Below are 137,110 nucleotides of genomic sequence, written 5' to 3' on the forward strand. Positions count from 1 at the left end.
GGCATTCAAACAGGCAATCAAAACATGTGTGAGGGGGTGTGTGTGTCTTACCAAAAAAAAAAAAAAAACCTGTTTATTTTTTTCAGATAGGATTTCTCTGTAGTGGCTTGTTTTATTCTTTCTGAAAAATTTAACACTTGTATGTTGTAGAATATTGTTTTAAGGTGTGTTACTTTTGTTTATGCTCTGGAACATTTAATGATGCAAAGATGTGTTTGATTAAATAAAATTCACCTGCAGTCAGGAGGCTGGATCAGCGACTAGCTGACAGGAAGTTGTAGGGAGGAGCCAGGTGGAGAAGGTTTATAAGGAGGGCTGAGGAGGAAAAGTGCCAGAACTTCTTGGGAGACTCCAAGAAGAGAGGTAGGTGAGCTGATTGCTATTCGGCCTCTATGGGGAGCAGGCTTCTACGCCAACCTTTGAATCTTGAGTTCTTTAAAGGAACAGAGATTTAAATAAGTTTCCTTAGTAGCTTTGAAAGAACCAGTGCCTGAGGGAACAGAATTTCCTTAGGCTTTGTCTCTTGCAGCCGAATGCTGTTGATAGCCAAGCTGCATTTGCTGACTAGGGTAGCCCTAGCCTAAAATAAAAATAAAACAAAACTTTTTTTCTCTCTCTTTTTTTTGGTGGGAAGCAAGTAAACCACACACTGAGGCATATTCTTAGTTTTGAGTTCCTGGCCTTAGCTTGGCTTGTTTCTAGCCCTTCTCCCTCTGAGCTTTTACCTTTCTTACTTACTTAACTCTATGGCTGGCTGGGTGGATGTTTTCCTCTCCTTGTTCTCTTGCTGCTTCTCTACTAAATAAATATATATTCCATAGAGATGGCCCTTAGCTTGTGCTGGGGTTGCCCTTTGCTTACTTATTTTTTCCAGAACTCATGAAGCTCTAACCAAAGGGCACCTGGCGCCCCTGGGTCAGCTGGTCAGCCACAGGCTACCTTGATTTATCTGACACAAAACTCATTTTTGTTTTTCTGAGACAGGGTCTCATGATGTAACTCTGATTGACTTGGAGCTTTCTATATAGACCAGGCTGGTCTCAAAAATCACAGGGATCTAACTCTCTCTGCCTCTGCAGTGATGGGATTAAAGGTGTACACCACCAAAAATCCACAACCAGCTTGATGCAGACATTTTTATTTCTCTTTCCAAGTAATAAATACTCACTGTAGTAAAAAAAAAAAAAAAAAAAAAAGACAGATAAGCAGAAAGGAAAACAAAGGAATCACAAAGGAATCGCCTGAATTCCAGCAGAGATAATCCTTAGTGCACAGTTTATGATGCTTTCTTACTGCAGTTTGCACTCGTGTATCAGAACATTTGACATGCATAATCATGCATTGATATTGTCATGTATGTTGTTTTAAAAAAAATGGCAGAATGAGTCACGCCATCATTAGACAGGGCTCACATGGAGTCTTTTGGGGAAGGGGATGGGAAAGGGGGGAGGGGAGGAAGATCGGCTCTGGGGGCTTGAGCATTGGGAGAGAAAGAGAGGAAGGGGGAGAAACAGGAGAGGGCAAAAGCTAGGTGGTGTGGGCAAGGCCTGCCTTTTATGAGGGAATGCAGTGAGTGTGCACAGGTGATGCTCTCAGTGGCTGCAGCTGAGGGTGCATCCTGTCAGGACCCCAAGGGCAGGCCAGTACAGATTAAACTTTCTATTTTCAATGGTTTTTGTTTTTTGAGACAGGGTCTCACTATGCTCAGTTGGCATGCTTGTCCAATGTCTATTTTCAGACGGTGAGGCGTTAGTTAGTGAAATCCTATCACACACGTTGGAATACACCTCTCAGCTCAGCTCACATGAATGGGAAATGGGTATGTCATGGTTAGCTGTACTGTCAACTTCCAGAAACTGAAGAGCCTCACTGTGGGCCTCCAATAGCTAAGGAATAGCGTATGTTGGAAACAAATTCATGAAATGCAACCAGTAGCAGCAGAGGCAGGTGTTTTAAACGGCCAGTGAGTGGCCAGATATTTACTCACTAGTTTATTTTCATTGGGAGTTCTTTTTCTTAACATTAATTTTATTTTGTATGGGGATGAAGAGGCAAGTGGACGGTGTTGGATCTCTGGAGGCGGACATGGATGTCGGAGACTGAACTCCTGTCCTATGCAAAGACAGCAGATGCCCCTACAGGCAAGCCAGTCCTCCAGCCTCCATTGTCCCTTTCCTAGTGAGCTTCTTCTAGTCTATGTCTAACTTAGAAGGAATGGTTTTTTTTTTTTTTTTCACACCTCTCCCTGGCGGCTGCCAGCCTTCTTACCTAATCTGTACCATGTTTCCCTCTAAATACTAATAAAATTGTCTTGAGTTCCTTTCTGAATCCTTCTACTAATGAGACTAGGAACACTGCAAGAGTTACCTCAGTTTCCTGGGTAATTTCCAAGGTCCCATTCCACTGCTACGGGCCATGTCTGTATCACTGCTGAGTTCAGAATGACCTGGTGTCAGGGCTCAGCCACACGCCTCCCTGCCCACAGCCTCTCCCTACGCACCCACTTGGCTCCTGAAGGCTACCTAGGTTCCCAGACAGAACATTCCTTTCCCCGAAGGAGGCATGCACAACCCACACTCCACTAGACCAGTGTATCTTCTGTGTGTGAAGCTTCTGTCCCTGCCTGCTCGATAGCAGCTGGGCGATACAGGCCAGAGCTGAGTCTGCAGTCCTGTCCCTGACCCAGCAAGGCTGACAGGGACTTGTCCATGAAGGGGTGCAGAATATGAACTAAGCTGTCACAGAAAACACAAGCTCCCCAGCTCACCTGGTGGACTTAACGGTGTGAACACAGTGAAAGGCTCAGTGTCTACCAGGACTCATTCACTAAATACACAGAGACAAGTCTGGTGCACCCCTGGCATGGTCAGGAGCCTGGTTCTGTGCCTTGAGCACACCCCAAGGTCCTTGGGCTCAGAGGGAACGTCTTCAGGCATGAGCCACACCATGCCTGCACACTTTCCTCATGCTGCATCATCACATCCTCATACCAGGGTCACATCTTTTTTTTTTTTTTTTTTTTTTTTTTTGGCCTGGCTTTTCCAGACAGTTTTTCTGTGTAGCCCTGGCGGTCCTGGAACTCACTCTGTGAACCAGGCTGGCCTCGAACTCGCAGAGATCCAGTTGTCTGTGCCTCCTGAGTGCTGGGATTAGAGGTAGGCACCACCACCACCTAGCCCATCATTTTAACCCAAGCTAAACAGACCAGTGGTTTCCAAGGAATCAATGGTCCAGACAGAGCACCTGCCAGGAAGGTCTGATCCCCAAGTGCAGGCTGAGGGAAACCCAGTGACAATCTGTGGGCCTGAGGAAGCTTGCTAAATGTGTACCTCCTGTCACTATCCAAGGTCCTTTTTGGAACTGAGAATTTAATTCACTGTCAATGAATGATTACTACAGAGAAGGCAACATATTGCCTGCCTTAATAGTGAGTTGTGGGTGCTGATTTGGCACTACAGGGCTCTGAAGGACTCTCTCCTGGGACCTTCTCCCCATGACCAGCCACCCCACTAATCCACAAAAGCTCATCCTGAACTAAGTTCCTGTTTTAAAGGAAAAGTTGTAGAAAATGCTCCAAATGTGGAACCGTGGGAATCACATCATAACCTAGTTTGCAGGAAGAGGAACCTTCCAGCTTTCAAGGAATTGAAAAGGAAGATGGACATAACATCACTTTCCAACACATAGGCCAAAAATGCAAACAACAGGTTTGGTGAAACAATCAAATGGCTATTTATTCACTCAGAAAACATACACTGGCCATCACTAACGTGCCCTTATGACCAACCTTAATGGACAGCCATCATCATCACACACACACACACACACACACTGATGCTTCCCCTTAGAAAATGCAGGGCTGCTTGCATCTCACTTTCCACCCTTTTAAAATGAAAATGGATAGATACGTCATGCTCATTGAGAACCTATAATGGTGTCTAGTACAAGATGGCACGTCTGATCCAAGGCCACTGGTGCCAAGCCCCAGTGTGCACAGCTTAGCCACCCTCATTTCCTCCCTTGACCCTGGCTGCAATGCCTGCCTGGTGCACACAGACACAACTCATCAGGCAACCCATTCTTCTGCCTGCAAATGCACCCTTGGTCTGTGCCCAGCACTGTATGCCAATTGCTGAGGTCAGTGGATGTTTGTCCTTTGCTTCCAATCAAAGGCAGCCTGTCCACCAAGGCTGCTGAAACTCGGTGAACACAGCCTCGGGTTTCCTAGGTACAAAGCCTCACTACTGGCCCTAGTAGGGTTGCAATGTTAGACAATATTCATCTCAGCTGTCCACAGGCTGACAGACCCTCCGGACTTTGTTTTACCACTCCAGTGAGTGGGGGGCATGAGGAAAACACAGGTCCCGTTGTTCTCTTCAAAGTGGGACTCTGGCTCTAAGCAGCTGCAGCTGTTTGCAGCTCCCATCCTGGAGGAGTTACAGCAGGAGGCTGCCTCTGGCAGAGGAGCACAGAATGTTGGCGGCAGGGGGTTGGGGTGTCACAGCAGAGGAAGGACCACCCCCATGAGGGCCTTCCAGGGGAGGAAAGCGGAATACATGGCTGGATGTTGGGGTAAACCTGAAGGGCACGGAGGGGCAGCCAAGTCGAATTGGCTTGGGTTAAGTTTGTTTCAGTAAAATTACTTGTAGATAATAAGACACGGGACCCAGAGAGAGAAAGGCAATTGTTTAAAACCGTGGATACAAAGAAACAAGCCATGCCAGAAAAGCGTTTTCCTAAATTTGTTGGCTTTGACCAAAGACAGCCAAAAGGCGAGGGGAGGGTTAGAGCCTCTCTCTGAGCCCCATAACCTAGCCGGCCTTGCCAAGGCCATGTCTGTGTCCCCTGCCTGTTGGGCCCTGGGGGCAGTATGACCCCACTCCTACCTTCTATAGGCCCAAGTTACCAGTTCACTGTGAACAAGGCAGAAAGCACCCTATACCAAATATTTACCCCGATGTCTTGAGAACAACTTTAAAAAAGAACGGCTGAATGTAGGAGGCTGGCTGGGAGGAGGTTGCTGCAGGGGGCAGCTAGGGAGGACAGATGGTGGCTGAAACTCGAGGGATAAGAGTGGGTGGGGCCTACAGAGTAGAGCCCGGAGGCCTGGGGTGGGGGGCTATGCGGGGACACACAGGATGGCAAGGGACACAGGAGGCACCGGGGCACACGGGCATGTGCTCAGGCCCACAGCCCGCGGCAGGGAGCGTGAGGGACCGCTGACCTGGCCACTCCGGTAGCCACCGCATCGCTCGCCTGGGACCCTGGGAGGGCAGAGCCTGTGCGCAGGCGCGCGCGCGCGCTCCCGCGGCTGGGCGCCGGAGACGCCCTGGGGCGCGCGCCTCACTTCCGGCAGGCGGTGATTGGGTGTGCCGCGCGAGCCCTGCCCTGCCGGCCAATAGGCGGTGCGGAGAGGCAGGGGGCGGGGCGCGGGCGCAGCCCGGACACCGCCCGCGGGCCTGCCCGACTCCCGCCCGGCCGCCGGCGCCATGTGACCGCGCCGCCGCCCTCCGCGCGCCCGGCCCGCCCGCCCGCCGCGCTCCCGCGGCCCGGCGCAGCCCCAGGCCGCCGAGGGACGGCGGGGCCGGCGCCATGGCCGAGCGGGGCCGCCTCGGCCTGCCCGGCGCGCCCGGAGCGCTCAACACCCCGGTGCCCATGAACCTGTTCGCCACCTGGGAGGTGGACGGCTCCAGCCCCAGCTGCGTGCCCAGGTACGCCCCCGCGCCGCGCTTTGTCCGCGCGCACCTGCCCGCGGGCCGGGACCCCGCGCCCCCGCGCCCCCGCGCCCCCGCGGGCCAGAGCACGGCGAGGGCCGGGCCGGGCCGGGCCGGGGCGGGCCGCGGGCCTGTGGCTCGCCGGGGCCAGGGCTCTGCCCGCACCTTGACACCTGCGTCCCGGGCGGGGCTGCGCGCCGCGGACCTCAGGCAGCTCAGGCCGTCGAGCCCGGGGCTAGTGCCACCCCGCTGCTCCCGCGTGCAGCGGCACTGTCACACCCCAGAGGCCTGGGCCTGAGGCTCGCAGGACACGCCACCGCTGCCTCCCCTGTGCCCCGCGGGTCCGGTCTGCTCTTTCTTCACCTGTCGGCCTTGTGCTGGGAGCTGTGGAGTGGGCACCGGAGTCCGTCCTGCGCTTTGCTTGGAGTTGTTCATTTTACCGTTGCAGAAGCCTGGCCTCCCTCCCCTGGGTAGGCGACCTCCCACTGGATCCATGGAAAGGGCTAGATGAGATTTACCCACCGGGCGGTCGCTGTGGCCACCTATCTTTATGTAGACCTGCAGCTTCCCATTCTACTGCCCAGCCCGAAACTTTTGTGATTTCTTCTCGACTTGGATCTTATTCAGGAGCCTCAGCTAGTGAGGGACAAGAGGAACTCGATAGACAGCTCTCCCCTGGGGAGACAGGGAAAGTGTGCTTATCATCAATGAGCCTTCCAGGTACAGAACCTGGACAGTGTGCCTGGGGCGACCAGGAACTTGAGTATGGAGACTCCGGGAGCGGGAGGTACTCACTGCACCGCTTTCAGCAGGCCTCGCTGAGTGTGGTGTTGGGGCGCCCGAGGGCACTGCGCGGTGGCTTTTCCCTTTTGGGTTTTGCCTGTGCCTTTGGGAAAGGAAGGGTGGGTGCTGAACACAATTGCTAGACCTGTGTGGCATCTGGAGAACTGAGACCTGAGGGTCTGTGTGTGTCTCACTGGGAGTGAGTGTCTCCCAAGTCATCAAAGCCGAGAAGGCAGGGGCTGCTGCCTCTTTAGCCTTTGCCCTGAGCACCCTGCTTCACACACTGGCCCCTGTATTCTTTAGCTCCTGAGTTTCTTTAATATTTTCTCTAAAGGTAAACTTTTTTTTTTTTTTTTTTTTTTTTTTGAGACGGGGGGGGGGGGTATACAGTTCTGGATGTCCTGGAACTTACTCTTACACAGATTTGCCTGCCTCTGCCTCCTGAGTGCTTGGATTAAAAGCATGTCCCACCAGCGCCTGGCCAGGTGGACTGTTTTTTTGAGACAGGGGTTTGCTTTAAAGTCAGGGATGGCTTTGAATTTGTTTGCAGCCCAGGGTGGCCTTGAACCTTGAATCTTCCTGTCTCTGCCTGCTGTGTACAGGGATTATAGGCATGCATGCTCCATCATGCCTGCTCTGGTCTCTGTTCTTGCAGAACCTAGAATACCTTCTTTCTATAGGAGAAAGCGGGGTCAGGGAAGGCTTGTTGAGGACAGGCTTGCACACAGGGAAGGATGGGGATCCGGGGTGAGCAGCAGCAGATGCTTTTCTCTGGAGTGGGGAGGGCTTTGGTCATGTGGACCAGATGTTCCGTGTGTAAAAGCATGTACAAAGTTGCCTGTTCCCTGTCCCGTGTCCTTGTCTGGTGCCACACACCCTCTCCTGTGGACACACCCTCAGCCGGCCCGTGTGCAGTCCTGCTGTACTGGGCAGTGTCTGCAAAGAGGATTGCGATAGTGTTTCCTGAGTTCTTTTTACTCCCCTCCCTGACTTAGCTCAAGTCTTTAGTTGTGTGAGCTGCATCCCTGCTGGTGGCTGTCGATGTGTCGCTGGTCTACAGCATTTTCTCGGAGTGGGAGTGACGATGACACCCGGACTTCTGTTAAGGGATGTTGTCAGGTTTCTGTCCAGTTACAAATCTACATTGGCATTACAGAGGAGGTTCTCCTACCTGTCTCCTGTGTGCATGTCGGTCCCTGTGGCCGGCAGCGCTGCCTTGAACGTGTTTCGCCAAGTAGGAGGCTTTAGAGGTGTGGGTGTGTGTTCACTCAGTGTTACTATTCAGTTGCTTCCTAAAGCGGTGGTGCCAGCTCCGGCCCCCAGCTCCAGGGTGAGAATCATCACTGCCTTGCATTCTTGCCAAGCTGGTGGGTGTGAAACAGTGTTGTGGTTTTAGTTTGAATTTCTCTGATTATGAATCTAGACCATTTGTACTTCCTTGTTAGTGAAATTCCTATTCATGTCTTTTGCCAATTTTTCTTTCTCCTTTCTTCCTCCTACTTGAGTCTCAGCAGTTTCTGCAGGGGACGGTAATCTTTTTCCCACCTGGAACTGTTACATGTTACACGTGTCCCTCAGAGTTAGCCTGGAGTGGGGGGGGGGTGGGATGGGGGTGGTCTGTCCCTCTCACTTTGACATTGGTTGAGTTTCAGTTCTCCTTCCCTGGGAGGTGGTGAGACAGCTCTCTGTCCTGGGGGAAGCTGGTACTAGGCATCCTGGGGCTGCTGGGAGGGAGGATCCAACTCCTGATACTCAGTTCTGCTCCGGCCACATTGCCAAGTTCACCGTCCCTCGACAGCCTGGTACACCATGCTGCTAGGGACAGTCAGTGTCCTGCCCTGCCATACTGCTGGGATTCCAGAGTCCTTACCCGTTCCCAGGCGTGTTCTTCGTTCACTGTTCCGTGGGGTCTTTACCACTTTCGACCTTTGTACTTCCACTTGGATTATTTTATTAACTCACGTCTAAGCCTTGTGCACCTGTTTTTTTCATACCTCGCCTGACTTCTAGCCCATGTGTTGGTTGGCGCACTCACTCCAGGAAGGGTATCTGGACAGCAGCTGTCTGTCTGGAGTGTGCACTGTTGTAGATTTGTGTTTGTGGAAGGCACAGACATCTCCATCATTCCAGCAAGGAGTCCCTTCTCTCTCACCCCCAATGCAGCCAGCTCTGCATTTCCAGGCTGCACCATCTCCCTGGAGGGCCATGTGGGTAGAGTGAGGCTGTCTTTGATGCATTGTGCTTTTCTGTCAGCCGACTTTCCTTTTTGTTGTTACGTAATACTCCTTTGTAAGAACGAGCCCCGTTTTAGACATTGGATTCTTTGCAGTTTGAGGCTGTCATTTGGTGATTCTTATCATGGGGCTTCAGTTTAAGGAGCACTCTCCTGGTGGTCCAGGACAGTGTAGTAACTTTTCCTTAGACTCTCCTTGGGAATGGGTGACGTCAAGGGTTTTCCCATGAGCTGTCCCGCGTCTGAAGTGGAGGTTGTCTACTGGTTTTTACTGGGAAGGATTGGATTTCCTCATGGAGTTGAGTCCTTCGTGCAATGGACGTGGGTCCTCTTTGCCAGTGTGATTGCTCTGGATCTGTCACTCTGCATGGGCGTGCTTTGTGATCTCACTGGAGTGTGGTCTCACATGCTGCCCAGACTGGCCTGCAAACACAGGAGCTCAAGATGGCTCAGTGTGTCCAGCTCTAGTATTTTTGGATGAACAGGAGTTTCAATTTTGGCAAAGCCTACTGTGTTAGTTGCTTCTGTGTTCTGACTTACAAATCTCAAGGTTAGCCAGGTGTTGGTGGCTAATGCCTTTAATCCCAGCATTCGGAAGGCAGAGGCAGGGGGAATCTCTAAGTTCTAGGCCAGCCTGGTCTACAGAGTGCCAGGACCGTTTCCGGAACAATACAGAGAAACCCTGTATCAAAAAAACTAAAAAACACAAAGGAAGAAAGACAGACAGACAGACAGAAATCTCAAGGTTACGAAAGTGCTTTATGTCTGGCCTTGCTCCTGACTGGGTTAACTGTGACTATGATGACAGAAAGGCTTTGAAATGCCTCTGTAGTCTCCGGAGCTGCATGTGGTTGTCAGAGAATGGCCCAAACTTCTTCTCGGGCATGTGTCTTGCATTGGCTGAGGTTCCTGATGCATCTTGAGGAATGTGTGGGCTCTGCTGACAAGTCATATGTGTCTGTGTCAGACTCATTCCTCAGTGTTCATGTTGTGGACTTCACAGTGGAAGTCACTTTTTATTGCTCCAGTTTAAGGTGAGGGAACAATCTTCCACTCTCCCAGTGGCCCTGGACAGTGTGATAACTTTTCCTTAGACTCTTGTTGGGGATGGGTGGTGTTGACAACCTTCCCATGAGCTGTGTATCTGGCATCCAACTTAAATGGATTGGTCTGGGACCTAAACTGGCATTTAAATATTTTTTTTTTGTGTGGTGGGGGAGGGGTTTTTGAGACAGGGTTTCTCTGTGTAGCTTTGGAGACTCTCCTACCACTCACTTTGTAGACCATGCTGGCCTGGAACTCAGAGAAATCCCCCTGCCTCTGCCTCTGAAGTGCTGGGATTAAAGGTGTGCACCACCACTGCCTGGCTATTTGTTTTTTAAGACAGGGTTTCACTATCTAGCCCTGGCTGTCCTTGAACTCAGAGATCTACCTGCCTCTACCTCCTGAGTGCTGGGATCAAAGGCGTTTGCCACCACTGCCAGGCTTCAGGGTCTTTCTGTGTAGCTCAGGCTGGATTCCAACCTAAGTGTTGGGATTGTGAAAATGAGCCGCAGTACCCATTGTGATCACCGTGAGGGTGTTGTCTACTACAGTCTTTGAAGGGACAGCTGGGAAAGTTAAGTCTCATTCTGTCATGGGTGAACATGACTTTTCAAAACGTTAACATTTGTGGGGAGGTTGAGATGGTTCGGTGGTAGTTGGGATGGTGAGAGGTGAGATGGTTCCGTGGGTAAAGTGTCACACTTAGGTGACCTGAGTTCCGTCTCCCGGGCACACGTTGTGTAAAGAGTAACCCACTCCACAAGTTGTCCTCTTCCAAGTGTGCACTGTGGCACATGCCCCCATAAATAAACTTGTCTTTGCCAGCTCCCTTGAGTACTTTACCTCTCTACCGCACTGCCTGCCTTCTTCTCATCTCTGGTTTGTAATGGGCTTTGGGTTGGATCCTGGGCCTCACTCACCCTCAGCTGGCATCTGCTGCTTAGCTGTTCCCCAGCACAGCTGAGGGTTTTTTCTTGCTTAGTGTTTTCAGACAGGGTTTCTCTGTGTAGCCCTGGCTGTCCTGGAACTCACAGAGATCCACCTGCCTCTGCCTCCCCAGTGCTGGGATTAAAGGCGTGCGTCCCCACACCTGGTTTCCATGTTATTAGTGACCAAACTCCGGGGTTTTATGCATGCTAGGCACATACTCCACCAACTCAGCCACATCCCCAGCCAATAACCGGACCCTTTTCTTTAGATTGTCACATACATAGCCTTATGTATGGGGTATAACTGCTTATTTGTCATCCAACCCAACATCTGATTTTTTTTTTTTTTTATGAATCATCTAGTCTGTTTGTATTATCTAAGTTGGCAATGCTGTGTTCGTGTCTGTTTTCATTGTTGGGCTTTATATCATCCTGTACTTTTTTCTTTTGTCTCAACTTAATTTTGCCCTGAATGTCCCCTCCCTTGTTGACAGTGACACTTCCTACCCTTACTTCTTTCCTGGTTACTCTGTGAACTTTCATGGCATCCTTGGGTCATGCTTTAGTCAGTCATGCCTTTCTCGTGAGCGAGACAGCCCGCAGAGCGCTTTAGCACATGCTACTGTGGCAGTGCGCCTCTGCTCCTCTTAAGCCTGGCGATGCTGCCATTTTGCTTTAGCTGTTACCATTTGGTAGCGCTTCCCCCTGTGTCCCTGCAGCTTGGGACCTGGGATGTCCTCCCTGCACTGGAAAGACTTCCTGAGGCTTTCCTCTGGGGAGGATCTGATAACTAGGAGGTGCTCTCTATCCAGTGGTGTCTTGTCTCGTTCTCCCCTGGGGTCTGGTGCTGGCTCCTGGGACTGGCTGCGGCCTCTGGCCTTGCTGTGCAGGAGGCTGCTGTCAGGCAGCCATGACTCACTGGAGGGCAGTGTGTTGAGTGGTTTTGTGGTCACCTCCTTGTTGTGACAGTTTGTCTGATGATGTGTTACGGTGTGCATTTCTTTTGTGCCGGCGCCTCCTGGAGTTGTTGAACGCATGGATTGGCGGTTCTCTTTAGTTCCGGGAGGTTCCCAGCCTCTCTTTGACTGTTGCCTCCTCCCTGGGTCCCCACTTACCTCTGCAGTGCTAGATGGAGGTGTGGGTGTGTCCGCCTTTCTCACGAGACATTTCATGTCAGCAGACAAGTGAGGAGGTGGGATGCATAGCAAGCCATGTACCCCTTTGCAATTGCCTGTTGTGTTCATGTGCTGGCATAGTCCTTCTAGGCCTCTTCCTCTTCCCGCTCCTTCCTGCAGGTTTAGCTCCCTCTATTGGCATCATGTCTGTCTTGCTCAGTCCAGTCTAGGCCTGGTCCGAGTAACTATTGGTGGGTGATGTTGTAATTGACCAAGACGGCGTGTTAAAGACTGTGTGTTTTACTTTGAGTAAGGAGTGTCTGGATTATTTTGAAGGTTAGTTTGGGAAGGAGTGCTGCTTGGGAGCCTGCATTGATGTAAGTTTGGCTGGAGAGGGACTTGAGGGGGGTTGAAGTGGGCAGAGGCGTGTGTTAGGTTTGAGAGTGGACTCTGTTGGAGGAGAGAGGCACTGTAGAGGCTGACTGGATTGAAGAGGCTGTGGGAAGATGGAGAAGACTGCACCTTAGAGGGGCCTTGTGGATTCGGGATAGGCCTGGCACATGGCTGGGGTCTGCATGGCTCTGCTCTGCCCACCCTGTCAGGCACTGCTTTTAGGACGTGGTCAGGGAAAGCTGCCTGTGGCCTCTCCTCTGTTCTAGTGTGGGCTGTTGTTGGGATCCTCTTACCCACACAGGCTGACTCTCCCTGTGGGACTTGGTGCTGTGACATCTTCATTCCCCTCAAGTGGCTTTGTGCAAAAGCTGTCACCTGCACCGTCTTGGTTGGTAGGCAGTTGAATACTCACGGCCTGAGAACTAGGCAGGGCCAACGTGCCTCGCAATCGAAGGGCCCTGCTATTGTCCCATGTCTATCCACTCTCTTCTTTGGTCTCAGGAAGGTTTGGTGGAGCAGGGTGTCAGTGAGGCAGGGTTGGGAGTGGAGAACATTCTAGAGTGAGGTCTGCTGCTTTGTACATAGCACCTGGGGTCTTGTTTGATGCTGTATTGGACTACATGTGCCAGACCTACATCATATGGAGAGGATCTTTAGGGCTGTGGCTTCAGGTGGCAGAGCCAGAGCAATAGAAATGGCCGTGTGTGTGTGTGTGTGTGTGTGTGTGTGTGTGTGTGTGTGTCTGAGAGGGCAGGAAGGCCCAGGGCCTGTGCTCAGGGTCTGCCTTACCATTCTACGCCCAAGGCTGGCATCTGCCCACTTGCAGTATCCTGCCTTGGGTGGGATCTGAGACTAATCTATCTGCTGGGGTAGGGAGGAGTTGATGCCTCTGTTTTTTTTTTTTTTTTTTTTTTTTTTTTTTTATTAAACTGTTGGCCAATGTCTTAATTATTAACCCATTTCTGTAAATCTATGTGTTCCCACATGATGCCTCTGTCCTAAGTACTCCCATGCACACACCCAGAGAGCATGGAAGACTGGACAGCTGCTTTAGACACTTGGCTCATCTCTAGTATGTCTTTAATTGGCCATGGGACATCCAGAGATGGAAAGCTGGGTCCTTACAGGGTCAGGCTCTGACTTGTAAAGGTTTCTTCTCAGGACCCTGACCTCCAGATAACCAGGACCTACCTGGGAGGTGTTCTGAAGGCTGCTTTGGGGGAACTCTCTGCACTGAAGAGTGGCTCTGGACAATGGAGAGGCGCAGCCCCTCTCTGAGCATCTGGCCTTCCTGTGATTTGAGAGGCAGCCTGTGCAATCATCCTCACTTTTCTTTCACTGGTACATGTTTTGTCTCCTGGAAAGTCCCTCACCCCTAAGAAAGGGAGTAGTAACACCGGAGCTCACTCACTGCCTCCCAAGCTCTTCCGAGGCCTGTGTGTTACAGGCCTCGATGTAGACATTGCAGCTGCCCTTATGGAACTCTGTGCCTTGGCCCTGTTACCAGCCCACATGATCACCAGCACACAGAGGCCCGAGGCAGGGGTCTGGCAGGCCAGCAGGGACAGCTGCCCCACCAGCTGGGGAGTGCTGTACCCTGACACTGCTCAGGCTGTGGGGAGGGCTTCTGTTCAGGGGCCATCAAAACCACACATGCTCTGCACTTAAAATAGGAGCCCGGGCTACCTTGCTAAGTGGGGTGTGCTCCTTTTGGAGGCTCCCTGTTAGGACAGTGGCTGTGATCCCTCCACATCTTTCTGTGGAAGGTGGGTTGCCCTCGGTGCAGGGAAGGAAGACAGGGTAACTAGATATCCCAATAGAGTTGACTTTGTTCACAATTTAAAAACAGTATGTGTCTGGTTGGATACAAGAGTTCCCTATGAATTTCCTTTTTAACATCTTCTAGTTGCTTTAAGGATAATGAATAGAGATGGCATCACTGCTTTTGTTGCTATAGAGATGACTGGCTCTGGGCATCATTGGATCCACAGACATGCAGTTGGGAGCTTCAGGCATCACTTTAGTTTTCTCCACCTGCATTCTCAAGGGGCAGAGGGAGAGAATAAGATAGAAGCCGCCCTGGGGCTTCCTGTGCTGCTGGTGCAGCTGGGCTGTCAGTAGCCCTGGTTGGCTGTAACTGGCACTCAGTCAGAGTGTCAGCTACTGAGCGAGAGCAAGTAGCCCAAGCCGAGGACTAGCTTGGGATAAGCTTGTAGTTTATGGGGTTCCTGGATACAGCTGACCATACTGGGCACAAATAGATGCCTTGTGTCACTGTGGCATGGCCTTCAGCCTTGTCCTTTCCTGGCTTCTCTCAGATCCTGTGTGTCCAGCATGGCACCTGGACAGAAGCCCCAGAACCCAGGCCAGCCTACTTACAATTAATTACCTGCCTCCTGCCTCTGTCCTGGGTCAGTCTCCTAGTTCACAAAGTAAGGGGCCAGAGTTCTGGGCATAAGAAGGGGCTGCTGTGCTGTTAGCCAAATCACGTACAACCATCCACAGGACTTGTCACAAGAGCTGTCAGGTCAGTCTTGGGAGACAGCCAGGATGAACACTCGGGGTATTGACTCCAAAGCTGCAGTTCTGGTAACCTAGCTCACCAAGGGCAGAGGTTCCACTTTCTAAAAGTCATCTTTTGAGGCTCAGGGGTAGAGTACTTGCCTAGCGTACCTAAGGTCATGGGTTTCATTCCAGCCCTGTGGGGGAAAAGTGAGGAGAGGAGAAAGAGAAAACAGTGGTAATTAAGGGGGGAAATGCAGAGAAATCCAAAATCATTTGAACATAAAATCATCCCCCTGGCCTGGAGGGATGGCTCAGCCATTAAAGGCTAGGCTCACAACCGTAGATATAAAATCATCCCACTGGTCCATGGCAGGTATTGCCATGTAATGCCATGTCCCATGGAGGGTGGGCGGTGGCAGAGTAAAGGGTGCAGTCCCACCAGCAAGGCGACCAGCTGGAGTAGTGACACACAGGTCATGTGTGGGGAGGGACAAAGGTAGCAGACTGTGAGGGGCACTGAGATTCGGGGATTTTGCTACAGTGGTCCTGCACAGACAAGGCATCACCACCCCACACTTGTCCCTTCAGGATATTTGCATATGCTACAGGGACAGACTGCATAGCAGCCGGTAGGAACCAAGGGTCAGGCAGCTCCATCCCCAGGGCTCTCCAGGTAAGCTCTCTTCCTCTGTGAGTCAGAGCCTCAGAGTGGCGTGCGTGCGTGCGTGCGTGCGTGCGTGCGTGCGTGCGTGCGTGTGTGTGTGTGTGTGTGTGTGTGTGTGTGCATGCATGTGTGTACACTTGCTTTATAGTATGTGTGTGGTCAGAGGACAACTTGAAAGAGTTGGTTATGTCCACTCAGGCATCTGTCTTGGTGGCAAGGGCCTTCACTCACTGAGCCATCTCGCCAGCTGTGGGCTAGCTTTTAACTGACATGCGTGGCCTATATGTGTAGTCACTGATATGTTTGCATTGATTTTTTTTGTCATTTTGTGCTTTATTTTGTTTTTTCCTTGGTAGTTTTTTCTCATTTTTTCCTGAAAAGGGATTAAAGGTTGATCAAAATTGATTTGCTATTTTGAAATTAGGTTTCTAGGGACTGGAATGGTGGCTCAGTGGTTAAGAGCACTTACAGTGGACCCAGGCTCAGTTCCCGGTACCCACATGGCACCTCAAGACGGTCAATAACTCCAGTCACCCTCCAGTCACCCTCTTCTGGACTCTTGGAGGTCCCAGGCGTGCATGTGGCTCACATACATATATGCAGGCAAATCAGAGGCATGAAGTAAAAATAAATAAACCTTAAAAAATTAAAAAAAAATGAGTTTCTAGGTCACTTATCTTTTTTATTTCCTTAAAATGTGAAGCTTAGCACTTAAGACCATCACCCTGCCTGCCCTCTGTAGAGTGAGCCCACTGTGAGAGAGGGCTCCTTGTGTGGGTCAGTGGGCTCCGTTTCTCCTCACAGGTCTTTAGCCTTGGCTGCTGCATAGAACAGCTCCCTCCCACTGCTGCCTGCTGGAGTGACTCCTTTTTCCTGGGGCATGGTTTACCTCTGTCATGGTTTTGAGACACTTGTAATAGGCATGCCCCTTGTTATGTGTGGGTAACAGCCTCCTCTGTTACTCTAAAGAACTTTGCTTTCAGTCTGAATAGATAGCGTTTATTATTGGCATATTTGTTTTATTCTCCTTGGCACTCTTTGGCATATGAGCATGGCTTTCCTTGTTCTGGCTTAAGCATTTTTCCCTTTGCTGCTCAACCCCTATTGCATGGGAAATAGGATTCGCTGGCACTGGGACTCAGCATAGGTTGAGTGATGTTTATTCAGGGAGAATTCACTTACACAGGAAACAGATGACCGCCTAGGGTTCCCGCTCCACAGACGCCACCCGGGTGCTCTCTGAAACCTGACCAGGCAGTAGGAGAGGGAGCTGGGGTTCGGGCCCCAGTGCTAGCCTCCCTGTCACGTCTGCACCTGTGCCCACGCCCAATGGGCTTGGTCAGTGCACCAGGTGCATCTCAGTACAATGCCCTCCTGGATGGAGGCTGCCTGGTTTCGGGGTTGCTTCTGAGGCCTGTGCCCAGCATTGAGCCCAGTCCAAGCCATCTGTCTGTGAAGCTGCATGTTCCGTCCTCTGAGCTCTGGAGTCCAGCTGTTTATGTGCAGTTGTCTTATCTATCCCCATGGGCTGTGCTTTAGAAGTGTGGTCATTGTTCTCCAAATCCTTAGCCTGGAGACCAGGTGACTTTGCCAGCTGACTCCATGAATGTGAGACTTGCTGTAGGGACATCGTTAGTGGGAGCCCCCCAGTGAGCTCTCAGCCTTCCACAGTCAGGAGTTGCCTGTGTGGCCTGAGCCTCGCTGAAGGGAATCATAGACATTTGCTGGGACGTCCTTACTATGTGGATCCTGTTCTATGGCTCTAACAGCTGAGACACAAGAGCATCGGGGCATAGGGCCTGGCTGAGCCCTGAAGGATTGTGGGGCCTCCAATACTTCCCTCTACATGAGGCCTCATGGCCCAGCCTAGGATAGATGCAAGCAAGGGAAGTTGTGACCTGTGTTTTCTCCCAGTGGCCCTGGAGTCTGAGCACGTGGGTTGGATTCTGGTGTGTGAGTCCTCTGCTGCATTTACTCCATCCAACTACTTACCTCCTCTGTGTCCCAGGGGGAGCAGTTCTAATTCATAACAATGTCTGTCCTGAATGTCTTTCTGCTGTGGGATCAGGAAGAAATCCAAGACAGTCTCATGGTTCCACTCCACCACCCCCTGTTTCCAGGGGATGGCATGCCTGGAGTGTGTGCTCTGTTCTGTGCCTTCTGATCAATCCCACACACACCCCGTACCAGGCAGGGCGGCATTACAGTTCCTCCCCCCTGTGGATCTGTGGCTGCTAGCCAAAGACTGGAAGACACAACACACACCCACAGCTTTCCCTGCTCTTCAGGCTCAGTTTGCCCTGCACCTTCCCCCACCCCCGCTCACTGGTGCCTTTCAGGTTCTCCTTGGGTATCTTGGTGCTCACTCTTGTCATCATAGCTGGAGCTACCATTACTGCATCCTTCAGAGGTGCCTTTATCCAGTAGGTGTTGGGTCTGTCTTCAGTAGGGATACTGCCTCATTGGAGGTATTCCCATATGGTACCACATTGGTAGCTACAGTATGGAACGGTGCTCTGCCATCAACTTAGAGGGCTGGGCAAGCCCTGTGGAAACTGTCATTATGATTGCCCTGCTGGTGCCAGCCAACTGTGGAGTGGTTGTTACAACGGCCTGGGACACTCCTGGGACAGGCAGCTTTGGGTTCCCCTTAGAGAGCTGAGCTAGTCAGACCCTTAGGTGTGACCCCAAGAGTAGCAGTTTAAGGGATGAGGGGTTTATTTTGCTCACAGTTTCAGAGGATCGGTTCCTTGGTAGCTGAGTGAGCAGCTTAGAGCACGGCTGTTTACCGCACAGCAGGCAGGAAACCAAGAGCATGCCTGGCTGCATGCGCTCTGGTTCCTTGTTTATTTCCTCTGTTTCCAGGTGTGATGGAACCTTCTGTCTTTCTGCCCGAACACCCTCAAGCACATCTAGAGGCGCACTTGTCTTTTAAGTGCTTTTCAAAACTGGTCAAGTTGAAGATGGAGATTCTGTATTACAAGGTTGAAGGCACAGGAGACATTGTATCCATTGGTGCCCACCCAGACTGTGTCCGATTCCTTTCCTTTGCTTGTTTTTGAGACAGGCTGTCACTTACAGTCTGGCCTGAAACTGAGTATGTAGTAGAGCTTGGCCTTGAACTCCTGATGGTTCTAAACACTGGGATTACAGGTGTGTGTACCATCATACCTGTCTCGTATTACCGTTGTTGCCCACCTTCACCCTCAGTCCTGTGAACCACCGTGGGAGGGAGAGAAGGTGAAGGGTATTGGCACTTGTCTAGGGGTCTAGATGTTCCCAGGGCTGGTGGCTCCCAGACTCTCCCCTTCCTAGTTGGAGACATCTCTTGCGGTTGTAGATTTCATACTCTAAGGTGACTGCCACAGGATGGTTGCTCAGGCCAGAGGCTTGCTGTGTGAGGTCCACCAGACAGATGTTGTAGGAGGGTTTCATGAGGCTGGCCCAGTGCCTGACCAGAAAAATCCCTGCCACTAAAGACAAGATGGATGCTTGCACTCATAGCACCCACCCCTGAAGGACACCAGGCCCTTGTCCACCTGGGCACGATAGAGTACTGGCTGGTGGAGGTTGCAGATGTTTTTGAGGTGGCTCTGACCCACACAGAGCCTTGTCTGTCTTCTTCCCATGTGGCCACCGTCGGGGCAGGGTTCCCCCCAGTGCCCCACAGCAGGACTCTGCACTTTCTCCTCCTGGGGCTTGTCTTCTGCCCCTCTGCAGTACCTCCCCAAACATGGGCCCTGGCCATAGATGAGCTGAGTGCTGGAGCCTGGCTTCCTTGTATAACCCTAGGAAACCTGGTGAGGGGGTCTGCAAGGAAGAAAGATATCCCACCCCAAGAGTAGCCGCCAGCCAGGCTGGCCTCTGTCCTGTGTGCCCCCCCCCACACCTTTTGTGTGTTAGTTCTGGCCAGGCTGGCCTCTGTCCTGTGTGCTGCCCCCCCCTCCACACACCTTTTGTGTGTTAGCTCTGGCCAGGCTGGCCTCTGTCCTGTGTGCTGCCCCCCCCTCCACACACACCTTTTGTGTGTTAGCTCTGGCACTGTGTCACTGTGACTGGCTTAACAGAAGCATTTTTTCTTGGTTTCTTGAGACAGGGTTTCTGTGTAGCCCTGCCTGTCCTGGAACTCACTCTGTAGACCACTTTGACCTCACAGAGATCAGCCTGCCTCTGCCTCCCAAGTGCTGGGATTAAAGGCGTGCGCCATCACCGCCCTGTGACAGAAACATTTTTATGGAGAAAACTTGTTTTCACGTTCAAATGTTTCAGTTCATGGTTGCTGGTTTTTTAACACCCTGGAGAAGTGGAACATAACAGCAGAAGGGTATGGTAGGAGAAACCTAGCACCTGATAGACCAGAGCCAGAGTCAGGGTAGACTCCGCAGGCTGACCTCTTCCCGCCAGCCTGTCCCACCTTCCAGAGTCCGTCTATTCCAGTTTTAAATTTGCCAGTGGCCCAGTGACTAGCTGGGTGTGTGCTCATGACTTGGTAGTGTCTGGAAATGCCCTCACACACACACCAGAGCTCTGCTGTAATGCTTTCTCTCCTAGGCATCTCAGTCCAGTCAAGGTCAGCTGCCACCGCCCTCAGTGGCATACGGGAATATGGCAGAGGAGGCAGAGGTAGAGCAGAGAGAGGACTCCCTCCCTCCTGTCACCTGCCAGGTGCCTAGCACATGTGCGTGCGTGCGTGCACACCTGGGACTTCTGGGCTGTGATGGGAAAATGGGGATCCCTTTGAGTCACTGGGCTGGAAGGTGAGGCGCTGTAGATCTGAGCATAGAGCCTCCCTGTGGCAGGATCTAGGCTAGGCGATATCAGTGGCTCCTGGCTGCAATGGTGGAGTGTGTGGTGAGTGCACCCCAATTAAGGTTCGTGCATCTGCAGCCTTTCCCACAGAAGCTCTGTGGAGGCTTGTCTGCACTCTCAGCAGACAGCAGACAAATGGCTCCGCCTTGGTGACTGTCCCGGGACTCGGTGGCACTATCCCTGCTGCCCTCCCATCTGCCCTCCTTGATGGGGCTGGCCACTGATGGGATGGGAAGGTGGGGGTGTAGAGGCCCAGTGGGTGGATGGTTATCTGGCCTAGTCCCAGCCCACTGACTCCTGCCTTCTACAGTAGCTGCCCTAGCCCTGAGTGCCCCCAGTGGGGTCACTGAGAAGGCACCCCTGGACTTGTCTCATTACCCAGGACCAGCCACGTCCAGACACTGGAGAGAACCACTTAGCGGTGAGGACTGGCAGCTGCCCGAGGCCACACAGGTGCATTTCTGGCCCAAGGAGGTTAGCAGGTGTTCACGGTGCAGTGAATGAGCCTGCTCTGCAGGACTGTGCACGCTATGTCTTTTAACAGGTGTCTCCTCAGATGCTCACTGCAGTGGGGAATGGCAGGGTTGCTATGCAGCCTTGACGCTTGGAGTGCGCAGGAGCAGGCACCACCCTGCCTGGCCTCCAGGGTGCTGGCACGTGGTATTTCTCTGCCTGCTGGGCATGAACGACAAATGGCCAGCTGCCACCACAGGCCCAGCTCCCACATGGACAGGCATGTGTGAGGGGGCTGCGCCTGGAACAAAAGGTCCTTCAGTTTTTCCTCCAGCAAACATATGGTCAGCAGGTTTGGGGCCCCAGATTTAGTCCTTTGTGAGACAGAGGTCATAACTTCTGTGTGCCGTCACGTGCCTGAAGGAAAAGGTGGAGATCAGTCTTCTTAGAAGGCCAGCCAAGGTGATAGTGTGGTTTCGGAAATCCATAAAATACGGCTATGTCCTCGGTATCCACAGCGCTATTATGTGCAAAGTGGCCACTTGTCACCTGCTCTGGGCCGGATATGCTCGGTAGTGACATTGCCTGGGTGACATTGATGGGGAGGGTCCTGGTCATGGCTGGATAGAGAGTGTATTCTGTAAGGTGCTCCCTGGTGAGAGTCCAGGAAATGAGCTAGGGAAGGCTGGCCAGGCCCAGGACACAGGAGAGCATGCAGGTATGAGTCAGTGTCCCCAGGCTGTCCTGTGAGAGCCACCTGTGCATGGCGCCTTCTCTAGAGCTGCTCATCTCAGGATGAGCGTTTAGAGTCACAGCAACAAGTGTGACATCTCACACCCCCTGCGATAGCCACCCTGCTGGCCAGCCTCCGAGCTGATGGCCTACTCCCCCTTCTGTGGGTCTTTCTCTGCGACCTTTGAACTGAGTGTCACCTGAGGCAGTGGGGTGGCCACATGTCTGAAAGGTTTGATACTTCACCACTAGGGACCGGCCCAGCTGTTTGCTCTCTGCGCCCTGTAGACTAGAGTGGCTCTGGAGCCTGCCTGCGCCCTCCTGCCTCATTGCTGCGCCATTTTCAGGGACATTGACCAGGCCCTCACTCTGGGTTCACCCCTCACCGATGATTGAGAGATGCTGGGCTCTCAACACCCCTGTGGATAAGCCTTCCATACCTGCTCACCCCTTCCAGCATGTTCCTGCGAATGTCTGTGCCCATTGTCTTCTGTTACTGATACTGGACCGTAGAGCCCCAGGGAGAGCAGGGAATCTGACTGCAGTGATGAGGAGCCCTGGGTCAGAGCACACTCTGGGATAGACGGACAGAGGGCAGGGGAGGGCCAGTGGGCATCTAGAAGATGAGGAGGCAGGGGTAACAGGGATCCAGGTTTCAGGCCTGTGGAACCTTTTGTTTTAGAGGGGAAAGGTCGAGACACACTGGAGCAAGGGATGAGAAGGCCCTAGAGTCCTAAGATGGAGTTCCTAGTTGCTTTCCTGGGTCAGCAGCTGGAGACCCCAGCCTTCAGATTCCCAGAGGAGCCATGTCAAGTGCCTGCGGCATAGGACACCTGGCTTGTTTCTTGGTCCCCATGTGGGTACAAGCAGACACGAGTCCCCGCCACTTAGGGGATGGTTGAAAAGTGAGTGGCTCGGAGACTCATGCACACCAAAAGCTTGTCACTTCTCTGCTCAGGTACAATCGGCTCCCAGGCCCCCAGGGACTACTGAACATGGCCTTGGCCTTTCCTGCCAGCCCCACACCCTGTTTCCCGGAGGGTAGGTCTCCTGCGTCTTACTGGATGGGTAGCTAGCTCACTGAGGGGTCCTGTCCCTGACTGTAGGTACTTCTTCTCTCTCAATAGATTGTTCTTTTGTGTCCTGTGGAGATTTTGCTTTAGAGTGGCCAATGGGGTGTGTGTGTGTGAATGCCCTCTGCTCTTTTTCTGCCCAGTCACCTCATGATTGATAGTGAGGTGAGTGGAGGCCATGTGCTCCCTACATCCATGTGGGAGAGAGAGCCTCACTTCCTCTGTGGCTGTGGAGCTCGGTGTATGGAAGGCAACGGGAGGCCAGTCCTCTTCATAAGGGGCTTCCTTTTGGAAAGACTTGGCTTTTACTTTCATTTGTGCGCATCTGTGTGCATCTGTTTAAGTGTATGCCATGTTTGCACACAGGCGCTCATGGAGACCAGAAGAGAGGGCGTCAGAGCCCCTGGGGCTGGAGCTCCAGGAAGTTGTGAGCCTCTGGATTTGTGCACTTGAAGTGGGAACCAAACTCAGCGCAGTAAAGGAGCAGCCCCCTCCCTCCCCTCCTCTCCTCTCTCCTGTCTTCCCCTCTCCTTCCCCCTCCCCTCTTGTCTACCCTCCTCCCTTCCCTTCCTCTCCCCTCCATTTCCTTTTCCCCTCCTCTCCCCTCCCTTCCCTTCCTTTCTTTTCTCTCTCCCTCCCTCTCCACCCCTTTCTATTTTTGAGACAGGGTTTCTCTGTGTAACAGTCCTGGCTGTCCTGGAACTCACTCTGTAGACCAGGCTGGCCTCAAACTCAGAGATCCTCCTGCCTCTGCCTCTAGGATTAAAGGTGTGCCCCACCACCTGGCACAGTTCCATTTCTTAAAAAAGAAAAAAACTAATGCACGGCTCTGACATTCACACAATAGCCAAGAGGCAAAATGGTTCACATACCACAGACAGATGACACTTAAACAAATATAGTCCATCTACACTACACATAGAGCACTCTGACACATGCTTGGACAAACCTGAGGGCAGTTTAGCCAGTTGGTGAGCTCCGCATGCAGTGAGAAACCCTGCCTCAAAATATGAGGTGGAGAATAATAAAGACAGCCGATGTTGATCTATGCCTCCCTGTGTTGTGTGCACGTGCATGAACATGTATACACATACACCACACACAATAAACAAAAACAAAAACAATACTAGCTGGATATGGTATCATATACCTTTAATTTCAATACTTGGGAGGTAGAAGCAGACTGATCTCCATGTGTTCAAGGCCAGCCTGGTCTGCAGAGAGTTCCAGGCCAGCCAGGTGGTATAATGAGACCCTGACTTTAAAAATAAAAACCAAAATATCAAACATAGCATTGTCAAATAAGTATGAAAATTTAATAATTTTCCAGAAAAAGTATGAATTATCAGTTGAGAATCCAAAGTCTAAAACATTTGGAGCATCATGGTGCCTCAGGTGAAAACTTCCACTCTGAACCTCATGTGGTGTGTCCCAGTGGAAATGAAGGCACACCTTGTCCAAAATACCTCTGTGTGTGTGCGTGTGCATACATATGTGCATGTGTAAGAACTCATAAGATTTGTTATCCAATCCCTACCAAAGTTTGTAGTTCCTGCAGAAAGTTCCAGGCAGCTTTGCATCAGTGTACAGTTCTCAGTGCAGACATCAGAAGTTGTATGTTTGGGGCCAAGTCAGAGAAAGCTATGTAAACCATTTTTAATTTGTTATGTGTGTCTCAGTATATGCACACATTTGTCTGAGTGCACATGCCTGTACATTGTGGAGGCCTGAAGAAAGCTTCAGGCTTGTTTGTACACATGTACACATGCTGTTTGTACCCATGTATATAACATGTTTATACACATGCTGTTTATGCCCATGTGTATGCCCAACTTGCTTCTACATGTTTATAACATGTTTATATACATGCTGTTTATACCCATGTGTATAACATTTATACATGTGCTGTTTATACACATGTGTACAGCATACTTATACACATGTTGTTTATGCCCATATGTATGGCCAGCTTGTTTGCTCATGTAGCACATGCTCTTAACTACCAAGCTAATTCTCCAGTTCTCACCAAAACTACTCGGGAAGTATGGAGCAGTGCAGTGAGACACAATCGGCAGCCTTGTCGGTTGTTTGTTTATTTATTTGGTTGGTTTTGGAGACAGGGTTTCTCTGTGTAGCCCTCTCTAGCCTCGAATTCAGAGATCCACCTGCAGACCACCAAACAGGATGAAGCAATGTCTGTGAACCCAGGTACTCAGGAGGCCGAGGCAGGGGGATGGAAAGCTCACAGCCTGCCCAGACCACTGAGGGTCGCCTCAGTGTGAAATAAAACGGGCTGTGGCATGTCCTAGGTTGGGATGCACACAGAAGAAATCTCAGGCATGAATCAGAGAAGCAAAGATTCAGAGTCATTGTCACTTGTCCCTAAATGAAATTTGATTTCATCAAATTCTACGCATTTTGTTTTGTTTTGTTTTGTTTTGTTTTTTAAAGTTCTGGCAAGCTAGTTTTGGAATGTACATGGAAAGACACACCATTTTGAAGACAAGTTGGTCTCTGTTGGCTGAGGGACTTACGAGTGTTTTTAATGTTAGATGATTACTAGAGGTGTAGGCTTCAAACTGGTCCTCACCTCCCTGGACTTGCACATCTAAGATGGGGGTCCTCCAAGAGCACTGGCAGATTCCGTGTCTGTGGGGTCACTTCCCGGGTCATTAGCCAACTTTCTGTGTCCTCACCTGGCAGACAGCTGTGCTACAGGCAGGGTCCCCCTTCACGAGACTTAACTAGTGTTCCCACAGCCTGCCTAGCCGTCAGATGCCTTCCTGAGGTGGACTGAGTGTAGCATGCCTCCCCAGGCCATCCCTGGTGGTCTAGGGCCCACAGTGTTTCTCTAACTGGAAGCCGAAAATGAAGCGCTGCATTACTCTCCTTCTTTGATGTGCGACAGGCAGGTGTCTGGTGCAGGGCTGGCACGCGGCACTTCATTATTGGTGCTGGCTTCTGTCCTTGCGGAGGGAAGGGAGTGAGCAAGGGGCCTGCCACCAAAAAGTGACACAGATCACCTCTGCTTAGGTCTCCCCAGAGCTGACCTGTTCATACCCTTAACCAGCTTCCCACAAGAGGGAAGCCATCATCCAGCTGGCCCGGAGGCAGCCCTCGCAGTTAGGGTAGAGCAGGGTTCGGGCACATGCAGCACCTCCTCAGGACGATGGGAAAGTGGTGTAGTGAGCACAGGGCTAGTGTGCGCTCGGCCTCCAAGAAGACCCTGTGTCCTCATGCATAGAGCGTCTGCTAACTCGTGTTGGTGTGCACCGCACCGCAGAAGGCCCTGCAGGGCAGGGCGCCAAGCTGATTCATCTAGTTCTATTGGGACGGATCTCACACTGTGGTCCAGCCTGACCTTGAACTCTGTTCTGAGCAGCAGCAGTAGCGGCTGCTTTATCCTCCTCCTTTCTTGCACACATTTTAAAAATTTCTTTAAATTGAGCTATATATTTTTCCTCACTCCCCACCCTCCCCTCTCCCCTTCCACCCTCCCCCTGCCCCCTGCACTCCCAATTTACTCAGACCTTGTCTCTTCATCCTTCCTAGGCAGATCTATGTGTCTCTCTTAGGGTCCTCTTTGTTACCTAGCTTCTCTGGAGTTGGCACATGTGGTTTTGCATGTATGTTTGTGTAAATGCATGTAGAAGCCAGAGGTTATGCTGATGTCTTCCATGATCACTCTTCATCTTACATATTCAGGCAGAGTGTCTCATTGAACCCAGAGCTCACCAATCTGGCTACTCCTGCTAGCCAGCCCGTTTGCTCCAGAGATCCCCTGTCTCTGCCTCCAGGACCCGGGGTGCCTGTCACTCTTCCTGGCATTGCATGGGCCCTGGGGATCCCTGAGCTCTTCAGCAATCTCTCCAGCCCCTAGGCAGGTTCTTTACTCACATGCTTTGAGTGGCTGCAGTAAGAGAAGACAGTAACACTTGACACCTGGCAGCTTACTCTCAGATGCGAACGTGTGCCACCTGTCAGGGGAACTGCATTTTATAATGGCGTGGCCTTTGAAGTGAAGTCTCCTCACTGACAACATGTATTCCTAAGTGAGTGCCATGTGTTAGCAGCTTGTTCCCCTGTCTAGCTGAGTCCTGACACCCTTTTAGAATGAACCGTAGCCCACCTATGCCACTGGTCTGTCTTTGCACACACATACTTTTCAGAATGGGTGGAGGCAGGGCCACCTTCCTGACACTGGTCCCTGTTGCCCAGCGATGATGACCCAGAGGTCCCTGCTTCTATAGCTAGCCATATTTGACTTGCAATTCCTTTTTGTCAAAAACATATTTTAAAGTTGTTTTTATTTTCATTTTATGTTATAGTACCCAGGGAAGCCCGAAGAGGGTGTCAGATTCCCTGGAACTGGAGTTAACGATGATCGTGAGCCGCCTTGTAGGTTCGGAGAATCGGATCTGAGTCCTGGAGCGCAACGAGTGCTCTTAACTGTTGACCGGTCTCTCCAGCCCTTTGACTGTGCTTTCTTAATGTTTGTGGGAGGGACAGCGAGTTGCTGAACAGATTGTTGTGAGTGCTCATGTGTGGATATTTGTGTGAATAGACTCATTTTCCCTGGCTAAATTCCAAGGGCCGCTGTGCTGTGCTGTGCTGTGCTGTGCTGTGCTGTGCTGTGCTGTGCTGTGCTGTGCTGTGCTGTGCTGTGCTGTGCTGTGCTGTGCTGTGCTGTGCTGTGCTGTGCTGTGCTGTGCTGTGCTCTGCGGAGGGCTGTGTGACTTCTAGAGTTCCAGTTGCTCTCCTCTCCTGTGCCTGGTGCTGGTGTTTGTCACTTCTTGTGAGCAGCTCTGCTGTAGTTTCTGCTTGTGGTTGTGACTTGTTCTTACATCACCAGAGACTAATGATGTCAGGCATCGTCCCGTGCTGCACCACAACCAACCGGTCCTATTCATCTCTTCTTTTTGTTTTTATTTTATTTTGTGTGTCTGTACCACATGTGTGCCCTGTGCCCACAGATGCCCAAAGAGGGGGTCAATGCCCTCTTGAGTTGAAGTTTAGATAGTTATAAGCTGTCATGTGAGTTCTGGGAATCTAGTGCTCTTAACCACTGAGCCACCTCTCCAGTCCCTATCCACAATTGCACGCGCCTGCACGTGCATACATGCGTGTGTGTGTGTGTGTGTGTGTGTGTGTGTGTGTGTGTACGTGTGTGAGTGCGTGTGTGTATGGTAGAGAGACACCTATGTTTAGACTGTTTTCTCACTGAACCTGGAGTGTCCCAGTTGTTCTGGAGTACCTGGCTACAGAACCTCTGGGATTGCTCTAGGTTCTCACAGTGCTGTGATTACAGGCCTTGAACATTTTACAAGAAGTCTAAGGATGGAACCCAGGTGCCCAGAGTGGCAAGCACTTTACCAACTGAGCCAGCTCTGCATCCCCGAAGCCTATCTTATAACGGTGATTTTTATGTTTCACACAGGTTCTCACTATGTAGCTCTGGCTAGCCTGAAACTCAATGTGTAGACCAGGCTGGACTCAAATTCATAGAGATCAGCCTGCCTCCTCCTCCCAAGTGCTGGGACTAAAGGTGTGGGCCACCGTTGCAGCCAAAGTCCTACATTTTGGTGGATTGCAGTCGGTCAGTCCTGCTCACCTCTGCTTCCCTGTGTGTGGGCGTCACGCTGTGCAGGTCTTCATGTTAGGGCAGGAGAGCTAGACTCGATTTCCCTTTCTTCAGTTGCCCTAGCCCCTTCACACATGAGAGTTAAAATCAGCTGGTTAATCTTGACAGAGCTGCCACACAACCTTCTAGTGATTTCACTGGAATGGTACTAAATCAATCAATAGACTAGTTTGGGGAAAATCGATGCTCACAGCCTAGAGCCTGGCTCTCCATTCAAGGCCTCCTTTATATTTTATTTGTTTGTTTGTTTATTGCTAATGTGCTGTGTAAATGACGGGGCCAGATGCATATGTGGAGATCAGAGGACAGTTTTGTGAAGCCAGTTCTCCTGTGTGCTCGCTCCTAAGTGGGTTCCAGAGATGGACCTCAGGTGGCCAGGTCTGTGCAGCAGGTACAGTTATCCCCTGACACAGCACATCAGCCCACCATTTGGAGTTTCTAGCATGCAGGTCTGCGTTTTACTTAAGATTTAAGTATCTTCTTTGTTTGGAAGTAGTGTGAGTGAATGTTTTTGAACACTTGACTTCCAGTTGTCTAGCAGGAGCAGCATGTGGTTCCTGGTTGCTTTTTAGAGGCAGCCTGGTCTGCTGTGGTCCTAGGATGTCTTGACTCTTGCTGCATTCCTTAGACTTCTCTGTCCACAATCCCGGTGTCTGTGAAGAGTGGTGGCTTTACTTTTCTGAGCCTGTGTCCTTGCTGCTGGGAGTGTTCAGTGTGAATGTCAGAATTGCTCAGTCCGCTGCAGTTTCTCCAGCGTGCTCCTGCAAACCGCCACACTCCCGCTGCACAGTCCAAGAGGCTCCCCACAGCCTCAGTTGTTGCCACAGCAACCCCGCCTGGTGCCAGCTTTCTGTGTCAGTTGACTTCTGGCGTGATAGCAAACATCCAAGGAACCAACTTAGAGAGCTCCACGGCAGAGGCTGCTCTGACGTCAGAGGTGAAGTGACACCCCGCAGCAAGGGTGCGGGAAAGCTGTTCACCAGATAGACCAAAGCAGACCAGGAAGGGCGAGCCTTCCAGTGCATCCTCCCAAACATTCTCCCACCCAGTGGAGGCACAGGCCGGCACCGCCTTACTGCATGGCCCCTCGAGTAAACGGCAGCACACCACAGCACTTTGACTGAGGGCACATGCCGGTTTTTTGTTTTGTTGTTTCCCCCTCTTATCTAGTTTGCTGAAATGGTAAATTAAAATTATTTTCAAGAGTGAGGGAACTGGGATTGTTTCAGATTTAAATAAAAAAAGGAAAAAAAATATTTTCAAATGCTGAGCCAGCATTTTATTCCTAGAACAGACCCCACTTGGCAGAGTATAATAATGAGAATTTTTATGTCTTGCTAGATGTAGCTTGCAAAAAGCCTGTGGAAGAGTGTGCATCTGTGTGCACGATGGACGCCAGTCGGTAGTATGCTTTCCCTAGTCCCTTCTCCTCTCCTGCTCCTCACCCTGTGTCTTTTCCCAACAAGGTCTGACTGTGTAGCTCAGGCTCGCTCAGGTCATCCTATGTCAGACTCCTGAGTGCTGGGACTGTGGGTGGGTGAGTGCCAGCGGCCACACCCAGCTTCTGCAGGGTTGTTTCTTTGTTCTGCTTTTGCCCCTGTTGATAGAATGGCAATGCTGCTCTCCTGAGTTGAGGCATCCCTTCCTCTTGTGTTTTCTGGAAGATGGTATGTAGAGTTGTTAGCTTCCCTCTGTCTTCCGCTTGTATCTCCTGTGCTGGGGATGGAACCCTGGTCCTCGCCTCTGAATTTGCCAGAGGTTTCTTCTCCAGAGCATTTGTGCTTCGTTGACGTTTCCAGTAGGCAGTTGTGGGCTGTCACCAGTTTCTCTCGGTGAGCTTTGGAGGTCGGGGCAGTAGGAGTTGTTTTGTTTTGTCTGCTGTAGCTTGGGTGTCTGAGGTCTCTAGTGCTCTTTAACTCCTGATAAAGAGAATATTCTGTTGTCTTTTTAATCTTTGTTTGGCTGGAGGTTTTAATGAATTCTTTTAGTCTTCACAAAGGAGTAACATCTAGTTTTTATTTTCTCTATTTTCAAGTTATTTCTGATTTTATCTTTATTGTTTCCTTCCTTGGTGTTCATATATATATATATATTCTCTCTCCTCTGTGTCTCTCTCCTGGTTCTTCATTTTTTTTCTTTTTTTAAATGCAGCTTAGCTTGTTCAGTGGAAATCTTTCTTCCAGTAGGAACACCAATACTCACTCAAATTCTGACATGCCGTCTTCATTTTTATTCCATGCCTGACACTTTCCGGTTTCTCTTGAGAGACCGTTTCCACAGGTCCATTTCCCAGGTGACCGTGTGCTTTCCGGTTGCCTTGTCAGAGTAGCCACCTCTCAACTGCAGTTTCGTTTCCCATAGCTTACCTTTCCAAGTCCTACTGTGGGATGAAAATATTACATAGAAAATTCCAGAAAGAGATACTTGTAAGTTTTCAGTTCTATGGTAGCTGTGTCCCACATAGTGGGATGAAGTCCTGTGGGTTCCCAGAGCTGCATGCACACCCAGTTGGTGGCCTTGGCGGCCCTTTAGGAGCTGCTCTTTAGTGTAGGTCTGTCTGGTGACAGGAGGTGTTGAAATACACTCCACCCACCTGTGGCTGAGCTTCTCTGTCCTGCCGGGCTCTCATGGCTTCCTGGCATCAGACTGTCTGGGATGCTCGCTTTTGCCTCCAGCCTGCAGCTCCTGTTGTTGAGCAAGGGCACCTCCTGTGAGGGAGTCCCTTGCCTGTCCCTTCTCTTCTCTAAACATAGTGCAGTGCCACGACTCAAACATGTGTCAACCTGTCAGTGAGGACCAGTGGGGTCCCCATCTTAAACTCAGAAAAACGTGGAGTCCCCATCTTAAACAGAGTAGAAGATGGAGAGGGTTAGTTCTTAAGTGGAGAAGTCTCCTTCTATGTAATATTTTCATCCCACATGTCCATGGAAGTGGTGGACACTTCGGGTGACGTCTCCTGGGCCAGGGTAGGAAGGGCATTTGAGGGACTGCTCCCCCCACCCCCCACCCCCGCACGGTTCTCAGGCACCAGGACAGAAGCATGCTGCCCTCCTGTGAGAGCAGGGCTGCCCTCCTGACCTTCATTGTCTTGTTGAGAACCCGTGGTAGCTCATGTGGAAGCAGAGACCTGCCGTTTGAGACCCAGCTTTGACTTCTGAGGACTTGTCTGTCTTGAATGTGAAGCAGGGATGCATAACCGGCACTGTTAGTTTGTTTGAGACAGGGTCTCTCTGTGTCTGGAGCTTACTGTGTGAATCAGGCTAGACTCTAGAGCTCTGCCTGCCTCTGCCTCCCAGGTGCTGGGATTAAAGGCATGCACACACGTGTCACCAATGCCATTTTAATTTAGACAGCTGCACGTTTACTATGCTGTCCTGTTGAGCAAGTGTCATAGAGCAGGATTTGGGTAGTAAAGTGATCAGTATTTATTTACAGGTGGTTGTGGAAAGTCTGCCAAAGCAGGTGTGCATTCCCACAGCCTTCAAGAGTTTGTTCCAGGGGCTCATGTATGTGTGTAGTGTGTCGGAGTGTGTGCACAGGTGTAGGTGGCACAGATGGCTCCACAGATGACTTGGGAAGCAGGCAGGCATGGAGAGTTCTGCAGAAGCCAACCCAGAGGCCATGTGCTTATAGTTTGGCAAATGTTTGTACAGCTGCTCTGGATCCTGGGCATGTCAACAGACTGCCCCGAGCAGGCAGCGCCTGTCTCCATGCAGCTCAAAGGCCTTAGAGCAGGGTTGAGGTGAATTCATGCCTGCCTCATGGAGGTGACAGCGTGGGGTGGGCAGCCAGACCTGGGATGGGAGGCTGTGGTCCCATGGCTAAGAGCTGTGCTGTTGGTGCCAGAGCTCTGGCCTTTGGAGCTCTCGGTGTTCTTCAGCCACACACGCGCGCGCTTGCCATTCAGGTGCCTTTTCTCTGGCCTTTCCATCCAGCCCTCCTGGTGGTGCCCCTCACAGAGATGTGCAAAGGCAGCTGAAACAGGGCCAGGCCAGACCTGCAGTTTTCTGGGAAACTGGGCAATGTAATAGGAAGCATGCTACAAGGCTGAGCCCTGTGTCTTGCAGGTTGTGTAGCTTGACCCTGAAGAAACTTGCAGTGCTTCGGGAGCTGGAGAAGGAGCTCCTGTCTGTGGTGATTGCTGTCAAGATGCAGGTAAGCCCCCACTGCACACCCGTGCACAAGTGTGGCCTGCCTCATTCCCACGTGGTTCCGGAACTATTCTCAGAGACCCCTACCCTACACTGAGCTGCACACCCAGAGCTTTCTTTTATGCCTCTCCCAGGGCGACAGGTGTTAACAGGAACAGAAGAGGAAGCAGGGCGTGGGCTTTCTGGACTAGAACCTACCCAAGTGTTCTGTCCACTCCTCATAGGTTCCTTGAGGAGCCTGTGACTGGATGGGCTTGGATCCCACCTCTTGGGGAGAGCAGCTCTGGCCATTAGCCCTTTGGCTGCCTTTGCTATGTTGAGGATTGCCAGGTTCCATGTCCACTCTCAGGGGACAGGATGTGGATTTTGACTCCTGGCTTCTCAGATGCAGCTCCTGGCGGCCCTCTCTGATCACCCTTCACAGGTGTGTGGCTTATGCAGGACAGCTGTCATGCAACCTCAGACCAGGCCTGTATGTGCCTGGATAAGGGCACAACTGTGTGCTTCTGACCCCTGACCCCTGAGCAGGGAGTACCTGGGTCCTGGTGAAGTAGCCCATGCTTGACCCCACCCATTGGACACATCCCAGACCTGCTGTAAGAGTTGTGCTGAGCCTTGGCCCTGGGCAAGACTTTCATCTGTCATTCAGGGTCTCCTCTGCCACACAGAACCCTCCCATCCATGCAGGACCCTCCCATTTTCCCCTGAGACGTGTGCTTGGAGTCCAGAGAGGCCCTGGCTTCTGCTTATGGTCAGTGTGGGAGGCCACCCCTCCCGAGAGGCTTGGTGGGTTCTTGGCTTTGAATCTGTGTTAAACATCTCCTGCTCTTCCTGTCCCTGTGGTAGTTTCTGGGTTTTAAGTGGCCTGTGGCTGTGCATTGACTGTCCTTAGGACATCGGTGGCCTGTGCTGAGCTTCCCGTGCCTTTCCAAGGAGCTGTTCTTGGTTTTTCCCTTCCATTTCCTGGGCAGAACCCAGCAAGAATCAAGTTGTAAGGGTCCTGACAAATATTTTTGCTCCCTGCCCCCCATGAAGCCTTTGTGGTGATAGTTCAGGTGCTGGTGTGAGGGTGTTCTTAGCTGGTTCTCGGCTGTGTTTCCTTGCAGGGTTCCAAACGCGTCCTGAGGTCGCATGAGATTGTGCTGCCCCCCAGTGGACAGGTGGAAACTGACCTGGCTCTGACCTTCTCTCTCCAGGTGAGTCTGACACCTGGGTAGTGAGGACTCTCCCTAGTCAGTGCTTTGGATAATGAACGTTTCCTCCTTGGTGCCCAGGGCAATGGGCACACTCTGTTCAGTGCTGTGGAGGTGATGGACTCACTCCCTGTGCAATGCCCTGAGTGATAGGTATGCCCTGGTGAACTCCTTGGGGTGAGGGACACACTTCCTCATCAGTTTCCTGAGAGATGGACGCACCCTTGTCAGGGCTGGATGTTGTTCAAGCCCTTGACAGAACCAGCTGTTCTTCCAGCTGTTCTTTCTTGCTTTGATCTTCTCTTGATCAAGATTCTCCCTTCTCTTTCTCTCTCTCTCTCTCTCCCTTCCTTCTCTCTCTCTCTCTCTCCCTTCTCTCTCTCTCTCCCTTCTCTCTCTCCCTTCTCTCTCTCTCCCTTCTCTCTCTCCTCTCTCTTTCTCTCTCTCTCTCCTTCTCTCTTTCTCTCTCTCTCTCCTTCTCTCTTTCTCTTTTCTTTCTTTACTTTTTTAAAGACAGTATTTCTCTTTGTAGCAGCCCAGGCTGGTCTGGAACTCACTGAGATCCACCTGCCTCTGCCTCCTGAGTGCTGAGATCAAAGGCATGTGCCGTCAACACCTGGCAAAGGTTTATTCTTCAACAATTAGAAACTCTTTTTGATTTATTCTAACCCCTCTCTCATAATAAAGAAAATGGAATAATGAGGTCTGTGTTAGCTGATTCATGGCTGTGACTACAAAACACCTGGTAAGAAGCCAACTTAAGGGAGTGTAGTAAGATATTTCTATTGGCTCACAGTTTGAGGTGCAGTTGGTCATGGTCCGGGTTGCAGGAGCGTGAGGCAGCTGGTCGTGTTGCCTCTGCAGTCAGGAAGCAGCGAACAGTGATGGCTCCTGCTCAGCCGCTTCCTCCAGCCTAGGCCCCGCAGAACTACCTACATTAGGATGGCTCTTTCTTTCCACCTCAGTTAACCTAACCTAGGGACTCCCTCCTGGTTATACCTGGAATACCCCAGGGCCTGTCTCCTAGGCAATTCAAAATCCTTCCAGGTGGCAGTATTGAGCTTTACAAGGATCAAATACACGGTCAGGCCAGGGTGTATTAAGATCAGAGTCCTTTGAGTGCCCTTTGGAGAATGTAGACTGCCCACCCAGATCATCTGCTTCTGGGTTTGTGCACTGCTGCAGAGAATCCAGTTGACTGAAGTGTAATTTACCAAACACACCTGTGTCAAGTACCTCGCACCCTCCCCCCATGTCTTCTGAGAAATGTGTATGGATGACCAGCCTGCTTGCACACTAGGTTTTAATCCCAAGTCCAGAACTTAACACAGGCTCTGGTTGTGAGCGCTGAGAATCCAATGGGAACTGATTTCACTGAGTGAAGCCCCGGCACAAGTGCAGGTCCTAGGCGTGGGCAACCGACAGCAGATGGGACTGTTGCTTGGTAGCTTGCTTAGCCAAGGAGTGCATAGGGTCACCCACAGAGGGCACCTAGCTACTCCCACATATGGGAGACTACTAGAGACTTCGGCCATGTTGGGGATTATGTACTGAGAAGCTGCCCTGCTTTCTTCAGATGCCCCTAAACACGTGAACCCATCCCCAAAGCTCAGCAGATATGTTCCAGCAGTCCAGTGAAAGAGGACCCCGAGGGTGCAGTGACGCAGGGCAGTGAGGACTGTGGGGCTGGCAGGCCCTAGCAGTGCTCCTCGGGGGCCTTGCTGATTGCGTGGTTAGTGTGCTATGTGGCACCCAGCCTCAACAAGGGTACTTGTCTCTAGTACCCCCATTTCCTGAAGAGAGAAGGCAACAAGCTCCAGATCATGCTTCAGCGCAGAAAGCGGTACAAGAACCGAACAATCCTGGGCTATAAAACGCTGGCTGCGGGTTCCATCAACATGGCCGAGGTAGGTTCTGGTCTGGTTCCAGTGCTTCAGAACCCTGAACGATACCTGTTGTGTGTCTGATAGACCGTTCTCCCAGGCACCAGAGAACCCACAAGGCTGGGCTCAGCATTGGCCACTTTGTCCCTGGACCGTAGAGCTTTCCTCTTCTGGAGTTCCACTCAGTGTCTGGGGAAATTGCGGGTGTGTTGGTGGCCGCCTGAAGTGGGAAGATGGCTGCAAGCCAGGTTGTGGCACTGTCCCCAACCTAAAGTACCTAAGGCTTCTGGGCTGCCCAGAACCTTCGCAGCGCAGCCACTTGTGCATTGGGTCCCCCATCTGCTTCCTCCTCTGCTCTGGCCTAAGCACCCAGTCCTGCTACACCCTGTCTCTTGGAACTTCCTTGCTTTCGTGGTCTATGGCTTTCCCTCCAGCTTCCGAGGTCGTGCTGGAGTGACCATCCCAAAGGTACACGCCTGCTGTAGCACCTACGGTTTTAAAACCGCATGCCTCCCGTGTCCCTAAGGCTCTCAGTAGCTGTGGTTCCCCAGAGCCCACTTCCCACCCTCCCCTACTACCCTCCTCCATTTTACCCTCTCCAGCTCTCTTAACCCTGGAAATGAAGGAGGCTGTGGGGAGTTGAGAGGAGGCGGCTGCCCCAGGCTGACTTGACTTCAGCCCTTTGTTGTGGTAACTCAGTGTCCCCAGCTCCTGGTGAGCCAGAGGGTTGCTCTGAGCTACAGAGGCGCTGAAGTGGAAACTGCTGCTTGCTACTCAGATCACACCTAGCCAGCCCCCACCAGCCCAAGTGTTCTCCGAAGCCCACAGTAGCCAGGGAAACTAGGGGGAACGTGAGAAAGGGCTGGCAGCAGGGCAGGATTGAGGTAGGCACCAGCAAGCCCGTGCCAAGCCTTGTCTGTGCCCACCTGCCTGGGCCCTGCCTGGCACTTGTAGGTGAAGCAGCTGGGACTGAGTATGCGTCTGCCTTTCTCAGGGTTTCCCAGGGGCAGAAGGCTGCTGTGCTCAAGGTAGGCATATAGCCTGCCTGTGGCAAAGTTCTTTTTGTTTTCTTCTCTGTCCTCCCAGTAGAGGGGGCCAGAGAGCAGGCTTTCTGGGCAAAGAGACTCCACCTTACACACACATACACACACGCACACACACTCTCTCACACACGCGCGCACACACATGCACACGCACCTGTAGAGTCAGGTAGCAGAGGTTTTCCTCCATGTGTCCTAAGTGCACTTGGCACATGAAGTCCCAGGATTTGGCATGGAGATGCTGGCCCGACTTCCTGGTTTCTTTAGTGTTGGTAAAAATTAAAAATTAAATGTGAGTGACTTTAAAATTTATTTTCTTCACTGCTTAGAGTTGTCATCCTAAATCAAATGTATTAAATGTTAGTATGCATGTGTGATGGGTGTAGATCCTCAGAGGGCACTAGATTTCCTCCTTCAGAGATTGAACGCTGGTCATTGTATGGCAGCAATGCCTTTACTCACTGACACATCTTCCTGGCTTCAGGTGCCACTGTTTTTTTTTTTTTTTTTTTTTTTTTTAACCTATACAAGATTTACATTTGGGTCTGACCAATGACCCGTCAGGGACAGGTCTGCCACGTGCGCCTGCTTTTGAAGCAGTATCAGGACCAGGACGATATCTAGGTCAGCATTGGCTCCTGCTGCCCTGGCTAGCTTGCTGAGTTTGTTACAACAGTTAGCTAGCCAGGGTCTTGGCATTCCCATGAGCCAGGCCTGGTGGGCTGCTTATGCCATTGCAGCCTTGCTCCATGTTGGTAGCATTTCCTCCTTGGCTTCTATACTCATGAGTCTTTAGACATTTGGTTTCCCAAGGTTGGGTGACCCCTAGTCACACACTGTGGCTGCTACTGAGGCTCCCAAGTTGGAACAGTAGGTAGAGGTGGGCGGGGTCCAAGAACTATTTGAGTGACTTCCAAGGGGCAGCAGGGTGCCAGAATTGGGCAGTCCTTAGATACACTCCTCTGTCTGCTTGTAGTCAGAGAAACACCAAGCCTGGCAGGGATCTCCCCACTCAGGCCGTCTCCCTGGTCCCTGGGCTTCCTCTGGTTTCCTGCTCAGCCTTCTAGGTGTGCACTGGTCCTGGATGTTGGCACTGTCGGGGGTGGTAGCCCTCCTGATGTTGGAACCATGTCCCCCAGGTGATGCAGCACCCCTCCGAGGGTGGCCAGGTGCTGAACCTCTGCAGCAGCATCAAAGAGGCCTCTGTCAAGGTGGCTGAGATCTGGATCGTCTCCCTGTCCAGCCAGCCCATTGACCATGAGGATAGTGCAATGCAGGCTGGCCCCAAGGCCAAGTCCACAGGTGAGTCACTCACTGCCTTCTTGCTCTGCCCTGGCCTGCCCACGTGTGTAGGAGGGCTGTCCCAGTAGGGTTGGAGAAGGCAGGGGATGTGTGATGTGTCTGTTACATTTCTGTCTAGTTAGAAACTTTTGGAGAAAGTCGTGTCTGCTTTTGAAGTTGTCATAAGCTCTGTGTACAATCTGTAGGTGTCATGGGTTCTATCATGTAGTAAGTACCCGCTTTCTGGGTGTCCTGGGTCGGATGGGGGACAGGTGCTCCACGGCTGTCGTCTGCTGCTGCCTTCACAACTGGGTACTGCATTTCCCCTGGTCTCTTGCCCCATCAACCCCTGGCCATGCGGCCTGCTGCGCTTAGGCGTCAGCACTCAGGGCCACAGCGTTTCAGCTCCCCGCCTGGTTTCCCTGGGGCCGCCTCCTTACAGCTCCCCTCTGCTCTCAGGGGACCTTCTGTTGCCAACTCATTGCCATGGCATCAGGTGGAATCTAAAGGCCCTCTTCCTTCTGTGTGCTCACTCCACAGATAACTACTCTGAGGAGGAGTATGAGAGCTTTTCCTCTGAGCAAGAAGCCAGCGACGATGCTGTCCAGGGGCAGGTAACAGTTTGAGCCTGGGATGGGAGGGGCACCTGGCAGCTCCCCCTATAGAGAAGAGGCTTGGGACCTGTGCTAGCCCATGGCTCTACGGGTCTCAGGTGCCACATGGGATGGGGAGGGCAGAAAACTGATGTGTCATGCCTGGTTGCTTCCTCCCTGGGGCTAGAACATGCCAGTAGGCAGCCCTCCTGGGCTTGAGTGTTAGCAGCTGACTACCAAACGATGGCCCGCACACTGCTATGGATGGGTAGAGGGGTCTGCTGTGTGAGGTGGGGTGGGCTGTGGCCTCGGGCCCTGTGCACTGCTGGGGACTGAGTGGGGCTGAGCACCAGGCACTTGGAATGTTTGTCTACACAGGATCTTGATGAGGATGACTTTGATGTGGGAAAACCCAAGAAGCAGCGGCGCTCGATAGTAAGAACGACGTCCATGACCAGGGTCGGTGGAAACTAGTTTTACTAACACTGGGGGGGGGGCGAGGAGGGCGGGCCATGGCTGGGAGGCTCACTGGAGGCTGTGGGCAAGAGAGCAGACAGCCTCTCCTGAGAACTTTAGCCTCACATGACATATGGCCCAAAAGATTCTTAGAATTCCCACTTGTCCTCCGGCCAGAATTGCACCTGGCTGTTGTTAGTCAGAAAGCCAGAGTTGTCTTCTGGCTGCCTTTCTCTCATGTCCCACTCCAACTTTATATGGTCATGGAGCCTTGGGGGTCTGGAGCAAGGCTAGGACAGCTGCCACAGGCCCACAGACCATTGAGGGTGCGGCTTTCCCATCACCACAATACTAAAACTCACCATGTGTAGGACCTGTTCCTTTTGGGGGAGGGGTGTGGTCTGCCAGCACAGAGACTTGACTGTTAGACCTTTCCACAGGAGGAAAGAAACATGGGGTAGACTCCAGCCCGTTCTTAGCCTGCACAGTGACCCTCAGAGGTCCCAGAGCCCCTTAGGGCCCAGCACTGGGCTGCAGGACTGGCCAGTATGGTTAGCCCCTTGCCAGTACTGACCAGGGATAGCACTGTTAGCCTTTGACAGATGTGAGAAAGAGGTTGTAGGCAGACAGTGACCACGGCACAGAATTAGATACACAGGGGCCAGCCTGAGGGACCGTGCAGGAAGCGCGCGCACACACGTGCACGCGCGCACACACACGTACGTTTAGGGTCGCTCTGTAAGGGTGGCTGAATGTTCCTGCTGGTCAGTGTCTGCAGCAGAGGCCCTGCAGCCAACCGTTCAGCAGCTTCACTGAACTCATCGGTACAGGCTGCATTGGTTTGCCTGCCCTGTGCTGTCCTGAGTGACTCCCTCAGGATGGTAGTGCAGTGCCCTTGAGAAGATGAGGCAGGGCTGCCCTGTGGGAGGTGGAGCTGTGGGAAGGTGCTGAGAGCCTGGAGAGCTGCAGAAGCTTCTAGAACTACAGAACCACTCTGTACTCTTCCCTGGTTGGCCCTCAGTGGGTGTGGACTATCAGACGGTCCCCACCCCCCAACCCGTATTTCTGGGTCTGGCCTCAGTTTGTGCTTTCAAATGCACATGACTGTATTTACACCCAGTTCACATGCTCATAGATGTGAGCTGCATCCCCCCTGTCCTTCATTATTGAGAGGCCACAGTGCAATTCTTTGCTATGTCCCGGGAATGTAGCCCCCCGCCCCAGTCATTCCTAATGTGAGATTCTTGTACTTCTTGTCTTACAGCAGCAGAACTTCAAACAGAAGGTGGTGGCCCTGCTGCGCAGGTTCAAGGTGTCAGAGGAGGTGAGTGGGCCAGGTCATGGCCCAGCGCTGGAGTGCCCTGGCATTGTGCAGGGTACAGGGTGCTCTGGTAAAGCTTCAGGTGTGGGCTGGCTCTGCACTTACCATCCGTGGGTGTGGGGTATTGCCCTCTGACTGCCAGCCTCGATGGCAGCTGTGAGAGGCCAATGAAGTGCCTGGCTCACTCACTGGGGTTTGAACTCCCAAGTCATGGTGCTCCTGTAGGAACACCAGCAGAGGGCTAATCATTGGTTCTTATAGACTATTGGAGGGAGGAGTTTCAGGTTCATAGAAAACGTACGGAGAGTTTCCATGTCCCAACTCCTGCCATGCACAGCTTGTTCTGTGGCCAGCATGCCACAGATCTTCGGTTTTCTCTAATCCTCAGTCTTAGGTATCGAGTTTGTTCATAATCAAAAGAAAACAGAGTCAAGATTCTAGGCCCACAGTAGAGAGGGGACGCTGGGCTGTTTGCGCCTCGGAGCGTGTCCCCACCCTCTACATCAGGGTATGCAAGGGCCACAGCCCGTTAGCAGCAGGGTCCCAGTTCAGCTGCAGCACCAGCTGCCCCTCTTCACATGTGCAGGCATCGAAGGTGGCTCTTCTCAGCCATGGCGCCTTCTGCAGGGCCAGCATCCACTCTGAAACATCTCCAGCCCCTTTCCAGGAATAGCCTCTAGGCCCTAAATCTTGAAGCTTACACCTCATAGAGAGACAGGCCAGGCGCCAGGCGCACATGTGATGCAGACATACAGACAAAACACCCAACACATAAAGTAAAGTAATAATTAAAAAGGGAAATGCTAGGTGAGTTGCACATATATACATATTTTTTTTTTAAAGTACATCCAAAGAATACTGTTCATAGTTGGAGACTGAAAGGCCAAAGGTGCTGGCAGACTCCTGTCTGGAGAAGGCTAAATCTTCATAGACAGCACTGCATCTCCACACCCTCACACAGCGCAGGGGCTGCACTATTGCACAGGCCTGCTCTCGCTGAATCACACTGAGGGTTAGGTTCCAACATAAGAATTTTAGGGAAGCTAGGTGGTAGTGCACGCCTTTAATCCTAGCTCTTGGGAAGCAGAGGCAGGCAGACCTCTGAGTCAGGGCCAGCCGGGTCTACAGAGAAAGTTCTAGTAGAGCCAGGGCTACACAGAGAAAAACATATAGAGGACATAACTATTCATATTGAAACATTCTGCCCCTAGACTCCAAAATCCATGTTCTTCCCTCATACAAAAGGTATTCATTCTAACCCAACAGCCCTTAAAATCTTAATTCATTCTAGCATCAACTCAAATTCTTAAAAACTATGGTGTCTGAGTACTGTCTACATCAGTGCTTGTCCAGGTGTGAGCTCAGATTATGTGCTTGCAATGAGATCCGCATAGGGCAGTAACTCTGTTCTAGATGGGAAAAGGGGGACTCAGCAGGGCAACATTTGTGTGTGTGTGTGTGTCTGTATGTGTCTCTGTGTGTGTAGAGGTCAGAAGGCAACTTTCTGGAGTCTGTTTTCTCATTCTACCATGTAAGTCACAGGGTTCAAACTCAGGTCCTTAGACTTGGTAGAAATTCCCTTACTCTCACTTGCCTCAAACACTGAATCTTAAAAAAAGAAAAGAAAGGATTGATTTATTAAATAGGTATGAGTGTTTGCCTGTATGTATATATGTGCACTGTGTGCATATCTGGTGCCTCCAGAGGTCAGAGGAGAGCACCAGATCCCCTGGAACTGGAGTTAGAGATGGTTGTGAACTACCCTGGAGGTGCTGGGAACTGAACTCTCTTCCTCTGCAAAGACAGCCAGTGCTGTGAACTGCTGTACCGTGTTCCTATTCCCCGTACATTGAATCTTAAGGTTCAGTGATCTGCTCTCGGGACACATAGGCTCAGTGCTGGGGCTCTAGGACCTGGAAGTGCCCCACAGTGTCACTGGGTGCAGCCTAGTGTCTAAGGTAGCAGCTGTGAGCCTTGTGGCTCTCCCAGGCTGGCACTGTGACCAGAGACGGCAGTTTGGTCTCCAGAGCACTCCACGGGTGTGGCGTCTCAGTATCTTACTGCAGTCTGTCTTTTTAGACAGTACCCTGCTTCCATCTCAGGCCTCTGCCTGGGACAGCACATCCTGTGACAGCAATTTAAAAATGACCATATTTCTGCAAACTTTGAGAGTGCCAAGATTGGCCTCCTGTGCTGTGTGAGGGGCCATTCCTGCTGCCTGACCACACGTGGGCCCTAAAAGACACAGCTTTGCGCCTCAGGAGCAGCCGCTTAACAGCACGCGCCCTCAAGACCTGGGCATGGAAGCGTCTTTGGGTCACCTCCCATCATCCTGTTAAGTAGCTCCTCACTCCCTTTGTGCATATTGATCTCTTCAGACTTAATTTTTAAAACACCATGTTTTTAATTGTGTGTGTGTGCACATCTGTATGGGTGTTTGTGCACGGCACTACGGTGCCCACTGGGTACAGAAAAGGGCATTGGATCTTTGGATCTGGGTTACAGGGTTGTGAGCTCCTCTGACTTGGGTGCTGAGAGGGAACTCTGGCTCTCTGTAAGAGCGGTACACACTAGAAACTGCTGAGCCATCTTCCATCTCCTGCTTTCAGCCTACAATCTGCTGTGGCCGGGACTTTTCCAGCTCTTTTGATTTTATCCGATTTCTCCCTGGTATTTTATTATAAACTGCCAAGAGAGGTAACTTGGCTCCCTCTGAATTGGAGGTTTATTTGGCCAGATACCTTGTCTTGTCATAAGTTCTGTCTTCCATAAAATACCTGGATCCAGACCCTGCAGATCTACCAAGCTTTGTCTGCTTTGTTGTAGATGGCCTTTTCCTCTGTTTCCCAGAACCACATTGTTTCTTTTTGGGTCTGCTCTGTTTTTACTGGTACCCTGTTCTACCACACACCGCACACTGCACACAGTGGCTCCCTGATTCTCTGTGCTGGTTTCTGCCTTCTGCTTGTGCTGGCCATTTTAGGCTAGGTAACGGAACAGCCAGCATGTCTTGCTCATGGTTCTGGGGGGCTGGAAGTCCAATATCAAGGCTCAGTGGATTCAGAGTCTGGGAAAGATGTGTTCTTCAAAGATGGTGTGTGTGTGTGTGTGTGTGTGTGTGTGTGTGTGTGTGTGTGTGTGTGTGTGTGGACCTGTGGGGGGAGGTGTGGGTCTGTGTGGGTCTATGTGGGGGATTCTGTGTCTATGTGTGTCTGTCTGTCTGTGTGTATGTGTGTCTGCATGTCCATCCTCACATTGTGGACAGAAGGAACCCACCGCCCCAGCCCTTTTCCTGTGGTCACTAATGTTCATGAGAGCTCCACCCTCATGCGAGGCCCTTCAACATGAAACCCAGAGGTTTCTCTTGATAGACACTCTGACACCATCTTTATGGGAAATACCTTTAGACTGAGCCCATCCTTGACCAGGGTTTTCCTGGGAGAACAGAAACATGGCTCTACTGGGCCAAGAGGACTTTGTGGGAGAGAAGAGCCTTGGCTGAGGGTTTGATGATAGGGCCTCAGGTGCTGTCCAGGTTTGACTGCCTGTGCGCTTCACAAGGTATGAACACTATGTGCTGACACACAGTCTATCCACACAGAGCGGGTAGTCACGCCTGAGGTGACCTGAGGTCTTTGTGAGGGATCCCAGCTCCTAAGTTAGAGCAGCGGACTGGAACACGGCTCAGCGAGTAAAGCACTTACTGCGCAGGACAGGAGCCTCAGTTCTGTTCACTAGCATTTCCTCTTTGTTTTGTTTTTATTTTTTGAGACAGGGTTTCTCTGTGTAGCTCTGGCTGTCCTGGAACTCACTCTGTAGACCAGGCTGGCCTTGAACTCACAGAGCTCCACCTGCCTCTTACTCCCAAGTGCTGATCAAAGATATGTGTCACTAAGCCTGGCTTAGAGGAAGATATTTGATATCAGCTTCTATCCTGTAAACGCGCACACACACACACACACGCACACGCACACACACACACACACACATGCACGTGCGCGCGGGGGTGGGGGGGGGAAGCAGACAAAATAGGATGTCTTGGCAATTAAGTGTTTTGTGGCACTGTTTGTTTGCCCTGCCCCCCCTTATTAGCTAAGCAGTGGCACAGGCCCTGTGGGGCTCTCATACATGTTAGCATTGCTGTAGGTCTTAGATTCGGAGCAGGACCCTGCAGAACATGTTCCTGAGGTGGAGGAGGACCTGGATCTTCTGTATGACACTCTGGATGTGGATAACCCCAGTGACAGTGGCCCTGATATGGACGACGATGACAGTGTCCTTAGCACCCCCAAACCCAAGCTTAGGTAAGCCATGCCAGGTTGAAATGTCACTTCTAATAAACTTGATCCTACACAGTAGGAATCCTGAGCAGCCTGACAGTGTTGTTCTGGAATGATCTGGGTTGCATGTGATGCATGTTTAACCCTGGAGCACTGTGGGTTTTGATGGTTCCCATAGGCTAGACCAACAGGGACATCCTGAGAGGACACACGGGGTGAGTCCATGGTTACAGTGGTTGGATAGAGTCAGGCAGCTTTCTCCCAATGGCCAGAGGAAAAGAATACCTTTGTAGAAAGGCAGGTAGGTGTGGAAGGGCGTAACTGCTCCTGACCCATTGGGGCTCTCAGTCTGCCATCTTTTCGCAGGGCAGAGTATTCCTCAGGGTGCTTGCATGTGCCTTGGGAACTTCAGACAGGCAGAACCATCTGGAGGTGGGGAGGGGGAGCGGCTGGGAAAGGGCTTGAGCTGGAAAATTCTGTGAGGCCAGAGCTTGATCCTTGAGGCAGGCTATGGAGGGATAAATGGCCCCAGGTGGCCCTACTGGCATCAGTTTGAGGGACACTGGAAACTGCAGGCATCCATTGTACAGACAGCAGAGGGGAGCCCTGGCCAGAGCCCCTGTGTGGCTTGGCTGGGAGGAGAGCTGGCCAAGCCTGGCCTAGGGCAGACAGAGAAGGAAAGCAGGCCATGTGCACAGGTAGTGTGCACGGGACAGACTTGGATCTTGGTGTGGTTACTGAGAACAGACACTCAAGATGTTCCAAACAGCTAAATCCTTTTTTTTTTTTTTTGGTTTTTTTTTTGTTTGTTTGTTTTTGGCTTCCTGTGTCTTGCAATTAATTAACCATAATTCTCAGTGGTGAATAATTATCCATTACTGCTGGGCTTGGTTGCTCATGTCTGTAGTCTTAACATTTGGGAGACTGAGGCAGGAGGATTATTAAGTGTAAGGGCAGCATGGGCTAAGAGTGAGACATTGTCCAATAAATAAATAAATAAATCCCAGCATCTATTATGCTCCCCATTCTTGCCTGGGGTGGGCTCAGGTCGGGGTGTTGGACTGCTGGCACAGGGCGGTGTCCTTGAGGTCAAGCAAGCTGGCGACCCTTGTTCTCCTCCATTTCTGTCCTCCTGGTGCTTGGCAAGGCCCTTCCCGCCTTGTCTCGTGTATTTTAGGCTTGAGTATATTCTTTGCTGTACTGACTTCTGGGGTCACATTGGGTCCACCCCGAGAGTTCAGATCCTCCCCATTATGAGCCCCACGCTATTAACTGTGGTGGCTTAGTCCCTAGCCAGCTAATGCCTGTGGTTCTGGGGTGATGTGTGATCAATCTGATGTGTGATCCTGAGTGGCCATGCACAGGCGATACCCTGCATCTCTAGATCTCTGCTTTCTCCATCTCCTGTTTCTTCACTCACACTAAATCTGCTGAGGACAGATAACATTGGTCCAAGTTGGTCTGGATTGGCAAGAGTTGTCCTTGTTGGTCTAGAGTCATGACCATTCTGGATTAGTCTGAATTGGCTTTGTCAGGCTTGGTCTGTTGTGGCTATGGGGGTATCAGATCATCTGTGTTGGTCTGGAATAGTCTGAATATGTCTAGACTGGCTTAGATGCTCTGGAACTGGCCCTGGTACCCTTGTGCTGTTGAGACTGTTGTTCTGATTTCTGTGATCTAGCTACAGATCTCAAGGCTCTCAACAGGGGCAGCCCCCGTTAAGAGCTCTGAGGTACCTACCCTGTGCTCACACCCCCAGGCCCCTCTCCTGTGTTGTTGGCAGCCCCGCCGTGGAAGAACACCACGAGCAGATGGGGTAATTAAATTTTACTATGGAAGGTAGCATGCCCATGCCACAGCGTGAGTGTGGAGGTCAGAGGACAAATTGCCAGGGTTATGTGTCTCCTTCCCACTATGTGGGTCCCAAGGGTCACTCAGGTCTTCAGGCTTGGCGGCAGGTGCCAGGTCTCCCCAGCCCTGGAGCACACTGTTTCTGCACTGACTTCATAGCCAGTGTAGGAGCTGTGCCCACCTGAAGTGGAGTCACTGCAGAATCCTACCATGTGTGCAAGCTTCCCTCAGGACTGGATATGTAGTCACACACTTCCTCCGCAAGCTTCCCTCAGGACTGGATATGTAGTCACACACTTCCTCCGCACTGCCTGTTTCTTCAGATGCAGCTCTGTTCTGCCCTTGAGTTCATGCTGCTTTCCCTTCTGTGTGCATGGGTTGGACCCCATTTTCAATGTATAAGGGGATCTTGGGAAATAACATCTGCTCCTTCTCCATCCAGGCCATACTTCGAAGGCCTGTCACACTCCAGCTCACAGACAGAGATAGGGAGTATCCACAGTGCCCGGAGCCACAGGGAACCTCCAAGCCCGGTGAGTAGGGCCATGCAGGGTAGTGGTGAGACCCCCTGGCCGTCTTTCCTGCCCCCGTGAGTCCGAATGCCTAGCCAGGATGAACCTGTGGTGTGCCCTGAGCTGGCAGTCTGTGAGTTTGCCAGCTGGTCTCCCTGGGCTTCCCCATTCTGCATCACTGCCCTCTTCCTGTCTCATCCCTACAGGCTGATGTCCCTGAGAAGATGAGGTCCCTGGGAGGACAGCAGCCAAGTGACAGCATCTCTGACACGGTAGCCCTTGTAAGCACGGGGAGCATTGGCCATGTGCAGCCAAACTCAAGCTTACCTAGAGCCCCACGTGGAGGGCTTTGTGGTCACACACTCTGGCAATGTGTGCGCCGCCCTCAGGGATGACGGCTGCCTGGTGATCAGGGCACCCTTGGTTCACCCTCCTTGGACACTAGCCAGATAGCTCAGGTGGATGGCTGTGTCCTTATCCTGGCTATCAGACTCAGGCCTTCAGGGAGTGTCTGAAATAACGGCAGGGTGGTGCCGTTTCCAGCAGGGTTGGTGCTGATCTATTAGTAATAGTTAGACCAGGAGCTACTTGTAGGAGAGGACTACCTCTCTTCTTGCCTCCATGAGGCTGTGCCTCATCCAAGATTTTAAGTCAGAGGAAGCCTAGAGCCTTACCCTAACCCAGGGCCAATGGTCAGGAGAGGCGTGATAATGTTTCTGTCCAGGTGGGTGCATATGGCTTCTTCTCAATCCGTCAGAGTTCGCCAGCCCCCCGGGAGCCATCAGGGCAACCTGAGGACAGTCCAGAGGCTGAGACCTCTACCCTGGATGTGTTCACCGAGAAGCTGCCACCCAGCGGGAGAATCACCAAGACTGAGTCTCTTGTCATCCCCTCCACCAGGTGTGGGTCTGTGCTGAGGGGATATGCGCCCCTTTGGGGAAGGGTTGTGGGAAGCCAGCTGTTTGGGCCAATCCCAGACACTGCAGGCGGGTCCCTAACCCGTCTGTCAATAGTGGCTGCCTGCGGCCATCTGCTGGCCTGTGTGCCCAAGAGGCGCCATCTACTCCTACCCTGCTGTCCTTGGCAGTGAAACCGCTGAGGGCTCAGGGTGCTGGGGAGATCGCGACAATTCAGTGTGCAACCTGCCACTCCAGCAGCTCTCCTCTGCCTTTCCTGGTCACAAGCAGGTCAGAGGCAAAGCCGGCAGGCCGCAGGGGCCGGAGCACATCCCTGAAGGAGCGGCAGCCAGCTCGACCGCAGAATGAGCGGGCCAACAGCCTAGACAATGAGCGTTGTCCGGACACAAGGAGCCAACTGCAGGTTAGGGAGGGAGTTGAGGGAGGATGGGCCGCGTGGCAGGCAGAACAGAGAAGCCTAGGGGCCCTGAGGACTCGGCAGACCCTGAGGGTTTACCGTGAAGTCCCTTGCAGACAGGAAGGCAGTCATGGGTCCTCTTGTAGAAGCCTGTTGACCCTGGGGCTAGTTTTAGACATCCTGTTGCTCTCTCTGCATCAGAGCCACCCCAGGTGCAACCACTCCAGACCAAGCGACCTCCATGTTAGGCGCGTCCTCATTTGCTCCCAGCCTTGGGGTGTGGAGTCTTGAGGCCCAGGGCTGAAAGTTGAAAGGCCTGGGTGCTGCGCCCCCTTGTGTGGACACCTCACTGTCTCTAGATTCCCAGGAAAACGGTGTATGACCAACTGAACCACATCCTCGTCTCTGATGACCAACTCCCTGAGAATATCATTCTTGTTAACACCTCAGACTGGCAGGGACAGGTAAGGGATATGACCAGCCGTGTGCCCTTCTCCTGGGGAACCAAGGCTTTGTGTGGCCTTCAGTGGCGATCAGTTTCGCGTAGACGCCTGTGGACCCTGTGGGACCTGTGGTGAGGGTGGGTAGGGACTGCCGGGTGCAATGCGGAGGTCAGTGTCCGCTTGCCCCCTAGTTCCTCTCAGATGTCCTGCAGAAGCATACACTTCCTGTGGTGTGCACGTGCTCTGCTGCTGACGTGCAGGCCGCCTTCAGCACCATTGTCTCGCGGATACAGCGATAGTGAGTCTCCCATCCTTCCTTGCCATTTCTGCCTGGGTACTTCCTGGAGCCTTGCACCGCAGCCATGCCTGCCACTTGGAGACAGGGTTTTTGATCCTGAGAATCAGTGATGGTTCTGGATGTGCTGCCCATAGACTCCCTGGGTCTTTATTCTGATTCCCAGCATGCATCTTGAAGCTCACTTAGGGGTGACAAGTGAGGAAGCATTCTGTGGTAGGCTTTTACAGTGACCCCAGCAGAGGCCTTGAGCACAGTCTTCTGGCCCAGGCATAGCCAGGCAGACATTCAGCTTTCCATCCCCCAAACCCAGAACTCCTTTTGGTGGGGCTCCTGCACGGTAGGGGGCACGGGCTACCTGGGGCTCAGCAGGGTGACCCTGGGCCTGAGACAGTGAGGCAGCTGTCCCTCTCTGCCCCACTCTCTTGGGATCGCAGCTGCAACTGCAATTCTCAGCCACCAACCCCTGTGAAGATCGCAGTGGCAGGGACACAGCATTACCTCAGCGCCATCCTGCGGCTCTTCGTGGAGCAGCTGTCTCACAAGACGCCTGACTGGCTGGGCTACATGCGCTTCCTCATCATCCCGCTCGGTGAGGGGCCTTGGGCTGCTGGCCACCTGGGACTAGCCCTGAGAGACCTCAGAGAGAGAGAGGCACACAGCCTGGTGAGGGTAGAGGTGCCAGTGTGACCTTCTGTTGTTTAAAACCAGTCATTGTCACTATATTGAGAAGTCACGTGTGCCAGATGGAGTATTATGCCTGTCACCCTCTCACTTGGAAGCTAAGGGTTAAAGGTTCCAGGTCAGCCTGGAACCAGGCTGTGCAGTAAGGCCTAGCCTTCTGTCACTGTCTTTTCTCCTCTTAGACACATGTCCTAATCATGTAGAATGTGTTACAGGACAAACTAGTGGTCCGCCACAGATCACTCCTCAAGAGCTCTGGTTTCTATCACAAAGCGGTCTCTGTAGGTCGTTACGACCTGTGGATTTGAATTCCAGTAGCTGTTTGCAGTTCTATAAACGCACATGCCCGGGCTTATTTGTTGACCAGTAGTGAAGTTTAAGGGCAGCGCCTCTCACCTGGGGCCCTTTTCTTGCTGCCTTCATGGATCTTCCCGCCCTCACCATTGGCTTCTGTCCATCTCGTTTCCTCCCCCGGTATAACGGCAGAAGGGAGGCCTGTGTCATAGCTCCCCTGCACTCTTACAGCAGAGGGGCTGGGGACAGCGGGGTTGTCTGGGGTTGGGCAATTCACATGGTGATGGATTTTCTGGGGCTCCCAGGCTCCCACCCTGTGGCCAGGTACCTGGGCTCTGTGGACTACCGCTACAACAACTTCTTCCAGGATCTGGCCTGGAGAGACCTGTTCAACAAACTGGAAGCCCAGAGCAGTGGTGAGGCCTGGTCATTGAGTTGGTGAGGGGGCAATCCCATGCATCTGTAGTCCCCTGCATTGGAGAAAAGGCCTCTTCTACTGGAGAGGTCCCATCATAAGAGACCCTACTTCTCAGGCTCAGCTGCAGGGTGGGAGGGGGTGTTATGGGACTTCCTTCACCCAGCCTGAGTTTTTAGCCTTGCTGTGGGGTATGGCATTGGGAAGGGGCAGGCATGGAGCTCCAGAACAGGCCTTCAGGATTTGGGAAAGAACCCTGGCACGTGCGTGCACACACACACGCACACGCACGCACGCACGCGCCAGTCCCCAGCACTCTTGTGGGTGGGCACTTGAGCCAGAGGCAGCTAGCAGAAAGCAGAGATAGAGAAGAGTCAAAATGCAGAGCCTAGGACACAGCACAGACCCTAGCAGAGCCCACCTAGTGACCATGCTGACCCTCTGCCGCCTCTGCCTTGTGCAGTGCAGGACACACCAGACATCGTGTCACGCATCACCCAGTACATCTCAGGGGCCAACTGTGCTCACCAGCTCCCCATCGCAGAGGCTATGCTGACCTACAAGCAGAAGAGGTAACGTGGAGGGCAGGGCTGGGGGCCCGGTGGAGGAGGTACCCAGCTCCTCTGCTCCGTGGAGTCTGTGGGATGGATTCAAGGGGAAACCTGGCTGTCTGATTGGCAGGAGCCTTCAGTGGATCCATGTCGAATCAGAGTACCAGGTTGTGTTCTTGTGCATGTTAACATTCTACGTGATATAGTAGCGGGCACTTGTTCCTGTCGTCCTCATACGTGGTCGTGTTTCTTCCACAAGCTTCCTTCCCCACAGGTGCCCTGACCCTGGCTTTGGCCTCTGGTTGAACAGTCAGATCATGACCCCATCTGCCCAGAGTTGGGCGGTGCTCAGGACTTAGGTGTGAAAGGTTAGACAAAGTGGCTCTAGGTCCTAACCCCCGAGAAGCTGAGGGGTCCGGGGCGAGGCCTCCTCCACGCTGGATCTTAGGGAACTGAACATTTTCTTGGCTCAGACCCCTGGACAATCCACCTGTTAAGGTTTCTATTGTTGTGGAGAAACCCTATAACTCTTATAAAAGAAAACATTTAATTTGTTGGTTTATAGTTCAGAGGTCCCGTCCATAATCATCATGGCGGTGTACAGGCTGGAAAAGTAGTGAGGGTCCTACATCTTGATCCACAGCAATAGGCAGTAGGCTGAGCCTAAGGTAGCCCCCTCTTTGGTGTCCAAGGTGGGCCCAGCACCCTGCTGGGGAGGGCCGTAGACCCCGCAGCCAGCGGCTGCAAAGTTCTGAACCTCTTTAAAATGCACAGGCTACACCCCACCTTCCCCAGACTGAAAGGTAGCCGAATGCTGACCCAGCGTAGTAGGTCAGCAAAAGTCCAGCCTTGCTACCTGATGGCAGGGCAGATCCTCTAGGAACCCTCACCCCCCTCAGCTGCTGCCCCAGGTCAGGGTGGGTGAAGAGCCATCCAGACCGTTAGGAGCCGCTCTGCTGCCGCCTCAGTGTGTGGAGGACTTGCTGCTCTTCCCGGTGTCCTAACGTTTGTGTTTTCTCTCCTGGTGGCTTTCCAAACAAGGAAAAAGCACTTTCACTTTGACTTTACCCTGAGGTACAGCTCTCTGACCTACACCCCGTCTGTCTCTAGGCTGGTCTTTAGGGCTTGTTTAGTAGGTTCATTACCAGGTGCCCCCTCCTCTGATGCCCCAGGTAGGATCCCCATCCCTTGTGGTACAGGAATGAACCCCTTTCTCGGGAGAGCTGCAGATGGGTCCTTTTGCCTCTGGAACCAACCCCAAGGAGTTTTTGCTTCTAAGACATCTTGATAAACTAAGCTGTGTGAACCCTGGTGCTGGCATCTGGACCCCCACCCCCACCCCACGCTGGCTTCGCCCCTCACACTTAACAGTAGCAGTGACCCGGCCACACATAGCCTCAGAAGGTTGTGGCACCATCAGTGTGGGTCCTGCATTTAAGAGTGTGGTGGTAAGAGGCCAAGGAGCTGGCACAGTATGGCAGGTGCCTTAGCCAACTTCTGCACCATAAAATCCACTCCCAGGGCCAGCAGAGGCACAGAGAGGGTTTGTAATGTCTTTTCTAGTTTCTTTGAGGAGGCATCCAGGCTTCCCTAAGGGTAAAGTGCTTTTCTTCCCTGGGAAGGCTCCGCCCTCTGGAGGCTTGGCTTCAGATACCCTCAGAGCTGTCCTTTTCCTGCCCAAGTCTGCCACACTTGCATCAAGGTGTGTGTTCTCCCAGGAAGAGTGTCCAGGAAACAGTCAGTAGTGCTACCCATTATCGGAGCCAGCAGGACACAGAGGAGACCAGTTTGCCTGCCTGGCGGTGGTGGCGCACACCTTTAATCCCAGCACTTGGAAGGCAGAAGCAAGTGAATATCTGTGAGTTCAAGGCCAGCCTAGTATACAGAGCAAGTTCCAAGACTGGCTCCAAAGCTACACAGAGAAAACAGAACAACAACAAAGTATCAGTTTGCCCTGCTAAACAAGCCTCCATGTTAGAGAAAGACCAGCCTTCATAGCTTTCCTGCCTTGAGGCTTGGCCTGTGCCGATGGCTATGATGGGAAGAGCCTGCAGCATGCTCTCCTGTGCTGTTCTTACATCTAGTAAAACCAGGTTTGAGGAGATGCGCTCTCTCCTCTATACCTCCCTCTGCCTGTGACACCGTGGTGACACCGGCACTAGGTGGGCTCTGGCAGGGTGTGCCTGCCTCTTACCTGAAGCTGGGAATGGAGCTTGTCCTCTGATGGCAGTGGAGCCCTCCGGCCATACTGGGGCAGCGCCTGCTCCAGCCTCCTGCTGTGGTGTATGGGAGATATGGGAGAAACGGTCCTCGGGCTCGGGCTCCGTGGCTTTGGCATCGTGGCAGGGATGCCACGTGGGAACAGATCAAGGACATGGTCCTGTGCGGCCAGCCCTGGCTGCCTCTGCATCCAGGCTCGTGGTTTGCCTGCTAGTGTCACTGCTGCTGTGCCTGTGCTGGAGCTGCCTGCATGGCCCTGGGTACAGCTTGGCTTTTGAGTTCTGGTAGCTTTTCCGTGTTGCCGTGTCTCTCCTGTCAGCCCCACTCTGTTCCTGAGTGTCTTAGAGTGGACCGCAGATAAGAGGCTGCTCTGCCATGGTCCTAGAGGGCCCTGCAGAGTGTGGGTAAGCCCGTGGGTAGAGCCCTCCTCATTGGGAGCCACTATGCTTGCCTGCCTTTTAAAACTCCTGGGCCCAAAGTGTTGTGTGAAGTGGACAGGCCAGGGCAGGTGGGGCGGGAGTCAAGCCGTTAGGAATGGACAAAGGAGGAGGCTTCTCCTGTCAAAACCACCCTCCTTAGGAAGGAAGGGGAGGCTGGGAACTTAGCCGTCTCCAGTGGGCTAGCGTAGTCCAAGACATCTGCCAGACAAACACCCCCTCCCCCGCAGCAGAGACTACTGGTCTATCTGAGTGCATTGTGAGTGGGAACAATGGGAACAAGCTCTGCCATCCAGGGAGATGGTCTGCCAATCCTGGAAGCTCATGCCCGGAACAGGTGGCTGCATGGCCCTCCACCTCCCAAGCTCTGTTACACTTGCTGCAGTGCAACCCCTGAGGGATAGTACAGGGGGACAAGCTTGGGTGTAGGGAGAAGCCCATCCATCTCAGCCCATCGCTGCGACAGATGCACTGGCTTCCAGCACCAGTGTGAGGAAACAAGATGCAGAAATGACTCCAGTTGCTAACATGCTCTTCAGATCAGGGTGTTATGGGGGAGGGTTAGGGTTAGGGCAGGCAGGAAGGGCATGGAAGAAACAGGCCTCCTTCCAGCAGCTCTGACTGCTGATGGAACCATGTGCCCCAAGCTGAGGCTATACCTTAGGGAGCCTGTGCTCTGCTCAGAGGTGCACCACATGGCTGTAGCCCTCGTGGGCAGTGCATGGGAGGAGAACAGCAAATGCTTTCCCTCTCTGACCTCAGCCCCCCTCAGCATCTTCATGGTAGATGGGCCATGACTAGCTTCCGGGACAAGCTACTGTTCTGCCAAATGCTATACAAGGTCAGGTTCAGATAACACCTCATCCAGTCACTAATCTTGGTCAGCTATTCAGATTTGTTCCAAGAACCCTACTCAGCTCTCAGGCTGCACCTAGATGTTACTGTTAGAACCTAGCATCTCCACTCCAGCACTTTAGCCAACGCTGAGGCTTCTGTATAAGCCAGACTCCACCCAGACTTGGGAAGAAACCTCCATGCACTGTTTTTGGTAAGGGCAACCCCAGTCACTGCAGAAGACCTGGTTTTAGACTCCATGGGGCATGCACACAAAAGGGAATTGGCTTGGTGGGCCTGGAAACAGGCAGATGGACGGGGCAGAGCAGCCACCTGTGATAAAAGCAGTCTCCCTCAAGAGTCATGAGCACACCGACCTCCTCCCAGGGATGCAGAGACGTATGGGAAAAGATCCAGGTATCAGCCAGATCAGCCAGGGCTTTTCTGTAGTGACAAAGGGTGCCTATGGGCAGGTGATGTGGCTAAGGGCTGTGGTGGGTAGGGGCAAGGGATGAGTAGACTGGGTCTCCAGGCTGAAGGACAGCTGAGATTGGGTACTCCAGAAGGGAGTCTAATAGTTTTTTGTTTTTGCTCCCAGCCCTGATGAAGAATCCTCTCAGAGGTTCATTCCCTTTGTTGGGGTGAGTATCACCGGCTTCATTCACTAAGAACATGCCTGCCAAGATCCCTGCCAATGCAGGGTGCTTTAGTGTTAGCTTACACATATAAGACCCTTCCTCACCTTGTAAGCCAACTGAGGACTGCTTAATCCCTTCTCATAAATCCTCCATGCTTCCTTCCTGCATTTTGGTCTGGGAGCTTTTGGTTCCCAAAGTGAATACATGGGAGGATAAACCCCTATTCTGGGGGAGATGTCTCAGGCTGTCAACTCAGCGCTCAGATGAGGAGGCTTAGCCATCTTTAGCCATCTACAGGGTAAGGATGAAGCTCCCGGCAGGTTTGCTCAGGCAGGACTATACCTCCTGGCATAGGCTAGACATGACCAAATGTGGAGGCTCACTCCCAGTCCTGTTGTGAGACCTCTAGAGCAACATGACACTTGATGTCCAGGCAGTGACGCTATCTCTATAGTATCCTGTTCCAGGCCCTTTCTGTAGTAATAGAAGTGCCCCATGGGTACCTGACATGGCTGAGCCTGGATTTGGTATTGTAATTCAGTCTGACACAGCTTCGTGTGGCTAATGGCCACCATGCTAGATGGTTCGAGCCTGAAGAACTCTCCGCCTCGGCCCACACAGTACTGTGAAGCAGCCCCTGCTTCTGCATCCGTATTTTTCCAGCCAGTGTCTGGGTCTGATGATATCTAGGACTGGCCAGTCACATGCACATGAGATTTGCCACTGCCCAGAGCTGGGGCCATGTCCCCTGGATGGGAGGGTGCTGGGACAGAAGCTGGGCAGCAGCAGGGACATAGACGATGAACTCCCAGGTTGTGCCGAAGCAGAGTGGTAGGGCTGCCCATCCTCCCCACCTGCCTCCAGCCAGCATCTATTACTTCCCAGGTTGTGAAGGTTGGAATTGTGGAACCATCTTCAGCCACATCAGGTAACTTCATCCCTCTCTAAGAACTGCTGATGTGGCCCTCTGGATAGGTGGCCCTCTGCTGATTCTCCTATAATCACAAAGCCTCAGATCAAGGCGAACTAGCCAAGAAAGATAACATCCTGCCCCCACATAAGCTAGTCTGCCTACCCTACCTCCCCAAGAGCCCTAGTCCAGGCTCCAGCCAGCTGTGGGGCCAGACTAGACAGCTGTCTGACCACTGGCCTGTGATTCCTCCCCAAAGGAGACTCAGACGATGCGGCCCCCTCGGGCTCCGGTGTGCTGTCTTCCACTCCACCATCTGTGTCTACATCTCCTGCGGCCAAGGAGGCTTCACCTACCCCGCCCTCCTCTCCTTCAGTGAGTGGAAGCCTGTCCTCCCCCAGGTAAACAACATGGCTCTCGCTTCGTTGGTTTAAGGTGACACCCACCCTTGGTGTTCAGAGCAATGTGGGCAGATGCTGGGAAGGAGGCTGAAGGGCTGTGAGGGAGGGACACTTGGGGCTTGGTCCAGTCGCTGTGGAGAGGTGTAGGGGTGGCTGGTGTCTTCAGTGCTCCCTGGGACAGGAGTGGCTGTTAGAACAGGAGGCGCAAGAGGCCCCGCACGAGTGAGCCGAGTCCTACCAAGCCACCCGAGGCTCAAGCAGAGCTCAGACAAGCAAGTTGAACTGGGAAGTTTGAGTCCATGGCGGGCATGGCCTTAAGGTCCAGTCAGGACTTTTCTAGCCACCTGCTGTCACCAGCCACTCCATCTCTGATGAAGCTGGTGTGCAGGTTGCATGGCAATTTTGCCAGGGCCACAGGCACTAATAGTACCCTAGAAGACTATTAGTGGGCATTTGGCTGTGCAGAGCTTCTCATAGTTCCCGGGCACTGGCCAGTAAGTTAGTAGGTGAGGTGCCACTCACACCTGCTTGCCCACAATGGCACAGTGAGGTCATGAGTGTGAGCACTTCCCTCTGCCTTTTACAGCCAGGGCATCGGCGCTGAGCTCATGGGGCTACAGGTGGACTACTGGACGGCAGCGCCGCCTGCAGACAGGAAGAGAGATGCCGAGAAGAAGGACCTGCCCACCACCAAAAACACGCTCAAGTGCACTTTCCGGTCCCTCCAGGTCAGCAGGCTGCCCAGCAGCGGTGAGGCTGCGGCCACACCTACCATGTCCATGACCGTGGTCACCAAGGAGAAGAACAAGAAGGGTGAGGTGGGAATGTGCCGAGCAGGGCTGGACAGCGGGAGAGGGGTCTCTGGGCTGATCGTCAGTGATGGGGGATCATCCCCCAGCCCCTAGCAAATTCCCCGTGAATTCATAATTGAGCCCACAGCTCAGCTCAGAAGGAATTGGCAGTCAGACGCGCTTTGACAGCTGTGGCCCCTGAGCTGTGAGGACACTGAGGTCCTTGGCAGCTTGTGGCTTCAGGTAGAATGTCAGGCAGGATATGTGGTCACAGCAAGAAGCTGGATCCCAGGTGAGCAGGGGCCAGCCAAGTCCCCATGGCCACTGTTCTCCCGTCCTGCTTGCTGCGGGGCTCTGGCCAGCCTGGCTCTGAAGGAGCTGTCAGTCAACAGCAGGGCTCTTCTCTTCCCAGTGATGTTTTTGCCCAAGAAAACCAAGGATAAGGATGTGGAATCTAAAAGCCAGTGCATCGAAGGCATCAGCCGGCTCATCTGCACAGCTAAACACCAACAGAACATGCTTCGGGGTGAGCATGGGCCAGAGGGCTGCTCCAGAGGGTGCTGGGGGAATCAGTCCATGACCCAAGTCCTTTTTGGTTCTGTCTGTAAATGTGAACACAGAGCAAACAGATGGCTGGCTTTTCAAACCCAGCACAGGAACCAGTTGTTTGCTATAAAAGGCACACACATTTTGATAAGGTACTTGTATGCATCTAACGGCCTTTCAAGTTCAAATAATTTCTCAACCTTCTCTGTGTTTATTGATGGAGATATGGTAGGGGGTTGCTAGAGATGGAACCTAGGGTCTACCATTGCATTTTAAAGATTGGTTTATATACCTAAATGTCTTACAGAAGCTCCTCTGTAAGCGCACTTAATGTGTAGGACTCCTGGACCACTGAGAATTTAGGGTTGAGTCTTACTAAATCTGCCCCTGGAAGTGGAGGCATTTTAAGTAGGAACCTGTGAAGAGGAGGTGGCATAAATGAACCATACCTGGCTGAAATGTGGCTTAGACTCTCTAGTCCCCTGGGCGGTGGAGTCACCAAGGAGCTGAATCTTTGGAGGGCAGGTGATAGAAAGGACCTGGTAAGCATGGTTTCCTCCAGCTTCAGGATTGCCCTGCCTCCTGGCAGCAGCCCACCATCTCCGGTGGTTGCCTTGCCAGGCAGGCAGATGGTTAGGTGGTCCTCTTCCACAGTCCTCATCGATGGTGTGGAATGCAGCGATGTCAAGTTCTTCCAGCTGGCTGCCCAGTGGTCTTCCCATGTGAAGCATTTCCCTATCTGCATCTTTGGACACTCCAAGGCCACCTTCTAGCCCCACCCACGGAAGGGCTGACACAGGACAGTGGAGGGTCCTGCTCAGTGTCAACCATTGGTGGAGAGACAGATGTGTTTCTGTTAACGTGTGGTTACTACAGAGACAGACTCTTAAAAACACAAAGAAATGGTCTTAAGTGTGAATGTGCTCATAGCCCAGAAACTGGGGAAGCTAGTTCCCCGTGGGCCACCGAGTAACTGCTCTGCTTATTAACCAGAATATGTGGGCACTAGAGAGGCTAGTAGGAAGGGAGGTGGACTCTGATCTCAGAAGTGTTCTTGCCCTTGTGTCCTGTGCTTTCCTGAAGTCAGGATGCTGCTTTCTCGGGGGGTGGAGAGAGGGAGTCTAGTGGCCAAACACTGAGGGCAAAGGGTTTGGTCTCCTAGCACTCCCCAGGTGTGGTTCCCAATAAACTCCAGCCTCATGGCGGAGCTTTTATAGTAGCAGATCTTTCTAATGCTCTCAGATACATTTGACGATGGAGCTGCCAAGCAGATGTTGCTCTTGTGAAGTCCCCTTGGGCGGGGCAGAGCCAGCAGGCGCTGCATCCCCCCCCCCTCTCCTCCCCCCCCCCCCCGGGCTCCACTTCCAGAGGCACTGCTAGGCTTCTGCGGATCCTGCTGCTCAGATAGGTGGTCCTTGCAAATTTCCCAGTGTATGTCCTGGGAATGGCAGACCCTGCTGGGGTGTGTCTGAGACTGCTCTACCATACCTGCCACCTCTATTCTGCCTGCTGGACAGCGTCATCCAGGGCTGGCTGTGTGGGGTCTGGGTTGAAAATCAAGGTTATGAACTGGAAACAGACAACTAGAGGTGTGTGTGTGCATTTGTGTGCGCGCAAGCGTGTGTGTGTGTGTGTGTGTGTGTGTGTGTGTGTGTGTGTGTGGAGTGAAGGCTCAAGCAGACTGGTCTAACTACAGACACTATCCAAGGGACGTCCAAGCCAAGTTCTTCAAAGCCACCTGAACCCCATTCTTGGCAGTCCAATCCTCCATCATCTTCCCACTCAGTAGGAGAGGGAGGTGCTAGCCTACAGAAAGAACCATCTGACTGGACATGCCCCCACCATATTCATGAAGGGACCGCTGCCTCGGTCCTCATTTTCTCACGAATCCTTTCTCCCTGGGGTGCCAATTGGAAGGGTGCCTGCCCCCTTGGAAGCTGTGGCAGTCCCCGGCACTCCAGAGGTCCATTTGGGAGCTCTATGTTTGGTGTCTTGACCTTGAGAACTTCTAAGAGTGGAGCAGGCTGAGTGTGAGGACTACTTGCCTTTCCTGGGGTGAAAGATGGCCACTGTGATCCTTGGAGCTTGGCTTATCTGCCCCTTGAATTTCTTCCCAAACATCAACCTTGGTAGGGAAGATTTGCCCTAGAATTCTAGCCTGGAGGACATGGGAGGGGTGGCCAAGCCCATGCCTGAGGGAGGTCTGGCTTTATACAAGAGGAACGTGGGGCGCCTCCGTCCAGCAGCTGACTCAAGGCGAAGTCAGTAGAGCATAGCACCTGAGTACCATGTACCCACCAGCGTAGCTGTGCCAGTGCAGACCGAGAAGCAGTCACCCCTGTGCCTCAGTTCCCTCGCTGGTTAAAGAGAGACGTCCACTTTCCTTGCCTACCTCATGGAGCTGTGATGAGGACTCCTAGAGAAGCACTTTTGTCCCTTTGAAGGATGACTAGACACCAAAGCCCCCTGACAGGCAGTGCAGCTCTGGGGACAGCTGTGTGTGGATCCCACAGGCCTTCCTAGCCCGGAGGTTCCTCTTAGGCCAGTGTGGATGGGTGGGAAGGCTCCACTGCCCTTCCTGTCAGTTGAGGGCCCTGCCTCTCTACCTTCAAGTTGGTCCCTGCCACTCCCAACCCCCCCAGAATGCAGCTTAGTATCACTGAATGGTATCAGAGCTGAGAGGGGAGGGGTGGTCCTCGGCTCCTGTGCAATGGCTTGACCTAGCAGGCCTCACTTCTGCCTCTACCCTCCATCTCAAATGAATTTCTTATACAAATGTCCCGGCATTTCTTCCCTGAGCCAGAGTACCGAACCCTCACTTGCCCCCCAAATCCCCACGCCCTCCGGAGACTGCTCTGTCCTGGAGAGGGTCCAGCAGAGGCTGACAGCCTTGTGTGAGAATGACTCCGTCCACTTCCGAAGACTCCAGCGCGCTGTGACTGATTTCTAGGGTGTGTGTATGTGTTGCTAGTTTTGTTTTTGTTTTTTTTTTTTTTTAATGGAAAGCAGGATTCATGTAAATAGCTTTTCTGGGAGCAGATGCTGATCTGTCCCATGCGACCATGTGGACGATTTCAAGGTGCTGAAGCGACACTAATAAACTGACGGCGCTCAGGCCGCCCACTGCTGTGACTTCTTTCTGTGTTTTGGGGCCACGCGGCTGGAGCGCAGGGGCGCAGGCGTCGAGGGGCGGGCGGAAGCGGCGGCGCAGGGCGGGGTCCGCAGGACGGAAGCTCCCGGTCCGCCCCGCCCCTCTTCCTTGGGTTTCTGTCCTTGGCCGTCTCAGGATGTGCCCATAGGTCCCGCTGAGTCGGCCTCACATTAGTCCGAGGTCGCCGCCATCCTACTGAGTCCGCCTCCATCTACTCGGACCCAATCGAGCGCTCGCAGCCCGCGGCTTCACGCCCTGTGTAGACCTTTGTGAGCCTGGCCCCACCGGCTGATGCATTGTCGGCCCGATCCCATTAAGCCTGTCTCATTTGTCCGGAATCCACTGGCTCTTCCCTCGCTGGTGCCCACTGAGCCCGCTCCGGAACTCCCTGGGCGAGCTCTGCTCCCGCGTGCGAGCGGATGACCCAACTCCCCACATCCCACCCCTGCCCCCCAACTGACTTCAGGCCCGCGGAGGGGGTGGGAAATGAGGCCTCGGGCTGACCCCGAGCCTAGGCCTTGTGTGTGGTAGGATCGTCGACGTGGCAGAAGGGAGGCGGGCTGAGGACAGGACCCTAGGATTGAGAGCTTGCCAGGACAGCAGGCGAAGCACCCCCTGCAAAGCAAGGGTGAGGAAGGCTGGGCAGGCGGTCCGGAGAGATCAGAGCAGGGAAGCATCTACTTCTCCTGGGCTCTGATGTCCCCGGGGGGACTGCTGGCGTGGAGGGCAGTGGCCGCAGGAGCTGGGAAAGAAAGTCATGCAGGGGGCCCCTCTACTTGGCAAGAGTGATCACTGGCTAGAAGGCGGCCCTAGCAGAATTTGCCATCTGCCTTGGGGTCTGTTTTGACAGCCAGCGCCCTAGATGTGCGAGCTGCTGCCTGCTGTAGGTACAGATGGACAGCAGGCAGCAGCGCCCCCAGAGGAAGACGCTACAGTGGCAGCTCGCTCAAGATCAAGGGCAGCCGTCTCCACCACTCCGGCCCTCAGCGGCCTCAGTCCCGCCAGACACCAAGAGCAACCCTCAGGAGGATCTGCAGACCCAAGACTGGGTAAGCAGTAGGAGGCAGGCTTCTAGATGGACTGCGTGGGCAGGGGCATGGAGGAGAATGAGCCTCTGGGACAAGAGGAGGGCCGAATGGGTTGGCACAAACACACATGCAGTGTCCAGGGCCCTCTTCAACCACTCTGGCTAGGCTTTGGGGTAGACTCCCATTCTGGTGGACACTGAGGAGGGATTGCCCACGGTCAGAAAGAGTTTGCCACACATTCCCATCTCAGCCTTTCCCAGCGCACCCCAACCCTCAACAAAAGGGTAGCAATAAGTGGGAGGGAGGGTGAAGCCCCACAGCAGGGAAGTGACCTCTCTGCATAGCTACTGGCCATCACCAAGATGTGCATGGCAGCTGTACTGATGATTGCCTCCAACAGTAAGCAAACCTCACCAGCCGTGGCTGGATAGCAGGCACTGAATTATGTTCAGCCCAGTGGTAGGAGAGACAGGCCCAAGTGTGCAGACCCTAGGACACTCCCCGAGAGAGGCTATCACACTATCTGTGATATAGTTTCCACCGAGGAAGAGTACCAAGCCAGACCGCATCACTCAAAACTGTGGCCAAAATGCATGCTGGTGGTGCTTTGGTTGTGTGAGCATCCATTGAACCAGGCACTGAGGTGTATATGTTTGCCTGAGTACTCGCTGTGGTAAAAAGTGACAGACAGGTAAAGAGAGCAGGCTCCCAAGGCTGGTGTCATGCATGGTTAACACACTGAGGAGGCAGGGATGGAGGATTCCAAGTTCAAGGCCAGGCTGAGCTATATAACAAAACACAGTCTCAAAAAAACTACCAACAAGCCAGTGGTGGTGGCACACGCCTTTAATCCCAGCACTCAGGTGGCAGAGGCAGGTGGATCTCTGAGTTCGAGGCCAGCCTGGTCTACAGAGCTAGTCCCAAGACAGGCTCCAAAGCAGTTCAGTCTTGAAAACCAAAAAAGAAAACAAACAAAAAACTAGCAACAGGGCTGGAGAGATGGCTCAGAGGTTTAGAGCACTGGCTGCTCTTCCAGAGGTCCTGAGTTCGGTTCCCGGCAACCACATGGTGGCTCACAACCCTCTGTAATGAGGATCTGGCGCCCTTTTCAGCGTGCAGGGATACTTGGAGGTGGAGCACTGTATATACATAATAAATAAATGAATGACAACAGCACCAGAAGAGCGGGGTCCCAGAGTCACCTGCATGACTGACATGCCACCTCAGCATGTCCTCTGGGACCCAATGCTTTGAGGCCCCTGCGAAGGTGACACCTCTACAGCGCCAGCCTGTAGACCCCTGGGCTTTCCTGCGGCCACAGAGCATCTCCCTCGGGGCACCCTAGGCTGTGGAGGCCCTGAAGTGTCTGAAGTTGGGTGAGGTTTGCTCATGAGCAGGGGCAGCCGCAGTGGTTTTACACTGGTGAGATAATGGGGAGAACAGAGTCCTGTGGCTGAAGGGACTCCAGGCCCAGGTTGGGGACAGCGAGAGAGTCACTTCAGTGTCTGCCTTGGCTCCTTTTGGGGTCAGCTCCAATCTGAAGTTCCTCTGCCTCTTCCTTCCACAGTTCTCAGGCCCTGGTGGTGGCCCTGGCCTTGAGGGATGCCCAGGCTCCTGGCCTTGAGGGATGCCCAGGCTCCTGGCCTTGAGGGATGCCCAGGCTCCTGGCCTTGAGGGATGCCCAGGCTCCTGGCCTTGAGGGATGCCCAGGCTCCTGGCCTTGAGGGATGCCCAGGCTCCTGGCCTTGAGGGATGCCCAGGCTCCTGGCCTTGAGGGATGCCCAGGCTCCTGGCCTTGAGGGATGCCCAGGCTCCTGGCCTTGAGGGATGCCCAGGCTCCTGGCCTTGAGGGATGCCCAGGCTGCCTTCCCTGACCTTGTCCCGTGTCAGTCTCTCTCCCTTGGTATGGATTGTGCTTCCTCTGGGTCCGCGCTCAGCTGGCTCTGCCTCATGTCACCTCCCACAGAGTTCCTGGCCTGGCTGACATTAGTCCTTTGTCCCTCCCTCCCAGCCCCAGCGCAGAATTAGAGTCATTTTCTGTGCAGGCTGTCTTCAGCCCACAAAGCCATGCATGGTGCCTCAGAATGCAGGGACCTTGGGCCGAGCCAGGCAAGGGCTGGAGGAGCCCTTCCCAGCATCCATGATAGTCACAGTACCACTTCCCCACAATCCGGCCAGCATGCCCTGAACACCGGACAGAAGCAGGCAGGAGGCTGAACCACACAAGGGACACCTTTATCAGCCCCCCTGCTGTCCCCCAAAACTGTGAGTGGCCAACCAAGGAGCAAAAGACATGCAAAGCCAGCCTCATGAGGAGACCCTGTGATTGTCCCGGTTACTTCTAGAGTCTCCGGGACTCACACAGTGTGGTGTTCAGAAGTCAGCAGCATCTATTGCCACAGCTGCAGACAGGATCAGCTTGGGAAAATAGTCCTCACTTTCCATGTAAAATGTAGGAAATATGCAAAACCCACTTGAGATGAACTTTACCCAACCCCTTCCCCCAAAGAATTACAAAGACTTGAATGACAGGAGAGAGACACTGTTCCTGGAGAGCAATGTCAGACTCGGTGGGTTCTCCCCAAGGTATTTCATATCTCAGTGTTATCACTAAAAATGGTACATGTTGCCAGGCATGGTGGGACACAACTTCCCAGAATGTAGGAAGCAGAGGCAGGCAGATCTCTCTGAGTTTGAGGCCAGCCTGCTCTACATAGAAGCTTCCAGGCCAGCCAGGACTACATAGTAATACCTTGCCTCAACACAAAGCAAAATAATAATAATAAAAATAAACCCTACATTTCCCTTGTCTTACAGCTAAGTTCACATGGGAAAATGAGATGAGAACAGCTGGTTAGCTCCAACCTAGGAGATGGGAATTCATATGTAAGGTTTTGCCATAGTCAGGGGATGAAAGATAGTTTAAATAGCCAGATACGAAGAAAACAGTCGCTATTGGCAACAAGAAAATATCTGTCTAGAAAAATCCATGATAAACCAATGTAAAAATAAAAGCCGAAGGTTGGTTATATGACTATTGTAACTTAGTGGATTCAGGAAATATCACCAAAAAGTTCCCATTCCCTTTAGCAACAGAAATTATGGGGTCCCTCAGATTTCTTTCAAGGGACACAGAGAGTTTTGCCAAATAACACCAAGGTCCCCTGTAAAATCAGATCCTGCTGCTGTGTGAACATATATAACTTTTGGTTTTGGTTTTACAGGACAAGGTTGTACTGTGCTGTGTGCTGTGTGAACATATATAACTTTTGATTTTGGTTTTACAGGACAAGGTTGTACTGTGCTGTGTGGTCCTGGCTGTCCTGGAACTCTTTCTGTAGACCAGGCTGACCTTGAACTCAGAGATCCACCTGCTTCTGCCTCCTGAGGGCTGGGACTAAAGGCATGCGCCACTGCCACTCGGCTCATATATAATGCTTCAAACCTACCAGTTTGTCCCACAGTAATTAAGTGGTATTCTTATGGAGAAGGGACATTGGTTTTGATTTTTGAAACAAGGTCTCATGTAACCCAGGCTGCCTTTGAACTTGCTATCTAAGCAAGCAATAACCTTGAATTCCTGATCTTTCCTCTACCTTGTGAGTTTGGGAATTATGACTGTACCACCATGCCTGTAGGGCAGGTGCTTTGCTCAGTGGCTGGCTTGGTCTTAGGAGGTGATAGTCAAAGGTTCAGTCAATCACACACCTCTCTGAAGCTGCTTCTACAGTAGCTCCCATCTGCAGGAAGTCAGTGTTAGGTAGGTAGCGAAGACCCTTGCCACAGGATCGATCTTGGGTGGAGCTCTCCCCAGGGTAGCTGCGTAGTCTCAGGAAGGCAGCCAGGAACTGGCTTCCTCCAGTGAGACAGTAGAAATGGGGCAGGGTAGAAGCTGCTAAGGTGTTTGTATTCTCACTGTTCTGTTCCCACTGTTCTGTTTTTTGTTTTTGTAGAGGAGGTTACACTAGTCATTACTACTTTGTGTGTGTAAGAGGTAATAGAAGTATGATTGCCAGGAGCTGCTTGTCATCCTAGAGGCTAGCTGCCATATGCAGTAATTTAAATGTCTGTTGGGCTGTTGGCCAGGCAGTGGCAGAGCACACCTTTAATCCCAGCACTCAGGAGGCAGAGGCAGGTGGATCTCTGTGAGCTCGAGGTCAGCCTGATCTACTGAGTGAGTTCCAGGACAGGCTCCAAAGCCACACAGAGAACCCCCGTCTCAAAAACCCAATCCAAACAAAAAGCAAATGTAAGCAATCTGTTGCTGAAATGTTCACTAATATATAATTTGAAAAGCAAAGGTATTTCAAAGCTTTCCTTTGAGAGGAAGCCATGCAGTATTAAAACAAAAAGTCAAGGCTTTATTGGCCCTCAACCCTAGCACAAAACGATGGCATGAAATCAGAAGTCGAGCATTGTGCCTGCCATCTAGGACAAATGCTGAAAAGTTGACCTCTGAGTAAATCTAGGGGTTTACTTTCTGCTTTCCATGGAATTTTAAATCAGTATCGGAGCGATTGGCCGGCCTCTTACAGGACAGTAGAATACAGCCCTGTGTTTCATCACACATGTGCAGACACACCGACCTCAAACTGGAAACTGCTTTGGAAGACTCTGTATTTAGAATCCCAAATGAGAAATGCTTTTCTTCATACAAACATACGATCCTGAAGGGAAAGCCCAACAGATTTAAAAAGTATAGCACAAGCAGAGATGGAAATGCTAAATGACAGTCTGGAAGAGATGCTTATGATACATGGTTGAAATATTTACTAACCCGAATCTATGAAGAGATGGTTAAAAAAGAGAAAGTCAGCATAGTAGCCCCTACCTGTAATCCAGCACTTAGATGCTGAGGCAGGATTACTCAGGAACAACCTGGGCTCTATGCCAAAAATTCTATCTACAAAACAAACCAGCAAGGAGAAAACCACCCTAAGAGTCGAGTGGTAGGGGCTGGAGAGGTGGCTTGGTAGAGTTAAGAGCATTCACTGCTATTGTAGCGGACCTGGGTTTCGTTTCCAGCACCCACATGTACCCTTTTGTGTTACGAGTAGGTTTTCCTGTCGGCCTGGGCCCACTACTGCCAGCCCCAAATAACTCACAGAGACTCTGTATTTGATATAACACTGTTGGCCAGGTACTAGTTTCTTATCTGCTAGCTCTGTCTTAATAATTAACCCATTTCTATTAGTCTAAGTATTTCCACGTGGTCTCATCTTACCAGAGAGTGGGCCTGGACCTCTGTTCTCTCCAGTCTCTCCATGTTGACTCCTCCCTACTACTTCCTCGAATCCTCCTTGTCTCCTAGTCCCTCCTCTCTTGCTTTCCTATTGGCCAACAGTGCTTTATTCATTAACCAGTATGAGAAACATATTTACAGAATGACATCTCCCATCACTCCAGTTCCAAGAATCAAGATCCTCTCTGGCATCCACCAGCACAGACACCCATGTGGTACATATATATACATACATACGTGCATACAAGCAAACACATTTTTTTTTAAACACTGAGTGGTGGGCTGGAGATGTAGCACATCAGTAGAACGTGTGCCTCCGTTTGATCCCCAGAACCACACACCAAACGCAGGAAAAAGAAAGTGGGTGAACTATGCCTTTCAGTCCCAAAACAAGCAAACAAAACCCGCCTAAACGAACATCGAATGTGAATGCATTGGTAGGAATGATGGCAATGGCTGTGGCTGGGGCCTGTGAACATGTAAGGAGTTTCTGGCAGTTGTTTTTCTAAGAACCTGTCTGTGAATATCGTCCACTATTTCTTTTCTTTTTAACTATTCACTTGTCTTCCTAATGCCATTTTTTATTATTTTTTTTTTTTTTTACTTTATGTTCATGGATGTTTTGTCTGCATGTATGTCTGTATATCACATGCATGTCTGGTGACCTCAGAGGCCAGAGCATATTGGATCCCTTGGAACTGTAGTTACAGACCGTGTGAACTTAATAAAGGTGCTGGGAATGAACTTGAGTCTTCTACAAGAACAGCAGGTGAAGGCTCTTAGAGCCTTCATCCAGGAGCTGATGGAAGCAGAAGCAGACACCCACAGCTAAACTCTGAGCTGAACTCCTGGAATCCAGTTACAGAGAGGGAGAAGCGATAATGAGCAAAGGGGTCAAGACCAGGCTGAGGAAACCCAGGGAAGCAGCTGACCTGAACAAGGGAGAGCTCATGCACCCCAGTCTGACAGCTGGGAAACCAGCATAGGACTGACCCAGACCCCCTGAATGTGGATGTTAGTTAGGAGGACTGGGCAGTCTATGGGGCCTCTGGTAGTGGATCAGTGTTTATCCCTATTATACGAATGGACTTTGGGAGCACATCCCACATAGACGGATACTCCCTCAGCCTAGACACATGGGGGAGGGCCTAGGCCCTGCTCCAAATGATATGACAGACTCTGAAGACTCCCCATGGAAGGCCTCACCCTCCCTGGGGAGCAGAAAGGGGATGGGCTGGGGTTGGGGGGGGACAGGGGAGGCTGGGAGGGTGAGGGAGCTGGGATTGACCTGTAAAACAACTGTTTCTAATTTAAATAAACAAAGGAAAAAAGCAAACAAAAAAGGACAGCAGGTGACCTTAATTGCTGAGCCACCTCTCCAGCCTCTAGGTTAAATTCTTAGGTTGTTAGTTTTGTTGCTTTGGTTTTTGTTGTTTCTTCTGAAACTGAGTTTCTCTTGTGTAGCTCTCTGTCCTGGAACCAGAGATCTGCCTGCCTGTGCCTCCTGAGTGCTGGGTTAAAGGTGAGCTCCACCACACCTGGCTCAGGTTAAATTCTTAAGTATGTAATTGTTTGGCCAGAATATATGAGTTTAGAATGTTTTCTTTAAAAAAAAAAAATTTTTTTTTTTTTCCTGGCCTGTTGGTGCGGATCTCTGTGAGTTCTAGACTAGGCCAGCCAGGTCTACGGAGTGAATTCCAGGACAGCCAGGGCTACACAGAGAAACTGTCTCAAAAACAAAAACAAATTTTGGTTTCAGGCCTGGTGTTAGTGGTGCACACCTTTGATCCCAGCAGAGGTAGGTGGATCTCTGAGTTTAAGGACACCCTGTCTCCAAAAACAACAACAACAAAAAAGTGTTGTTGTTGTTGTTGTTGAATTCTTGGTCTCCACGAGTTTGAGGTCAGCCTGGTCCACAGAGCAGTTCCAGGACAGCCAGGGCTACAAAGAAAGACTTTGTGTCAAAGGACAAAATCTAAACACACAAATTTTATTAACTCCTTGAGGATGTTATGCAGTGTTTTTTGATTGGGCCTGGCAGGGTGGTGCACAGCAAGGGACAGGCAGGCTCTATGAGAAACTGAGGCCAGTCAAGACAGCCAGGGCTGCACAGAGAAACCCTGTCTCAAAAAACAACTACGTATTTTGATCATATTCACCACCACCTCTGGCGCCTCCTTGATCCACCCCACCTCTCTCTCTGCCTAGCCAGCTTTATGTCCCTTTTTAATTTTTAAGCCATCAAGTCTAACCTGTGCTGACCAGCTACTTTTGGGTCTGGGACTTGCCTTGTAGTGTGGTTAGCCTACTAGTAATGACAAAGAGAGAACTGATTTCCCTCACCTGGCAGCTCTGGTCCTCAGCTAAGGGTGGGGCTTGGTGCCCTCTCCCCCTCCACACTGGGCTTTTGTCTGGCTGGGGCTTGTGCATCCTGTCACAACCACGGAGAGTTCTTACGTGAACCTGCTCTGTTGTGTCCCACAAAACAGCGTCCTTGAAGTTATCCACCACGCCCGGTTCTTACAGCCTTTCTGCTCTCTCTCTCTGGAAGAGTCCTGGGCCTTGGGTGGGGATAAATGTGATCCAGATGATCCACCGAGGGCTGGGCATTCTCAGTCTCTTGTTCTCTGGGCGCTGACCACTTGTGGATCTCTGTCCTTTGCTCTTGACTGCAACAAGACGCTTCTCTGATGAGGGCTGAGGATGCACCAAAGACGATAGATAGTATAGGATAAGTCACTAGAAGTTTCTATTTTATGTATGTGGGTGTTTGGTCTGCATGTAAGTTCATGCATGGCTGGTGCCCACAGAGGCCAGGAGGAAATGTTGGGTTCCTGGACCTGGGGTTATAGGACGGTGTGATCTATCACGTGGATGCTGGGACTCAAACCTGGGTATTCTGGAAGAAGGGTGTATTGTACTCTCAACTGATGAGCCCTCTCTCCAGAGCCCTTAAAATCCTTTTCTCCGCCTTTTGTTTGTTTTATTGATACAGGGTCTCTCTGTGTAGCCCTGGCTGACCTGGAATTCACTCTGTAGACCAGGCTGGCCTCACACTCAAGAGATCCGCCTTCCCCTGCCTCCCGCATGCCCCACTCACCCCTGACTTGGCATTATTGTTGTGGTCGTCATCATTCTCCTTCTCTTCCTTTTCTTCTTCTTTGATTTTTGAGACAAATGTTTCTGTGTCTCCCTAGCTTCCTGGCATTTGCTGTGTAGACCAGGCTGGCCTGGCCCAGAACTCACAGAGATCTGCCTGTCTCTGCCTCCCAAGTGCTGGGATTCAGGGGATTTCTTCCAGTGGTGGATTTGAGCTGCAGATTGTCCTCCGAGCGTGGTTCTGGCCACACTCCCGCACTCTGCCTGTATCTTGCTTGTCACGTTATCTACGCAAATATGCATTTCAGTCTCTACTTTCTTTGTCCTCACGTGTTGGGTTGGTTGGCAATTCCAGTTGTGTTGTTCTGTGGCCTTAAAATGGTGAGCTCCAGGGGCCTGGTGTAGATCCATTTTGTTAGTGGCCCAGATCCTATCCAACTCGTGTGTAAGTGTCCCATCTGTTTGTTGAGCACATGGCAAGAGTTCTCTAGCATATTCTGAGACGTCAGGTACTTAAGGCTTTATCTTTAAATTTCATTCTTAAAGCATTCATGCCTGCTGCTGGGCAGTGACCCTAAAACCTTGCTGTTAGCTCTCTTGCTGAGATCTCACCAACAGTGACCGCAGAATGTGCGCAAGAAGCCAGTGCTGCTCTCCTATCCCTCCATTTTAGAGTCTGCTGACTTTCTGCCGCATGAATAGAGGATTAAGTGCTCTACCATCCACCTGCTCTCTTCCCCCTCTTTCCAAGGAGTTACATTACACTTGTTTATGTCTGCGCCTGTGTGTGTGCGCGCCTCTGTGTGTGCGCGAGTGTCTATGTATGTATGCATGCATGTGTCTGTGTGTTGCTTGGCACTTGTATGTAGCATCATCCCAGTGCCATTTTTACCTTCAAAAGTTTTTTTTCTCTAAGATTTACGTATTTTACATGTATGAATGTTTTGCCTGCATATATGTCTGTGTGCCGTGTGTGCATGTCTGGTGCCTGTGGAGGCCAGAAGAAAGCTTTGGGTCTCCTGGAACTGAAGTGAGCAGACAGTTGTGAGCCTCTGTGTGGGTGGGTACGGGGAGCTGAACCCAAGTGTTCTTAACCACTCTCTCACCAGCTTCACTCTCAAAAAGTTTTAAGATATTCCCCCTCTTGCCAGCATTCTGAAATGTCTGCAAACGTATTCTGCTAAGGCTGTTTCCTATATGTCTGGGGACACGGTGTGTGCATGTTTGTGTGTATATGTTTGTTTTTTTCCTTTTCTCATTTTATTAGTTTCAAGTTGATACAACAGGAATGATTCTCTGGCTTTCTCACAGCCTGCTAGTTTTTCATATCTTTGTGGTGGTGCTTTGCTTTCCATCCTATATTAGTCAGTGCTCATGGTAATAATGCTTCGTAACGAGTATCTCCAAATGAATTCTGAATTTACATTTTCCCGTTTCTTGGACAGACGAGGGTGTGTGGATACCCTGTGTGCGGCTCTCCCTCTCAGAGGTCTCCTGTTCCTGCCTTTCTTGAGGTTGATGCATAAACACAGGAGGCCTAGCTGTGGCCTTATGTCTATGTGCCACGTGTAGAGTGCATGTACCCTCTGCCATCAGCAGAGCAGAAGCCACACCAGCATGAAGTACTGTGACAGCTACAGGAGAGGCGCGCAGTCCCGCCACACAAAGTGGGTTAAGAATAGGAACAGCTCCAGAGTACCCTCCCACTGAGTGTCCGTCTTGCCAAGTCGCACTTTGCATGTCCAAGGTCATCCTTGTCCTCTGGGCGACCCCTCTCCACCTGCTTTGCTCTTGTTTCATCCATAGCCTGTATCCCACAGCCAAAGGCCACAGTGATAGTAGAGACCTGGGACCTCTGTCCTGTTTTTCACCTCGTTAGAGGCTCTGTCCTGCTCTTCACTGGGGACTTTGCATGCTCAGATGGCCTTTGCTAGCAGGTGGCTTAGCTGTGGCATGGTCAGACAGGTGTCTGGCTTTCAGTGGCTTCTTCTGTGGACTGGGGTAGGGGGAACAGAGTAAGCTAGGCTGCAGGATGGGGATGAGGGGCTGTGCACTTCCAGGCCTGCATTGTCTTACACTGCCGCCAGGCAGAGGTCTCCGAAGAGAAGGAGTCGGAAACACTGATATTGGGGGGGGAGAGGCTACCATCAGTTGGGGCTGCCCTACTGTAGCTTAGGAAGCATAGAATGACACTTGTCAGTTCTAGAGGCTAGCAGGCCAAGGGCAAATCCCTCAGAGATTCTCGTCTGGAGAAGCCCACTTCTTGGTTGCCTTTCCCTGTGTGTTAATGTGTGGGTCCCTTTCTGATGCACTGAGCACCTAACCCTCCCCTGAGGCCCTTCCTCCTTGTTTAGCATGGTGAAGGGGAAGGCCTTGGCCAGTGGACTGGCTGGGACACACACCCTGAAGCCTGGCCTCTGGGGGTTGCAGCTCTTCTCGGCGTATAGACCCTCATCCCCAGTGTTTGTCTCCTCTTCCCTGAGTACATGTCTTGGAATCAAATATTCAGTTTCCCCGCCCCCCCTCATATTTTTGCCATCAAAGCTTCTTTCTTTGTGTGTGTTGGTGGGGGTTCCAGGCACGGATCCAAGGTGCCCACGCTAAGCGTGTTCAAGCGTGTGTTTTCGCATGAAGCCCACCCAGCCTCTTGCTGAGTGTGTTCTCATTGTCGTGAAACAGATTTCCAGGGCTTTCCGCTTCCCGAATCTGCATTATCTCCATTAAGCACCTCCCTTTCCATTCCCAGAGGCTTCGCTCTCCTTTCTGTCCCAGGGAACTTGAGTTTGGCAGTTCCTACACCAGCAGGATCGCAGAAGCTGTGGGGACACGTGCTGTGGTGGCTACTGTTTTACATTCACCCACACAACAGCATGCGTCAAACGTCCTTTCTTTTGTCAGTTTTTAAAAAGGTACGTGTGTATACATGTGTGCATGCAGGTGCCCACAGAGGCCGAAAGGGTGTCAGATCCTCTCCGAATTGGCATTACAGGCAGCTGTGAGCTCCCTGATGTGGGTGCTGGGAACTGAACCCAGGTCTTCTGCAGGAGCAGAGTGCACCTCTTAACTGCCCAGCCATCTATCTAACCCCCAATGCCCTCTCTTTTTTCCTTTTTTTCTAGCGTGAACCATGCCTGGCTGAGTGAAAGAAGCTGCAGTGGACAGGAGGTGCACACACCTCCCCAAGTCCCGGCTTTAAATTCTTCTGGGTCTGTACCTGGAAATGGAATCACTGGGTTGTTGTGGGTTAATTCTTTCAGGGGTCCATCACTTGTAATGGTCTCATCCCTACTTTTGGCCCTCCATCCAGAAGGTAGCTAGCTGGGTGTGCCCCCTAAATGGGCATTCTGGAGGAACTTCGCTGGGCCACCTGACCTGGGCAGGGGCATGTTGTGGCTGTTATATGGAGGCCTTACCCATAAGCCTATGCTGGCTTTCTTGCAAGCCAGGACCTTCCAGTCTCCTGCATGGCGCTGGCTGATCAGCCCCTTCAGCTCATGCCTGCTTTTAAAACTTTGTTCGCGTGGGTTCGGAGTATTAATTTTCCTCCTAAATCTCTTTACAGATATTTTACTTATTTTTGTTGGTTTTGGTAACTGAACCCAGCTGTTAGCATCCCTTTATAGGCCTCTTGGGAGCGCCTGGGGTTGATCTTTGAGACCCGATTTTTTGGGGGGCACACAACAGATTAGATTGGTTATGCCTCTGGCCCAGCCCCACCCTCCACCTTGGAGTACTTTGCTGGCTGTAATGCCCTGCACAGTCCAGGGACAGATGAGACCGTAACCATGAACACCTCATGGGGTCCTTTCAGTTCAGGTATACCGCACAGGCTATGTGAGAGGGTACTTACTGCCTTCCCCACCCGGAGCTCATTCTGAGACAGAGCAAGAGAATCAGGCCAGCCTGGGCTTCATAGTGAGACCCTGCTCAAAATAAACAAATGGGAGCTGGAGCCATCGCTCACTTGGTACAGCGCTTGCCATGCAGATAGGAGGACCTGAGTTTGGAGGTGACCATGCGCTCTGTCCCCACAGGTGTGTGAGCCTCCCGAGCGCAGGCGCCCTGGTAGCCGCTGGAATGTCAGCATCGACGAGCGCAGGCGCCTGGCCATGCTGCATGCACAGGACAGGACAAACACTGCCAGGGCCACATCTAGAGACACTCTGGGCCTGCACCTCCCTGGCCGGCCAACTGTACCCTCCCCACTGAGTGGGCCTGCCCCACCCTCTCCCACCCAGGTCCCTGAAGCCATGGTCGATCCCCCGCAGGACATTATACAGATGGTGGCCCAGCTGGTGTCTGAGGGTGTGGACCGAGATGTACTCCTGCCTCACCCGGACCATTCCAACATGTATCCCAACGGCTTCCAGGACTTCTTGGCCCAGAGCACTCCCCACTGGCAGAACGAGAATTTTGAGCCCCACACCTCGAGGTCACCCCGCTCCTAAGAAGGAGCCCTGCTTAGCCCAATGTATCCAGTGCCTTTCTTTGTGGGGTAGCGTGACTTCCTTACCCTGTGTGTGTGCTCTCTGCGTCCCACGGTGGGCATGACCGACCCACCCACAGAGGACAAATAGGTCAGGTCTCAGGACTCCGGGAGAGCTGCCCCTCCTGGGACCCTGGTTGGGAACTCTGGGAGAGCCAGGGAAGGGAGTCAGGGGTGACCTTCCAAAACAGCCCCTGCTCCATGGGGCATAATGGCGCCCAGCACTTGTGGGCCTCTGAGGAGGCTGGATTGCCACACAGATGCTGGTTCATGACCCACTGCTTTGAGAGCGCCATTACTGAGCAACTGCCTGAGGAGCTGCCATTGCCCACTTCCTCCAGTAGGGTTTTCATGTCATGGACGGTTTGGGACCCATGGGATCTAGCATCAAGGCCCGAATGGGATGTGTGACCTGGGAGATGCTGTGATGAGACTATGGTGGCGGACTCACTCGTAAGCATGGGTAGGCAGGCCTTCCAGGTAACTGATCATTCCGAACGGTGAACTTGGAGTTAGACAAGGTTAGGAATGCAGTGTGTGTGCGCCCTGCAGTAGGTTTGCAGAAATACAAGGAGCCCTGGGTCTTCAGTAACTTCTCACTCTTTGTCTTGAGGCTGGGGGTCCTGAAGAGGGTTCAGCACTGGGGTGGTAACGCATCCCACATTTGAGGGACAGCAAGCTGAAGGAGAGGCAGGAAAAGGATGGTAACCCCAATCTGTCACCGTGGCCGTAGTGGTCTGGGCTTCTATGTGGGTGGGGCTCGGCCCAGGGGACTCTGAATCAAGAGGAAGCAATGAGTCCTGGGTTCAAGTGAGGGTGTAAGAACCGTGTCCTGGATCTTGAGGGAATCAGCCTGGTTGTGCAGCACTAGCTGCCCCTTCCCAGAATCCCTTGCTTCCCATAGACTTAGCCATGCATGACACCGGATCCCTGGCTGACTTGAATTCTCTGCGCTTGCAGTGAAACCCCTCCTCCTCCAGGAGGTCTGCCTTCATCACCCTACTGGCATCCCTGCCCAGCTGTCCCCCGATTTAATTTCTGCCCGTCCTCCATTTTCCAGGATACAGAGGTTAAAGGGAAAGCAGGGCATGGTGCCACGAGGCCTAGGGCAGGGACAACCCTAAGGAGACTGGGGCACCGCTTGTCCTCTCCACCTGCTCAGAGTTTGGAGCTGACTTAGAGCTGGACAAGAAGATACAGAGTCCTGCTGATGTGAGCGGAGGTCAAAGGTCACCACACTAGTGCGGTGCACTCAGCTGAGTGGCTCTGAAGGACTCCATGATCGCTTCCGCTCACGGCAGAGTGCTGGCAGGGGGCCCCTCCTGGCCTTGTGCTCTTGCCTGGGCCTGAGTCTGCAGCCAGATGGATACCAAGATGGTCAGCTTCTCTTAGACTCTTCCCCATCACAGCAACTGGAGCTGGTGGGCTCAGCAGGGGATGGAGCCTGGTGTTGGAGTTGTTAGCAGTGCCTGTGAGAATACTGCGGCCCAGGTACTGGGCAGTGCGTAGTTTCCAGTGGCCGCTGCAGCCAATGGTCACAAGTTTAGTGTTTTAGAGAACAGGTTCATTAAGTTCTGTAGCTGTCCACAGAGGGCGGGAGGTGCAGCTCACCTCTCTCGGCTGCCCCAGGGCACCAGGGTACCCTAGACAGCAGCTCTGGCTGTGTGTTCTTCCCTCCACTCCCCTCTTTCAGCTCCTATGGCTAAGGACCCTTAAGACTACTCTGGGGCCACCCAGATGACCTGCAAAATCTCCCGATGTTAAGGTCAGACTTAGTAAACTTCATTTCCACTACTCCATCAGCACACTGACAGGATCCCCCTTTTGGGAGGGGAACACAGCGTCTTCTCCACGTTGCGGTTGGCCGCCTCTAGGTACTACGGTGTACAGGACAGTGCTCCACAAACACGTGACTCGGCCCCGTGTCCAGGGTGCTCACTTGGGACGGGGAAGGGTATAGGAGGAGACTGCGGTGAGTAGGAGTTCACAGAGACGGGTTGGCTCATCTAAAAGGAGCAGAAAGGTCTTGGGGGGGGGAGAGTCCCTAACACCTTAGTCAAGGGGAGGCAGGTCAGGTTGGGAGACCCCGCCCCAACAGGGGAGGCTCAGGTTTTCTTGACCTACCTGGACACTCAGCACTCATTGTCTGAGCTAGACACTCTGTCTCTGAATGGGTGGCAGAGGACACCCCTGTGTCTTAGGGTTTCTATTGCTGTGACAAAACACCATGACCCCCCCAAAAGAAAAGTTGGGAGGAAAAGGGTTCTTTTGGTTTATACTTCCACGTTGCTATCCATTCATCACTAAAGGAAGTAAGGGTAGGAACTCAAACAGGGCAGGAACCTGGAGGCAGAGGTCATGGAGAGGAGCTGCTCACTGGCTTGCTCCCCATGGCTGCTCAGCCTGCCTTCTTACAGAACCCAGGACCAGCAGCCGGGGTTGGCACCGCCCACAGTGGGCTGGGCCTCCCATTGATCACTAATTAGGAAAATGCCTTAGGGCTGGAACTCACACAGGCATTTCCTCCTCTGTGGTGATTCTAGCTTATATCACTCTGGCACACAAAACCAGCCAGCACACTGTGGATACCTGGGACAGAGAGAGGCCTCCCGCAGCTGGGCCATCTAGGAGATGCAGTTCACGGCCACTGCCTAAGAGATCACTTCATGGGCTTTGTAAAACACTTGCTCAAAATTAACCAGGCATTTTTTCTTTTTTTTTTTTTAAAAGCAGTTCACATCAGGTAGAGGTCATCCCAGCTATTTCTGGGACATCTGTGCAGATGAAATGATGGGAATTCTGAAGCACTGAGCTTCTGCTTACACACTTTAAAAAAATACACTAAAGAGAAAAAAAGTAAACCGATTTAAGCTGAAAAAAAAAAAAAAAAAAAAAGCCCAGTGACAAGATGGTATAATATGCCAGGTGTGGTGGTGCCTGCCTATAATCTGAACCCTCACGGCAGCAGCAGAAAGATGGATACAAATCTGGCTAGCCTGGGCTGCACAGTGAGACCGTCCCCCCAAAACTGTGTGATTATTTTTAGGAAGTATAAATGCATTGAGGGATGAGTAGCACTTGTTTTTCAATGTAGACAGCACTGATTTTTGGTTGGGTATTGAGTGCCATGGGCCTTCCCTGCTCTGCCCTGGCCCTTCCTTAGCCAATTCATGCAAGCAAGATCACTATATTTACCTTCCATTCCAATTCCCTGGCCCTTGCTCTGCCCTCCAGAACTTGGGCTATTTGCATCACTTGTTTTATATTTTTTAATTAGCTGAAATTGAGGTCGGCCCCTAAGTTTTATTCCGTCTATACTATATGTGCAAGTGCCTGAGTGTGTACCATGAACTGAAATGCCAAGGTGGTCAAAAGGGGCTATCAGATCCCTGGAAACTGGAGCTATGGACAGCTATAGACAACCACACGGTGCTGGGAACTGAGCTACAGTACCCTGCAAGAGCAGCAAGTGCCGAGCCATCTCTCCAGCCCCCTAGGTTTTATTGTTTTATTTTATTTTGGCTTTTTGAGACAAGGCTTCTCTTTGTAGCCCTGGATGTCCTGGAACTCGCTCTGTAGACCAGGCTGTCCTCAAACTCAGAGATTTGCCTGCCTCTGCCTCTCAAGTGCTGGTTTTACAGCTGTGTATCACCATGCCTGGCTAGTTGGGGATTTTTTTTTTTCCTTTTTGATGTTATAATTGCATCATTTCCTCCTCCTCTCTGCTTTCTCTAAACCCTCCCGTATCCCACCTTGCTGTCTCTCCAATTCATGGCTTCTTTTTGCATTGATTGTTGTTACATGCATATATGTATGCTAAGTACAACCTGCTCAGTCTGTATGATGTGACGAGTATGTGTGTTTTCAGGGCTGTCCATTTCGTATTGGATAACCAATTGGTGTGCTCCTCCCTGGTGAAGATTATGTCTCTCACTCCCAGCATTCCTTAGTTGCTTCTAGTTCTTTGTGTAGAGTTGGGACCCTCCTGGTCTTTCCCCAGCCCACTTTGGCCCCTTGAGTTTTTAAAGAGCTTTGTCTTGTTCTTGTATGTCTGGAAAGATTTCTTGAGGACCTTATATATGCAAGAAAGTCTGGGTAAAAAACTGTGGGTTATAGTCTCTTCTAAAAAGCTGTTTCTCTAAGCTTTGAGTTCTGCTAGGAAAAAAAAAGGTCAATTTTCTATTTTTGTGGGGGAGGAGGAAGAAGGGTTTATTTTTTTAGCTTACCGTCCATCATCAAAGAAAGCCCAGACAGGAACTCAAAGAGGAACTTGGAGGCAGGAGCTGAGCCAGAGGCTATGGTGGATGCTGCTTACTGACTTGCTCTTATGGCTTGCTCAGTTTGCTTTCTTATACACCCCAGGACCACTTCCTGGGGTGGTCCTACAGGCTAAACTGATGGAGCAATTCCTCAATGGAAGTTCTTCCCAGAAAATAAAAAAACCAGAAAGCCACAATTGACCCCTTGTCAAGTTAACACACAAACACAACACAACACAAACTCTTTCTTGTTTGTCTTCAAGAGCATTACAACATACAGTATAACTTTGAAAGTCTCACAATCTTTAAACATTTCAACACTTTAAAGTCAAAGTTTTCTTTAAAAATTCAAAGTTTTGCAAGGCAGTGGTGGCGCACGCCTTTAGTCCCAGCACTTGGAAGACAGAGGCAGGTGGATCTTTGTGTCCTGGAACTCACTCTATAGACCAAGCTGGTCTTGAACTCACAGAGATCTGCCTGCCTCTGCTTCCCAAGTCCTGGGATCAAAGGTGTGTGCCACCATCACCCAGCAAAAATCCAAAGTTTCTTAATTGTGGACCCCTGTAGTAAAACAAGTTAAACCCTTTCTTATTCCAATAGGGAAGAACAAATATAACCATATTAAAGTAAACCAAAAGCAAACAGTGTGAAAATCTGGCATCTGGGACTCACACATGATCTCCTGGGTTCCAAAAGGCTTCGGAAGCCCCACCATGCTGGTTCTCCATCTCTAGCAAACACAGCTTGTCCATTGGGCTCAGGCCAGGTCCACTCCGCAGCTCAGCTAAGACCCAAGGGAGGGAGGAATGCTGCATGCTCCTCTTTGGGGAGAGGAGGGAGGTTTGACACGGTCTCTACACAGAACTCACTCTTCTTCTGGAAAGTGGTTTCAGTTATCCTTAGAGCTCAGGAGCACGAGACAGACCTCAGAGGACTGTGCATGCCGTGGACCTCTCCCACACCGGCTTCTGCCACGCTTGCTTGCAGCTTAGCTAACTCTCAACACTTTTGATTTCCCGGGCACCATAGGCTGGGCTTCTCGCATCCTTCAGCACATGGCAGCTCTAGGCACTGCTTTCAACAGGCCAGCTCAGGTCACCAGAGTACGTGGAGGCAAACTCAACCCCACAACACAAGAAAGTGCCGGAATGGAGTGTGGCCCCACTTCCCGTCTCTGGATCTCTGCTCACCTGCACGGGGTCCTCGTATGTCCCTTCCCGACTCCTCACTGTTGATCCTCTGTTGCCCTGAGATCACATGGCCTTACCGGCTTGCTGCACTCCTGCTGTGTGATGAATCCCCAAGGCAGAGACCCTGACCTTCTAGTATCTGACACTGAGGTACTCAGACCTAAGTTGAATGGGTTCCATTGATAGTTTTGTCTTCTCCTCAAGTGACAGCAAATTACTCCTCTTACTTGTTCACCTGTTTGCCTCTGAGGTGTGCTGACACCTCAGGTTTCCCTGGCAGCAAGTCTTCCCCTCATTTTGCTTTGTCATCATCTGATGCCTCCACATTGCTAGGCTCTAGAAGGCAAAGCACCCCTGTGCCGATTCCCTGTCTCTCCTATTGCGTTTGTGTCTGGGCTGGGTGCTCACCTGCCTGTGCCTCCCATGTGAGAGGTAGCCCTGCCACTTCCTAAGTCAGCATTCCTCAGCGCACAAGCAGCTCTCCTGTCCAGTGGCCCTGCTCCTGGGTGGCTCATTCTCCTTTGTCCCCTTTGCCACTGCGATCACTGCGATCTTCTGCTGCCCCCGGAGCGAGGTAGTCTACCTTCTCTAGCCTGGAGAGAGGAAGGCAGTGAGTTGAGCCGCTCTGAGGGAACGCCCAGGATTCAGAGTCCTCCTTCTGACTGCCTCTGCTTTGGGTGCTCTTGACTTCTCTCCAGGGAAAAGGACTGAGGCCATCAGCTGAGGCTGGAGGGCTACTGTGTCGTCTACCTCTGGAGTGGGGGCGATGGAGACACTACAGCGTATGCCAATTCTGTGATCCCCTCCCCCGTCCCCCCACTGCCTGGATATTATTTGGTAGTTTTGTAGGTTTCCATGTTTTGTTTTTTCCCCTCCCAGACAGGGTTTCTCTGTGTAGCCCTGGCTATCTCTGTAGACCAGCCTGGCCTCCAGATCAGAGATCTGCCTGCCTGTGCCTCCTAGTGCTAGGATTAAAGGTGTGTGCTATGTTTGCCACCACCATCAACACAGGTATCTGGCTTTTTTTTTTTTTTTTTTTCCAAGACAGGGTTTCCCTGTATTGCTTTGGAACCTGTCCTGGAACTCGCTCTGTAGACCAGGCTGGCCTCGAACATACAGAGATCCGCCTGCCTCTCCCTTCTGGCATCTGGCTTTTTTATTTGTAGTTTCTTTTTTGTTTTTGTTTTTTCTTTTCTTTTTTGAGACAGGGTTTCTCTGTGTAGCCCTGGACCAGACTGGCCTAGAACTCAGAGAGTGTTGCCTACCTCTGCCTCCTCAGTGCTGGAATTAAAGGTTTAAAGGCATGCACTGACCTCTGCTCTGCTCAGGAGTAACTTTTTGCTTTTTCTTTTTTCCTTTGCTTGTTTGCTTGCTTTTTCAAGATAGAATTTTTCTGTGCAGCCTTACTGTCCTAGAGCCTAGAGCTTATTCTGTGCACCAAACTAGCCTCTGCCTCCCCGGGCTGGGACTGAAGATGTGTGCCGTGCGCCGCTACCACTGCACAGGTGTTTTGTGTTTTTGAGACAAGCTCCATTTAGCCCATGACTGTCTTGGAATTCACTACGTAGATGAGGCTGACTTCGAACTTAACAGAGATCTGCCTACCTCTGTGTCTTGGGTGCTTTGATCAAAGCCACGTGCATCATGATGGAGAGAGATCCTGCACTGCATACACCTGAGGCAGGCCCGTGGGAGCCTCCCCCCCCCCATTGTCATCTGTTCCCTCGTGTTCCCGTCTCTCACCTCCTCACCGAGGACCAACCGAAAGCAAGCACCTGGGTCACCTGTCCCCTGCCCCTCCCCCCCTCAGGTCCTTCTCAGCAGGTTCGCGAGCGCCAGTTCCTGCCATATCTGCTGCTTTCCAGTGGTGTTTCCTCTCAGCACACAAGCAGGCGGCCTAGGCCTCGAGACCCTTCCTAGCTTGGGTCCCAGTGCAATGCAGATTTCTTGCCTTAGTAACTAATGTACAGGGTGCCGGCCCTGACCCCCTCGCCGCCTAACCCTCCCCCGGTGGCCTACAGCGCTTTGCTGGGATCTATCCATTCACTGTGCTCGGCTTCATGCTCCACAGGGATGCTCACACTGACTTTTGGCAACCAGGGACTTTCTCTGTCAAAGTAACCCTCAGTGCTCAGACTTAACCAGAGCCCCCAATTCCATCAGGGAGGGACACCACCTTTTATCCTCTGCCCTTGGGGTGATGTCTAAGTACCCCACTCTCCACAGACCTTAGATGAGCACAGAGGCTAGCCCACAGCCACAAGTGCTTCTGGACGCTGCTACATGGAGGTGGCTTCCTCCCCACTACTGCAGCCCGGGTGTGTGGGTGAGGTGTGGGGGGGAGGGGAGGAGTGGCTGTGGCTGGAGGCTTAGGTGCAGGCTTCAGCTGGGGCCCTTGGGAGGGAATTGCAGGCAGGAGGAGGTCCACGGAGGCCTTGGCAGTTCTGGACCATGCCTGCTTCATGGGAGGATGGTTGTGGCATTCAAGGATGACCAAGGATGATGAGGGCCCCTCCAGGATTGGAGAGTATCCCTATGAGAGGTGCAGGGAAGGCCTCACACTAGAAGGACCCAAGGGCACTTTGAAACTGCCAGGGAGCCCTAGAAGGGCCCACCTCGACAGGCCACCCAGGTATGCTGAGGGCCACTAGGGAGGGTACTCCCTGGAGGGTGCCGAAGGCTGGTGGGCATGAGGCTCAGAAGGACCGACCACTCAGCGGGTGCTGAGGTCCAGGATGCATGGACCTTACAGAGTGCTACTGGAGGATGCCCAGGAGGCCGGCTCTGGAAGGGCCGCAGGAGCGTTTCCCGGGGGATGCAGGGCCTGGGCCTCGGGAGGACCAGGGGGGGGGGGGTGCCGAGGGCCACGCCAGCGAGGCTTCGGAGCACCTCGCAGGAAGCGCAGCCGTGAAGGCGGCCGCCCCGGGATGCCGAGGGCCACGCGGGAGAGGATGCGGGAGGGCCAGCCGGAGATGCCCGGGCCGGCGTGCGCGGGGCCAAGCCCAGGATGCTGAGGGCCGGGCGGGGCGGGGCGGGCGGGCGGGAGGGGTCGCGGGAGGGCCGGGCGGGCCAGGCCGAGGGCCGGGCGGGCGGGCGGGCGGGCACAGGGCTCGGCAGGGCCACTCGGCCGTGCGCGCGCGGGCCGGCTCGGCGCGGGGTCGGGTAACGGCCCGCGCGGTGGGCGGCGGCGCCCGAGGCCCCTCCCCGCCGCCCGCGGCCGCTCCTCCTCTTCCTCTCCCGCCCGCGCCGCGGCCCTCCCGTCCCTGCGCGGCCTCGGCGGCCTCGGAGGCGGCGGCGGCGGCGGCGGCGGAGCAGCGCGGTCCCTTTAAACCGCCCGCCCGCGCCCCCGCGCCCGCCCCCCGCGCCCGGCCCCGCGCCCGGCCCGGCCCGGCCCGGCCCGCCGCCCGCGCCCGGCTCCCCGCGCCCCGCGGCCCCGCCGCCGGCCCGGACATGGCCGCCAACATGTACAGGGTCGGAGGTAAGGCCCCGCCACGGCCTTTATGCGCCGCGGGCCCGCTCGCCCGCCTCCTCCTCCTCCTCCTCCGTCCCGCCCGCCCGCGCCCGCCCGCGCCCGCCCGCCTCCCGGCCCCGCGCCCCGCGGCCTCCGCGCCTCCCCCACGCCGCCCTCGCGCGCGGCCCGCGCCCCTCCCCCGCGGCCCGCCCCCGTCGCGCTCGCGCCCCGCCCGCCCGCCCGCCCGCCCGCCCGCGAGCCCCGGTTCTGCTCTCCGGTGCCCGGCCCGGCCCAAAATGGCCCCTGGGCCGCCGGGAGCCGCCGGGGCCGCCGGGCGCGGGCCGGGCCGGGCCGGGAGGGGCTCTGCCCACCTGTTGGGGGCCGGGGGCGGCCCGCGCGGGCGCGGCGAGCGTCCAGGGCACCCCGGTGGCTCCCGGCGGCCCCGAAGGCGCCGGGCCTGGGCCTGGGTCCCGGCCGGACTCCCCGAGCCGGAGGAGCACGTGCCTCCCCCCCGAGCTGCGGCCGCCGTCCCGCGCCGCGAGCAGGAGTTTGGGGGTCGGGGGGTGGGGTGCGGGCGGCCTCGCCAGGCAGGGCCAGCGCACGGCGAGCTAGGGGTGCAGGCACCCGGGGCCCCACTGTGGCAGGGGCCGCGAGCCGAGCCGGCGGAGCGGCGCCCCCGCCCCACACCCGCCCCGAGCGGGGCCCACGGGCTTCCCTTAGCAGGGACTCCTGGGGGACGGTTGGCCGCGGCGCGGGGACCTCCATTCCCAAGCGCAGGTCTGACCACCCCAAACTTTTCCCAGCCTGCTGCTCACCCCTAGCCCAGCGAGGAGGCGCTTACTTTGCAGCTGGCCCTTGGGAGGGCGCAGGTCCCCCCGCTGAGCTGGATGGGGTCCCTAGGGAACCCTCGATGGGGACGCTCTGGGATGGCCTCGCGCACACGTTCAGTCCATGCCGACCCTTACAGTCATGGCCATGTCGTCCCGGAGCCTTCTGCTGCCTCCCTGGACCTCCAGACCCTCCCTGGGGTCACAGCCTAAATGTGGATGGGTCTCTGCCGCTGTCTCTCCCACCAGCAAAACCGGGTTCTGCTGTGAGAGTGTGACAGAGTGGGAGACCACCCAGAAGCACCCGGTCGCCACTACCCTCATATGACCCCGACCCGTCTCACACCAGCCCGACCCAGCCAGCCCAGGTCTGTGGCCTTGGGCACGGTGGGTGATGCAGCTGTGGTCATCCGCCCCCAGCAGGCGCCCTGGGCTCTTCTGCCCTCTTAGGGAATTCCTGGCCTCACACCTTCGCTTCCTGCCAGGCCCTGCCACAGGGCACAGCCTGGAGTGTTGGGGCCCCGTGAGGAGGGGCTGGTCCTCATTGAAGCTTCGGCCTTGCCAGTCCCAAAGGAGGTGGGCCAGAGCACTGGATGCCCCGGGCCTGGTGGCTGCCTTCTGGGGCAGAGGCTGACCCTGCTCTGCCCCTGGCTCCCCTGGCTGTGCCCCGTACGCCCATCTTTGCCTTCAGCACAAGGCCCCACGGTCCCTGCTCCTCTCCCAGACTCTGCCTCTGGCCCCCTCATTCACCTGAGAAAGGGTCCCATTATCCTGCTCCCCAGCCACCCACCCCACCCCCCCAGTTCACATTTCTTCTGGCCTTGGCTTCTGGCCCACGGTGGCATGTCATATGCTGAAGAAATGAATGAATGACCGGAGCAGGGAGCTCTGGGCTCCTCTTCTGACTGGGGGGGGGGGGGAAGGAGCGAGGAAGGTGGGCCGCCGGGCAGTGGGTCCCTCAGCCCACACGCATATGCCAACCTCCCATGCCTGCCTGGCAGTGCAGTCTAGCAGGTGATGAGGAAGACCTACCTGTGCCTCAGTTTCCCCGTGGTGTGGATAGGCGTTCATCTCGGTCTTCATCCTGTGGCTGTTCCCCCAGGGCATGTCGTCCCGTGGGTCCCTTCAGGGCCTTGTGATGACATCGTGGGTGTCACTCCTGCCCAGATTCTCAAGTCCCCAAATGAGGGGGACACGGTGGCTCTCTGAACACGCCGTGGTGCCTGCCGTCCGCTCTGTCATCTGGGGTTGAACCCTCTGGGAAGTCTGCCTTGTCCTGAGGGAGAGCTGGTGGGGACCTAGCTTGGGAAGCACCTCCACCCCATCCCCACTTTCTGCATAAGTAGCAAAGCAGTTTTAAGTTGCAGACAGACAGCCATGTCCTAGTGTTAAGTGCGTCCTAGGTGTTGTCAATGCACGCACGCACGGGCATCCTGTGCTTCCCCCCTGGCCTGTGTCAGGGTGGGCTAGACTGGGTGAGGGTAGGAGAGGTTACAGAAGACGGGTTTGGGGCAGGGATCACGGAGTACCACCTTCTCAAGAAGTGGTCTCACTGAATAGTTCTGCCTGTCCGTGGCAGGTGGCAGAGTGAGGATCCGAGAGGCTGCCCCTCTGAGAGCTAGGATATTGCCAAACCAGAACCAGCCTGTGACGGCTGAGGGGTTTCTTACCTGTGTGCCTATTATAAAACCAGCTGGCATTTCTGAACAGAAGAGCAAACTCACTCAACATGTGGGAGCCTTTTTCCTTTGACTGAAGGGCTATCGCCCCTCCCTCTGGAGTATTTTTTCCCTCTCATTGCAAGAAGCTAACCCCTATACCTTTGAGTGGGTCTTGTTTTTACTTTTTTGTGCTTGTGGAAAGTGACAGGAAGTGACAATCTGCAGGCCACTGCCACATCATGGCTGGCCTTGTGTTTCATAAGCCCAATCATCAGTTTGTATTTAACCGTAGTGTTAGACAGTTTTGCGTTCTCCTTCAGTTTGTTTTTATTTGTCTGTTTTGGTGTTTTGAGATGGGGTTCTCTGTGGCCCTGACTGTCCGTCCTGGAACTCGGGACGCCTCCAGAGCGCCATCATCCTGCCAGGTTCCGTCCGTCCGTCCGTTTTTTAATTTAGTGTGTGGTACTGGGGGACCAAACCCAGGCCTTGTGTGACATAGTGACGGACTAGGGCGACTGAGCTGCAGCTTCAGCCAGCCCCAGCACTGTTTACTTTTCAGTTGAGAAGTGTTACTAAGATGCTCAGGGAGGGACCGCAGGTTTGACTTCTCCCCTCAAGCCTGCATCTGTAGCAGGACTTGCAGAAGTCGGCCACGCCCAGGGCTGCAGCACCTCTGTGGAGTCTGCTCAGCCTCTTAGCCACAGAGCTCACAGCTGAACTAGTGCCAGAGGGCTGCAGGGCATTGGCCCTCCAGACACGGAGGCCTGTTCCCCAGCCTGCCTCCATCCCTGCCGAGCATGGCTAGCCTGCCCCCATGTGGGCTCTATGCCTGCTTTTAGCCTTGGGGATTGTTTTGATTGAGAGGGAAGGTTTTGGCATTAAACTCCTATACTAACAACAGCAGAACTGCAGCTCTCGTGGCTGAAGCCTAAAGCACCATGCCTCCCTCTATACAGATAGGCTCATGGGGTCGGCGCCGCCTACAGCCACCACCAAGGTGCTCCCACTGGGCAGGGTGCTGGGGCCTAGGAAGCAGAATGTCGCTTGAGTATGTTGTAAGGGATGCTAGGCTGAATTCCTGAGACAGGTATAGGCCCCCTCTGCCCCAGGGTGGCTCTAATGAACTCTTGGATGCTCCTGGCCAAACATCAAGCTTGATCCTGTTTTTGACTGTTGCTCCTACTTGTCCTGTCCCAGCATGCACTCTGCCTCACACCTGTGTTCTCAGGAAATTAAGACTGAGAAGGTGTCTTTCCTTGCTTCTTGGCCGAAGTTGTCTCTCTGCTCAGTGTAGTCTTTCTGGGCTCCGCATCAGCTGGTGCATGGATGAGGGCTGCTGTTTCCTTTGAGCCTGGGCCCTGGTGGCCTCCAGGACTTGGTGTTTGCTCTAGCCCCATGCTGTTTTGATTCATCCTCCAGAAAGAAGCCTTTAGGATTTCGGGGCCAAGGCCTGTGCCTTGGTACCTTTGGGCTGTAGGATCTAGGGAGACTCCCAGGTTCTTGGTCCCCAACTGCTGGTGTGTAGGAGGCTCATAGGCAAAGGCCGTTGCTGCGTGCAGGGGTGGTTTGTGTGGTATCTCGAAGAAGCTGCCTTGGAGTCAGGGTCTGGGCTACCACTGTAGAGGGCATGGCCTCAGTGTACCCAGCACTTAGAATTTGAACTGCAAGGCTACCGGTCGAATCCAAGATCACCCGCTGGCCCGTTTCTCCAGGCCACTGGTGTACTGGCTGCACGTGGCCTTCCTGGGCCACCTGGCCACTTGTGCATACTGGACGATACTCCTGGGGACAATTGATCACTTGCTTTTGCAGGTAGGGCCTTGGCCTCTTCCCCATCTTAGGTTTTTGTGTGGCGGTTGAGGTGGTCCCCTATGCTGGCTGCCCTCCAAAGGCCCTCTGAGGATTGATGGGGTGCTGATAGGGTGACAGGACCGGGGGCCAGGATGAAGTGTAGTGCCCCTAGAGGTTGAAGCTGCAGCTGCAGAAATGAGGGTAGCAAATGGAGCTCTGTATGGGGGCTGAGGCTTGTGGCTTCAGAGGTGCTGAGTGCTTCCCTGAACACGGATTGTTTGGGCTCATCTTAACTGGGGATGGAAAACGTCCTAGCTACAGACTCGCTGGGCCTGGCTGAGTAAGACACAGGCTTGGATACTGCAGGTGTGAGTCTGTCTAACTTAGGGTTCACAGGACCTTCCTTGCCTTTTGACTGGTAGTGGAGGGTCAGTGTTATCTGTGGCGACAGTAGCAAGTGTGGGTTCTGGTGTGCCAGGGTAAGGCAGCAGCTGTGTTAGCCAGGCCAGCTGCCCTTGACCTCCTCAGCGTACAGTGCCCTCTTGTCCCAGAGCTGCACGTGTACACCATGCTGGCAGAGCTGCGCTTCTTGACAGATGTCGCTACAAACCTTCACACATTCCCACAGTCCCGCACGCTTCCTGGTGTCCTTTGCTAGGAAGTCTACCCTCCCTCACCCACTCCCGCTCTGTACCCCAGAGTGACAGAGGGAACCGTCCTTTGAGATGGTTCTTACCACACACTCTGCATATGGGAATCCGTGTTACCCGAGGTTGGCTTTCCCTCGCTGCGTAGCCTTCCTCTCCAGACGTGTTACCGTGTATCTCCAGGGTTCCCACGGTGAAAAACAGTGGGCGTGGGTTCTCATTTCCCCTGGGTAAAAATGTACAGTTATGCAGTTGTAGGTTGGATGGTCAGCCAACATGTAGCTCTTGAGAATCTGGCAGGTGGAGATCTAAAATGCACTAAGCAAGAGTTCAGTTCAACCAAAAAAAAAAAAAAAAAAACCAAACCAAAACCAAACAAAAAAAGAATTCAGGTCCAGCCTTCCCTCTGTACGCCTGTCTCTCTGCTTTTTGCACAGTGTTTTGGTAGGTGTACAGGATGCCCTTCTCTGTACTGCTCTGGCTGTCCTGGAACTCACTCTGTAGACCAGGCTGGTCTCGAACTCACAGAGATCGGCCTTCGTCTGTCTCCCGAGTGCTGTCTGTGCTCCCTGGTAGAGATGGTGTTCGGCTTCTTGTGAGTTCATAGTGCTGTTGTCTCCGTCCCTGACAATTTGCTTTGTTGGTTTGGTTCTTTGAGTTAGGATCTGGTTATTTAGCCCCGGGGTTGCCTGTAAGCTTGTGATTGTCATGCCTCTGCTACATGGGATCGCAGGTGTGGCTACCATGTTCAGCTGCTTGTGTTTGTTTTTTGTTTGGTTGGTTTTGGTTTGACTTTTGACACAGAATCTCTATGTAGCTAATTGTCCTAGAATTCCCTATGTCAACCAGGCCGCCTAGAGCTCAGGTATTCATAGACCTCCATGCCAGCAGGCATTTCCCTGGTTTTAAAATTGGATTGTATTCTTGCTGTTGTGAGCCCTGAGGTGGTTATTTGTTTTTCATCTTGTGGTGTGGAAGCTCACCAAGGACCTGCTTCTACTGGACGGTGCCATACCCCAGCCCCGAGTCGGTTTATATTCTGCATCTCGGTCCCTTTTCGGAGGACTGAACTTGTGCTTTGTGTATCCAGAACCCCGGATCACAAAGTCTTTATCCCTTTTTATTGTAGAGCCCTTAACATCTTGAGTCTGACGTTTGTACTCTTCTTACTGGTTTCTGTGTGAGGGTTCAGGTTCTTTGTGCTTTGTAGGTGTGTCCACCTCCCTGCCGCATCGTCTCGTCTAGGCAGCGCTGTCAGACCCGAGGTTGCTGATGCTGGTGGCGTGTTGCTTGGTGTTCATCTGTCAGCTTCTGCCAGTGCGTGTTGAGATCACTGGTAGTGTTGGAAGTCAGCTGGCCTGAGCCCTCCAACTCTGTTCTTTTACAAATAGTACAGCCTGTCCTGGTTTCTGGGCTTCCCTTAAAAGGTGTAGGATTGGCTTGTCAATTTTTGTTTGTTTGTTGTTTTTTTTCCAAGGTAGCGTCTCACTGTGTAGCACTTGGATGGGCTGGAAGTCACTGTAACTAGTGAATTAGTTGGGACAGGCTGGCCTTGAACTCCCAGAGCTGCCTCTGCCTCGTGAGCACTGCGATTAAAGGTGCAAGCCACTGACTTGGCTCTTTTTGTTTGTTTGTTTGTTTTTTTGGGGGGGGTTCTTGTTCATTTTTTGGTTTTCCGAGACAGGGTTTCTCTGTGTAGCCTTGGCTGTGCTGGAACTTGCTCTGTAGACCAGGCTGGCCTCAACCTCACAGAGATCTGCCTGCCTCTGCCTCCCAAGTGCTGGGATTAAAGGTGTGCACCATAACCTTGTTGATTTTATTACACACGTGTTCGTGTGGGTGGGTGGGTATGTTGTGAGGGATGTCCACATAGCACACATGTGGACAGTTCAGGTTCTGGGGTATTGAACTTAGACTGTCGGGTTCGGCTACAAATGTTCTTGGTCACTGGCCTTGGCCTGTTGATTTCTGCAAAGCAAACAAGCAGACAAGTTGGTGAGATTCAGATGACCCTGGCTCATGGCAGGGCCTCTTGGAGACTGGCAAACTGCATTGGCAAGCTGCCCTGCCTAGGTTTGTGACTCATGAGCTAAGAATGGCGTTTACATTTTTATGTGGTTGAGGAAAAAAAATCACAAGAATACTTACTGTCATGAGAAGATTATATGAAATTCAAATTACTTTGCCCATAAATAAAGTTTTATTGGAACATGGCCACTGTGAAGCTAATGTATGTATATTCTGTGGCTGATTATGGCTTCTAACGGGCAGGCCTTTCCTCCTCAGACACAGCATAGAGCACTGTGTCTCTGCCATCGAGCATGGTGGTACGGGGCTCTCCCAACAGCAGCCATCAGGTCTGCATGGGTCACTGGCTGGGTATATAGTGATTAAATAGAGCTCTGATACCATCTGCCTGGAGACAACACAGATCTTGTAGCTGAAGGCTCAGCCCCACCAGACCCCCACACTTCACAGGCCAGTTGTGCACCCCTGTTTGTGGCCCGTGCTCCTGACTGAGCAGCTGTGGGTCAAGGCCCTCACTGCACCGTTCAGGTCCAATTAATTTGCTGGAGCAGCTTGCAGGGCTTACCAATCGCCGCCGTGTCTGCTGGCTCGTTACAAAGGACACAAGGAAGCCGTCAGATGAAGAGCTGACATCCCTACCCTCTGAGCCTGCCTGGTCTCTGTGGTGAGCTCTGAGATAGGTGATGGAGATCCTCCAGTATAACCATCCGGAGTGTTCTGTCTGGTACACCCCTCCCACGGTGTCCTGGGTTAGCCAACTTTTCATTGTCACGGTTTGAGACTACCACTTTACAAGGCTTACAGTTTCTGAGGGTTTAGTCTCTTGTCACTTGTCCTTGCTGCTGCTGAGCCTGCGATTCAGCAGCGTATTTGGGTAGAAATGCAAGATGGTACAAAACTGAGCACCTCATGGTTGTTTGGAGCATTAAAAGAAAATAAAACAAGAAAGGAAGCCAGACCCTGCCCTGCCCTCGCGGAGGCCTCCCGCTGTCCTCCCCCACCCCCAACGCCGGGGACCAGGCCTTTCTGTGTGTGGCCCGTATCTTGCAGCAGCACATGAAAAGGACACCCTTATCTCACTGAAAGTCCCAAGGTTTTTAGGAGCCATGTGCCAGGAAGTGGGGATGGAGACCAAATATGCATTTCCTTTGTCAACAGTGCCACAGTTGCAGTTGCTTTTCTGTGTGCTCGACACACTGCAGGCCCTGCAGTCAGTGGCCTTACCCTTTGAGTCCGTGCGCGCGCGTGGATACACTTGCCGTGTCAAGTGGGGACTTCGCTGTAGTTTTAAGGCGGGGTGATTATGCCATCAGTCACGGATTAAAGCTTTGCTCAATAACCAGGACTCCCATACCGTGTGGGAGGGGGGCAGTGTACGGTGTGTTACAGTGTCCTCAGCTTGAGGAAGCAGAATGGTCAGAACAGTTAGAAAATTTAAAGGGAGACTCTCATACCCTGTTAATAATATAATATTTAATGTTGCTAGTGTGTTTTGAATTGAAATTAGGGAGCCTCCTTGGAAAATGAGCCTGTGTGTGTGTGTGTGTGTGTGTGTGTGTGTGTGTGTGTGTGTGTTGAGCGAGCTCCTTGGCAAGCTGAGGACCCTGCTGGTGTGGTTCAGTCATCAATTTGAGGCATCAGAAGCCTGTGGAACAGTCTGAGCTGGGAGGAGTTAGGAAAGTACTGATGGTGTAAACGGAAGAGGAATATGCCAAAATGCGTGACGGGCAGGGTGCGCGGAGCAGAAAAGGGTGGGACTAGATGACTGAAGAAACTTGGTTTAAAAAAAAAAATAAGAGCCAGAAAGGCAGCCAGGCGGCCCGAGCCAGTGCCACAGACAACTGCAGAGGCTTGGTAGGCTGTGGTTCTTCCGACATTGTCCTATGCGGAAGGTGGACATTGTGATCTGACCCAGTGTGCGGCTACGCAGGTAGCTTGCCAGGGCTTAAACTTGGACGGAAGTGTAAGGTCCCCAAATGAAGGCAAGCCATTTGCAATCAAGCAATGAATGCCTTTCGGAGTTAGCTCTTGCTACATGCCTGGCAATGCGGCTCATTCATTGTAACGTACTACCTGGCGCTTCTCTGAGAAGCTTATACGGTGTAAGTTCACTCTTAGCTGGGGAGAGAGTGAGTGGGAAGGCCTGATCAGGGATATTTATTCGCTCATGTTGCCACACCAGCAGGAGCCTGCGGCTGTGCTGGAAGTCCTCGCCTCAGCGCTGTAAGGTTGGCCTGCCTCTGAGGGGTGGGGTGTTCCCCAAGACTGTCGTCAGGACCCGTACTTTGCTAGAGAGATTCATGAGGCTGCAGCGCCCTGGAACACAGTTGTGTGCTCCTTGAAGTGGAAGGGTAATGCCAAACCAGCCGAGGCTGTGATTGGGTCTCAGCAGGGGAAGGTGCCCCAGCCAGACTGTGGTTACTAATGATTGGAGATGGGCCTTGGGACCAGTATGGTTACTGGAGGTTGGTCATATGTTCGTGGGTGACCGCTTCATCACTCAGCCTCTGCCTCCTCAGGGGTCTTGTTACCAAGGACTGTTGGGCATGGCCAAGGTCTCAGGAGACACTCCCAGGACTGGACGGCCTGGCTTTCGGGGAGAACAGGCCCGTAAAAGGAACAGAATGAGGTCTGCAGTACAACAGCTGCCTCTGTTCAGATCCCTGTGTGCATGCAGACCCGGTGCTGTGGTCCTGATGCGAGGCCTGTGTCCAGTTTCTAGGTCTGAGCTATGGCAGCCTTGCTGCTCACAGCGCAGTAACCCTGAGCTGCTGTCACCACACACACACACACACACACACACACACACACACACACACACACACACACACACACCCCACCTGTTTTTTCATGAATCCGTCTGTGTGTTATGTCATCATTTAAACATTTGGAAATTTGGTTATGCCTACTGCGTATTGCACTCGGTTCAGACTTGACCTCCATGCCTAAATTCTACTGTCTGGACCTCTGCAGAAGTGTGCCGATATGTGCACACCTCTTACAGCCTGCCATTTTAACTGTGTGGGTGTGTTCATCCGTGCAATTACCTGTGGAGGCCAGAAGAGGGCATTGGATCCTTGAACTGGAATTTACAGGCATTAGTCAGTCACTGCACGGGGTGCTGGGCTGTGCAAATTAACCACCGAGCCATCTCTCCAGCCCACCTGCTTGTACTTTAGTCACACAGACCCTTTCACTGTGTGTGTGTGTGCGTGTGTGCGCGTGTGTGTGCGTGCGTGCGTGCATGTGTGTGTGTGCGTGTGTGTGCGTGTGTGTGTGCGCGCGTGTGTGCGCGTGTGTGTGCGCGTGCGTGCGTGCGTGTGTGCGTGTGTGTGCGTGTGTGCGTGTGTCTGGATATGAAAACCAGGGTCTTGTGAGGTGTGCTGTCTTCTGCAGGTGTAAGATGGTGCTTAGCTCCTGGGTGAGCTAATAGTACTGGTTTGTTTTCTAGGTGCTTGGTCCATATCAACAGAGTCGTCGAGTGTAAAACATCACATCACCCCCTTGTCACTGAAGCCCTCACAACCGGGACCTGTAGGGATGTCCCCCATGTCGTGGCTGATGGTGTTTTCTGTAGCTCTTCCCTTTTATTCATTATCAGCTTAGCATCTGATGTTTTGATCGCTTGTTGGTTTCTTTCTTAGTAATATATAGTGTGCATTTGGCATACTTCCTACTCGTTGAGCGGGCACCTCTGAGATTTGGAGGTGTGTGGTTGAGTCACTGTAGCCGTGGACATATACGTTGGCCCTGTTTGTGAGTGAGCCTTCCTGCCATGGTCCTGTGCCCACCCATCCCCTGCTCTTGGATCTCTGTGTGTTTGCCTTTCGAGTTACCCCTGGGGCCAGCTTGTTTGCTTGTCCTTTACTTGGGAGATGTTTGATTTTTTTTTTTTTTTTTTATCCCAGTTTCTGGCAAGTGTAAGTAATTTGGGGTTTGGGGCTTAATTTGTTGTGATTTGTGATCACAGAAGTTTAGATTGTGGGTGTCTTTTTCCTTTTTAAAACTTTATTGTTCTTTGAATAGGATTTTTCCATATAGCTCTGGCTGTGTGGCACTCACTCTGTTGACCAGATTGGCCTCACAGAGATCCACCTGCCTCTGCCTCCTGGGTGCTGGGATCAAAGGTGTGCGCCACCACCGCCCGACTCAAAAGTACATTTCTACATTGGCTGGGAATTGAATCTGGGGCCTCCGGTGTGGAAGGCAAGAAGTCTACCACTGAACCACCAATGCTTTTCGGTGTCTTTTTAAAAAGCTAGTTTTATTAAGAATGATCTACATTGATGAAATGTGTTTCATCAGGGTGTTTTCACAGGGGTCCTCTGGAGGATCTCAGATCTAAGCCTAGAGACTTGCTTTCTTTCCCGTGGGCCTTGCTTTTCCAGGTGACCCTTCACCCTCCCTGGTGTGGGCGCTTCTGAGCACTGCTGGAGTTGTAAGGATGTGGCTGACCTGTTGCTAGGTGGCACAGGTTCAGGAAGCAATATGGTGACAGGCCCGCAAGCAGACAGGGGACTGCAGTTGCTACCTCTGCCCATTTCAACAGGACTCTTCTAGTCAGCCTGACTAAGGGGGGGGGTGCATTGCCAGGGATTTCTGCCAGCCTGGTAGTGTGACAGTCCAGCTTGTTCTCTGTCCTGGACTCCTGGAGCACTCCAGGCTGAGTCTACCAGCCTTCAAAGTCTTCCTGTCTGTCTGTGGAACCTGCCTGTGGTGGTCAGTGGTAGATACAGTGTTCTTGCCTGCAGCAGCGACTTGAACAGGTGTCCAGTAGTTTTGAGCAGAAGCATCGGGTATTTGGAGTTGGGCTTTATGGGGGGAAGCTTCAGTCAGCCCCCCACTAAGGCTTGTGCTCTCCCACGCCCATCAACAGCCGTGATGTGGCCCAGCAGCCCTCTAACTGCTAGCAGGGCGGGGCCAGGGATCAGGCTCCTAAGAATGGTGGGGATGACTTGAAGACTTGATGCCATGTGTGCTGACCTCTCTATTTGCAGACTATGTCTACTTTGAGAACTCCTCCAGCAACCCATACCTGATCCGCAGGATTGAAGAGCTCAATAAGGTAGGAGTCAACACAGTGATGCTACTGCCTGGGCCTGGAGGGGAGGGGGAGGGGGAGCCTTCCCTGTTGTGGGTGGGCAGGGTCTTCCCACCTGGATTTTGATGTCCTTCCAGGAGAGGCTGTAAGTGAGTCACTATGGCTCTTTGGGTCCATGTCTAGGCCTTTTTTTTTTTTTTTTTAATGTGTATGGGTGTTTTGTCTGCATGTCCATCTGTGTTTGAGGAGGCCAGAAAAAGGTGTTGGATCCCCTGGAACTAGATGTAGTTACAGATAATTGTGAGCTGCCATGTAGGTGCTGGGAATGGAAACCAAATCCTCTGGAAGAGCAGCCAGTGCTCCTGACCTCTGAGTCATTTCTCCGGCCCCTCGTTTCCCTTTTTCTTTTTAAGATGTATTTATTTGTTATGTATAGTGTTCTGTGTGCATACCTGCAGGTCAGAGGAGGACACCAGATCTCATGATAGATGGCTGTGAGCCACCTTGTGGTTATTGGGAATTGAACTCAGAACCTTTGGAGGAGCAGGCAATTCTCTTAACCACTGAGCTATCTGTCCAGCCCCTTGTTTTAGTTTTTTAAGACAGAGTTTCTCTATAGCTCTGGCTGTCCTGGAACTCACTGTGTAGACCAAGCTGGCCTTGAACTCACAGAAATTCTCCTGCCTCTGCCTCCCGAGTGCTGGGATTAAAGCGGTGTGCCACCACCACCCGGCATGCCTAGGCTTCTTGAGGACAAACTCAGGGCGACCTTGAGGTGTTGCCAGTTACCCCACCCCATCTGCCAGCAAATAGTGGTCTGTCCGAGGCAGGCGCCCCCCATGGACTTGAGCACATCCAGACTTGAGCACCAGAGGGATCTGGGTGACTCTGGAGACGAGTCACAGACCAAGGAGAGTGTTCCTGCTTCCCTCTGCTACCCCTCCTCCCCCTCTCCCCCCTCCCCCTCCTCCCCTTTCCATTAGTTCAGCTGGCTTCCTGGCCACAGGACCACCATGGACATTGCAGAGTTGTCTACTCTGTCCATTACAGTGTTGAGGCTGCGTGCAGTATATTCACACCGGGGCCCTGTTGGTGTCTTACCCGAGTCGCTGCTTCTACCATGGTTTGTGTGTGCTGGGAAACATTGACAGATACTTAATCCTTGGTCTGGGGGCATGGTTGTTCCATCGCTGGAACCTCTGGGTATCCACACACTACTACCTAGGGTGGTAGCTAGGAGTGTGGAGAAATGGATGCATGGGTTCCAACAACTTGGCTTTCTACTCTGCTTGGAGTGACCTCCTGGCTCTTTGGAGAGTGAGGTGGGGTCAGGCCAGCCAAAGTCAGAGCATGCATGCACACTAGGATCCTTCTTGTCCATTCTGGATTTTAGGAGCCTCAAATGTAAACCACGTACTCTAGGCTCTAAGATGACACATGACTAGCAACCTTTCTAGGGTGTTGGGTTAGGCAGGCACATTCCTTCTCTGCTTCCTCCAGTGCCAGGCAGAGGACATGACTGATTTCCCAGACCTGTGTCTATAACCACACTCTTTCCTGAGGCCCCTAGCCTTCTTGAGTACCATAGACCAGTGAGCCAGTGAGAGGGGCTGCTCTCTCAGACCCCAGGCTTGCTGCAATGGTGGCTTGGGATTCCTGGGATCAAGTGGGACAGGCGGGGCCAGGTTGGATGCTACCCCACAGCTGGCCCTGTTGAGCCTGACGAGGCCCAGCAGGTGGCTCCTGGTGGAGGCTTCGGGGTAGCCCCAGCTTCGAGGGTCTGGCCTTACATCTGCCCAGGGATAAGGTAGGTGTGTGTCTGTCTGTGTCCCCTGTACCCTAAGTGAGCAGGGGCTAGAGGGTGTCCATTGGCCTGGCACATTTACCTATGTCAGCCCCGTCATTTTGAGTGATACTGTGACATAAGTCTCACCTACATCAAAACCAAATGCACAGGACATTGTAGTAGTAGGGAGTTGTGAGCTGGACTGGGAGGCTCAGATTCCCAGATGTAGACCAGCCTTGCTGTCTCTCTCAATGTCAGACCTGTTACAGCGATGGGGCTCCTACCAGGGCTCCTGTTTTTCCGTTGCTGTGGACCTCTGTGGTGTGGTGCGTCATGGTGCGTCATGGATCTCTGTAGCCTGTACCTCTGATCTGATCTCCACAGTTTCACACTTGAGATCAACTTGCCTGGTGTCCTGGCTTCCATCCACAGCTAGCACGTTCAACACACATGAAATTGTCCCAGGACCCTGCTACAGAGCAAAGACAAGTACCCTCAGTGATGAGAAACTCCTGGATTCCAGAGGCTCAGCAAGATGAATGCATAACACATGAAAATAGAGCTGAGAGGAAAAGGGACAGCTAGTTCAGGGCACAGAACCCAGGGCTCAGGAAGGGAGAGATGGCACCGAGCGTGAGCAGGTCTGTGGCCAGAGAACAGCGAGAGAAGGTCCCAAAAGCCAGCGTGGGCTTCGGAAGTGAACGCAAAGGGGAGGTTGGCGACAATTGAGGACTCTTTCTAGAAAGTAGGACAGGAGTAGAGATTAGGACACAGATCAGAAAAACCAGACAGTCCCCAAACCCGGCACCCACTTAGAAGGAATTATAGGAAACCAGAGTCCCCAGAACAGGTAGGAGAGACCCAGGGAATCAGGACCGAGCAGAGTCTTCTTGGGTGTGTCTTGTCATTCAGAGCATGAGAGAGAATAATTTAGAGATGATGGATCGGGGTTCTGCATGCCTTTAATCTTAGCACTTTGGAGACAGGGATGGGTGAATTCTGAATTTGAAGGTAGCCTGGTCTACTTAGTGAGTTCAAGTCCAGCCAGGGTCATACATAGTGAAACCCTGCCTCAAATAAAAACCCTGCAGAAAACCTCTCTGAGTTTAGAGGGAAGTGGTTTGCATGCACACAGCTGTACTTTGCATTCTCCATGTCTATGCAGAAGGCAAGGCATGCCAACCGTGTCCAGTCGAAGATGGGTAGGTGTCTGACTATACCTGCCAGACTCTCAGAAGGCCGCGGAAGCTGTCCGCCATTACAGTGAGGCCATCATCCTGGGTGTACTAAGAGGTACCCCAGTTTAGACACCCATAAAGATGATGCAGGGGTGTCTCCAATGATCAGAGCTCGACATTTGTCCCTAGACCCCACTTGTAAGCTGTTTGGAGGACACAGTGGTAGTTGAGTGGGAAATTAGGCAGGTAAATAGAGAAATGTGAGTGAAAATGATTTGGGGACGGAAGGAGCAATGTCAGAGTATTAGCCATTCTTCAGTAGTTATATGTGTCAGAGCGTGTGATGGTTGGCTGGGATCATCAGCTTGATGGCATGCCGGGCTGCCCTCTGGGCACACCTGGGCGGGGGTCTTACCTTGGCTATGCTCATTGAGTGGGAAGACTGCCCACTTGTGGGCCGCCATTCGGGCTGGGATCCCGGACTGTGTAAGCAGAGAAAGGGAGGTGAGCGTCAGTGAGCCTTCACTCTGCTTGCTGACTGTGGACACCATGTGACTAGTCAAGCTCCCGATGCCACTGTGGGCTGTGACATGGAACTCCGTCAAAGGAACTTAGCACAGCAGCAGGGAGAGAAATGAAGGCAGCGGAAAAATAACATTAAAGTACTGTATTGAGGGATGTGTAGCGGCGTTGGGCTGGGTGCAGAGGGAGCTCTGGCCCACAGGAATGGTCAGAACCTGAGGGAGTCTGGGCCCAAGTGGCTGCCTCTGGGTGGGGCTGTTGTCACCGTGGGACTCACTGAGTGTTGATGCTTCAGACTATGAACTGCTTCACCATGGTGAGGTCTGTCATACACGAGCCAGCCTCGAGAGCAGCGGCCACAGAAGGCTAGCCGAGCGTAGGAGGGATAGAGTGCTCTGGTGGATAGAGGGATGGTGGCTCTGGGTACAGCAGCTGTCCACAGACCATGTCAGTGTGAGTGAGTGAGCAGGAGTGAGGAGGCAGATACCCTGTGTAGAGCTTAGAAGTAAGTCATGCTTCCCCCACCCCCCCAGAGTGGGAACACTAGCCAGGGTTACAACCTTGCAGCGTTGCTATCTTAGTAGTAGTAGTTTTTAGACAGGGTCTCACCGTGGAATTCAGGCTGGTCTTCAGCACTCGGAGATCTGTCTGCGCCTGCATTTTTTACCATTTATGTGAACCCTGGCTAGTTATATAGTACTCTGTGCTGGTGCTGGCGTGCAGAGTGTTACAGGAACCCAGGTCGAGGCATACGGTTGACTGGATCTCAGCTTGCTGGCTCCTGTTGGTGATGTGGATCCCCCCTGCCGTTGGAGCCTGACATAGAAGGGCAGGAGGGGCCGCTGCAGTCTGTGGTAGGGCTGTCCTTAGGGCTTCTGGTAAAGCAAGCAGTGCCTCCACTGTCCTGGGCTACTGTCTTGGTGGGGCCCCTGGGTGGCCATGTAGAACCTCATGGGCCCAGATCACTGGGGGAGGGGGGAGGGGGTGGAAATCAATGTGTGTCTAGCCGAGTGTTTATTCCCTTTTGGTCACATTTATTTGACTTTGGATGTGTATCAGTATAGCTCTCCTCAGCTCAGGTATTGGTGATTTGACGTTTTCCTCTGATTGTCTGTGGGTGGGGGACTTGGTCCTGTCTTGAGACCCCTTTTGGGGGCCTACTTTGCTCAGACACCTCTGCCTTGCTGTTACAGACAGCCAACGGGAATGTGGAGGCCAAGGTCGTGTGTTTCTACAGAAGGCGGGACATCTCCAGCAGCCTCATCGCCCTGGCTGATAAGCATGCAAGTGAGTGCCAGCCTGTCCCCGGGGGTCAGTGCCTGCTCCTGGGTCCTAGCCTCGCTGAGGCTCTCGGCTGCTTTGTCCTCTCCTGTCTGTAGCTGGGTTCTGGTGACACTTTACAGCTCTTGGGTCCTGTTTACCCATGGGCTAGGGTGACACATCTTTCTTCCTGCCTCTTACCCCATCCCCATAGTTATGGGCCATCGTGGGATGTCGGTGTACCTGGTGCCTGGCTCAGAACCATAGGGCAGACGATAAGGAAGGTACTGACCCAGAGCAGAGGCTGTGGTCATGTCTAAGCCCTTGAGATACACTGTTCTCATTTCACTGGAAGATGTCTATGCTTTCGGTAGTTTTTTTTTTTTTCAGAAACAAAGACCTTCCTCCTTGCTCAAGGGAACTTGAGCGAAGCCCGATAAGCGTGGTCCAAGGGCACTTTTCCACCCCCACTGGAACCGTGCGTGGTTCTCACGCCTAGGGTCTGACCTCTCACTGAAGCAGACCTGCATAGACCGCTGACGCGCGTGTGCTTTGGTGTCGTGACCAGAGCAGGGCTGACTGAATGTCAGATAGCTGCTGAGCCTGGGAACTGTAAGGCTACTGTCACTCTGGGTACTGTCTCCAAGCAGGGGAGGAGCAGAGTTGCCTGGGTGGTGGATACTTTTCCATCAAGAGTTCAATAGGTATCGTCCCTTACTCATCATTGCTGGGTGAGTGGCTCAAGACCCACTTGTAGCGCACATGCACACGCACCGTGCACACGCACCGTCATCCCCAACCCTAAATGTTGTGAGTGCGGTGGAAGGAGCCAGAATATCCTTGTGGTGGCAGCCAGTCAGGTGGGAACCCTAGAAACCTACCCTAACCTAAGCAGGGGTGTTTGAGAGGCGGGGTGCCCAGCACTGGCTGCCCTCCCCAGCTCTGGGACTAGGTTAGGGAGGGGCAGGAAGGAGCCTCTCAGAGCTGGCTTTGGTTGTGCAGTGGAATTGTTCTCCTGTGGGCAGCCTTGGGCGTCTCATCAGCACTGCTTGTGGTCCTGAGTTTTTGTTCCCAGATGGAAGCGCAGGAGCCCTTTTGGGTACAGAGTTGGGCTCTCTCAACCCCTGACCTCAAAGCCCATGCTCTGGCCTATAGGTACACATGCTTCAGGCACTATAAATGTTTGATATGATTGGAGCCCTACAGGTGTGGGTCCCAAGTCTGCAGTAAAGTTGGAACCAACTTACGTCCAGTACAGTAGAGAGTAATGGTCTGCTGGAAGGGTAGTAACCTACTCTAAGGATGGCTGCAGTCAGAGCCTCGCTGCTACAGACCCCCCCCACACACACACACAGACACCATGCACACACACAGACACACACACACACTGTGCTCCCTGAAAAGCTGCTTGGGCATCTCTGGCCAGGCTTCCTGTGAGCTTCATCAGGCCAAGGAGGCAGGCATCAAGGTATCAGGGTCTGCTGTGACTGCCAAGTGCCCAGTCCCTTGGCTGCCTATGGCCAGGGCACACAGTAGGGAACCATTACACAGGAGCTAGAGACCAGAAGGAGCCCTGCCTGTGGTCACAGAGCCTCTGGCTTCCCAGTTGGTGCCCTGCCAGGGTGTCTAGCCCAAGCACTGCCCTCAGATGGGAAGCCAGACACTGTAGCTTGTGGTGCACCCGCAGCAGAAACCCCTTCCAGATGCCCACAGAGGGAAATGTGGCCTGGCCTCTACCCAGTACCCTCCAGAGCAAGGTTAGGGCTCAGCAGAGTGAGACTGGATGCAGGTGGTGTGGGAACCCAGAGCTAGTGCTTCTGGGCCTGGGGAGGAGAGGCTTGGAAATGGGTTGGGGGCTGTCCCACCTGCTGTGGGGTTTGTCCTTTGAAAGGTCTCTAGGGGAGAGCTGGTGCCAGAGGCTGTGCATGTAGCTGTGATGGGGTCTGGCTTGCTCCAGGTCTAGAAGAGATGCGGGCATCCTGGAACCACTCGGGGCCTGTGTCAGGGTTTGTGGGGTACTGTACCTGGGACCGACCTGACAGTGATGCAGGCCACAGGTCCCTCTCCTGCTGAGGATGTGGCTGTGTTCCCTAGGTGCATTGTATAATACAGAGTGCTCTGGTGTACGCAAAGCCCAACTTGAGTGGTTGGTGCCTGGGCCTCATCCAACTACGACGACATTGCAGGCTCTAGCTGGTGTGTGTATAGTTCCTGTCTGCTGGGCAGGGGCTGCTCTGAACAGACCCGCTTGCCTTGTTTAGGAGCAAAATAGCTCAGTGGAGATGCTCCAGACTCCTGGGGCCCAGTCATACTGAGAACAAATCTCCAAGCCTAAGGTGCCAAAGGCTAGGGATTCCTCTCCCTCCCCAAAATGCCAGAACACCATGCAGTCACCACACGGGGGCAACAGAGAGCAGCCATGTCTGTGAGGCTTATTGGAGCTGTGGGTGTTGCAGGGCTGTCCCCCTACTGGACACCGTAGGCAAGCCTGGGCTGTCACTGTGCACACTCCGGGCTCTAGGCGGGCCTGGGCTGGCACTGTGCACACTCCGGGCTCTAGGCGGGTCTGGGCTGGCACTGTGCACACTCCGGGCTCTAGGCGGGCCTGGGCTGGCACTGTGCACACTCTGGGCTCTAGGCGGGCCTGAGCTGGCACTGTGCACACTCCGGGCTTCTCCCAGTGGTCTCTGTCCTGCTCCTGCTGTGCTGTTACTATTGCCTTCTTGCCTTCTTTGGGCAGTCTTGTCTGGAGGCCCCTGTTCTTGTCATCTGGAGAGGAGCTAGTACCTGATTGGTAGAATATGCGTGAGCATTCTGGTTGGGGACAAGAGCTGCACTCACAGAAGGTCTCAGGCAGTAGTTTGAAGAGGGATGGGTCTCGGGTGGGCAGCTCAAATGTTGGAGCAGTCAGGAGACACAGGGTAGTCTTTCAGTGGGTGGTGTTTGTCCTCTGTTGGGAGGCCTGTGGCCCCCATGTCTCCTCGGTCCGGGCCCTGGGCAGGGAGCAAGCGCTGGCACTGGCCCTAACCTGCCATCTGGACGCTGTCTGTCTGTTATGTAGCCCTGTCAGTCTGCTATAGAGCCGGACCGGGGGCGGACACCGGCGAGGAAGGTAAGAGCCGACCTCTGCAAGGAGGGTGTCCTCTCGTCTGTGTCCCTGGGCTAGGGCGGGTGACACGCAGCTGGATGTATCCTGGGTGGATTGCGTACGTGCCCATCCTGCATCCCCTGCCAGCCAGCCAAGGGCTGGGATTCCCTATGTTCTGCTTATAGCCCGACCTTGGCTGTGGCCAGGCCTCGGGGGGTTGTCCTGCTCATGCGGGAAATCTGCTGTGCTCTGTGCGGGGCCGCCTCAGGCCGGCAGGTGAAACTTCCTGTCCTGAATGTGTAGTGTGCCCATGTTTTTCCTGCCTCTCTCTGCCTGCTGTTTCTAAGGCCAGTCTGAACACTGCCCTCCTCTTCCTGTCCTGATGTTGAGCCCCATATTCCAGGCTTCCCAGGCATCTGTGGGGGCCGCCCAGAGCTCCCAAGCCACCTTGGAATGGGCATGAGCTGTGCTAGGCAGGGAGGTGGCCTCCTGGGCTTGGTGCCCTGCCGGAGGGAGAACTAGCTTGGGGCTGGGGCTCTTAGCTGCCATCTTCAGGGGTGACTGACAGGGCCTCTTTGTCCTCTAGGGGAAGTGGAGGAAGAGGTGGAGAACCCGGAGATGGTGGACCTGCCTGAGAAACTTAAGCATCAGCTGCGGCATCGGGAGCTGTTCCTGTCTCGGCAGTTGGAGTCCCTGCCTGCCACTCACATCAGGTAGTCCTCACTCCGCTACCTGGTCCCCTGCTGCCGCCCCCTCCTCCACTAACCCATCCTTGTCTTCCAGGGGCAAGTGCAGTGTCACCCTGCTCAATGAGACAGAGTCACTCAAGTCCTACCTGGAGCGTGAGGTAAGGCCCACCCTACTGTTGTCTGGCCTGGCGATGCCTGACTTTGAAGTGCACTGCAGCCCCTCCCTACCCACAGTGCCCTGTCACCAGGACTCAGAGAAGTTTGTCCGGGTCCTGTTAGTCACTGCAGGTGTTGGTAGGCAGTCCTTCAGGGTGACCCTGTGTGGAGGTTCTGACTCTGAGGGGATAGATGGTTGGAATTGGTGAGGGCTTCTGCTTCTAGGATCCCAGATAACTTGTCTCCTACCTGGGTGCTTGTAAAAAAAAAAAAAAAAAAAAAAAAGCTTCGTAGGTATCGCATGGAAGACGGAAGCCTACACAGGCCATCTCTGTCCCACAGTCAAAAGTGACCTCGGGGCTGGCTGCTGACCTACGTGGGTTTTGCTGCCTTTGGGATAAGTGGTTCTTACGTAAGGTCACTGTGCGCATAGTTGGGTATTACCTGTTAGATGTCACCCCTAGAGGAAGTGACGGGAAGGTCGGGTCTCTGAGGCTCGATGGCTGGCACGCCAGTTACTGGGAGGGTGTGGCAGTTGGAAGGAACCCTGGTACTCAGGGAAGAAGCAGGTGTGTGCTGTTTCATGCCACCACATCCTCCTCCCGCCCAGGACCCCACTACCTCAGCTCTAACCTTGTGTCCTGAGCCTCCATGTGCAGCCAGTTGAGGTGGCTGAGACAGGGCTCCTTTCCTGTGCGCCCCCAGGCGGGCGCCACTGAAGCGTGAGAGTGCGAGGATGGCAGAGTATGCGGGTCATGTCTGCGTACAGCACTCACAGCGAACCTACTCTGTAGGTGCCTCCCAGTCCTCAGCCATGCCCTCAGCCATGTCCCACTCCTGCCATGCCGTGCCCAGGAATAGTTGGACACGGTGTTTCAGCTTTTGCTTCATGAACCCCTTCAGAGCCGAAAGTCTGAGCAGCCATGGACATGTTGGTCTGGTGAGAACTGCTTCAAGTCTCGCATGGCTAGAAATCTGAGCAGCCATGAGATGTGCACCGGCGGTCCTACTATAGGCAAGCAGGACCTATGGAGGAGGTCATGAGGGACTAGAGGCTGGCTTCACGGGCGTCTAGGGCAGAGGCTGGCTTGCTGCAGGAGTGTTTCTCCTGGGCAGAGAGGACTTTGGAAGGACAGCTGTGGAGAAGGGTGACTACAGCCTTTGTAGGAAGGGAGGTCACAGCCTTTGTGGGTCCAGGCCAGTGGAAACCACCCCAGTAGCATGGGTGACACACAGACTGCAGAGGCCCATGTGCTCTTTGGCAGTGTTTTCCATGTAGATGTTTAGGAAGCACGCAGAACCTGAGTGATGAGAAGGGCAGGTTCCTGCTTCTGTTGCCTTCTGTGTGCCTGAGACTGCTTTCCCCCAGCCCACAGCTGTGGCTCACCAGCTGTAACTGCCACTAGTCTCTGACAGTTGCACTTTGTGCGCCTCGGCCCTCATAGGCAACAAGTCTCAAGAAACAGGGACTCTTCTGGGTGATGGTGGTGCTAATCCCAGCACTTGGGAGGGAGGCAGAGGCAGGCAGATATCTGTGAGTTCAAGTCTAGCCTGATTTACAGAGTAAGTTCTAGGACAGCCAGGTCTGCACAGAGAAACCCTGTCTCAACCCCTCCTCCCCCCCCCCCCCCATAAATCATAAAGGAAAGAAAGAAACAAGGACTCCCACCAAGAAGAGCAACAGCCAGCAGAAGGGATACCTAGCATGGTCAGGCCACCCAGGCCTTCCCACCGGTGACACTTAATACCGAACAGGCCACGTGCTTTCTGTAATTGGGGGAAATGATACGGGTCTGGTCTGGGACTGCACCACTACCCACTGCATGGGCTGGGCCCAGTAAAAAGGCAGCGTTGACAGGCCTTGTGTGTGGTACTACCCCCCCCCCCATGTGGCGGTTGGGAAAGTTACTATTTTCAGGGTGGGAGCAGGAAGTCGAATGGGAGCTGGACAGAGAGGTAGAGGAATTGCCATGGGATGGGATGTAAAGATGAGGACCAAGAGCTGTGCAAGAGCTGAGCCCCAGGCCTGGGAACAGGGATCACAGGGAGCACTGACAGCCGGGGTGGGGAGGAGCTGGTCTCACGCCCAGGAGTCGTCTCCTCAGAGCCAGTGCTGTGCTCACTGTAAAGACTGGGGCTGGGGTGGTGGGGCTTAAAGCCTGTCACGGGGTCAGTTGAGAAAAGCTGTTGTGTGAGTTTGAGCCTGGAGGAAACCTGCATCCTGGCGTGGGGTCCTGGACCCTTGGTTTTGGTTGTACCCCTCACCCCCCACCCCCACCCCCCAGGTGGTGGTATTTGAGACAGGTTATGTAGCTAGCCCTGACTGTCCTGGAACTCACTATGTAAACCTGCTTCTCTAGGGCTGGGATTAGAGACATGCACCACTATGCTCAGCCTTCATAACTTGAATTTCGAATTGTTGCTGTGCCATGACGACAGTGGCTTTTGTGAGGGGGCTGTGCCCAGTGACCTTGGCAAGCTCATGGCTTGTCAATTCCTAGTTCCTAACCAGACAAGCACCTCTGCAACAGTTTGGAGAGGTCTCTCCCTCTTAACCTCATTTCTGCTGTTGTTCCAGTAGACCCCCCTCAACCCTCCCATCATGGACAAGCACGTTAACCCCACACGCACACCCCATCGGAACTGAATGGGCTTGGTTTTTGGGAGCAGCTGGAGGTGGAGCACTTGCCTGACGCCTGTCTTGTGTGTGGTATTTTTCAGGATTTCTTCTTCTATTCTCTAGTCTACGACCCACAGCAGAAGACCCTCCTGGCTGATAAAGGGGAAATCCGAGTAGGAAACCGGTACCAGGCCGACATCACTGACTTGTTGAAAGAAGGTGAGGTTCAGGTTGGGCCGTGGCGAGGAGGAAGCTGGAATCAGTGCCTGTAGCTTCAGCCTCCGTAACCTTGACTCCGGCCCTTCCAGAGCCACCTGTTGAAGCCACCCCTGTGGCTTCTTGACCTCAGATTTCCCTTTGGCAGTTCATGATGAGTTTGATTTTACGTTGTTTCTGCTAGGCGAGTGCTCTGTCGCAGTCACACCCCCTAGCCCCATCCCTGTTTATTTATTTACTTATATTTTGCTTGCATGTATATTGGTGCACCACACCAGGTTCTTTATAGCTTTTAACCTTGTGTGCCATGCGTGCATGTGTGGTACGTGCCTTTGTGTGTGCATGCGCGCACGTGCAAGTCAGAAGACAACTTGTGGAGTCTGTTTTCTCACCCCACCATGAGAGACTGAGGGATCAAATTCAGGTCTTTAGTGTGCTTGTGGAGGTCAAGGAAGAGTGTGTGGGATTCACTTGTCTCTTTCTAGCATGTGGGTTCCAGAGAATGCACTCAAGTCCTAGGCTTGGCTGCAAGCACCTTTGCATTACCAGGCCATCTCGCCACCACCTCCTTTTGGGGGTGTAAAATTACATTTATTCATTCATTAATCTGTATGTGGGGTTTGGTGGTCAGAGGACGCCCTGCAAGAACAGGTTCTATCCTGCTATGGTGGGTCACAGAGACGAAACAGGCTGCCAGGTTTGGTCATGGTGATTTTACCACCAACAGCAAGTGGACATCTACCAACACCAGCCTGGCCTGCCGCTTCCTGGTCCCTCCCACATCTTCCTTCAGCATCCCTGGCAGCAGGATCTGATAGGCTCAAGACCCTGGCCTTTGCCTCCTAATAAAGCGCTCCGGCTCTGTCCCAGTAGCCTGTCTGAGGCTCCCTGTCCTGTCCCATCTACCTGTTAGCTCATTCTAAGAAGGCACCTGGTCTCTGAGTGCTTGCAATGCCTCAGATAAACTCTCGTGTGTGCTGGGACAGTGCAGTGTCTTCTAGAATGCCTGGCACTTGTGGAGCACACGTTACATCATTTTGCATGCCCTCCTTTACTGGTTTCTAGTCTTTTGTATTTTCTGGTGCTTGTTGGATCTCAGAAGGAGGTGCTAAGCCCAGCTGGGTGGCAGCTGGGTGGGGCCTGGCTCATGAGGCAGCTGGCTCCCTGGCAAGGGTGCTTGCCTCTGGGTCCTGTGTTCAGGAGGCTGCCCTTTGCTGGCTTCTGTCCCATGGTTGTTCCCCTGCTCCTGACACTTAGGCATCCTGATGCCCATGCATAACCTCCTAGGCAGAGCCTGTGAGCTGCTGCCTGAGCTGGCCTCGCTTCCTCCCCCACCCCCAGCAGTCCTAGCCCTAAGGCGCTACAGGCAGCCCTGAACCCTGTCCAGCCTCCTGGGCTGAAGCCACAGTATCTGCTTTCTTAACCTGGCCCTGACGAAGGGTCGGAGGAAAGCAACAGAGGCCTTGCCTGTGAAATCCACATGAGCTTAGGTTACTCAGGGACCAGAGAGGCGGGAGAGGTCTCAGAGGCCCGAGGATCTTGACCGGAGCATCTGTTCCTCAGAGTCCAGCAGCCCTGTGTGTCCTGGGCATTTGTGGGCTCTTTAGTGAGTGCTAGGAGAATCTCCAAGAGAGCCGTGCTTTGGCTGCAGACCCCCAAAGGAGTGGCCTGCCACAGTGGCCTCTTCCCTCCTAGTACTCACTCCTGAAGCCTTTTGACACCAAGACAGATGCTTCCCCATGATGTCTTTCTTAAAAATTGTATCCTGTGTGTGTATGTCGTGTGTTGGGGGTGCCCACCGAGACCTGAGGTTTTGGATTCCCCCCTGGAGCTGGAGTTACAGAGGTTGTGAACTGCTCGGCGTGGGTATTGGGAATTGAACCTGGGTCCCTTGGAAGAGCGCCACATGCCCTTAACAGCTGAGCCACCTCTCCAGCCCCGCAGTGTCTCTTTTGAATGGCATGAACTGTGTTGGAAATTTGAAAGTGAGCAGTATGGGTTGGAATGCCCTGGCATTCTTTGCTCTCTGTTCCCGGCAATCGCAGATCATTTGCTGTGAATAGTGTCTTGGATTTTGGGACCTTGGAATGCCAAGGGTTATATACCCTGTGACCCCAAGTGAAGGGCTGAGTGCAGTCTACACCAAGGTAGGACCCTACCCACAACACTGGGGGAAATGCCACCGTACTAGGCCTGCATAGGCTGGAGTTTTATAGAAGCCAGCTGTGGTCCATGACCACCAAAGAACCTGATGCTGACTCAAGCTCCTCAGTCCTTACCATGGCCCCTGCTGGGCTTCTAACTCTAGACCCTCATTCTCTGTGACCGGCTGCTCTGGATTTAGGACCCAGAAGTAGTAACTCTTTAAGAGGGTCAGAAACATCTCCTTGGAGATATTCAGTCCTTTTGTTTAAGAGCTTGCTCAGTGCCCTGACTTGGAACCCAGTACTCTGCAGGGACTCCAAGTGCAGGCCGCTCATGGCCACATGGTGCGTTGGTGCCAAGGGCCAAAGGGGAGTTGATTGGATCTGATGCAAACTTTGAAGCTTGATACCCTCATTAAATTATGAATGTGGCCCTTGGCTAGAGAGTCAGACAATGGATGATTGTGAGATTTCTCCTCGGGGCATTTCCCTAGAGTCGGGCCTGGCCTGACTCATGGCTTAGTTCTCCTCAAGGCTCTCGGTGCTGCCCTGTGCGCTTTGTGAGTATACAGTTTTTCATCAGTAACTCGTCCGTAACTCCCAGAGTAATAGAGATCAGAGAGCGGAGTGCCTGACACACGTCCTCTTCCCCAGGTCATTCCCAGCCCCAGATGTACAGGCCCCTGCTGGGCCATGTGAGCCCTGGATTGTGTGTGTGGGTCTGTGTGCTGGCCTCCCCTCGAAGCCAGCCCTTGGGGCCTGGGAGCAGGCGGACTCTAGGTTCCACTCTGGAGTCTTCCTTTGCTGATCTCACTAAGCCGCACTTGTTCCCCATAGGTGAGGAGGACGGCCGTGACCAGTCGAAACTGGAGACCAAGGTGTGGGAAGCACATAACCCACTTGTGGACAAGCAGATTGACCAGTTCCTGGTGGTGGCCCGGTGAGTCCAGTACCCAGAAGCAAGCAGGTTGTTGCCTGGAGCACCGCGGTGGGTCTCAGCAACATGGAGCCTTAGTTTGTACATCCAACATGAAGTCCATGCTCTTGCCCAGACCTTTCCCTGAGTAGGGAAAGGCTGCAAATGTTCCTGTGTCCCTGTGGGTCCCGTGACAAGTGTGCCTGCCTAGTGTCTGGGCCTATGTCCTCCCTGTGTGCCCTGAGGTCTGTCTCCACCATGGGCAGGGTGTGTCTCCTAGGGCTGGGCAGGGACCTAGTTAAAGAGCTCCCAGCTTGCTGGGAGCTGCTTGAGTGGAGTAGCGAGGACCCCAGAGCCAGTGCCGAGCCCACAGAGCAGCGTGGCGCAGGAGGAGGCCTGCCTACATTTGCCACAGACAGTGAGGCTTAGGGTCCCCAGGTCTGCGGCAGCTCCCCATAGAGAGATCTCCAGCAGGCACGCTGGAGAAGTCTCCTAACCAGCTCTGAGGCACTTTCTATGTTCTTTGCCCCTGACTCATTTGCACACGGGGACTCAGAGGCCACCAAGCAAGTCCTCACTTGCTTGGCGGAGGGCGTCCCTCTAGGTCTGCTCTGGTGGTTAGTGAGTCTCCCTCTCCCCAGCTCCGTGGGCACCTTTGCACGGGCCCTGGATTGCAGCAGCTCCGTGCGGCAGCCTAGCCTGCACATGAGTGCCGCAGCAGCCTCCCGAGACATCACCCTGGTGAGTGGGCCACTGCCTCCTCCCCTCTCTCTTCTGGGGTCCAACAGCCACGTAGACACAGAGGGTCCTAGCAAGTACCCGAGGGCCTCAGTGTCTTCTGGTACACCTTAGACTTGTCTAACCTTCTAAGGGAGGGATTCCCACCCAGGGTCCTTGGCAGCCACTAGATTGTCACCTGGAGACCTGAAGGAGTGGGGTGGGGGTCACATCGCAGGTTCAGGAAGACATTCCTTAGGCCTGGGGACAGCCTGGACCCAGGGGAGCTCCGCTGTCTTCCAGTTCCATGCCATGGACACTCTGCACAAGAACATCTATGACATCTCCAAGGCCATCTCGGCCCTCGTGCCGCAGGGCGGGCCGGTGCTCTGCAGGGATGAAATGGAAGAGTGGTCAGCGTCAGAAGCCAACCTTTTTGAGGAAGCTCTGGAAAAATATGGGAAAGATTTCACAGACATTCAACAAGATTTTGTAAGTGCTTAAGGGAGGTTGGGGTAGTGACTAGCCAGGCCCCACCTCTCACCCAGGATGATTTGTGCCTGTGTCCGAGCCTTAACCCTTGGAGTCCAGTGAGTGCTGAGCAGGCATGATACCGTGGGGGAGGTTCCCCTGAGGTCCCCTCAGGGCGCACCAGCTGCTTGGACTTGTTTTGGTTCTGTCCTTAACTAAGCTGAAGCTCCCTTCTGTGTACAGTGCCAGCAAGTCTGCAGGGTCTTTACTGTGAGAGGGCCTAAGTCCTCAGAGCCCCCAACTCCCCAGAGGACGGAATAGTGTTTCACTCGATTGAAAGCCTGCGGGCACTTTGGTGGAGGAGCATGGCTGTAGGAGCTGAGGCTGCTGGGCCACCTTCCCCACAGCCTTGAGGAGGTTGGGTTATTAGGAGCCAGGATGCAGTGAGTAGATTGTATTGTCCACTGGAGTACCATCAGAATATAACCCCTGCATTCATGAGGATTGGCTGAGGCAGGATTATGAGTTTGAGACCAGCCTGGGAAATAGTGAGAACCTGCTACAAACCAACCAATAAACCCAGTAGCAGGCCCAGGTCAGGGTGGTAGAGCCAGGCGCGTGCAGGGTGCTGACTCGAGCATAGACAGAAGGGCTGTGGGCGTGTCTGTCTCTGGGAGGCCCAGGTGCTGGGCACTCCCATGGCCCACAGAACCCAGTCTCTGCTGGACAGCCTGGCGTGTAACTGAATTTAAAAAATCATAATAATAAAAAAAGCGAGCACAGCCTTGTTAGACAAAAGTAGAGTTAGAACAGGAAAGAAAACCGTAGTAGAACGAGCTGGCAGCATTTGAGGGAGGGCTGCTGCAGTGGGGTGGGCAGCCCTGGAGAATGTGACATTTCTAGAAGCCGTTCAGCAGGTCACGGAGTCTGTCAGAGACTCAGAAGGAAGGGCTGCAGGGCCACCTGCTAGAGAGCAAGGCCTGCTGGCCAGAGGGTCAGGTGAGCAAGTTCAGAAACAGGCTTCTGCACACACAGACAAACCCAGCTTTTGTGTAGCCCGTGCCACAAAACACGCTATCTTGGGTCTGCTCTCAGGAAACCGTTCATGCAGATCAAGCTGGTGAATGCTAAAGAAACAGACTTTTCAGATGATGCTTCTAACCATCATGCCAGACTTAAATAAAGGCTGAAGCCCTAGCCTTGAGGTATAACTCAGTGTAGCCTTGTATGGATGGGCAAGACCTTAACCCTGCCAGGAAAACAGCCCGTCGAGCCCTTTGAAATTAAAAGTGCCATTTTAAACAGCAGGTTGAGGTGAGAAGACTAAACTTTGGTCACTTGTCCTGTGGCCCAGGAAGCCCTGGAAAGAGAGGCTGGGTTAAGGGCCTCACACAGTGCTGTGCCCTCAAAGGTAAAAGCCACCCCAGCCCCTCAACACTGAGCTAAGTGTGAAGGGGGAGGACAAAGAATGTTGTGGAAGAAGCTGTAGAGTTAACTAACCCAGGGAAGCAGCCAAGGTGAAGGGCAGCATGGAGATGAGGCTGGGACCAGGGCTTCTCACCCTGCCGCAGCCCCTCCCTGTGCTGCCTGAGAATGGGAAGTTCGTAACGTACATCCGCCCATGGTCGATCCGTCCGTCCATGGTCGATCTGTCCGTCCATGGTCGATCCGTCCGCCCATGGTCGATCCGTCCGTCCATGGTCTATCCGTCGGTCCATGGTCGATCCGTCGGTCCATGGTCGATCCGTCCGTCCATGGTCTATAAGTCGGTCCATGGTCGATCCGTCGCTCCATGGTCTATCCGTCCGTCCATGGTCGATCCGTCGCTCCATGGTCTATCCGTCCGTCCATGGTCGATCCATCCGTCCATGGTCTATCCGTCTGTCCATGGTCGATCCGTCGGTCCATTGTCTCGTAGTAGGAAGCAGGAGGGCAGGCAACAAGCTGTGCCCATCTGGTCCTCTTCGTCTCTGGTCCTTAGTAAGGACAGAACCAAGTTCTTGTCCTGTCGCCCGGGTCCCAGACTCAGACAGAGTGGAGACAGCTGTAGCTTGGGTGTTGAGGGAACGGTCAGCCGCACACGGGGTAGGTCAGAGCACCGAGTGGGGGAGGTGAGGATTGGCATGCCAGCACTGCCCCTGCCTCTGCTACCCTACTGCCTAGCCTGCCTGAGTGGTAGTCCAGTTCCTGCCACCCACGACGCTGTCTTTTCCCACCCCAGCTCCCATGGAAATCGCTCACCAGCATCATCGAATATTACTACATGTGGAAGACCACTGACAGATACGTCCAGCAGGTGGGCCTCCCTCCCCTCCCTTGCCCTCCCCTCCCCTGCCCTCCCCTCCCATCCCACACCTACCTCATCCTTCCCCACAGTTTCCCTGTAGGCACATTAATTTGTTCCCAAAGACCAACCCCTAACCCTGGAGCAAAGAGGAGAGCCATGGTCACTAGAGGACACATAGACAAGAGGAAGGGACATTCCTGAGCCCCTGCCAGCCTGAAACCTCCACTTGCTGGCCAGAGAGGCCATGCAATATTTTCTCGAGTCTTTCCCAGGGGAGCCAGTGATGGAGAACTAATGATGTCCCCCTCCCTGTGATCCCCCAGCTGCCCTGGCCAGCCCGGTGACTTCCCTAACCCTCTGTTTTGTTTTAAGAAACGTTTGAAAGCAGCTGAAGCAGAGAGCAAGTTAAAGCAGGTTTATATTCCCAACTAGTAAGTCCATTCTTATGTTCCTGGGCCATTGGTGGATGGGCAGTGGCTGTGGCCCTCTTGGGACTCAATGGGGTCAGGCAGCCTTCTGAGCTAAGTGAAAGAACCTCTGTCACCCTTTCCATGAACGTGCTTAGCTCGGGAGGAGGGATCAGGAGTCAAGCTGGGTGAGCTGCTCAGCGTATTGGGGCATGGGGTTTGGCAGACGGACTGGAGGACAGGGGTGTCTGTTGGGATATGGGCACCCCAGGGCACCTGTGACTGATCCTTCTCCTCCATCAGTAACAAGCCAAATCCAAACCAGATCAGCGCCAACAGTGTCAAGGCCAGTGTAGTGAATGGCACAGGGGCACCAGGCCAGAGCCCCGCGGCCGGCCGGGCCTGCGAGAGCTGTTACAGTAAGTGCTGCACCTGGCACCCACCCTGGGCACAGGGGCCACGGGAATGCTGCTGCGTGGCTGTGGTGCTCATGGGGCCCCTGAAGGCCCCTGTGCCCAGACCCGGAATCACTCACCACATGGGGCTGCGGGGTGGGGGGGTGGGGTTCAGAGTGCCTCAGAAGCGTGAAGCGGATGGATGTACTTTGGCCCTGGGCCAGCGGGTGGGATGGCTGGTGGCGGTGGGGACACTGTGGGATGCTCTCTGCACCGTTGGTTCTGCTTAAGAATCCGTCTATTTCCAACTTTGTTGTCCGTAGCCACACAGTCTTACCAGTGGTATTCTTGGGGTCCCCCTAACATGCAGTGTCGCCTCTGCGCATCTTGTTGGACATATTGGAAGAAATATGGTGGCTTGAAAATGCCAACCCGGTTAGATGGAGAGAGGCCGGGACCAAATCGCAATAACATGGTAAGTGGGACATGCCATGCCTATCACCTGAAGCACGTAGGCCTCAGGCCCTTGGCGTCTAGTCACAGTGCTGTGTTGGGGTGGTGTGCCCCGTTCCACAGAGTCCCCACGGCATCCCAGCCCGGAGCAGTGGGAGCCCCAAGTTTGCCATGAAGACAAGGCAGGCCTTCTACCTGCACACTACCAAGTTGACACGCATTGCCCGGCGCTTGTGCCGTGAGATCCTACGCCCATGGCATGCCGCACGCCACCCCTACATGCCCATCAACAGTGCAGCAATCAAGGCTGAGTGTGAGTCGCCTGCTCCCTTTCTTGGGGTCAGGGCAAGGACCCTGAGTCTCGGGGAACATAGCCCTTCACCCTACTCATCTTCCTCCTCCTGTAGGCACAGCAAGGTTGCCAGAAGCTTCCCAGAGCCCACTGGTGCTGAAGCAGGTAGTGCGAAAGCCCCTGGAGGCCGTGCTCCGGTATCTTGGTAAGCTGGAGGGGTGGGACATAACTTTCTAACTCTAATCCTAGCAGCCCATCTGGGAAACGCAGCACGATTACCAGAGCCATGCTTTTGGTCCAGCTTGTACTGTGACAGGCTTAGGAATACCCACAGAGAGCAGAGCTGCCTCCTGTCCCATCCTCGGTCCCGAGTCCCAGGCCCTGTGGTCCTCACATCCCTGGCATACCCAGTATCCCTGTGTCCTATTTGAGGCAGGGTTTCTGCTATGGAGCCCTGGAACTCACTCTTTGGACCATGCTGGCCTCAAACTCACAGAGATCCTTCTGCCTGTTTCCCAAGTATTAGGTAGATTAAAGGCATGCACCACAACACCTGACTCATCACTAAGATTTATGCCAGCTGTAACCCAGCGTACAACAAATCCACACAGGCAGGGTGGACACATGCCGCCTGCAGGGAGGCCAAGGTGCTCACCTGGCTAGTAGCCTTGCAGGGTTAGACCCTGCAAGTGTGGGTCTGGGCACTGTCGACGTCCTTAGGCAGTGCCATTGGCCATTTCGAAATGACACATTCTGAGGTCGAGCCAGACACTTGGGTTCATTTTTTTTTTTGCAGTCCTTAAGTGGGCTCGGGTCTGTCCTCCAGCGTGGAGGTAGCAGTCGTTCTAGAAAGGACATTCCAGAACCATGAGCTAAGTGTGTTCATTGCAGACACAAGTGTCTTTGGCTTTGCTCCCTATCCGGGGTCCTGGGCCCCAGGGCCAGCCTTGTCCTTGTTCCCTAGGAGGAACCCGCCTTCTGTGGGGCGGGTCCTTGCTCAGGCCGGCCAGGCAGCTCAGTGTTTGGCCAGTAGCCAGTCTCCTGCCGTCAGACCTGGTGGCCTGGATGTAGAGGCTGCCTGATGGGACTGCTGTGTTTATGGGCTGTGTCTGGATCTTGTAAGCTCTTAGCACTTAACCAGCTATCCTGTCCAAGACAGCAGGCTGGGCTCTGCTTGGCTGCCACCCCTCCTGTAGAGATCCTAGGTAGCCCTCCTCTAGGGATACTGTGTTCCCCAGCTTCAGTGAGCTCTGGTAGATAGTGAAGGTTTCCCTCCAACCTCGTTAGTGGGCCTTCAGGGAGGAAAGGTATTACCGCTTGGAGCCTCCTGAACTGCTTCTTCCAAATCACACCTGGCCCCTTACATTCCAGAGAGCCATCCCCGCCCCCCTAAGCCTGACCCCGTGAAGAGTTCATCCAGTGTGCTCAGCAGTCTGACCCCTGCCAAGTCAGCCCCTGTCATCAACAATGGCTCCCCCACCATCCTGGGCAAGCGGAGTTATGAGCAGCACAACGGGGTGGATGGTGAGTCTGAGCTTTGGGCCTGGCCCTGTGAGGAGGCCAGACCTACGGAGGGCCGTGGGGCCAGCCCTGCTGCAGCTCCACATGAACCTTATTCAAAAGGCTATCTTAGTTGATGGTGTTTTCTCTCCCTCTCTCTCCTGTCCCTGGGCACTGCCAGGCAACATGAAGAAACGCCTCTTGATGCCCAGTAGGGGTAAGGCCTGGGGCGGCCGCTGGCGGGGTGCCGTGGCCGAGTCCTGTGGTGATGCCTGTGTGTGCTGTCTACCAGCAGACTGCGGGGTTCAGGGCACATACAGGGGCAGTCCACACAGACCCAGGCCGCAGCCCGTGCTCCTGTGTTCCTGTAGACCTGTAACTTGGTAGAGGGCCACCCCTGCCCCTTGGCCTGAGCCACGAGTGGACTGCCCTTGCATGAGGGCCCTGGCACCCCACTGCTGCCGCGCTGTGACTGCTCGCATGCCTTCAGCCTTGCTTGTAGGGCCGCTAGTGCTACCTGCAGTTTTGTGTGCCCTGCCTGATGGGGACAGTAGGGATGGGTTGGTGGCTGGGCTTACCTGTGGTCTGCGTATCTGCGGAATGAAGATTAGCCCAGATTCTCCTGATGGGGTAAGGGCTGTGGGGCACAAGCCTGCTCAGGACATGAGGGTTATAGGTAGCACCGAGTCTCAAGTCAGTGTGGGGGTTAACGTTTAAGGCTGGACCTGGGGGTAGCCAGGAAACGCCAGCCAGCCAGCATGAGCCCTCTCAGGACAAGAGCCCAGGAGGTAGCAGTGGGCAGGGACTGTCCACTTGTACCTTTTTCCCCTAGGACACTCCCCCTTGAGGTTGTTTTGGAAGCTTGCCAACTTTCAGGCACCCAGGCAGACTTCCTTTTGTCTAGTGTGGGACTGGCTATGTTTTCTGCACCTCAATCCAGGGGTCCAGGCATCGCCTTCCCAGACCTTGCTTCTTGCCTACATGAAGAGTGTTCATTTCCACTGGATTTCTCAAAGCCTGTCATGCAGACAGGAATTCACTGGCCCTGTGAGTGGTCTGGGCAGCTCAGGCCCCAGGTCAGAGGGTCTAGCCACACGGAAAGGGACTTTCCTGGAATTGTAAAACCAGGTCTCAGTACTGGATCTAGCCTAGGAGCCACGGGCTGGCTGCCTAGAGACAGCCCTGACCTTCTGGTGGAATAGGCCTCAGGACTGGGCCTTGCAGAGCAGGGCAGATGGGAACTCTGGGCAAGGTGTTAGCCCCTGGCACCTTAGGTTCTTAACTCACTAACCCCTGCCCCCATGCCGCCTGCTGCTCTGCCCTGCGGCTTAGCTGCCATGTGCATGCCGCTCACTCTAACTCTAGTGTGTATCTTCTCTCTCTGCCACCTCATCACTCTGGCAGGCACTTACCTGGGTAAGTAGCTCTCTGATAGGGCTTTGTGTGGGCGCAGGGATGGAGTCCCTGCCCGGATGCTGCAAACCAGGAAATGGGGGCCCTGAGAGCTAAACGAGCTTGCAGGGGAAAGGCTGGATCCAGGATGCTGGAATAGGGTTAGATTGCAGGCTCTCTTTTCTTAAGAGATGGGCCAGACCTGTAATCCCCACCTTTGGGAGGCTGAAGATAGGAAGATCTCTGGTTCCGGGTACCTGAGATAGGTTTCACATCGGGTCTCAAAACACAAAAAAGAGGGAGATCTCTGGTGGGAAGTGTTTGATGATTGACAGGTTGCCGTGGGGGCCACTGGCACTAGCTTGGGGTCAGGCCATTCAGAGACCTGTTAGCCACCCATGGCTTGCCAACTGACCCAGAGGCAGCGATTCCTGAGGTGGGCCCAGCTGGGACTCCTGCTGGGGTGGGATGACAGAGCCTGGGTTCTGCCTCTTAGCCTTAATCTTTCGACATCTCTCTGAGTTCCTTCTTAGGCCCTTCGCCTACAAGCATGCTGTTGTAGTCAGCCTGCACTGGTTTTAGCATGTGAACAACCGGCAGACAATGGCTGCCCCGAGAAGGGGTAGGGATGATGATGTGCATAGCAACAACCTTGTAGGCGGTTGCTTGGTGCACACCGGACTTCACCTGTCTTGGCCTAGTGGGGGTGGGGTTGGGGGCGTCTCACACGAAGGAGCTAATATCAGCAATGAGACCTCTGGCCTCCTATTTGGAACCCAAACAGCTACATCTGCTGGCCAGGATATAGGTGGCCCTCAGGATTGGCTAAGTGACCATCTGTGCTAGCTGAGACCGTCTTACAGGCAGGCCCCTTGGATGTGGGCTTTGGCTGGAGGGGGTGGCCTCAGGAGGGATTGTGCCCCAGCTCCATGCTGACCGCCTGGTCTTGGGGGCGTTAGCAAGAAGTGTGGGTACCGAGCTTCCCTACCCCTGCCTTACTGTGTTCTTTTCCATCAGGTCTGACAAACCATGGACAGACCAGGCACATGGTAAGAGTGGGCGACTAGAGACTTGGCATACTTTTGTGTGTACACACATTTCTCGAGTGTTGGGGAGGTAGCCCTTATACCCCAACCAGTGCCATGGAGAGAATCTGGGAGTCTTGGCTAGACCTAACAGGTAGTTTAGGCCCAATACATACAGGCCTCCCTACCTGGGCTGGGTGTATTGGCTCTGGAGCCCCAAGGCCTGGCTGCCCAGGAAGCCCTGTCTCCCTGTGTTCAAACCTACCTCTCATTTATTACAGGGACCAAGTCGGAATCTCCTGCTCAATGGGAAGTCCTACCCCACCAAAGTGCGCCTAATCCGTGGTGGCTCCCTGCCTCCCGTCAAGCGGCGGCGAATGAACTGGATTGACGCCCCAGATGATGTATTTTACATGGCCACTGAGGAGACCAGGTTGGATGGAGCCTTTCCTGGGACGGGACGGGAGTCTGCAGCTGCCACCTTCTGGGTTTTATTGGCTCATCTCTTCCCACAGGAAAATCCGCAAGCTGCTCTCATCCTCAGAAACCAAGCGTGCTGCCCGCAGGCCCTACAAGCCCATCGCCCTGCGCCAGAGCCAGGCCTTGCCGCTTCGGCCACCCCCGCCTGCACCAGTCAACGATGAGCCCATTGTTATTGAGGACTAGGTGGCCACCCGCAGTGTGGCCTGCCTGGGCCCCTCCATCAGCCCCAGAGTATCCAGTGAGGCCTGCAGAGGCTAAGTGGCCTCCCCCCCCCCACCAGACTGCTGCCCACCCCACCCTCTGTTTCCGTAGTGCCCCAACTCCCGCCCTCACATGCAGAGAAACTGCTCCTCTGGTGGACATGCGGGGGAAGAAGTGTGGTCTAACTTATTCCAGGACACCGAGGAGTCTTTTTTAGCTTTGTGTTTACTTTCTGGCTGGAGCAGAGATGAGGAATGCCCTGGGCCCTGTGCTACAGGGCTTCTCACCCGGGGTGGGCTCTAAGGTTTTGTTGTGTTCTGTTGAAGGTGCCATTTTAAATTTTATTTTTATTACTTTTTTTGTAGATGAACTTGAGCTCTGTAACTTACACCTGGAATGTTAGGATTGGTGCGGCCAGCGGTGGCCAAGCTGCCTGGCGGGGTTGGTCCCTTGTCTTTTCAAGTAATTTTCATATTAAACAAAAACAAAGAAAAAAAAAATCTCATAAAAAGGAAAACCCCAGCACGCCCTTCCGCGTCTTCTGTCCCCAGTCCCTCCCCTGGTTTAGGGCCTTGAAGCCACCCTACCCCCAACTCCTGGGATATCCCTCGACGGGTACATGGCTGGGCCCAAAAAGATGAGCAGTAGCCACATGGCAGGCTAGATGCTGGCCAGCTCAGTGCCGGGGGCAGGACGCCACCCTGAGAGCTCTTTCTGCAGGCCTTTGGCCCGGTGCCCAGTGCCCTTCCCGGAGGGGCGGACAGGGGCGGGCGGCCGCGGTGAGGACCTCCACTTCAGATGAAGCTGTGCTACAACTGTCTGACATGCCACAACGGGAGTTGACCGTGCCCACGGCTCCACAACTTTCAGGGTCTACCTAGGTTGACTTGGCATAAGGGCTTCAGCTCCCGGGCCACCCCCTTGCTGGACCAATCCCAGCTGTCAGGCCTCCTGCGCTAAAGCCACGCCCCCAGCAGGCTCTTCTCAAGCATTTGCTCCTATTTCGCTCAGAAATCTTATCTCCGCCTGTGCCTATCCTTGCTGGCCTAGAGACAGGTGCGGGCATGGCCAGCTACCGGAGGAGGGAGGGCTGGCTCAACAAGCCATCACCCCTGAGGCTGCGGCCCCCCAGCTAGCCAACAAAAGGGTCAGCCAGCCCCTCCCTGGGAACAGTGGGGAGTCTTGGCCTCTGCTTCTGCCCTGTGGAAATCTCAGACGGGGGATTAAAATAGAAACCACTTATATTCCCACTCTGGGTATAGATAAGGGGGTATCTTGGCTTTCCTGAGCCTGTGATGGGGCTTATCAGGGTGACAGGCCGGGTGTCTGGGACAGGGCTGTGACATATACCCCATCTTGGTAGGGTCATTGAGCACCGCACCCTCCCCTCCCCCAGCCCGGTTGATCCTGGTCTCCGCTTTGCCCTGTTGCTCTAGGACTGCCCTGTCTTCAAGGGCCTCCCCTGAGTCGGTTTCCCACGTGGGGGTCTGCAGAGGGGGCATGGTTCCCTTACCCTTAAGCACGGCGTCTTCCTCCAAAGGCTGTCCTTTTCAGGATTCAGGCTGGGTGATGAGACATTCCTAGGTCCTGGCCGAGACAAACCCAAGGGCGAGAAATTCCCTCTCAGAAGACAGTCTCCAGTGCCATCCTGGTCTTCTTGACTCGCCTCAGTACCTCAGCCCCAATGTCCATTTAGAAACAAAGCAAGTGTGTTTTGGGCTATGTGTCTACCTCTTGACTGCTTGAAAATGAAAGCCAAGACAAAATGGTGGCGGGCAGGCCCTGGAAATTGCTCTGCTCCGTCCTGAAGCCCTTTTTGAGGAAGAAAATGAGTAGGGTTCATTCTATGAGAGGCGGGCCCTCATGACCTGAGGGGCTGGCACTGACTTGAAGACCTGTCCTAGAATTCAGCGTGCATACATGCCCAAGTCACAGCTCAGAGCCTTCATCTTTTCACCCTGCCAGGACCGTAGAGAACAGATGTGGCCTGCTGTAGAGAGGGTTCAGTTGCAGGGCACCCGTGAGCTCAGCCTCAACAGAACTTGGCAATGAGTGAAGGAGGCATGTCCTGGAAGGCTCTGGAAGCCTTCGCCTCCCTCTTTCCTTGGCAGATGTGTGTCCAGAGGTGCCTTTCTGTCCCATCCCATGTGGTCCTGTTAGTGCCCCTTTGCAGCCCACGGCCTCCGATGTGCACGTCAGGGCCAGAGTGCCTTCTTTCCAGACCCAGGCCTACCCCATAGCCCTCCATCACTGCCCAGGCACCATCCTGCTTGATTCCCCCTCTCATCCTGGGCATCTAGCCAGTGTTACGTCCATTGGAGGGGCCCTGTCCCCTTGACACACCCTTGAGGCCTTTCCGAAGACAACCTGGGCCTAGCCCAGTTATCCCTCTTAAACTACAAACAGTAGTGGTGTGTGATCAGACGGGTGGCTAGCCAGGGTCTGCAGGACTCCTAAGAGGGGGAGCTGGGAAGCACATGGTGATGGATGCTTGGGTTGGGAGTCAGGGCACCCATGAATCCAGCCTCAGCAGGAGTCTGGCGGTGAGTGAAGGGAAACTGTCCATGGAGGCCTCCTTCCTTACCTGCCTCTCGCCTGGGCTGGCATGTGTTCAGAGGTGCCCAGGGGGGAGCTGGTCAGGCTGGTCAGTCAGGCTTGGAGGGGGCGGAACAGGTTTCTGGGCTATTGTCACCATGGAAATGTCTGTAGCTGCAGGATGTGTGCAAGGAAGGGGGAGGGGCCACCTCCTGGGGCCCTAGTCACAGGCTGGGGATCACCAACGTGCCTGGCCCTGGGGCCACTCGGCTTCCCAGTCCTCGGGCCGGGCAGAGAAATGAAATACGGGTGTCAGCACAGCAGTGGCGTTTCTGGAGTCAGCTGCCCACACTGGGCCAGGCCATCAGGGTTAGGCTGTTTGTTTTCCAGACCCAAGGCTCAGGTAGAGGCCTGTGGGTCCCTGTGCCCTGGCTTCCGTCCACATCTTAAGGAGTTTTCCCAGGATGGAGTCAGGAAGTAGGAGAGTCAAACAAGCCCCTAATGGGAAGGAGAAATGGGGCCAGAATCCTGCGAGTCAGAGACCCGGGCCTGAGGAGGACCTGCAGCAGTCACGGGCTTGGGGCGCTCACAGATGGGGGTGTTAGCCCACAACGCTTGATGCCGAGGAAACTCACAGGTACCCCGCTCCTCCAACAGGGCGCTAGTGCACCTGCGGCCCCCTCGAGCCTGCACCGGCTGGCTCCACCCCGCCCCCACTCATCCCAGCGGTTTCTTAGGCTGTTTTTGGAAGTGGAGGCGCTTACTGGTGAGCCTCGCCCGCCCCTCCTTCAGCACCACAGACAGGACCGAGGCGCCCCGCCCGGAATCCGATGCTTCGTGCTTCTGGGCTGTGAGACCGTTGCTATGGAAACGAGGCAACAAAGGGAGGCGGCGCCGGGAGGCGGAGGTTGGGGGGGCGTCTCCCCGGGCTTCTCGCGGCCCCTCCCGCCACGAGCCAGCCGGGGCGTCGGGGCCTGGAGCTGGGGACCCCAAGTCTGCAATCCCGCCACCATGTTGCTATGGAAACCTCGGGCGATCCCTCTAGACGCCACTTCACTGTGGGGTAGCGGGCGCCAGGCCCGGCCCCTCCGACCCCGGCAGGTGCGCCCCGCCTGCCGTGCGCCCAGCTGCTGGCGTCCCGGGGGCCGGGCTCCAGAGGCCCCGCCTAGATCTAGGAGCCAATCGACGTCGGGGGCGGGCGGGGCAGGCGCGGGCGGCGGCGCAGAGACCAGCGCGGGTGGAGGGCGCGGACCGACCGAGCGCATCGACCATGGCCTCCAAGTGTCCCAAGTGTGACAAGACCGTGTACTTCGGTGAGTGTCCACCCGCCGTCCACCTTCGCCTCCAGGGCCCCGGCGCAGAGCCACACCCCGTAGTGTACACGAATCGCGGTGCGCAGCTGGTCTTGGGATGCGCGGCCGGGAGTTAAGCTCGCCACGCTGCCCACGCGGGTGCGGCCGGAGGCTCGAAGGTGGGGCTGCGCCGGGCAAGGGGGGCCACCTGGCATCCTGGAGAGGCGGTGGCGTCGGGTGGGTTCGGAAGCGGCCGGTAGGCACCGGGCGAGGTACGCAAAGTCCCGGTCTGCCCGGGCTGGGAGCGCCCTCCTGGCCAGCCGCATGTTCGTTCGCTCATCGCCCTTCAGCAGCAACTATTTGGGGCGGGATCCAACGAAGTCAGACGCCCAGGACTGGTCCGATAAGATCCCCTGGGTCTCGGCATCTCCGCCTCATCCTGTAGCTGCCTCTAGTTTGCACGTGGGCCCAGCAGAGTGACCCGGAGTAGTGAGTGACCCCAGTCCTCCCTCCGACCTCTGCCCAGACCGCTGGACCAGGTCTGGGATCCGCTGGGATTCCGGATTCAGTCCAAGCGGGGGCGACCTTGGCCTCCGCCTCTTTCGTGCCCCAGCTCGCTCCCTTTCTTGGCTATTTGCCTCTGCCTTGGCGGTTTCACCCGGGGTGGGGCACTGGCGACATGTCGTAGGTCTCCTTGAGCTTGAGAGTGAGCTAAGTGACTGGGACCCCCCCCCCCCCCCCGCCTCTTGGAGGTCAAGGCCCTCAGGGAAGTAGGCATTAGTATGCAGGAATGTTTGGTTCTGGCTTGCTAAGGTGGCCTTTGAAGGCCGTCACTTTTATCAGGCATCCCTTGATCCCTGAACTGCTAACCTCCAGACACTATGCTACTGGCTGAACAACTTTTTCAGAGTAGCAGTGTCGCTGCCCACCAAAAGATAGACTCGGGCCAGAACAGAAGACGACTTCGGGCCCGAAAAGACAGGGTTCCCTTCTATGGCCATTTCAGAACAGCAGTGAGTGTTTGGGTCAGGGGGCTTCTTGAGCTGACAGGAGAGGAGAGGAGGAGAGGCCACTTTTGTTGTTCCCGGAGGGGAGGACCGGATTTGGCTTGGAGTTGTTCTGGGTGGCCTGGAGCCAGGGGTTTCCTGTTGCCTCCTGGAGGGACAGATGGCCTAATGTCAGTCCTTTTCCTTAGAGGTATGTCTGACTGATCTCAGGGTGAGGACAGCCCTCAGGATGGTTCTTCATAACTTTGCCCCTGGCCAGGCAAGCTCTGGACTCTCTGGGGCCTTGGCCAACAGGCCACCAGGAAAAAGCACACTGCCTGCCTGCTTGGGCGCCTCTGGCTCTCAGCAGAAAACAAAGGCTGCTCAGAGTGAGCTGGCTTCTGTCCTTTGGGGAGGTGATATGGCGGGGGGGGGGGGGGTCGTTCAGAATGCTGCTCTTTCCACCCAGCTAGGCTGTGCTCTAGCAGCCCACATCTGAGTAAACCCTAGGCCAAAGGGGACCCCAGGGTGCTCTGAGTCTGATTTCCCTCCAGAACACGTGGGCAGGTAGGAGACTGTTCCCTCCCAGGCTGTTAGACCCAATCGATGCTGCATTCCCAATTTACGTCTGTAATGGGGCCATCGACCAAACAGTGGTCTGATGGTCAGTGCCCTGCCCCCTCATGGCCCACATCCCAGAGCTGGCCAGGGCAGAGTGGTTTTGGCAGCCTTGAGCTGCAGCTGCCACAGCCACTGATGGCCATCTCAACAACCTCCTTATCGCTGTGCTGAGAGAGGATGCCAGGCGGGCTTGGGAGCCAAGCCTGCCTTCTATCCAGGTAGCTCTTGCCTGTTCTAGCTTGGACAACACAAGGCTGTGTGTGGCTCATCTGTGTCTTAGTATCACAAAGGGAGCTAAGTGACACTGTCCAGGGCAAGAGTCTAGGGGTTCCTGGAGAATGCCCTGTCTTGTCCGTGCACAGCAAGTTAGGACTGTAGAGAGCCAGAATTGGCTGCATGGAGGTTCCAGGCTCACTGCCCAGCAGCAGCAGCAGCAGCTCCTGGGGGGGGGGGGGGGGGGACAACACTCTCAGAGTAGCCTGTGCTCCCTGGCCCTACGCGTTTGCCAAGGTTGTCCAGAGGAGGCTTGGCCCCAAAGGGACCACTCACTGGGCTACTCTTGAGAAAAGAAGGTTGGAGAGTTGTCTCTGCTGTCCTCAGAGCTGAGTGCCAGAGCTAAGCAAGCATAACACCCCTCCCGCCCGCCCGCCCGCCCGCCACCCTGGCCTGGCCCCTTCCCTTTGGAATTCCAGCTCTGCTGTTAGCCCTCCTTCCTGCCCTCTCCACCCTTTTCCTGCCTTACTCCCTTGGGGAGGCCCGGGCTTCCGTCCATTGGGATGTGGCTCCACAGTCATAGGCCTGGAGGTGGAGGTGGACGGGGGCTGGTGGAGAGCAGGCTCGGGATCCTCAGCTGCTGGTCACAAACCTTTGGCGCCAAACTGGCAGCTGGAGGCGGTGGGTGGAAAGAGATCTCAGTCAGGGCTTAGGACAAGGAAGCCAAATAGGGATCCCATCTGGTGGCTCTGGCGACAACCAGGGCTGGTGGCCCCTCACCCCGTGCTGAAGGTCAAGGGCTTTTGTTTCAGGAGTGGGGTTCCCTGGCTGGGTTATGCTCTGTCAGTTAGGCCCTATGGGGAGGGGGACAGGTGTGAGGAGAGGCCCTGTGAGTTTGAGGCAGGTGTTCTGAGGAAGGATCAGGTGTAAACAGCCGAAGATACTGAGCAAGGAGTGAAGGGCTCCAGGATGGCTGAGGGGGTCTTGGAGCCTCCACGGCTGGGGTGGGGCCTGATGTCTACCAGGTGGTGTGAAATGGAATACTGACCTGACCTCCTCCTCCCGGTCCCCACAGCTGAGAAGGTGAGCTCCCTCGGCAAGGACTGGCACAAGTTCTGTCTCAAGTGTGAGCGCTGCAACAAGACGCTGACCCCTGGGGGCCATGCTGAGCATGATGGGAAGCCTTTCTGCCACAAGCCCTGCTATGCCACGCTGTTTGGGCCCAAAGGTAAGCAGGGTCTCAGCCGCGCCTGAGTCCTGGGACAGTTCCTGTGGTTGCTAGGGGTGTGTATGTGCTTCATCTGCTCCTTCACCCCACACCTCCGCTCCTCCCCTGTCCCCCTCCTACCCTGGAGAGCCGTGAAGCAGCTTTAGGAGAAGCTCTGTGTGAGAGATGGGTGGGTGCTGTCAAGGCCTCCGAGACCATTAACCGCCTGCCGCCTTCAGGTGTGAATATAGGGGGTGCTGGTTCCTACATCTATGAGAAGCCTCTGACTGAAGGCCCTCAGGTCACTGGCCCCATCGAGGTCCCCGTGGTGCGAACCGAGGAGCGGAAGACCAGCGGACCCCCCAAGGGGCCCAGCAAAGGTGGGGCAGGCTCTGGGTGGGGGTTATAATGGGTGGCCAAGGTCCACCCTGACCCAGCTTCACTCTTCCAGCCTCTAGTGTCACCACATTCACTGGGGAACCCAACATGTGTCCTCGATGCAACAAGAGGGTGTACTTTGGTAAGTGACTACTACCCAGTCTGCTGGCTCCGGGGAAACTGTGCCTCAGGGTTGGAGTTTCCACCATCATCATTCTCCCCTCCCCCCTCCCAAGCTGAGAAGGTGACCTCTCTGGGCAAGGACTGGCACCGACCCTGTCTACGCTGTGAGCGCTGCAACAAGACACTGACCCCTGGCGGGCATGCCGAGGTAAGGGGTGCAGTGTGGGTGCAGGAGGAAGAGCGTGCTGCAGGGGTGCAGGAGGAAGCGCGTGCGGGAGGGGTGCGGGAGGAAGAGCGTGCTGCAGGGGTGCAGGAGGAAGAGCGTGCACGTGCGGGAGGAAGCGCGTGCTGGAGGGGTGTGGGAGGAAGCGCGTGCGGGAGGGGTGCGGGAGGAAGAGCGTGCTGCAGGGGTGCGGGAGGAAGAGCGTGCGCGTGCGGGAGGAAGCGCGTGCTGGAGGGGTGTGGGAGGAAGAGCGTGCTGCAGGGGTGCGGGAGGGAGAGCGTGCAGGAAGGGGGAAGCATGCGGGAAGGAAGAGCGTGCGGGAGGGGTGCAGGAGGAAGCGCGTGCGGGAGGGGTGCGGGAGGAAGCGCGTGCGGGAAGGGGGAAGCATGCGGGAAGGAAGAGCGTGCGGGAGGGGTGTGGGAGGAAGCGCGTGCGGGAGGGGTGCGGGAGGAAGCGCGTGCGGGAAGGGGGAAGCATGCGGGAAGGAAGAGCGTGCGGGAGGGGTGTGGGAGGAAGCGCGTGCGGGAGGGGTGCGGGAGGAAGCGCGTGCGGGAAGGGGGAAGCATGCGGGAAGGAAGAGCGTGCGGGAGGGGTGTGGGAGGAAGAGCGTGCGGGAGGGGTGCGGGAGGAAGCGCATGCGGGAGGGAATGGGGGGGGGGCAGGTACAGAAGCAAGGAGTTCACTCTGCCTGGCCTGGGGTCGCCCTAGGCTGTATGGACTGCCTTCTGGCCAGTAGAGGGCAGATTCTGCAGATACTCCTTGGAGCTCTGCTATTCTCGTCAAAAGTGAGTGGGCCTGCACATGACCTTTGCAGCCTGAGTTCTCAGGGAGCAGACTCCTACATTTATGGAAGTCTCACTGCATCTGGGGAAGTAAAGGAAGGGGTGGGGGTCGGCGCTCAGGGTCTTTCTGTCCTGTCCACAGCACGACGGCCAGCCCTACTGCCACAAGCCTTGCTATGGAATTCTCTTTGGACCCAAGGGAGTGAACACCGGTGCTGTGGGCAGTTACATCTATGACAAGGACCCTGAAGGCGCAGTTCACCCTTAGGCCTCAGACGCCGTTCTCAGGGTCCCCTACCTGACCCCGAGGGAAAATGACCTGCTGCCCAGCCCTGCCTCAGTGTGTCTCACCTGCAAACCCCGTGGCCTGAGTGGTTGAGGAGGAAGCCTGCCGGCTGGTGTCCAGAACAGCCCAGAATTCCAACTGTTTCTTCATCGCCTCGGCATGTCCTGTGTTACCCACTGCCCCCTTTGCGTCCGTGTGCCTCCGTCCCTAGCCTCGTGTGTCCCGGGCCCCCATGGCCCCGGTAGCTCTCCGAGGTGGCTGTCCTGTGGTCTCCCTGTTGCCCACGCCTCCCACCAGTATTATTTATGCTCTGCTTGCCTGTGATGGCCATGAGCTCACAGCATTCCCAGGCAGCGCCCCTGCACGGAACCCTTTGCTGGTTCCCACACTACTCCCCTCACGTGGTTCACAGCTACAGAGGCTTGCTGTCAATAAATGGTTTGAGGATTGCAGGGCCCAGTGTCATGTGTGGGATGGGTGTGAACCCAAGACAGTGTAGTGTCCCTTTGTGTCTTCACAGATGTTCCCTCGCAGTCCTGGGCCCAGTGTGGGTAGGGATGGACTCCAGAGACATTTCCGAACTGGGGAGTCTGATTAGGCATCAGTGTGGGGAGGGGGAGGGAGGGGGAGGGAGGGCCCCCTCCAGGCAGAGGTGATGAGAGGTCTTGGACCAAGGGGCGCAGATAACAGACATGGGATCTGTTGAAGACACACTGACACATGTAGAGAGGTGTATCTACATGGGAATGAGCCCAGGACCCTGGGACACGGCACCGGGCACTGGAGCCTTGGTGTGTGATGTCCAACTTGTGAACAAGCAGGAGCCATGTCATAGGGCCTGGAGACAGGTGACCAACCAGATCATGGAGAGGCTGCTGAGAGCTGGTGGGACCTGACAGCTTGGGACTGGCCGTTTCCTGCTGTGCCCACAGGCAAAGCTTTTGACCACCTTGTTTTGTCCCTAGTGGATGGGTCTCGAAAAGAACGAGGAAGGTGGGCCAGGCGAGGGTCTAGGGATTCCTGTGTCTGGGTTTGTAGTGAGGTAGCGAATTGTATCTTCTTGGCCCACGACCTGAGACTGGAACCCGCTTCTTACAGCGGGTGGCCCTTCCTCCACTTGTTTTCCCACGAATGCCCACTAGACGGCGCCCCTGTATTTCAGCTTGGTGCTTTTGGGGGACATCATGTGATCCGGGCCCCAACTAGTCCTGCTCCATACATATGCAGTCCAGGCCTCGGGTACCTAAAGGTCTGGGGCTCCCATATCCGGTCACTGCCACGGAGCACGAAGTCTTCTCAGGCTCGTCCCAGCCTTCCAGGCCGTTGACCCTGGTGTGGCTGTGCCTGGGCCTACTGCCCTATGGGTGACGTTGTGTCCTTGGCCACGGAGCACGGGTCTGGTCCCATGGTGTCTGGAGCTCTCCACCCTCGCCAAGGGGAGGTCCTGCAGGTATCGGGCTCTGGAGGAAACCCCTCGCCCAACAAGAGGCCGCTTCTTGGCTGCACATTTTGGATTGGGCTGGGCAGCCCGCGCTCCTCCTGGTTGGCGATGCGTGTGAGGGCAGAGGGACCGATGAATTGTCTGCCCTCCGGAGCGGGAAGACTTCAACCAGCTCAGCCTGGAGGGCACAGAGGGGGCGGGCCCTCAGCCCTCCCCAGCCCTGGGTGGGACCTTTGAAGGAAAGAAGGGGACTCCCCTGGCTGGGCCGCGAGGGCAGGGTCTTCCCAGGGCAGATCCATCCCCGCCCTGCGGCCAGCTTTGCTGTGCATCAGAGGGGCGGGGCAGGATCTGGCCTTTTCCTGCCGGGGAAGATGACGCTGCGTGGTGTTTGTTTCCAAGGAGTTGCCGTGGAAACGTGGCGGCGCTGCGACTGTTTGTCTGGGCCTTGTTGCCAGGCGGTGTCCACTGCATTGCCAGGTCGCGTCAGTGGCACCGGCTTCCGATGCACCCGAGACGGAGGAGAGAATGGAAGCCTTTGTCTCAGGCATCCGCCCTTCTCTGGGAGAGTGCCCTGAGCTTCTATCTCCCAAACGAACGCCTAGAGTGGGAGATGACTCTAGATGCCATCTGACGGCCTCACCTCATCCCAAATTCTGCCAGGCGAGTCCAGGACCTCACAAGGAGCCTCACAGCCCAGGCTGCCCTGCACAGTTTAGCCGTGTTCCAGGGGTTCCCCTGACACACCCACCACCCACTTTTCTAGTCTTGCTGCACTCTCCACCCAGCCCCTCTCTGGACCCCTGCTGGTATGCTCAGCGGGGCTTTGTGGGGCGTGCAGCCTCCCTCTCCCTCTCTCTCGGCCTCCCCACTTAGTTTTATATTCTCTGACCAACATTCCAGACCCCCAGCATCCTGCCTCCTGCCTTGGCTTGTGTCTCCTCCGCCAGGAACTCTTCTGCACCAGCCCTGGTGACCCCTCTGCCGGGGTCTTCCTCAAGCTCCTGGCTGGCTGCAGATTCCATCTATCTCAGGGTCTGGCATGGCTGGTCCTGCTCTCTGGCTGCTGGCTGGTATCCAAAGGGCCACCATGTGCTAACGCTCTGGCTATGGAGTGGTGCAGTGCAGGCTGGCCACAGCTCGGTGCCAGGTGTAGGCGGTTTTTTCCCTAGGGCCAGGCTGGCTGTGGGGGTGGGCTCCAGGCCACGAACCAGGCCTCAGCTGCTGCTTTGGGGAAGCTGGAATGCCAGGCAGTTGTGCAGGAAGCACTCACTGGGCACAGGCCCAGCTGCACAGAAGGCAGGGTTCAGGGTGCTGCGGATCTGACCAGACCATGGGTCTGGTCCTGCGGAGAGAAGGGTGGCTTAGAAACCCTACTACCACTCTCTACCACCCTCCTCCTGGCCAGGTCATGTCACTTCTGGAAAAGGAGAAAGCTCATTGCTGGCCACCTAAGCCCAAGGGGCAGCGTTCAACCCCCTCTCAGTGGCTAACCGTCCCAGCAGGCCACCCTAGGGCCAGATCTATGCCAGACCAGCCGGGGGTCCCCTGAGACAGGCTGCTGAAAATAGGTCCTGGGAACTTGTACATGTCCTCAACTGGTCTGAGGGAGGGAGGGGAGGGTGGGGAGGGGTGGGGTGGGTGGGGGTGGGGAGGGAAGCCTGAGCTGCCTCTGACCTGGCTCAGCATGTCCTCTGAAGTGTGTGCTGGCAGCATGTGCACCTGAGAGCAGAGGACACAGGGCAGACTCAGCTGACCTCTAGCCCTTAAATGAACATCCCCACATGTGACTACAGGTACCGGCCAGCCTTTGTCACACTGCAGAGGCCCCCTGGAGTTGCTGAACCTTCCTGATAGGACTGGGTATTGAGATTCCTGGGTGGTCATCCAGCCCACAGGGCCCACCCCACCTTCTCTGGCTGGCCTCAGGGCATGGTATCCTAGCCAGTGGAGGGCGCATGGGTGTGTGCAGAGAAGGCTGGAGCACATACATATATGATTTGGCAGCCTCCCCTCCTCCACACCCTCTATGCTGCCCAGGAACAAGTAGTGGGGAGCTCAACGCCTGCCTTGTGAGTATTTGGGCAGAGCACCCCAGGCCTGGGATCAGAGGGAGCAGGGGAGTGTGGAGCTGGGCCTTAGGAAGGCTGGCAGCATTTGGGCATCAGCTGAGAGCTAGGTTGAGGGCTAAGACTAGAGGTCCGGAAAGAAGCAGCAGCAGAGGAACATTTGCCGACACTATGGGAACTTTGAAAGAGTTCTTGAGTGTGTGTGTGTGAGAGTGTGTGTGTGTATGTGTATATATTTGTTGTCTCATTTAGCCCAGGCTGACATTAAATATTTTATGTAGCTGAGGCTGACTGTGAGTCAGCCTCGACCTTCAAGTGCTGCAAAGGAGTTCTCAGGCCAAGAGCAGGCTCAGGCCTCAAAACCTTTTGGTATACCTTGGGGGAGGGGGCTTCCTTCCTTCCTTCCTTCCTTCCTTCCTTCCTTCCTTCCTTCTTCCTTCTTTCTTTCCTAAACAGGGCTTCTCTGTATATCACTGGCTGTCCCGGGACTCACAACTCACTCTGCCTCCCGAGTACTGGGATTAAAGATGCCCCATCATTGTCAGCTGGGTAAGGCAAAAAGACACCAAAGCCATAGCTCACATCAAAGTTAGGTGAGGGTCAGAGTAGTCTTGAAACATTTGTTTTTGGCAGAGCATAGACATTACTTCAGGTATAACATAAACAATTAATTTTGACTTATACCTTTTTCAGTTATTTTAGTTTATGCTAAGTTTATTTAAACATTAATTATTCTGGTTAATACATCTGGACCACAGTCAAGGTCATGGAAATCTCAACTGTGTTTCCAAGGCAGACATGACTTAAGGGACTAAAGGGCTGAGAACTAAATAAGCAAAGATAGTTTTACTTATCACTTCATTGCCATCCTTGGCTTTTTCTTCTCTCCTGGTTTTCTTTTCTCCTTTCTTTCCTTCCCTTTCTTTCTTGACAAGATCTTGGCTCTGTACACCAGGACATTGAACAGGTGATCTTCCTGCTCAGGGCTCTGGCTTGGCCCTCACCCATCACAAGCCTGTGGAGCTGTACCAGCCTGTGGCTCTCTTTGTGTCTGAATAGAATGTCTGGAAAAACTCCATGTACCAACAAAGAAGATATCAGCCTTTGGCCCCTGTCTTGACACCCTCCTGTGACCATGGCAACAGGAAACAACATTGAGAAGGCCAAGAAGACGCATTCTGTTTTTTTTTTTTTTTTTTTTTTTTTTTTTTGGAGGGAAGGCTCCATAGGCAGGGTGTGGCCTGAATCCAGGAAGGAGCTATCTCTGGGGTGGGACAATGGATGGAAGAGACATAGCCTGGGTTATTGACCAACCTGCCTTAGCAAGTGTCTCTTGGGTGAGGCAGGAAGGGTCTGTCGGGTCCCCAGGTGCAGCTGGGATGAAACATGGACAGCCATTTGCTCTGAGGCCACACTCTAGAGCCACCCTGAAGGACGTCCCCCCACAGGAGTGCCTGCAGGCCCTGGGTTATGCCTGTGAATCCAAACACTCAGCCTCTGGTACACACCCGTGCAGAGAGAGGCAGTCTGCCAGGCGCCCTGAGTCTCCGCCTAGTGCATCCCCTTGTCAAGCAGTACTTGGCTTCTTCCATGGACAGTGAGGTAGTGTGCTTTGTGGCCAGGCCCCAGAATCTGGGATGGTAGAGACACCACCCTTCCAGATGGTTCTTTCTGGGCCTCCCCTGGCCCCTCTCTCTCTAAGTCACCAAAGGTTTGCTCAGAACTCCCCTTCCAGAGCCTCTGCCCATATGATTCCCACCTCCACCCCTTTCTCTCACCTCTGTAGACTAGGACAGGATCTACCCAGATTTTTTTTTTTTTTTTTTTCACCAGAAGGGCTGAAGACTACAATAAGTGACTAAAGAGGGTTGGGCTAATGGTGTAAGTTCAGAAACCACTCAGGAACGCCAACCCAGGCCTCGTGGTGGGTCTTCAGTAACGACAGGCTGGAGAATGGATATCTGTCCTCGCAGGGCCCCCAGCTGGTAGTAGAGGGCTTCAAAATGTTTGTAGATCTGGGCATTTGTGGAACCCCAGTTTGGAGCAAAACTGTGCCCTCAAGTTACGGTCCCTGGGAGGAGGGTGGAGTGTTGTGGGGGAGGGGTGTCTGCATCTGTGGGTAGTCCCTGGAGCATGGCCTTTGCATTAGACACAGTGTGTGTGTACTCCCACAGCTTGAGATCTCTGAGATGAAGGTACCCCAGGTCCTTGCCACAGGCCCAAGACTGAAGACTGATAATGCGTAGGTGAGTGTGAATAAAAGGCTCAGTCAGGGTTGAACCCAAGACACACGGTCCCTGGGCATTGCCAAGGATGGTCTTAAGAGCTGCAAAAGTAGGACCTGGGCTGGCCCTGGGATGAGAGGCCTTGTTTTGAAAGGAGTGTGTCAAGTGCAGATGAAGATCCTGGTAATAGTGAGTGTGAAGGGAGGTCCACGTGTTAGAGGGGTGAAGGGTGGGAGCCAAATACCCAGCTAACAGCAACCACAGCATCAGCGTGTTAGGCAAGGGTCACAGCCCCAACCCCGGTGGAGGCCTGAATGTGCTGACCCACAGTTGGTTTGCAAGTCTACAGAGCTCTCTGAAACGTAGGTTCCCTGGGCCAGTGCAAGCCTGGCAGCTCTCCTTATTTACGGTCTCTCTACCTGGTACCAATCACGGTTCAGCCTCCTCCTCGGCTGGGCGGTGGACTTGGACCGCTGAGCCCAGGGCGCTTTCCCAGTGATAAGGACAGATCATCTTCGCTTGTGCCTCAAGGCATCAGTGAACCTGCCTGGCTGGGCGTGGCCTCGCCTGCATTCCTTGTCTTGACCTCTAGTCTCCAACCTCAAGTTGGTGGGTCCTCAGGCTCAGACTCCGTTGTCTCTGTGGCAGGAAGGGCTTTCTGGATGGGAGTCCCCTCTTCCGAATTCCCCTGGTTAAGTCGTGGCTGCAGTCCAGTCAGCCGGTAAAGGTCAGGGTCAGGGTGTTCACTTGCTTCTGGCCAGGGTGTACCTCCTGGCGTCTGCGTGGGTTACATCTGGGAGGGGTTAGGGGTGGGTTTGGGCTACAAGATTGAGATTCTAAGCGCCCTCAACTCTCCAAGAAGGCAGGGTCAGATAAGTGCAAATTCTTGAATGATAATTTGCCTCTATCTGCGCTTCATTTTACTCCCTTTTTGTGGTTTTGGAATTGGGTCTCATACTAGAGACCAGATTGGCCTTACCAGTTCTGGCTGTGCGAGCAATCGAACCACGCCCAGCTTTACTGAACTCCAGAAGTTTCTTGTGCCCACCCCGGTTCCTACAAGCTCTCGCAGGTGCAAGGCTTAAGGTGGCCCTGATAGGGCACTTCTTTCGAGGGGAGGACCCAACGTCTCCCATTCAAGCGCCGCAGGCTTGCCCTGCCCCAGGCAGGGGGCGGTGCCTGGGCCCGCGGGAGCTGCCTGGCTCCTCAGAGGGTCCCAGAAGACCCAACGCCCCTGCATGGCACTTGGCCAGTTTGTCCTGCCAGAGGCGAGCATGGACCAGATGACCATTCTTGGCCAGTCGGCCAGGATCAGAGATCCCAGGGGTCCAAGTCTCGGACTCAGGGGGCGGGGCGGGGGCGGGGGCGGGGCCTTAAAAGGGCAGGGCCGCGGGGTCCCTGAAAAGCGCGGACCGGGAGGACGCCACCCAGTCAAGAGCCTACAACCCACTTCCTTCTAGTTGCAGCCACTTGTTCAGGACCAAGTTCCGCCATGCCGAAGTGCCCCAAGTGTGACAAGGAGGTGTATTTCGGTGAGCACGCTCGGGTACCCCACCTCTCCCCGCATGCCCGCGGGCGCAGAGCAGGCGGTTCGCGGAAGCGGGGACTGGAGGCAGACACTGCTGGGTTGTTCAGGTGGGCAGGAGTCCCTACAGTCCCGGGCGTCGCTGAGGATCGAACCTATGGACCTTGCCCGCGGTGTTAGTGTGGAATGACTTGGTGTCAAAGGAACCGACTTCTGTGCCCACTCTGTCTTAGGTTTCTGGGTCGGTCTCCTGGCCTCCTTAGCTCTGGGTCTCCAGGTCTCCATGACTTCCATGCTTTTGGGTGTCTCCCTCTCTGTGTGACCCTCGCCTCTGGATCCGGTTGTCCCTCCCGCCTTCTCTCTGCGCGCCCTGGGCGGGGTCCCTGCGGGTCTGGGGCGGCGGCCCCTCCCAACGCTAAGTAGAAACAGACGCGGGAAAACCACGTCCGGGGATGCGATCTCGGGTGTGCTCATTTTCTTGCTCTTCCTGCGCCCTAGGGTCCCCACAAGAGGGTGTGTGAGTAAGTAGCATGCCCTCGTCCCTATAACCCAGGAGACCTAGCCCTACACCCTCCAGACCTGCTCTCCAACCCCACCCAGCTTTGTCCCTCAAGTTGAAGGCCTCCTCCTCTCCAGCCCTACAAGCCCTCAGGGGTCACATTCCTGTAGAGCTTGAAAATGTCCCAGCAATGAGCTAGAGTGGTGTGGCCCACGCCTTTAGTCCAGCAGCAGAGGCAGGAGGATCTCTGTGAGTTCAAGACCCGTTTGGTCTACAAAGCAAGTTCCAGGACAGCCAGGGCTGTAACACAGAGAAACCCTGTCTCAAGAGACCAGAGATACAGAGAGAGACAAAGAGAGACAGACAGACACTCTCACACAGAGACAGAGAGAGGAGAATGGAAAATATCCCTCCTGTAGCCTCACAGCACTGGCTTGAGAGAACCAGAGGTGGCCCCTCTATGGAGCACAGGGGCAGTCTGGGGACCCGGGGTGAACTACCACGTTGAGAGGATGAAGCTTAGGTTGTGTGTGCAGCGGCAGAAGTTATGCAGGGGCCCCGGTGTCTCATAGTGGGTTTGTGATTTTGCAGCTGAGCGTGTGACATCACTCGGCAAGGACTGGCATCGTCCCTGCCTGAAGTGTGAGAAATGTGGAAAGACACTGACGTCTGGGGGCCACGCCGAGGTAAGGGTCTGCTGGGGGCAGCGGGAGGATGGGGGACGGTCAGGGAGGGGTGTGGCTGAAAGGCCCTTGCCTTGTTCTTCTTGTAGCATGAAGGCAAGCCCTACTGCAACCATCCTTGCTACTCCGCCATGTTTGGGCCCAAAGGTATGCTGTCGGATTTTTTCCCTAAACAGGCCTCCCACTTCAACAGGCTCTCTTCCTCAACCTATTGATCTCCTGTGTTTGCCTCTTTTTTTCAGGCTTTGGGCGAGGTGGAGCTGAGAGCCACACTTTCAAGTAGACCCAGGTACAGCCACATCTCCAGTCGAACCCAGCCCGCCCGCCCGCCTCCAGGATAGGCTCAGCCCTAGTGGAGTAAGTAACAAAACTTGGAGATGCACTCACAGTTAGTTGTCTCTGTTTCTTCTTACAGGTTGTGGAAACTCCCTACCCGCCCAGGCACCTGCCGGGCCTTAACCCTAGACAGAGGGGCTGTCTGTAACCCTTCATGCCTTTAATTAA

The 137,110-nt window shown here is 53.9% G+C and overlaps 5 protein-coding genes across 22 annotated transcripts in view; all 5 read left to right on the forward strand.

Annotated features, from left to right (window-relative positions):
• Positions 1-5,521: 5,521 nt before the first annotated feature.
• On the forward strand, positions 5,522-60,554 carry Pacs2 (phosphofurin acidic cluster sorting protein 2). 7 transcript variants are annotated; one of them, XM_051196697.1, is made up of 25 exons: positions 5,523-5,711; positions 32,156-32,243; positions 33,346-33,435; positions 35,214-35,339; positions 37,495-37,657; positions 38,177-38,250; positions 38,608-38,688; positions 39,950-40,009; positions 44,153-44,310; positions 46,580-46,670; positions 46,856-46,930; positions 47,374-47,549; positions 47,837-47,969; positions 48,323-48,427; positions 48,598-48,704; positions 49,139-49,293; positions 49,985-50,095; positions 50,558-50,666; positions 51,687-51,719; positions 54,735-54,777; positions 55,660-55,702; positions 55,944-56,085; positions 56,672-56,898; positions 57,289-57,402; positions 58,077-60,554. In XM_051196697.1, the coding sequence occupies exons 1-25, from the start codon at positions 5,593-5,595 to the stop codon at positions 58,193-58,195; spliced, it is 2,742 nt and encodes a 913-aa protein (XP_051052654.1). In that variant the 5' UTR covers positions 5,523-5,592; the 3' UTR covers positions 58,196-60,554. The 7 variants fall into 7 exon arrangements, with proteins under 7 accessions (XP_051052660.1, XP_051052654.1, XP_051052657.1 ...); XM_051196700.1 differs by having other exon boundaries at positions 47,407-47,549; XM_051196698.1 differs by having other exon boundaries at positions 38,608-38,664.
• Positions 60,555-61,423: 869 nt separating this feature from the next.
• Tex22 (testis expressed 22) lies at positions 61,424-74,412 on the forward strand. The gene is made up of 2 exons (XM_051196705.1): positions 61,424-61,622; positions 73,977-74,412. The coding sequence occupies exons 1-2, from the start codon at positions 61,467-61,469 to the stop codon at positions 74,388-74,390; spliced, it is 570 nt and encodes a 189-aa protein (XP_051052662.1). The 5' UTR covers positions 61,424-61,466; the 3' UTR covers positions 74,391-74,412.
• Positions 74,413-82,991: 8,579 nt separating this feature from the next.
• Mta1 (metastasis associated 1) lies at positions 82,992-120,046 on the forward strand. 9 transcript variants are annotated; one of them, XM_051196706.1, is made up of 22 exons: positions 82,992-83,355; positions 95,280-95,347; positions 100,003-100,096; positions 103,131-103,181; positions 103,744-103,870; positions 103,941-104,004; positions 106,724-106,841; positions 109,820-109,922; positions 110,540-110,639; positions 110,919-111,107; positions 113,308-113,382; positions 113,746-113,804; positions 114,084-114,199; positions 114,499-114,650; positions 114,752-114,941; positions 115,036-115,125; positions 116,292-116,444; positions 116,554-116,637; positions 117,825-117,836; positions 118,830-118,861; positions 119,119-119,270; positions 119,353-120,046. In XM_051196706.1, exons 1-22 carry the CDS (start codon positions 83,328-83,330, stop codon positions 119,501-119,503), a joined length of 2,208 nt encoding a protein of 735 aa, XP_051052663.1. In that variant the 5' UTR covers positions 82,992-83,327; the 3' UTR covers positions 119,504-120,046. The 9 variants fall into 9 exon arrangements, with proteins under 9 accessions (XP_051052663.1, XP_051052665.1, XP_051052664.1 ...); XM_051196708.1 differs by having other exon boundaries at positions 116,602-116,637; XM_051196707.1 differs by lacking the exon at positions 117,825-117,836.
• Positions 120,047-123,190: 3,144 nt separating this feature from the next.
• Positions 123,191-128,627, forward strand: Crip2 (cysteine rich protein 2). 4 transcript variants are annotated; one of them, XM_051196717.1, is made up of 6 exons: positions 123,191-123,369; positions 126,244-126,396; positions 126,615-126,755; positions 126,827-126,895; positions 126,990-127,084; positions 128,024-128,627. In XM_051196717.1, exons 1-6 carry the CDS (start codon positions 123,327-123,329, stop codon positions 128,147-128,149), a joined length of 627 nt encoding a protein of 208 aa, XP_051052674.1. In that variant the 5' UTR covers positions 123,191-123,326; the 3' UTR covers positions 128,150-128,627. The 4 variants fall into 4 exon arrangements, with proteins under 4 accessions (XP_051052674.1, XP_051052672.1, XP_051052675.1 ...); XM_051196715.1 differs by lacking the exon at positions 123,191-123,369 and adding an exon at positions 123,452-123,620; XM_051196718.1 differs by lacking the exon at positions 123,191-123,369 and adding an exon at positions 124,447-124,545.
• A 6,692-nt stretch (positions 128,628-135,319) lies between these two features.
• Crip1 (cysteine rich protein 1) overlaps positions 135,320-137,110 on the forward strand; it is a 1,814-nt gene continuing 23 nt past the window's right edge. The window contains exons 1-5 of the mRNA XM_051196721.1: positions 135,320-135,431; positions 136,515-136,609; positions 136,696-136,753; positions 136,849-136,895; positions 137,022-137,110. The exon at positions 137,022-137,110 is cut by the window's right edge and continues 23 nt beyond it. Coding sequence (XP_051052678.1) covers positions 135,392-135,431; positions 136,515-136,609; positions 136,696-136,753; positions 136,849-136,889 — 234 coding nt within the window. The 5' untranslated portion in view covers positions 135,320-135,391 and the 3' untranslated portion in view covers positions 136,890-136,895; positions 137,022-137,110. The remainder of the gene's footprint in view (positions 135,432-136,514; positions 136,610-136,695; positions 136,754-136,848; positions 136,896-137,021) is intronic.

This window comes from Phodopus roborovskii, unplaced genomic scaffold (assembly GCF_943737965.1).
Source record: "Phodopus roborovskii unplaced genomic scaffold, PHOROB, whole genome shotgun sequence".
NCBI classification, from domain to species: Eukaryota; Metazoa; Chordata; class Mammalia; order Rodentia; family Cricetidae; genus Phodopus; species Phodopus roborovskii.

Bases quoted from the DNA above. Each gene is read 5' to 3' on its own strand.
- Pacs2 (XM_051196697.1), top strand. From the start codon at position 5,593: ATGGCCGAGCGGGGCCGCCTCGGCCTGCCCGGCGCGCCCGGAGCGCTC. The intron at 50,667-51,686 runs GTAACGTGGAGG...TTTCCAAACAAG, and splicing joins CTGACCTACAAGCAGAAGAG to GAAAAAGCACTTTCACTTTG. The intron at 55,703-55,943 runs GTAACTTCATCC...TCCTCCCCAAAG, and splicing joins ACCATCTTCAGCCACATCAG to GAGACTCAGACGATGCGGCC.
- Tex22 (XM_051196705.1), top strand. From the start codon at position 61,467: ATGGACAGCAGGCAGCAGCGCCCCCAGAGGAAGACGCTACAGTGGCAG. The intron at 61,623-73,976 runs GTAAGCAGTAGG...CTGTCCCCACAG, and splicing joins ATCTGCAGACCCAAGACTGG to GTGTGTGAGCCTCCCGAGCG.
- Mta1 (XM_051196706.1), top strand. From the start codon at position 83,328: ATGGCCGCCAACATGTACAGGGTCGGAG. The intron at 103,871-103,940 runs GTAGTCCTCACT...CTTGTCTTCCAG, and splicing joins CTGCCTGCCACTCACATCAG to GGGCAAGTGCAGTGTCACCC. The intron at 106,842-109,819 runs GTGAGGTTCAGG...TGTTCCCCATAG, and splicing joins CACTGACTTGTTGAAAGAAG to GTGAGGAGGACGGCCGTGAC.
- Crip2 (XM_051196715.1), top strand. From the start codon at position 123,467: ATGCGCGGCCGGGAGTTAAGCTCGCCACGCTGCCCACGCGGGTGCGGC. The intron at 123,621-126,243 runs GTACGCAAAGTC...CGGTCCCCACAG, and splicing joins GCCGGTAGGCACCGGGCGAG to CTGAGAAGGTGAGCTCCCTC. The intron at 127,085-128,023 runs GTAAGGGGTGCA...TCCTGTCCACAG, and splicing joins CCCCTGGCGGGCATGCCGAG to CACGACGGCCAGCCCTACTG.